Source organism: Accipiter gentilis, chromosome 16, assembly GCF_929443795.1.
Source record: "Accipiter gentilis chromosome 16, bAccGen1.1, whole genome shotgun sequence".
In the NCBI taxonomy this organism is placed as follows: Eukaryota; Metazoa; Chordata; class Aves; order Accipitriformes; family Accipitridae; genus Astur; species Astur gentilis.
In genome coordinates, this window is record NC_064895.1 from 12,438,447 (window position 1) to 12,582,625 (window position 144,179).

Genomic DNA, 144,179 nt, shown 5'->3' on the forward strand with positions numbered 1-144,179 from the left:
AGCTGGCATGAACGTCTTGCTCTCTGCATCACATCTTTAAGCAATATTTCAGGTAATAGAATGGCTTTCTGCAGCATCAACGCCAGGGGAAGGACAACAGGTTCCATGAGGAACCTGTCAGCCTTTTGGGGACGAGGTGCAATGAGCAACTGTTTTGCTTCGGGCTGATGCAAGCAAAGAGAATTTGCAGCTCTTAGAAAGTTGTGGTCAAGGACATTTCAACGGATCTTTTTAGGATTTGACCCTGGCAAGCCCTGTAAGAAGACTGCCCAGAAGTCTAGCTAGCCCAAGGAGGGCGAGGCGAGAAGGCCCTCCGGCTTTGCTAACCTTCCTCAGCCTCTGGCATTTGCAGCCCAGGGGCTTCCTAAACCAGAGGCAACACCTCCGTTCAGCTGCCTGTCATAGATTTTCACCCTGTAGTTTGTCCTGTTGCTCGATAAAACTTTGATTCTTGCACATGCAGGGAACCTCATGGCTTGTATGTACCTGTTCAGGAAAACAGCTTATCTCATCTGTTCTGACTCTGCCACCAGTCCTTTCTCCTTCTTATGCTGGAAAAGGAAATGAATCATCTATCCCAATGCACTTTTTGTAGGCCATCACAGTGCCAGATCTCCCCTCATCCACCTCTTTCCAACTGCCAGACTGTACTTGATCGCAGCAGCCACTCCACATCTTTGAGCTTCTTTGACCTTCTCTGTGCCGTTACCAGCTCTACAATATCCTTTTTGAGACAGAGAGACATGACTGCAGATAACAGTCAAGATTGAAGATGACATTTTTGGCAAAGCTGGAACTTACTTTCACTTTCAATAAAAGAAAGAAAAAATTAATAATACAGTTTTGTTTCATTTAAATAACATAAAGATCTTCACTAGTATTAAAATAATTGATTTGGCTTTATTGTTTTCGTGCATTTTCATCTGACCTAAGGATTAAATATTAATGTTACTCTCTATATAATGTATCTACAGTATTTAATATTTTATACTGTGATTTGCCATGGTCTAAATGAAAACCTTTAATATTACTGAACTGCAACTTTCTGACATTTTCAAAATAAAATGCAATAAATGCTCTGATGTTTCCAAACTTAGGGACATAATTAAAAAAAAAAGATCCAGTCTGTCATAAAATTCAAAATTTCCATTCTAGTTTGGCATAAGGTGGTTCAAAAAAAAATTCCATGGGAAAACAGTTCTATCTTCGCAAGGCTAGTTGCAAGAGTTTTCCAGATGGGAAATGATGCAGCTCCTCATGGGAATATAATGCTTTCCATATATTTTATTAAAGGAGTGCATATGATCACTTTGGAAAAGATATATTAATCTCAAGATTTATGTTTGTTTGCAAGAAAAAGATGCTGCCAGGGAAAAAATAAAACCTAAAGGACAGCCTAGTAGAGGCCATCCTTATGACTAAAGAATTTTCTTTTTCGTTGTGAAAGATACCATCCTTTTTCAAGGCTTAATTTTCCTTTCCCTTGAATGGAACCTTTAAAAGAAATTCAATGGTCTTAGAGTCCAAGACCCCTCTCTCTCCTTTTGTCCATGCAGCCTCTCTATTTTACTGCAGGAGAGCACTGGAGATAAGGAATTTTATAAAAGAACATAAGCAATTTAGGCACAATTAGATACATGTTCTTAAAACTGCTAGGTGCATTTAAAAGTCTCCCTAGACAGGTTATGACCATTTATATCCTCATTTATATGGCCTGCCAGGACTACTTCCTTAAATTAGTTTGAAGCAGGCCAGATAAACCTAGAAGGAAGTCAGTCGTCTTTTCTTTTGGCATATAGATAGCCATTGCTTCTGCTTTCAAGGCTAACAACAAACAAGATGAGGGTAGAGATAAAGAGGGCAAAGACTAAACCACCTTTTTCCTTAAGAGCTCACCATGCAAGCAGCAAAATGTCAAGATGAATTGGATGAAATAGTAGAGTAAACTCCAATAGGAACAATACATCTTTTGAAAAGGAAGGCTGCCAGATAGCCTGAAAATGTTCCTTGGCTAGATTACCTCTTCCCCAGCAAAGCTCATGAAATCATCACGCTAAGCAATCACAGATAAAATGATGGGGTAATTATGAAGGTTTGAGCCATAGTACTTGAACTTGGCAAAAAAGCAAGATAAAAGCTCTCTGTTCATTAGCGTTATTAGGTTTCAGTTTGTGCTGAAAATCTATGATATTTTAAGGAGCCTGGAAGCATAACTCAGCTTGAAGAGTAATTTCTGCAAGAGCATACAATGAAAGAAGAGGAGAGCATGTGTGATAGCATCTCTGCCAGTCTAACTGGAACTGGGTGCTGGGGGGGAGTGGGAGGAGGCCAGAGGAGGTATTATAATGCTCCTCAAAAGGTAACATTGCTAAGAAAGTTTTGGGGAATGTGTGTTGAGAATCTGGAGGAAGAAGGCAGGTTTTATATGAAGGTGACCTTCAGAAACACGTAAACAGAATATTATCACTGACCTCTGCCTACAGCAAGAAGAGAAAGCTGTACGCTCCTGGGGCGGGGAGTGAGGTCACAGCTACAGACACAGGTGCTACCCGTATGTCTTTGTATTCTGATTTTAATGAAACTATATAACACTGATGTCGTCTTTTTTTTTTTTTTAACCCACTGTGTGGTCGGTTTGTTTGGGGTTTTTTTGTTTCCTTATGGTTTTTTGCAAGGCTTGCACAGGTGCGTATAGCTGCAGCTGTCACATGGCAAAGCATGTGTACACACACATATGTTCTGGTTTCATATGAAATAAGTTTTCCAGCCTCCAAGAAGAAAGAAGCAGGAGAAGGCTGCCAGTGATTCATGCAGAAAAGTCTGCAGCCATCCAAACAGTAGTGCATAGAAAGTTCAGGTTATGAGATAGGGAGAGAAAAAGTAAGTTCATTCACAGAGAGCGAAAGGCTGAGAGGCAAAAAGCGACCTCAGCTGCAAGAAATCTTAAAAAATATTGGCAGTATATGGACAGTATAAATGTGGACACATACAGGGTGAAGCTCAACATCCAAGGCAATACAACGAATTTAACGTCCTGTTCCTAAAGCAAAGGTCCTTTCAACATGACTCTCTCTGCCATTGTTTGAAGTCAGTCCTTCACAACCAAACCACCCCTCACCCAGGCTGCAGGCTGGCGGGGTGGACATCCCCTAATCCACCTGGGCTTACAAAACCCAAGGAGACAGCTCCACTGACACGGATGGGGAACAGACGTACCCTCTCCCTAATCTCTCCACGCTGCTCAGGACAGTTCAGTCAGGCTGTGCTTCAGAGAACAGCAGAGAGGCGGCAGAGCAGTAGTACTCCTGCCCTGTACTGCAGCAAGTGAAATACTCCAGACCCTCACAATTGTGGCTGTAATTCCATTGAGGGTTTCTGGTGACATTAACCAACCCCTTAAGTCTTTTTCTTGATGGAATTAGAGACCTGCTATGGTGTGTGGGATAGACATCGATGCTGATGTCATTAACATCAGAGCTGGCTCTGCCTGAAACGGCTGAAGCACTGAAAAGCAGCTTCTAAAAGTAAGAGCTATTTGAAATAACCTTTTAATGGGAAGCTAAAGAGCTCACACAGCATAGCTCAGATGTAGCTTTCAAGACAACTGTAGCTGAAAGATATATCAATATACAGAGAAATCAAATGTGCTGTTTACATTATTTGTTATAACATGGTACCTCCTTGCTTTTCTCCTTGCTTTTCACCTTGCTTGCACCAGTATCCACTAAAATAGCATCACTGAAGGCAGTGGGATCACGTTGCATAAACCCATCTGATGTGAAGTCAGGATCAAGCTTTAAATATAAATATATTTCTAATTCTAGGACAGCTACTGGACAATGGTGGAAACCCTCATTACCCAAGGGGCAGTTTTGTGCCTGGAGCTCTGTTGACACAGGGCTTCACCTTCCATAGGAGGCTGTCTAACTGGTTTCTGCACTTTGTCATTTTAAGTGGCCTAAAAATATGCTGACAATAAAAGCTTTTTTTGACAGTTGTGTAGAGGCCTCTAGTGGGGAGATAAACAGAGGGTGGAGGTTATTCATCCTTCTCCCCCCCCCAGCCTAACACTCCACCCAAGTCAGCAGAGTCAAAAATGTGTCCGCTGCAGAAGCTTTCTCTTATTTTTGAAAGTTAATCTCCTCCAGAACTGGATTACCACTGGCTAATCCCTTTAACCACAGGCACATAATGTTGGAAATGGATAACTTGCTTAGAAACCTGCTCAGAGCACACGCATTTAAGACACATACACGGCCTTTTGGCTGCTCGGCATCATGCCTGTTAGAGCAGACACTGCCCGCTGCTACTTGCTGGCTCCTGCCTTCCTTAAGAGGCCTGTCGTACCCTTCATATATACATTACGGAGGGGTATTTACTGAGCTGTTGTGCGCTACCCTCCACATTATGCTGGAGCTCCGCTATTCTACCTCCTGCCTTCTCAGAATGTGTTTTATATTTTAGTTGGAGAGCTGTAGTAAAGATTTTAAATGAGCGGTTTCTGCTCATTACACAAGCCTGCTGCCCTATTAAACAGATAGATGTTGAGCTTCTCATTGTGCCAGAGTCTTCTGCAGCAGTTTGTGTACTGTGCCCCACACTACACTGCTTTTTATTTACATTTCAAAACACCTGTCTAGCACTGTGCATGCTGCACAAAAATTAAAATTACAGCCTAGTGCCGGAAATATGCTAAATATTTCTGCCTCATTGATACTGCACTGGAATGTATAAGAGGGGAGAGCAAAGAAAAAGCATTATTATTTCATTCAGAAAGTATATGAAGAACCAGAGCTTTTTGATCAGTAGTGTGAAGCAGAAAGGTGAGTTATGGTACAGGAGTAATAATACATCTTGGTTGATGAGTCAGCACTGAGCAGGGAGGCAGCAACATTGTTTTTTTACTTTGAGCATCGCTGGTATTTGTTCCACAATCAGACAGTATCTGGGATATTGATTAAGTATAGATAGCAATACTGGTTATAGTCTAATCATGTAACTAGAAAGCAGCTTCTGAACATATAATTACTTATACAGAAAATCATCCATGCTTTGTGCTGAATTATCATATAAAAAGGAATATTATTAATATTCCTTAATGGCACAGAGGAGAAGGTAATGATGATACAGTATATTCTGAGTCTCACATTAAAGACTAACCCAATGCTGCATTGTGATTCAGGGTGTGAAGTTAGAGGCAGTCAAAAGCATTCCTACCTACCTCATAACCTTGGATGTTGATACCTGCTTGATATAAGATGGAAGGGGCATTTTACTTTTTCAGCATAGGTAAACCTCAAATTTACAGTTTCTTTTTATAAAATGGTCATTGCATTTGCCTGCAGGTTCTCTGCAGTACCAATTTCTAATCAGGTATGTGTTTTCATTATGTATAATGTCTAGAAAGTCATTCTGAGTTATCTGTGACTAGAAAGTTCTAAGCTAGTACAAAGAGACACTGTATGAAACCAGGCCCTGGCTAAAAATCACTGATAATGGAGAGCAAAGGCATTATTTCCTTTTGTCATTTTAATATTGACCAGCAGTGGTGTAATCAATTAAGAAGAGTTGTTAGATTCACAGATTTCTATTATGTTGGAAATACAGAAGTGACAGTATGCCAGTATGCCGTATGTGCATCTCCTCTGTCTCCTAGGCATAACAGGGAAACAATTTAACTCTGTAGTTCACCCAACATGTCCTTATCTATCAGCCAGCCCCTTTATCATATGTTTGTGCCTCCATTTCAACAGCAGGTACCAAATGTCACACTTGTATTTACTACTGCATGGTTCTGCTGAGGCAGCTCCTCAAAAGCCTTTGTACTACAAAACCCAAACTTGCACCAGAAAAGACTTTAAAAAAATGCACAAAACCTGTGCCAAGCTGGGTGTCTGTGTTGGATCAGCCACTGTCAGCAGAAATCCAAGGTCTAGGTAAACTGTTTTGGAAATGGTTCAGATGCTCGGGCAATGTCTAGTCGACAACCAGCATGTGAGCTTCACCTGCTGCCATGAGATTTCCTAGGAGACAGCTGGCAAGTGAGGAAGTCCATCAGCCCACAGAGGCTCAGAGATGTCGAAGCTTCCCTTCTGCACGCATCAGCCAAAGCAGCCTGAGGAAGGTCTTCATCTCCAGGGGACAACTACCTGCAACAGTGAAGTTGTTGCAGTCCTGTCAAACTGAGAAGTGTTTTCCATATGCTGAAGATTTGTTGTGTTATTTATGATGCCATGATGGCTTACTGTAATGAAACGGTGCAATATGGGCTGTAGTCTCACTGGAGCAGAAAGCAGAAATCATCATTTATTAAGATGAAGACTTTAAGTATTGCTATTCCTTAAAGTAATTCTTAAAGGAGGTAACTGAATCTACACAAGACATTCACTTCCAGTCAGTGGAATGGGGCTGGCTCTCAATGCTGCAGTGACTAGGAAGTGGTCAGATATCTCTGATGACAGAGACCGCATAGATGTTTCAATTTAATCATGTACAGAAAAATGTACAGGTTTTAATTCTAGTCCCAACTCCATTTCCTACAAAATTCAAGGGTGCTTTCATTAATTGAAAGACCTGACAGTGATGTGAGCTTTATAAACCTGGATTTTAAATTAGGTAATTTAGATTACTTGGGATAATCCAAAGCACATTCTTAGTTTGACTGGCAGAGGCTTTGGGTCCCAAAATGCTGAATTCAGATCTTTTTCATTGGCCTCTTGGGAAGACACCTTGGGCAGAGACTGCTACCCCAGAATAGGCTACAGGTCTCAGCTACATCTGCACGTTCAGCTGACCACTGGTGCTGGCTCGCCTATACTGTTAAATGGTTAACACAGTCCTGAGAATGTTTAATGAACTAATACAGACGTCTCTGTTTCCAGGACGAGAGTGAATGACTCAAGAAGCTGTAGAGACCCCACCTTCTGGCTGTTATCAGTCACCATTTACCACTCCAGAAACAAATATTTGATATTTTCGACCCATATGTCAGGGGCTTTGCAAAGGTTCCTAAACTGTGACTGTTTATTTGAAATAGTACAAGCCATAGACAGATCTTTCAAGCACTGCAACACCCAGATGGAGTCTCTACCTCAGTTTCTCCAACAGCTGTGCATGTTCTCTGCAAGCTGGGCTGAATCAGCTGGGACATCACAAATCTTCTTGTGCAGTTTCTCCTGGAGAAATGCTGCTGAATCTCCTGCTTATCAAGGCACAAACAATTCTCCTAATTTGACTACAAATCCTAGCACTGTATTGCCCTGTAAGAGCTATTCAAATGTTGCTAGTCCATGCACTGAACCCAAGCATGATGGCATCTTGCGCTTGCCTTCATAAGACAAGAAAAAATGAAGCAAGAGTTTCATTGCAAGGGTTTAGTACAAGGAGTTCATAATTTTAAATTCATGAATTGCAAATAAACAGACCTGTAACAGGTAAGGAACCCAAACATAAGTGCCAAGGAGTTTTTATGTCCATTATATTCTCACTTTAACAAATCAAAATTATTTAAAATTACTTTGGTGGTACAACAAGAACTGGTTGACTGTAGAAGGAAAGATACCACCGCTTAAGAAACAGTATTTGCCTCAGTAGTAGGCAAATTCACACTTTTTGGCAATCATTCGCATGTTTTTGCCTCATTCACATGTTTTGGCAATCAGGTTTTTTTGTGGTGGAACAACAGAGAATGTACAGTTGGGAAAAGACCTTTTTTGTTTTGTTTTGTTTAAATTTAAATCTACATTGAACATCTGATAATGCAGCCAGAGCATGCATTGAGGGGAGCCTGCCCAGTGAGGCATCTGGATGAAGTCAACCTGGCCAACATTTTTTTTTAAATGAGAGAAGTAAAAAGTTATAAAAGTAAGTGCAAAAGCAGAAGGATGACAAGGTGCACTTCTTCTGCCTCACTGTTTCCAGAACAGACACACACCAGAGAGTACCAGGCTCTGTTTGCTTAGTTGTGTACTGACACATCAAACTGTTTGTTTCAGTGAACTCATAACAAAAGGACAGAACAGTCCAGCAATTTGTTTCTTAAAATATGTAAACTTTCTTGGGGCTAAATTGTGGTGCATCTTCCAAAGCCGCACAAGGGAACAACAGGGCTCAGACACCCCACAAAATATTGCGCTGTGAGTGGCTGCTAGAGCCGGAGGCATGGTGATTCAGCTTGCCTTGCAGTCTGCTGCTGGGGCAACATTATCCAGCCCTTTGCATGGCTCTCACAGCAAAGCCACAGTTTGGCTTTTAAAGGATGAACCTCCATCTCTATATTACGCCTGAATTGTCAGCGTTAACATGCCAACGGTTAGGTTTGGAAGTTACATGGTGTTGCTGGTTAATATACTGGCCGAACGTGTAAAGTGGGAATTCTGAATTTTGCAGCAGGATATTTGTAACAACATAGTTTTTCTAGGCAAAATTCAGTGTCGCTGTTGGTGGCAGAGTGTTGGCAGAGTCTGTGTTGGGGGTGGGGGGTGGGGGAGTGGAAAAAGGGACAGGAAGGTTGAAGGGGGCAAAAGTCTCAATGACAGGAGCTTAGGTGAGAGGGTGTTGAAGGAAAAAGTGTGGCAGAAAGGAAAAGCAGCAGAGAGCTATAGATGGAAATGTTTTCCTTTCCTGCTACTGCTGGGATGGGAATAGGGGCAGCAATTTTATCTGGGTGGAAGCAGCTCATGCCTTGAAGCAGTAACCATCCCTTATACTCCTGTGTGGAGGCTGGGCTGGGGAGTATGTAAGGTGGAATAGCCTGTCCCAGGGCAGCTGCCTGCTCTGACCCTGCCTTGAGTAATTTGGAGATGTCCTGCCTCAGGTTTTGGCTGTCACAAACAGATGGAGCTCCACTGACTTTGGAGTGCCACCTCTTCCTTTTCATCTGCCAGCCCCGGCAGCAAGAAGGACAAAGGCACATTGCGTATGTAGCACGGTGCTACTGGGAATGGCCGCTCGTGAGTTTTTAAATCATATGTTCATTGCAAAATTCACATCTTGTTTAAGGGCTGTGCTTACCATGCTCACAGCGTTGGCTGTGCACATCAGCCTGAGAAGCCATGCGGCATTCACGCGGGAGCGGGAAAGGGTTAAGAGTCGAGCTGGACCGTATGCACAGCTGCAAGTTCAGATGAACCCTTGCAGACATTGTTCTTCACTGTTTGTACAGGGTTCAGTTTCCTCTGCACACCAGCACACTCGCATACCCCTGCTTGCACAGGCACGAGCACACATCTACACACACGAGTACCCCTCTGAGAAGATTACAGTAACCAGCAGTTATAATTTTACTTAAGCCTTTATGACGTTTTTAATTAAAAGGGCTTTAGTGCTTTTCTAGCATGACATTTGATTGCACTCTAGATAATGCACCCTTGCCGATTCTGGCAGCAGTAAAGCATTTAGAAAATATATGAAATATTTTTATAAGGAATTTTGCCTGATCTGTCTTCAATGAAAGACACAATGACTTCAAACCATGTGTATTCCTTTGAATAAAACAACAACATATGCCAGAGCAAGATAGCTGAAGAAAATCACCCTTTCCAAACTACTGTCCATTCTAAACTGTTTTCATTCTTGCTGCCTAGATTCATGTTTATGTTTCATATAAGAATTTACTCAAATTTGTTTCACCATTTTGAAGTACTGACTGAAATGTAACCTGCTACAAGCTGCTGCTTGCCTGTCTGGAAAAACCTGGGTCTGATGCCTTTGTCATCTATACCATTATAATTTATGTGACTTAATCCTGATTTTCATCTCAAGCAGAATCACAGATCCTCATTCCTCAGAAGCTGTCAGAATTATGCTTTATTGTTATTATTTTTATCACTATTAATATTTATATTCCTTTGATTTATTCGTGTGTATTCCTTTATCCACTTTGGTCAGCAATAATCACGCTTTGCTTAAACATGGTACCTTGTTAATCTCTGACACTGAGCTCTAACACTACGCTCTTTCCTGGATTTATGCAAATCTGAAAGCCGAAATGCTGTTACTAAGGTCCTCATACACTTTGATGCCGTGGATGCATTTCCAAGATCAAAGAAGAAAATTCTAGCACCACTGAAGTCATCTGAAGGTAGCCATTGACAAAAAGAGCTTCTAGACATTTCTCAGAATAATAGAGCTCTTAGAGAATTGCTTGGTTGTTTGTTGTGTTTTGGGTTTTTTCCAATTAGGCAAAGCTTCTGCCATTTCAAACTGTTTCCACACAAAGAGAAGCAAAAACATATTAATATTTTTTTTAATTAATTCTGAGGAAAAAAATCCTGGGTAAAGCCAACTTGCCATTTTTTAACAAATTAAAGCTTTTTTTTTTTTCACTTTGTAGCAAAAACTGTGTATATTTTGTGCTGAAAAATATTGGGAAACTTTTACTTTTATTGTCCTTTTTCAAAATGAAACTTCAATGGAATAACCCTGCAGAAAGCTTCAGTCATGGAAAACAGATTAGTCATTTCATGACGAATTTGTCTATGGCTCCATCAGGATAGTATGCAAATGCTTCCCAAACGGATTTGTCCTGATAACATCCTTATGACATGAATAGTTTGCACCCTTCTCCTGCTATGGATGAGGAAAAAGGCACAAATATTCACACCGAAACCTTCTCCTCATTTGTTAAATCCTGATTTGAAATGCCAACTCCCAGATTTTTCAGCCAATGTTGTTTTACAGCACTGTATTTATGGCAGGGCACTTTATTTACTCCGAGCATAATCCCCACTGACTCCGGTTGTCACCCTGAAAGCTCAGCGTTGCTGCAGACCAGACACCAGATGTCCCCTGGTAGCCACTACAATGAGGAACACACACACTTAGTTACCACCTGTGAATAAAAAAATTATTGATGCCGCTTACCCAGGGATGTAGGGTGACCTGACCCTGCAAGAGCCCTGGGGCTCAGCTGGACCTGCGCCAGCCTTGGCCCATCTGCCTGCGCAAAGGGAACGATGGAGGTGGCTGGCCGGGGACAAGCCATGTGTTGCAAGAAGGAGGTGGCTCCTCAGGGGACAGCTCTGGGGACCGAATCTTGTCCAGACAGATTGCTCTGAATTTGATATCTACTTGAAAAAATCAGCCCCACATTGGATCTGCTGTCACTTTGTTTCTTTGGAGGGGCTCGGGAGAAAAATCGTTATCCCCCACCAAGGATTGCATAGGGCTTCACAGTCAGAGGGCAGGACTGGGTATCGCTCTCTGCTTTAACAACCTGCCCAGCCTTCCAGTGGCTGAAGCCCTTCACTGCTTTCTATTTCTCTAGTGAGACAAGGGTCCTTCCTAACAGGCCTTGCTAAATCCCCATCTTGATCCATTTCCTGAATCCCATCCATCTTATGTAGTGTGCGAGGTGAGGATACAGAAGAAAACATTTTGTCGGACTGAACCTGGTGAGTCCCTTCTCACTCACCAGCGGCTTGAGCCTCAAATGATGATGAGCTCTGCCCCTTGGCTCCATATGGAGAGTGGTCCTCCGTTGTGCACATTCGAGTATGTAGCTCCTTGCTTCTGGCTCATCCCCATTTTTTTGGATCCTTAGGCTGATATCACAGAGCTCTTCTTCTAACTGCCCAGCAGCCCCAGCGGCGAGCTGGGAGAGTGGGCAGAGGCAGACCTGTGCCATCTTGTCCGATGCCCAATGCTGGATGCAGGTGATGAGGGAGAGGGGCAAGTTCTGCTCAGCCCCATCAGCCTGTGCTTACCAACAGGAGCATCGGGGCTTTTTAACAAGCCTCCTCTGAACTGCAGTGGATTGAAAGGCTGCAGAGTCTTATGTCTTGGCCAGATGTTGAGACCTTTTTTTGGTGACCGCTAAAAGCACGTTTCTGACACCCAGTCAGGAGTAGCCCACAAGTCAGCTTTCAGATGCGGTGCAAACCACAGAGATGCTGGAGTCCTTCAACAAAATGGTGGCTGAAACTTTCTAAAATGGGTGAAGTAACTCATCTTTTCCTGCGTGCCATGCTGGGGAATGAGCACACCATTTTTGCAATGTTTTTCCTCGATGTTTTACTAACCCTTTTCCAAAAGCATTCGCCCTCGGGCAAGCACGCTGCAGGGGATATTTCAACTCAGAAAGATTGGCAAAGTTATGAGAAACTAAAAATGAGGTCTTAAAAGGACATGTTTTAGGCACCTTTCACCATAAATACCAGTACTTACACCATTTAGAAGAGGCATAGACTTACACAGTACATGTAATTTTTGAGGCACCGCAACAAATTTTTCAACATTAAATTTTTCACCTGCTTTAAAATCAAAACTCAATACAACCTTAAACATGGAGCTAACATGATAGCTCTACAATGAAATTTTGTAATATCTTTAACACCAATAATTCATATGACTCTTGCCATTATTTGTGGCCTGAAAGATATCAGGAGAAGGAGGGGGAGGAATACCTACTGACTTGAAAGACGTTTTTAGAACTAGCATATTATGGAGTGCAGTCCGCTTTTTCATAATGGCCCAATTCGGTTCAAAGAATGCTTCAAGGCATTCAAAAATGCTTTAAAAGCAGCAGGTTCTCAACTACATATGTCAAGTTGCAGCCAAGAGTGAAATTTTATAGCTCATTGAAAAATAAGATCGTATTATGGAAAAATCTGACACGCCCTTAATTATTGCAGCCTGAATGAACCCATTACAATAAAGCAAACTGATAAAACTTGGGAGACACAAAAGACAGCTCTGTAATAGGAATCCAGATCAATGCCGTGTGTGCCTTGCTGCAGAGCTCTGGGGATCTTGACTTTTTAATCAGAATACCTGGCTTGTAGCCTCAGTGGCATGCCTTCTGCATGGTTGCATGGAAAACTAGCCTGGGATGCACTTGAACAAAAAATAGCATAGTGAAAAAAAAATCCAGTTATTTTATGCTAGTTGTAACAATGAAAGCCCCTGAGCCCCAGTTACCTGCAACATATAATCTTCTTACGCTCTTTAGTGTATTGAGCACGTTCAGTTTCTCTGTGAGGGGAAGAAGTGGTAATGCATTCATTTCAGACATATACAGCAAATGGGGCAAAGGGAAAATAGGACTACAGTATTATTTAGGTACTTCAGTTCTGCAGTTTTTCTGAATATTAGTTACCTAATTATCCCTGAGGATATGAGTTTGGGTGATTTGGTCACAGCCACACATGACAACAGTGACAGAAAAGGCAAACCTTGCTTCAGCAGTGCTGTTGTAAAAATATTGTGTTTAAATTCTGTGCAACTGAGGGTCATATTAATCACCTTATTTAATATTCCCCTTTTCCCTTTCTCTTAGAGGAATGGTATACAGGTACTTGTAAAAGCTACACCTTTATGCCATTTGGCAGCTTAGGCAGCCTAGCCAGTGTTCTCTATAAAAAGAAGTCAAGAATCAAAAAACCCCAAACCAACGCCTACCACATGTATCAAAACGGCTTCAAACTATCTTTTGGTTTTCCACCTTTTAATACAACCACATGCTTTCTGAGCATAAGCACACCCCTGTTCTTCCAGCTCTTTATGTTTTATGTGTTTCTCTCACTCTAAAGCGGACTGTGCTTATCCAGAGGTATAACCCCCTCTTAAATCCCAACCGCCTTATTTAGAACTCTCGCTCCCTCTCCTGGCTCTGTGTTATTTATACACCGACTCTAAAGGACGGCCTGCGGAACTGCAACCAACTTCAGAGTGCAGATTTCCCCTTATGCACAAGCGTGCTTGATACACTGGATTAATAGAAGGAGTAAAGGAGAGAAACTTAAAAGAAAAGGAACTGGCATCCCAACAGATTTAGGCACGTAAATGGAGCGAGGCCAGTGGGTCGGAGCCTGCCGTCTCAACTGCAGCGCTTCCCCCTTTGTTGCAATTCATGGCACGGTGCATTTGGAATCAGACTGCTTGCATCGCCCGTGCCAGATCTGCTCCCTGTGTGGGGAAATCTGGGCAAGCGGCAGGAAAGTCTGCAAGGTTCCTTCAATGAGGCTTCCAGCAGATTGTTTTGTCAGATGTTGGCCACCCTACGGATAAAGCGCCAGGGCCTGTAGACCTTTGATGGAGCCTGCCAAAACCCAGAGTCACCTCCCTTGGGTTGCTGGGGCTCTGTCCTCCCTCCCAGGCTTCGTGGAGGGGAACCCAGCTCCCTAGATCTCCCTTCAGGCCCCTGTGGTCCTGCAAGGGGAGGATTTCACGGTACAGGAGCCTGCCTCAGGCAAAATTCACTTCCCAAATTCACACTAAAAGTCATTTTTCCAGAGGTCAAAAAAAGAGGATCTTAATGTCAAGAGACAGTGCTCCTTTCTCTACGAGCCTCTGCACAGATCACCAGGGACATCAGTAGGTCATGCGTGCAGGCAGACAGTTGGTGATGGAAAAAGCATGCGATTGGAGATCCCTACTTCTGTCTGGGATGGGCAGAGAGCCCTTACAAAAGAAAACATTTGGCAAAAGAAATGAGATATTTGTCTAAAAGAAATGCTGTTCCTTCCATGCCCTTTTATGCTATAGAACAGATTATGAGGACAGAGGGGTCTTTTGAAATTCCTTTGAGTATTTCCCATACAACTCTGTTGCTTCAAATATTTGATTCTTCTTATTGAAGCACTTGAAAATGAGTATATCTTGAGGCTGTAAACCTCTTCCACTGCCTGAAACAGGGTGAGACGCTTTCTCACCGCTGACCAACACACAGGACCTGCTAGCCTGAGCCTCAGCATGTGCACAGCTCCTGTTAAAGGCCAGGGGCTTAGTGCCCGGGGCTCTCCACATCTGGATATTAGATTCTAAATCCACCATGTGGATCCTGTTAATTCCACACTGACAAAGAATATCAGAGCTCAGAGTGATAATCTGTAATGGACCTAACCCAAAATCCCCAGCCGAAGCAGCCGTGACCTCTGAAGGAGTTCAGACCCAGATCCGACTTCTGTGACTTACCCCAGCTCCACAGGCTGCGCATGTAACATTAATGCAACCCCAATCCCGGGAGACAAAAGCAAACCACAGACTTGTTGATGCCCCAGCTGTGCTGGATTTACTGAAACTGGATTCAGGGCTTTCCCTATCACAACTGGCCATACCACTGGCATGGCTGGAAGCAAAGGACATGATTTGCTTTTCTCCTGCAGTGTGCTAGTATGTTCCTGCCTATTTTCTCTGCAATACTGTAAACCAAGGTAAAGCAAGGTTTGATATTTACCAAAAAGCTGTTTCTCTGTAGGGTAGGAACTAGAACAAAGAACTTGATTACAGAAATCTTTCAACCCCTCCTTCCCACTGGTCATCTTTTCACCCTGTCTTATGTCAATACCTCCAATTCTACTGCTATTTTCTGCTCCTTAACCTGGCAATGGGAAATTCAAAAATCACTTACCTCTACAATTTTTCCTGCACGATATGAACCAACACCATCTACAATATATTCTTTTCTCTCTCAGTAAGTACAGCTGCTGAGAAAGAGAACAAAACAAAAACAAACCCTCAGAGAGGTGAAACAATGGTGAGAACAAGCCTCCTGCAAAGCTTTCAAGCCTGCTGTGGTTTTATGGATACAGACCCCTCTGAAAACAGGAGTTCTCATTGCTTCAGCATTTATAGTCCTGGGTGAAGGCAGGGAGAGGTATATGTATGAGAGAAGTTGAGCTTCAGAAGCTTCTTGAGCAGTTTCTTGGGCTGCTAGGTTTGGTTTAAGAGTTTCAACCATGTCCAAAACACTCCTCCTATACCTATTGCTGATGTTTTTTTAAAACTTGATCAAGATATCATTTTTTTGCTATCTGTCTGCCAAAGATGAAGTCAGAAGTCTGAATGATGTACCTGCATTTTACATGCAGAGCGTAGACTTTGAGCAAAGAACTCCTTACAGCAATTGCAAACAGCTTAAAGGTCTTCAAAAGTACCAAACAGGAAAGACTGAGCAGAAGGTGCATATTAAATCCTCCTCCTTATCAGATGCATTACTCACATTTGCCCAGGACTGCAACCTCACCTTGGTGGCACACTTTGAGTGAAAAGACTGGCCAGGCCTCACCCACCGAACTTGAGCGCACAGGGACAGAAATGTTCTTCCATTTTACAACAGACTGATAAAATGCGCTCCAGGAAGACTCAATCACGAGTCAGATCCTTACTCTGCCTTCAGAGGTTCAATCCCTTGTCTCTTTTCTCTGGTAAGAGTCAGGCTAAAATTGCCTTGGGAATAAGAGCACTCTTGCTCTTGTAGCCCTGTGGGGAAAAGATTAGGAAATCACCACCTTTGCCTTGCCTATGTGAGGGAAGTCACGGTCTACTAAGGGATCACACTGCAGAGTGAGTAACATATGCAGTGGTTTTAGAAGCAGGCTAAATGGCATTCACATCTAGGGAGGCAAAACAACATATGTGGAGCATTGCATCCACTGGAGTGTCCCTTGCCTGGATCAGGTTATGCATGGGTCGTTTCTCCCCACTGGTGAGCTATACAGGCAGCCTGGGTGAACTTCTGGGATCCACTGACCCACAGCTGCCATTCCTTAGGGGCAGACATTAAACTTCCAGGCAGGAGACATTTGAAAAAAAAATTTCCCATCATATAGCTAAACTATGTATTCAGTGACAGATTTAATTCCCTATGCCTTCTCCCAGTACAGATGTGCACACATACACACACACATGCACTCATACACATATGTACAGTTCATGATGGTGTGCATCCAGTCCAGCATCCTTGCAACCTTGCAATCTTGCATCAGTGTGATTCTATCACAGGTGAAGAGTTTTTAAAACAGAAATGCCTCTACCCTTTGCATTTTCTTCATTTTTTTCCATTGATGATTTTGTATGGAATATTTACTGTGGTTTTTGTGGCATGACCTTTCAGGGGGGAAATGTGTGTTCCTGTGAGCCTGCCTTTTGTTTAAATATGCCTTGTTTTTCCTGTCTCATTCTTTATTATGACATGGGCTGAGCACAGCCCTCATTGATTCCCCTCTGACTCAGATCTCCCCTCTGCCTGGTGGGCTGCAAACCCAGAGCAGCTCCCAGGTTGTTTTGTCTGTGTTGGAAGACAAAGTTCCTGTTTTCCTTTGTCCTCCTTGAGGGACTTTCTGCAGCCTCCTGCAATTTTGTTTGATCAGGTTTCTGAGGCATGGGCAATGTCCCAGGGCTCTGTGGTCAGGGTGGACATCAGGGACGGTTCTGGTCGGTGAATTTGCATGTACAAGTGGCTGCAGACCATTCTGCTTCCCTTCTCCAGGACAGTTCTGCAGCTGCTCTTTTCTTTTGCCCTGAAAAGAACTGCCCAAAGAACTTCTTTGGAAAAGAAGATGAGGGTAGCAACCCCTGTCTCTTCCGAATACTGTGAAATCATCCTGTAAAACCACCCTGTAGATCCAGTGTCTCTGGACACTTATGTGAGCAACAGGTTTTGTCCCAACAGATTCAGATTTATAGGAAGACCTTTGTAAAATGCCAAGCAATTTCTTCCTAAGATCAAACACTTTGAGCAAGTGAATCTATTTTTGGCAATTGCTGTCAATGCTACATATAGGTGCTTCCTTTGAATTGCAGCTGCAGATAAATAAGTTTTAATTTCCTATGCAGACCCCACATTCAGATCATTTCCTAGCTGTCTGCTCAGTGAAACTCCCACACAGAAAAAGGAGAGGCTTTTTACAGCACCTTGAGAGCAGTTTCTTGAACAGATGATGCATCCTCCAAGGGAGGCAACTGTAATTTTAAAGTAGGTGAACTCTAGAGCTGAACTCTTTGCTGTGTTACAAGGGTCATATGGGAATGCTGCTGGTAGCTGAGGATCTGTGCTACTATGGGGAGGCAGAGTCAGACCCAGTTAAAAGCTCCTGATCCCAAATACCACAGTTAATCCCAACAGCAGTTCAGAAGCTGGGAACTGCTAAATAAAAGCTGACTGTAAGTGCTTTCCCTTTACTAAAATAGCCTATATTCCATTTACCAAACAAATCTCATGTGGAAAATGGAAAAGCAGAGGAAAACTGATATTTTTTTGGGCACTACACATACGTAGTAGACAAAAATAATACATGAACTACATTATTAAGGAATGTCTCTATAGCTCATTTGAGAACAGACACACTTAGGTAATTAGCTCCAGTAAAATATTGTTGTAGAGTGAGAAAGCTCAAATGAAAATATTAGCACAGAGGCATTTTTGCCAACCTGACACAGAAGAATCGCATCCCGTTTTGGAGTGAAAACTAAAAATAGTCTTAAGATGTTTGAGGATTTCTTTTTTGGAGGAACAAGATGGGTGTCAGGGATGTCTGAAGCTCTGTATTGCCAGCACTTTGGAATACAGGTAGGAAAGGGAAGTGTCTGGGAGCTGCAATCATGAAATGGAGCATTCACCCCAAAAGCTTACAGGCTGGGAACAAGGAGTACATGCAACTATGGATACAGACCAAATTTCAGAGACAGCAGCAGTACAGTGTCTTCTGTGTGTCAATACACCAAAATCTGCTTGCATCAGCAGGTGAGCCTCATTAGCGTGGTGCATCATTACTTACTGCTCCAACCTCGTGCAAGTCTGATTAATACCACTAGAGTCAAGGAAGGCGTATTTGGAAATGGTCCACTATAAGATTGTCCGTATTGCCCACAAAAGCCTCAGAGTCACTGGCTCAGGAGACTTACAGCTGTGGGAGGTGGTCTAGATCTTCTGCAGAAGTTCTGTCTTCTGTCCTCTCAAAAAAAGATGCGCCCACTTGATTACAGCATCTTTCGCAATAGCAAACTGAAAGCCCAAGGAAATATGCAGACTACACTAACCTTTCACCTGTAGAGCTGGTGCCAGGGAGAGGGAGAGCAGCAGAAAAAGTAAATTACCCCACTGGAGCTCATTCTGTACCTGCCACGTGCTTAAAATGGGGCTTTATGTGTCTGGCTCTTTTCATAAGCAATGAGTTTGTGGACATGGCATTTTTCATCATATTTCCCCTGCTTTGGAGTACATGACATGCACTGTCTCTATGGCTGAATAAAAGGTCATGACTGACCAGCTGGTAACACAGAATGCATTTTTACCTTAATGGCAGGGTATTCTAGCTTTTGTTTCACATTACAATGACTGCATATTTACATAAACCCTACATCTGTTTAGTTAAATTAAGCCAGAGGGTGATGATCTTTGTCTTTACAAAAGAGCTGATTTAAGTTTATTGAACATAGCTTTCCATTTAAAAGATCAAAGTCAGTGCGGCCCCCTGCAGCAACAATTCAGTCTTATGTGTTTCTTCAAATATTCAAATTAAGAAAATAGGGGAACTGGGACTGAAAAAGCTAATGAATTTTAACAGACAACTTCCAATTACTCATTACTTAAAAAAAAAAAAAAAAAAAAAAAAGGAAAAATAAAAATAAAAATAAAAACTCTTTGGGGCCTTTGTTTATCCTGGGCTTGAAGAGAGACTTTTTTCCTTCCATCAAAGTCCCATGGAGTGTCCTGACTCTCTTGCCTCTGAAACTGTCAGGAATTGATAGCGGAGAGAGCATGCGTGGTTTTAGGCAAATTTCTAGAAGCTGGTAATGTTATGGGGAAAAGACACAAAATACAGAACAGTGAAGAAAATCTGGTGAAGAACTGGCCTCTCTAGCTATTACGCGTTAGTTCCAGGCACTAAGCACAGTGAACTCTTACTTGATAAAACATCATTTTGTATGTAAAGTTGCTTGTTACCTCTACAGAAAATAATGGTAAAAATCGTGACTATGAAACTGTATCTGTAATGGAGATAGATATTTCATGTCTTCTGAAAGAGCCTGTGTGTTACCTCCTAGCATCTGACTTTGGGGAATTAGTCTTGGTCTTGCAAACTTTTATCTTTGGGAGAGGAATGGTTGAACACCAGCCTTACCTTTCACTGCTGAAGTTTGGTATTTACTTACAAGTGGTTGCTTACAGCAGCACTTACTACTCCCAACACTGGGTGAGCACCATGGCTACACCCCATGCTATGGCAGGATGAGGCCAAGCACGTACCAAAATCCACCCTTCCCTCTTGTCCTCCCGTGGTTACCCCCTGCAGAGGACCTGGGACCAGGGACCAAAAGGAGCTGTAGCATGTTCCAGGTTAGCCCTCAGTCAGGACACTGAGGAAACCGGACACAAAGTCTGGTTTGGTTCCAAGGATACCTTTCCAAGAGATACGTGTTGCTTCTACATTACATCTACGTAATACATCCACATTAGCATTTCAGCTTGGATCAGGAATGCACTTCTGAAGCGTTCCTCCTGACTGCCCCTCCTCGCCATGCTTTGCTTCATGTCGTGGAAGACTCCTGGTATCTGTGAACTGGACTCCATCCAGACAAACCCAAACCAAAAGATCTGGTGTAGGAGCGCACTTACTGCACTACAGCCGCTAACACAAGCCCAGTCAATGTGACCAGATTAGAGCTGGTCTGAAATAAATCTCTGAAATACATGGAGGGCACATGCTGAGTCCTCTGCGCCAGCTCCTCTGTGCTACAGATCTGCCCTACTTGTTCCAGGCCACCTGCTAATACAGGCACAGCCCAAAGAGGCTGCACTGCTGCTTTCTAACCCTCTCACTGTTTAAATGGGTGAATAGTGCCATTTTAGGCACCATATGGTATCCCTGCAGGCCTCCAGCTGCCACTCTGCAGATCAACAGCTCAACCAAATGTCTCGTGTCATATCTGGCAGCCCCATGAAGACATCTCAGATACCTTAGGGAGACTAACTGTCTGTGGATGTCTATGTTTAGGCAACTGAATACCATTTTATTTAAGTATCTATTCCCCTCTAGACCAAAAAAAATGGAAGCAAATGAGATTAAAATTGAGAAAAAAAGGTGCTTGAAATACTATGGTGAGTTCTATAAAATAAAATAAAATAAAAATTTTTGCAAAATTCTCTCATCTAAAACTCGTGGAGGCATTTTTAATAACTAAAAAGTATACAAAGCTTAATTTGGGCCAAAAAAAGTATTGGTTTGTACTTCAAGAAACACTTGAGATTTATAAATAGCATTTATTGTTCAGTAAGGGCTGCATTCACTGACTTTAACAGAACTATTGAGAAGCTTGAAATTAAGTCCCTCTGTGTGTACCTTACTGGTCTAACACCCCAGATGCTCTGAGGACTGTAGTATCAGGACCTTTGCAGGATCATGTCCTCAAAGATAGATCTGTACTAGTAAATCAGTAAATTCTCAAATTACTGAATTTCCTGGGAGAGTAATAAAAGAAACAGGCTTTGGCATGTCCTCTGCCCTGAGGATGACTGACAGAGAGCAGCCTTCGTCTGTGCTAGCTAACGCCAGGCCTCCAGAATGGGCTGGCTGCAGGTGAGCAGGGATGCTCCAGGGGCTGACCACACTTGGCACTGTGCGGCAGAAGCTGATGGCCACAGCCCAGCCCTGTGTCACAGGCTAACCTCCCACTCTTACACAACGATCACACTCCAAAGCTGAAAAAAACCCCCAGCTTTATCTACCAAGAAATAGCCTAACTTTCTGAATCTGCATGGAAATAGTCGGAGCTCCAGGTCTGTTGGGCACTGAAACCAAAATCCTGACCTCTTGTGGCCATCAAACAGCCCAGCAAAACAGTTTCTGACACACGAAGCAGGTGGTGCTCTTGCTGGGTGCGCAATGGCTGGCATTTGTGTATTCCTGCTGCTCCTCTCCCAGACCTGCCTGCGTTTCAGCAGCCAGTGACAAACCTCTACAGTTGTTACAAATGTAAAGTAAAGTAATAGTGCAGTCTTTTTAGACACTGTGGACAAAAATGTGGCAGAAATGCCACAGAAATGGGAAGTATGGGAGTGATTATGCATATTAACATACTGCATGTGGCACACCACCTCTTGCAGACCTTTAATTCTAACAAAGACATGAGGAAGGGAATGTATGTTTGGTCTACCTTGCTCTGCTGTTCTGTTAGTCTGCCTAAGGAGCTTCGGGTTAAAGACAAACATGGACTATGAATATGCACTGCATGTGTGTAATTAATAGTGTCTGACACCACTCGCATATATATTATCAGCACTCTTTTAAATACAAACCTACACTTTTAAGAACTCAGCATCAAACCCCAAGCAGTCTGGCTTCATGTGCAAGTTTGCATAAGGAGAAAAGTCACTTAGTGGTGTTTCTTAGGCCATGTGATCTCTTACCCAGAAATGCTAAGGCTACACAATGTTCAGGGCAGGCACACTATTTGTACCCTAAACGTCCATGTGCAGTGATGCCCTCTATATGTGAACTTCCTATATCCAGGACTGAATACCTGAATGCTCCACAATGCTTCACAATGCTTTCACAATTGTAGGAGCACCTACAACTATGTATTTTCAGTCTGCATGTACAGCAAATCCCAAGGTTACTATTATACAAATAATACACCAAATACAACAGCATATATTACTAGTATGTATAAAGGTGTGATATTAATAGCATATACTCACAAACATTAAACAGTGCATGAATAAAATGTATTTTTGAAGTTTTCCTTTCTATCACCTTGCATATACAGATTGTATATAGGAACTGCAGCACTGAGGACATTTTTGTTTACAGGACAGATTGATTGATAATTGCATTTGCTTAACACAGGAAAGGAAGTAAAAACAGTGTTTTATTTGAAATTTACCTTTTAGTCATGTTCCTTCCGGATCTGCAGGCCATTTCTGACCCCACGAAGGCTTATTCATATGTCTAGTTTTACACTTAGGAGTAACAACAGTGAAACTAACGTACATAAAAATAAGCCGTTGCAGAGCTGAAAACTTGATGGTAGCCTGCTTCCACATTCAACGTGCAAAAACAAGAAAGAAAAGGTGAAGTGAAAAGGTACAATCATTCCCATTGCCCAGATTGTCTGCAGTTTCCCATTTCATATTCTCTCAAAAGAACACAAATTCACATTAACAAACACTAATAGGATAGAGAAAATGTTTTGTAGAAAAATATTTTAGCAATCATTTGTAAAATGTTTTTAATTTCAGTTCTTCTCAGGTCTGTTTCTAATATGCCAGCATTCTCCTGTTTCCCTCTGAAATGAATTGATATTTCAGTTGCATATGCTGACAGGCTTGGACTTGATTACTTAGCGGCCTAGGTGCTTACTGGCCCTCACTTACGACACATTTTTCCCAGGATGCCCATCACAGCAGCAGCTGCTCATCCTCTATTCCAGCAACACTGGGCCACTGGATTGCCTGTGCCTAAATGTTAGGATCATTTTATTGTTTTACTGCTGGATGACATTCCAGCCTCTCCTTGGGCATCTCATGCTCCTGCTGCAGTCCAGTGAATTCTGCTACACAATGGATGCAGGAACAGGTTCTCCTGGTGATGAAGGTGCAACACGATAGCATCTTGAAATGTCAGTGTCAGAGAGCCCTCTGAGGTACCTTGTACATGACCGTATGTGGTGGGTTGAGCCTGGCTGGACGTCAGGTGCCCACCAAAGCTCCTCTACCACTCCTCCTCCTCAGCTGGACAGGGGAGAGAAAATATAACGAAAGGCTTGTGGGTCGAGATAAGGACAGTTTAATAAAGCAAAAGTAAAGGTCGCATGCGAAACCAAAGGAAAACAAAAGATTTTATTCTCTACTTCCCATCAGCAGGCGATGTCTGGCCACTTCTTGGGACTTCAGTACTCATAGTGGTTGTTCCAGAAGACCAATGTAAGTAACGAATGCCCTTGCTTCCTCCTCCTTTCTCTTAGCTTTTATTGCTGAGCAGACATCATACGGTATGGAACATCCCTTTGGTCAGTTCGGGTCGGCTGTCCCGGCTGTGTCCCCTCCCAGGAACCTGCCCACCCCCCAGACTACTGGTGAGGGGGAATGTTGGAGAGACAGCCTTGATGCTGTGCAAGCCCTGCTCAGCAGTAACCAGAGCACTGGGGTGTTACCAACACCTTTCTAGGTACCAATGCAAAGCACAGCACTGGGAGGGCTCCTACGGGGAAAATCAGCTCTGTCTCAGCCAGACCCAATAGACTGTGGTATGTCTGTGGCTTTACTAAGAATGCTGAATAACATGAGTAGTATTTTGCTTTACACAGAAAAGAACAGTAGGCAGCAGTGAAACAGATAACCTGCACAGATAACTGCTGACAGAAGAAAGAGAAGATTCTCCTGTGGGACAAAACCCATCACAGTGCACTTTCAGGTACCAAACCCAGAGGGGCAATAAAGAGTGTCTTTTAAGTGCACTAAAAAGTATCTTTGAAGTGCTGTTACACAGAAGTTGCTTTCACAAAGCACAGTGTTTCTTAATTAGTTGTAGCACTGTCTGGAGAACCTCTTCCTTGGAGGGGCTGGCATCAACCACTTGGCATGCAGGATTCACCATCCTCCTGTATGACTCTTCAACCCTGTTTAAAAACAAAACAAGAGAAATGAAACTTCAAATTGCAGGGATATGAAATGGCATTAGTCATCAGTCAGAAGAAAGTGTTCACACTACAGAGACAAAGGAAAAAAAATCTAATATGAAGTTAAGAATGAAATCTACTGCAAAGAGCAATAAACCAATAGTAACTATTACAATGCAAGCCTCAGAATGCATAGTTTCCTTGACACTGCTTCCCAGAGCTCTATCCGTATTCACATGGCATGGCATTAAGTATTTCTTTCTTTACAGCTTGGCACTGGGTAACGTCTGGTATAGCAGTACAGTGGACAGCCTGCTTCTAACACCTGAATTAAGTTATTTGGAGCCTGCTAAGGTGTCTCTGAACTATATGGCATGGCATTGTGTAGGTGTGTTCACTGACTGGATTACAGAATTGACACATCGTTCAACCCTTTTCTCTGATCAACTTTGCTAACCAGATGAATACTGGGATGAAATACAGGAGGAAAAACTCCTCGCTTAGACTATTAGCCTTCTCATAATGCAGAGCTCTCCCACATTTAGCCTGTGAGGATGTGAATATCATTTTCTATGGTCCCACAGTTAATAATGCCAAACATTCAGGCCACAAGTCATGAGAGGAATCGAGCAAGATTCTGGATGTTCTCACATCCAGGTTGACATAATTAATAAGTGGAAATAACCAAAGGCTTTCTGATGGGATGAAGAAGTAACAGAATGAGAACATGAAAGATTCTTAAATGGCAGCATGTTCCTTAGCTCACCCACCCCTCTGCAGGTCCCACTATATGAACCATGTGTTCACACAGAGTTTCTGTCAGAATTAAGCAATGGATATTTTTAAGGTATATCATCACCAGAAATGTTAAAACCCTAGAGGTAGATTTCAGCTTTGCGTTTGTAGATACAGACACCAAACATTCAGGTGTCTAGACTGAGGTATCTACACAAGCACTAGGTATTTAAGTGTCCACCGTAGATGATGGTGATCTGATCAATACATTTGGCAGAGCCTAGACAGCAATTCAGCACACCCTGAAGTAGGATAGCTAGGGTGCAATTCAGTTGCTTAAGCAAATGTATCTAGTACTGTTTGAGATGCTCTGGACCATCTCATTTAGCTTCCAGTTGCTGGTCCAGAAAGCGTTCACAGGTTCTTCATCACATCTGCCAGCCTCATGCAGATGTCTCAGATCGTATCAGATGGCTCTAGATACTTATGCTTAGATCACTGAGCAACAAGCAGGTGGTGAACTGAATCACTTTGAAGGCTCCATTGAAGGTATTGACTTATATTGGCACTTGAGACACTTAGCACGACTAAAGACATCTAAATTTTATTCTCTTCATCTGGAGATCAATTCCAGACTTTTCTGGGGAAGCTATGTGTTTCAACTTCTTGCCTCCTAGGTCTGGAATTTTTAGGTTTCTCTCCTTCGTGATCTCAGTAAGAAAGGTGCTACAATAAAAGCAGCAAGTAGCAAGATACAAGTAGTTTAACTCGAAGCTCCTTCACAGGAGAATGAAGTTCTTCACCTGCAAACACTTTCAATCAGAAGTGACGGAATTTACCCTCCTTGTCAGCCATGAATCCTTTCCAAAAACAACCCAACCCAAAAGCTTAGACTTAGGAATGCCTTGTCCCGATAATGTGAGTGGGACATTTGCTACTGATCCCACAGGAGCCAAGACTGCCTCCATCCTCTTATTCCACAAAAAAGTGTACCTTTGGCGAAACAAGGTGTTAGCTTCCAGCTCAGCTTCCTCCTTTGTCTTCTCCAGCCCCCGACGCTGAAGTCTTTGGACTCGCTCCTCAGGGTCAACAGTAAGGAGAAGAACAAGATCAGGTTTAAGCAGATCCTCAGGCCACTGGTACACCTCATCGTGAGCTGGTGGAAGATCCTGGACTTTCCCATCTACTTCAGTGGCAATTGCATAGGCAGCTGTGCTGTGCCAGTATCTGTAAGGAAAATACAGAATGGAGAGAGAAATTTTAAAGAGGACACTATTTCTTCAGTAATATAGAAGACAGATGTCACTGTAATGACAAGTGCAATAATGACGAGGTAGGTGACACTGATTTTGAAGGGAAATGTAAAGAATAGTTCTGTGCCATCCATTATTTCTTAACAGAGTGATAATACTCAATGCAATATTCAGAATTGCTGTGAATTATTAATTAAGACATATGGTAGAAGCTACTCATTATGCAAAGAGTGTTCCAGATACTCCTATCAAGAGAAGGTCTTCTCATACAATGAGTAAGGTCAAAAGAAGAATTACAATATATGTCAAAACCCAGTACTTTGAGTCCCCTTTTTGTCCCCTACTACATGCAACAGATTTGGTAGAGAACATGCAGTCTTCAACCTCAAGGGATTGAAGACAGCTCATTAATGGTTACGCATTTCACTTGCATTTAATGGTCCCACCACTATGAGGCACTGTATTTCATAGATTTCAGTGTTTTTGCGGCTGGCTAAAAATAGCACTCCCATCTACGCAAACAACTTCTGCATATGTGTGTTGTGGGGGGAGGCTACAGTACATCTACTGAAACAAGCCAGGGGTTTCAAAGTGCATCTAGACTTTCTTTCTTAAGAGTAATACTGAAAGCTGCCTACACAGTTAGTCAAAACAAGAAGTGACATAAACAAACCCCCAAAAGTGGGAGGCATATTTCTGGTTTTCCATCTTCAAAGAGTAAGTCTGCCTAAAACTCAGTCATTCTAATCCACCCGTATCTCAGATGCATCTTAGAGATAGCCATGATCAGCAGCCCTCATTCTCCCCAGGTTTGTCACAGATCCCTGGTTTGGCTCAGGCTGCACAGTCCATGCCTCCACTATTTCTCACTGAAGATGTAACACTTTTCACATGTCCTAAAGCCAGTTATGGGCTGGTGGAAGTCCCTCATCTTACTGTTATCATACGTATTATTCTTTAAAAGATTTAATATTGATTTAATATTCATCTGACTATCTGCGAGGTAGCACTTTAAAAAAACAGAAGAAACCCAGAGACTATCATCGACAACTTCTACTTGTAACACTGAACAACTGTATGATGGCACTGATATAAGAGGAATTCTTAAATATACAAACCTGTCAATGATCACAGGTGCCTGAGTGGATGCTTTCGCTATTTCTGAAGCAAGAATGTAGTTGCCCGCAGCATAAAATGCTCTCTTAATGGGTGCTGGCTCATCATCAAATATTGTCCTCCACTGGCTGATGCAAGCTGGTGGGGACCTTAGCAGAACGCCATTCAGGGTGTCCTTTACAGACTGGGTTACAGTGGTTTTGCCTGCATTTCATTTACAGAAGGAAACATTTGTTATATTACATGTCAGATAAAACTGAGTTTTAAAAACTGAAAAATGCTCCTGTCTGTTCACTTGGAGCCCATGTTCTGACACGTGACTATGTGACCTGAGTGTGTCATGATAAGGTTTTCAGTGGGAAATGATTAGGAGCCTGGCTGCAGGAATTGTTACTCCACTTCCTACTCTCAGGGCCTTCCACCCCTCCCTCTTGCCAGCTTTCAGCCTTCACTCCCTTAAATGAATGGCAATTTCTCTATATATCCATTTACAACATTTTTCTAGGTCACAGTTCGTGTGGATGTTGCCGCGCTGTCACCCAATCCTTTCTTTTTAGAGGGGATTTTCAATTCCCTTTAACTGAAAAGTCAGAAAACAAAGTTATTTGGAGGCAACTAATATTTCTCTCTGAGACAAACTGCTGCCAGTTTCCCAGACCACCACTACTCTAGTTCGTTTATTTGAAGGCTCTCCGGTAAGAGCGTGTTTCATCATCTGCACGAGAAATTTAACTTCCAGCACTCTGCTCTTTGTAGTCTTTCATTTACGGAACGAAACTGAACGTCCCACTGACCGAAAATCAGCATGGGCTGTTTGGTCTTTTACAAGTAAGAGAAGACAGGCTGGTATTCCTCATTCTTGCAGACCCGGCACACTTTTCCAGGAAGCTTTCAATCCGTAAGCCTTACCGCCTGGCTCAGACCCATTCCCGGTTGCTCTCGGGAGCAACCGCGTCTCGCCTGCGGCTCTCCAACCATGCACTGCCCTTACCTGTGGCATCCAGCCCCTCGAAAACGACGACGGGGAAACTTCCCTTCCTCTGGTGCTCGGGACATCGCTCCAGCAGCTCGAGGACCGCGCCGGCCTCCGGGATCCGCGCCGCGCACTGCAAGCACAGACGTGACCCTTCCCGCCCGCCCGCCGCACCGCCTGCCTGCCTCCGAGGCCGGCAGACCCGAACCGCGGCCCCGGCCCCCGGCCCCCGCGCCCCCCCGCAAGCCCCGGCGGGCGCTCACCTCCCGCAGGCGGCGGCGGACGGCGGGGGCGGCGGGCGGCAGGGCCCGGCGGAGGGGCTGGGGGCCCGGCGGCCCCGGGGGGCAGCGCCGCAGCATCGCCGCCCGGGGACGGGGCCGGCGGAGCGGAGGGGAGCGGAGCGGGGCGGGGCGGGGCGGGGCGGGCGGCGGCGGGAAACGAAACTGAGCCCGGCGGGCGGGGAAGCGGCTGGCTGCGCGGAAAGGGCTGCGGCTGGGCGGGCGGGCGGGTGGGTTTGCTGCCTCCTCCTTCCCCCCCCCCCCCTCCCGCCCGGCTCCCGGCTCCCGGCTCCCGGCTCCCCGCCCCCGCTTCGGCGGCGCTGGAGCGAACGGGCTTGGCCCCCGCGGGCGATGGCTCCGCGCGTGGACGGGCGGGAAGTGAAAGTGAAACAGTCCGGTCTTAGCCTCGGGATCCGCCCCCTCCAGCAAAAAAGGGTCCCGTTCCCACGGACTGCCGTGGGGCGATCCTGGTGGGCTCAAAAGAACGAAAAAAAAAACGGAAAGAAGAAGCGCGAATGCGCTCCGCTGCTTCGGGCCGGCCCAAAGCGGCAAGCAAGCCAGAAGCCAATACTGGGGTGACTGGTTTGCCGTGTCGCGGTGCCCAAGTAGCACCGAGCTGTCCGGTAATTTAACCCCATTGTCCTGTTACCCAGTGCCTTGACAATAAGACCGAAGGCCTTGGGTGATTTTGGAAGTAATATGGACTTTTACTAGCCTGCAGTGCTTTCAGAACTTTGGGATGGCCAGTTTCAGCCTTCACCAGCTCGGGGGCAGGAACCAGAAGCACTGGAAATAGTGACAACAGTTAGGTTCACGTCAGCTGCTGTGACTAGTGTTGCCCAAAATGTTTGAGTTTTCAAAATATGTAACTGGAAATGTAGGAGAAACTGCACCTCTGCAGAATCCTTCCTATCTCTCCCTTTCAATAGTTGGAAAACTGCCACTTGGAGATATCTACAGTTAAGCTTCTGATGCATCTTCTGGAAGAATATACTCTACAAGCGAGTACACTCTACAAGAAATTCCTCAGGAACTTGATGTCTTCCTCTGGTCAGCTCAAACATGCTGCACAAGTATCTTTTGCTCAGTATACCTGCAGGGAGAAGGAAGCAGCTGGTAGGCAGTATCCGTTAGCTAGAGATCCCCTGTACCAGTTTGAAACTGCCCATGCTAAGGAAGCTGGTGGAAGACTGGGCCAGAGCAGGAACTGGGAACACAGCCTTGGAGGCTCTTCAATACAGTCGCAGCAGCAGGTACCCAAACTGGCTTTCTTTAAAGCGAAACATGCCCTTTTTCAAACCTGAGAACTCCTGCGTCGTTCCACATCACTCAAACACATGGCTATGGCAGCTGGGTATGGATGCCAGAAGACACAGGGTAAAACATGGTTCCTTATACAAGAAGCCAATAGATGGTAATTTTAAGAACATAGTAATAGGCACTACTGAGTCAGACTAGTGGCTCTTCTTGCCCAATATTTTGTCTGGCAGAATGACATGCTGTGCAAAAGCCTGGCTTTTCCATGGTCCCTTCTCCTTGTCCTCATGCTCCTCCAGCATCCACAGCCACCAAATTAGGAATGTTAGACAGCACATCTGCATCTCTTCCTTTTAGCACCTATTTATGGACCCTTGCTCATACATCCCTTTTTGACCCCATGATACAGTCTGCCTCCACAAACCCCTGTAGTCTCAACTTCCAGCAAGGCACAACCTGTTATGTAAAAAAAATTTTCTTCCATATGTTTCAAACTCGTATCCTACTTGTTTCAACAAGTGCCCCTTCTAATAATATTACTGACTTTGGTGAATAACAGTTCAACATTTGGCATATTTATCACTCTCATGGCTTTTTAAAGCTCACTCAGCTTTGTCATGTCAGAAATGAGAGCCCCCATCTCTTGTAGGGCAGATGCTTCATCCCCTTGATAATTTAGATGCAGGGATAACTTCTTTAACGCCATGAGGTCCTGCCGAGACGTGGAGATGTGAACTGTACTGCTAGTCAAGGTATGGCTACACGTACTGAGGTTTCACAGAGCAGCAGAATAACACCATCTGCCTTGTTCTCAATACCTTTCTGGATGATAGCTTTTTGCTGCTGCCTCCCACAGAGCCATTGATTTCAGAGGGGTAGCAACAGCGACTCTGAGATCTCTTTCCTGAGATGTAATTGCCACTACTGAGCTCAGCATCAGGTACACAAGGGTTCGATTATTCTTTCCTACAAGCATTGCCTTACCTTTATGCACACTAAGGCTTATCTGCCACTTTTCTAATTCATTCATTTTTTGTGAGGTCCAATTGACTTGCAGCCAAGTTTTGCTTTCAAAGCACTTGAAAAGCTAGCCGTGTTCCTCACTGACCTGTCTGGCTCCTTGCTCTCCTGTTTTCCTCTTTTCCTGATGCCACTGTTGCCTTTCCCCTCCCTGCTGACTAAAGCAGAAGAGCTTACTTTCATTTTTCCTTTTCCCCTCCTTGATGTAACCTTGATTAAAAGCATTCCTGAGCCAAGTTGGTGGTGCTTCCTTCCTCATTTGTAATATGCTTATGAGATCACTTATAATGTGCTTATGAGATCATTTATAATAGGCATGTGATGTCTGTCCTTCTGAGATTTCTTGAGATGCACAATTTGAAGACTTGTGATTATCTTTAGGATCTCGTGCTTACCACAAGTATTCTTAGTACAAGTTTTCTACCTCAAAGGAGGGAGAAAGGCTGTACTCCCTGTATCTGCATTGGCTCAACTTGACCTGAACAAAAGATAGGAATGAGGTGAGAAAGGAATTCGAACTGGGACCAGAGAAGATGTGACATGGGATAGAGTTCCTAACATGGAACAGAAGGGATGTATGGAGCGATGGGGAAACAGAGCGTACCAGACCTCTCCAAATTAATTGAAACACTGAAACAACCAAGGAGGAACTTCAATATCAGGTTTCAGTCTAAACTTGCATTGCCTTGTCTTCCTCCTTTTGCAATTCCATTTTCCAGTCTGTCACCATCAAACCCTTTACTTTATTAGAAAATCCTTCTTTCATCCTTAAGCTTCTGTCTTAACGTAAACCTCAAGGAACTATAAGGGTACATGGATAATTCCTCCCATGGTAACTCACTGAAATATTCTCTGCTGGTAAGCTCTGAGACACTTTTGGAAAGCCTTGGGAACTGAGATGTTTCCCATCCTGCTGCAAGAATACATTTGTGAGGTGGCATTACTGGGGCTAGACACAGCAAGAAGTGTCCCATCCTGCCCTACTGGCATGAATCCATTCCAGCAAGAAAAAGCTGATAGAGATAACAAAAAAACTGGCTGAAGGGAAAAACCTGAAGCCCCGTTATTCACCGATCCAGACATTACTGAGCCAGTAGATCATCTCCAGGAAAGTGAAGGAAAGGTGATGGAGTTTAAGGACAGCAAATGACAGTACTAATTAACATAATGGCAACACTTTTTATTCACAAGCAGGTTTTGTTTCCCATTGAAATTTGCAAACAGGATGAAGCTAGTTCTCCTACCCCTTTTTCAAAAAAAAAAAAAAAAAAGAAAAAAACCCAAGTCAACATGAGGGAAAGACTGTCCTGCTACATTAGCAGCTCTGGCAGTTCAGTGGAAGTGAGGGAAGCTCCAATTGAAGCCTGCCATGGCCAACATGCAGTTGCTAGGTGTTGAGATTTGAGTATGGCTCCATACTTTGGCAGCAGTGGCAACAGTAAAGTGCCCATGCAAGAATGAGGACAGACTGACTGAGGCAGCATAAGGTCACAGAGGACCTCATGGTGTGTCTACACACTGGAGGACTGCTGATGGCAACTGGTGCTATGAGGGAGGTGTCTCCAGCAATAGCTGCTGTGCCACCAAGGAACTGAGGAGGATGGGAATTGGCAGCTTGGTCCCAGTCTCCCCTGGTGTTTCCGTGGGAGGGGGCAGCAGCCATCTGCCCTGCCAATGTGTCACCTCAGGCAGCTGCCAACATTTCCTGCTGTTACGGCTAACCCTATATTCAAATTGGTGCAGTAGCTTTGCTTGAGGTGCTTTAGGCAGTACTGGAGAACAAGAATTAAAGAACCTTCAAGTATTTTCTTGCAATGAATCTGAAGTCATCAGGCTCCCTAACCTGGAGTGCTCCGCAATGCAAACCTGTTTAAACCTGCAAGAGCTCATGGCTGTTTCTGAGGGTGCAGCGCAGTTGTAGAAGCTCAGCTTTCCCCCTACTTCACGAGTCACACCATTTTTGACCAGAACTGAAGTCACTGAGGCCACACACATCAAAAGGGGTCCTCAGGTGTATTTTGGGTTTGTGTGGTGGGGTTTTGGTACCGGGGAAGGGTTGCAGGGCCAGCTGTGAGAAGCTGCTAGAAGTTTCCTTGGCTCCAAGTCGTACCCGCTGCTGGCCAAGACCGAGCCCATCAGCGACGGTGGTAGTGCCTCTGGGAGAATAGATTTAAGAAGGGAAGCCTGCAGTGGGGGAGGAAATTGGAATGTGAGAAAAAAACCCTGTGCAGACCCCCAGGTCAGTGAAGGAGAGGGAGGAGGTGTTCCAGGCGCCGGAGCAGAGATTCCCCTGCAGGCCGTGGGGAAGACCCTGGTGAGGCAGGCTGTCCCCCTGCAGCCCAGGGAGGTCCACGGGGGAGCAGGGGAATGCCCAAAGGAGGCTGTGACCCCATGGGAAGCCTGTGCTGGAGCAGTCTATGCCTGAAGGACTGCAGCCCATGGAAAGACCCACACTGGAGCAGTTTGTGAAGAACTGCAGCCCGTGGGAAGGACCCATGTTGGGGAAGTTCATGGAGGACTGTCTCCCGTGGGAGGGACCCCACGCTGGAGCTGGGGAAGAGTGAGGAGTCCTGCCCCTGAGGAGGAAGGAGCGGCAGAGACAACGTGTGATGGACTGACCCGAGCCCCCATTCCTCGTCCCCCTTTGCCACTGGGGGGGAGGAGGGGCAGAAAATTGGGAGTAAAGATGAGCCGGGAAGAAGGGGGAGGGGGGAGGAAGGTGTTTTAAGGTTTGGGTTTACTTCTCATTATCCTGTTTTGTTTTGATTGGTAGTATATTAAATTGATTTTGTTTTTTCCCCAAGTCGAGTCTGTCTTTTGCCCATGACCATAAGTGGTGAGTGACCCCTTCCTGTCCTTGTCTTGACCCGCGAGTGGTTTTTTTATGTTTTCTCCTCCGCATCCCCCTGGGGCCGGGGTGCAGGAGTGAGCGAGGAGCTTGGTGGTGCTTTGTTGCCGGCTGGGCTTAAACCACGACAAGGTGCTCGACGGGCTCAAACCCAGAGGCGCTCAAACCCGCTGCCAGCCCCGGGCAGCCGGCGGGCTTCGTGATGGCCCTGCGGGGCCGAGAAGCGGGTCGGGGTCGGGGGGGGGGGAAGAAAACAGCGAGCCATCGCCCGCGGCTCGGTGCCAAGTTTCCCTTCTGCGAGAAAGGAAAACGAAACCGAGCGCTTCCCCGCGCTCCGGCGCACGGCGGGGCAGGAGGGGAGAGAAGGGGGGGTGAGGGGAGGGGGGGCCGCCGCGCTCTTAAGCGCGGAGCGTCGGGCGTCTGGCAGCAGCTTGCGAGCCGAGCCGAGCCCAGCCGAGCCAAGCCCAGTCAAGGCGAGCCAAGCCAAGCCGGGTCGAGTCGAGTCGAACCAAGCCCGGCCGGATCGAGCCGAGCCGAACCGAGCCCAGGCGGGTCCAACTGAACTGCAGCCCGTTCCGCCGAGTCCCAGTGAACCGCCGAGCCGAGCCGTGCCGTGCCGTGCCGAGCCGAGCCGAGCCGAGCCGAGCCATGCAGCTGGGCGTGCTGGGCCGCCTGCCGCTGGCGGTGGCGCGGGCGGTGCTGGCGGCGCTGCGCGGGCGGCTGGGCGCGCTGTGCTGGAGCCTGTCGCCCCTCTCCCTGCCCCTCTCCGTGCCCGGCTGGCGCCGGGTCTCGGCCCCCAGCCCCGCCGCCCCCGCGGGCCCCCGGCGGGAGCGGGAGCGGGAGCGGGAGCGGGAGGACGACGCACCTCCGACGCCCACCAGCGTCAATTACCACTTCACCCGGCAGTGCAACTACAAGTGCGGCTTCTGCTTCCACACGGCCAAGACCTCCTTCGTGCTGCCCCTGGAGGAGGCCAAGCGGGGGCTGGCGATGCTCAAGGAGGCGGGTGAGTCCGGGGGGTGGGGGCTTCCCCCGGTGGGAGCCGGGGCGGGGGGCCGCGTTCCGGCAGGAGCAAGTGGCGTCGAAGAAGTTATCGCGGGGGGTGGGTGTCCCTGTGTCCCTCTTCCTACGGCTGCGGTCGTGTGGAAGGAGCAGGCGATAGGCAGGCAGAGGTTCGCAGCATCTTCCTTTGGTCCTTTCCTAGGAATGGAGAAAATCAATTTCTCGGGAGGAGAACCGTTTCTTCAGGACAGAGGCGAATATGTGGGCAAACTGGTCCAGTTTTGCAAGCAGGAGTTGAAGCTACCAAGCGTCAGCATTGTTAGCAACGGCAGCCTGATTAGAGAACGGTGGTTCAAGAAGTACGGTAAGGAGAAATGACAGTGCACAGAAGCACCGTCGGGGTTTGGGATCCTCCTCGGGGCAGCCTCACCAAAAGATGGGTTTTGGTGCAAGTGGGAGGTGGTTTGTTAGTGGTTCATTTACAGTCAACGCAAACCAAACGTAAGAACCGGTGAAATACTGCTAATTATACGTTATGAACATAAGCAGTTTGTACTATTGCCTCTTTGGTATAATAAGATAATAAAATAATAGCTCAGACTGTCTCCATAACGCTGCGGACACAAACACACACACCCACCCACCCCCCCCCAAACGTGTTTTGCTGCTGCTGCTGCTGCGGCTTTTGTGGTTCATGTGAGTACTCCACAGAACTGTATTTACATGGCACTTGGTGACAGATCACAAGGAAGTGAAAGTGGGCAGTCTCCTGACAGCTTTTAACCAAGGGACTGAATATTAATACATTTTTAAAACTTGTTTTCAGGTGAATATTTAGACATTCTGGCAATTTCATGTGATAGTTTTGATGAGAATGTCAACGTTTTAATTGGCCGTGGTCAAGGAAAGAAGAACCATGTGGAAAATCTGCATAAACTGAGACAGTGGTGCCGAGAGTATGGTGTTGCTTTCAAAATAAATTCAGTGATCAACAGGTTTAATGTTGAGGAAGATATGAATGAGCAGATCAAGGCACTCAACCCCGTGCGCTGGAAGGTAAGAAAGTAGTGTTGTATACCATAGTTTCCTGTTCAGAGAAAAGTAATAATGAAGTCCAGGAGTTGTCTGAAACCCTCATGACCTCAGTCAGATCTCCAGCTCCAGCTCCAGCTTGGGCTGGTGGTAGCAGACTTCTTGTCAGTGTTACATGGTCTTGGGACAGGTTCTGTCTCTTTCTGCACTTAAATGGAGCCCAATATGTCAAGAATCTTTTTTTGTTGTGACATTTACAGGAAATTACTATTTCAGTGTATGTAGATCTAGGTTTTTTATGATATTAAAAATAAGATAGAAGACCTTTAACATTTGAAAATGTGTCATGATGTAGAGAAAAAGAGGAAAAGCTAGTGTACAATGCTACATTAGAGTTAATATATCATTAGCAATATGTAAGTGTAGATTAGACATTAATGTTCTGTTATAGAGTATTAGTGGTTAGTGTGCACATATGATATTTTCTACTAGAAGTGTGTTAAATACCTTATCAGTCTGAAAATGGGTAGCGATAATGTGACATAAATATGGGAGAACTTGTGGAATAATTCTCATTATTTGCTTCATGGAAATTGGTATAGACACATGATTTCCTAGGAAAAAATATCACTGTAAGTGAAATCTTGGTCCTACTAAAGGAGTGTAAGGAAAATACGACATTTTAATATTTCATCAAGCTTCCTGGCCTACTTTCTTACTGGTGTTACAGAGCATGTTGATGGCAAAGGCACCTTTTTTTCTCCCAAGGTCTATTCTGAATGTATTTGAGGACTTGGCCTTTAGAAGAAGGCTGTTAAGTAGACAAACTATTACATTTTGTTCCCGGGGAGTCGTCCCTATCTTTTCTGTGACCATCTGAAGCCAGTTAAACTTAGTCATGAATCAGGTTAAAATCTTTAAGAATAAAGATTGACTTGATAGTCTGCATTGTACATAGTACTTACTGGCACTTATGATACAGACATACCAACTGAGGTTCAATCAAAAGTTTATTTGAGCTTCGATTATCTGTGCCCTTATTAAGGCCAGAGCAGTTAAGATTTCTGTGGAAACCTGATCAGGAAGCATGACTGTATAATTACATTTAGAATGCTGTAATATTAATTTGCTAAAAATAAATCTGCACCATGCCCTTTGTGTAGTATTCACTTACGACAATTTGCGTCGGTGTGGCTCCACTGAAAGAAAAATTAAAGACATTGCTACTGAGACAGCTGAAGGTTTTTGTCATGGTGACAGTCGCTTCTCCTCAAGGCAAGTGAAAACATAAAATCTTAACCAGGTGCTTTCTGTCTTCAGGTATTCCAGTGCCTGCTCATCGAAGGGGAGAACACTGGTGAGGATGCCCTGAGAGAAGCAGAGAAATTTGTTATCAGCGATGAAGACTTTGAACAATTCCTGGATCGCCACAAAGGTGTCTCCTGTTTGGTACCTGAATCTAATCAGAAGGTAAGATTGAAACTGTCCTTTTGTAACTTTATTTTCAAATAAAGTTGCAAAGATGGAAAAGAACTAGAGGCTTTTAAGGCAATTAACAGTTTCCCTTTTAGTATTGGCTTAGAAGAGGTACAGTATGATTTTGTCAGCAACTGGTTTTGTGATGGCAGAAACCAAGGTTTTAAATTTTCTTTAAGGCTCTTTATTGAGCACAAAGTTATTAATAGAAGAGTAAAAACTGATTGATCCCAGTCCTGTGGAAAACAGCCGGAGTTCTCTCAGAGCATCATGTGGGCCTCTGCTCAGTGAGATGGATGTATAAAGGATAAGCACAGAAACTGGAACTGAGTTTTCCACAGCTGAATGGTGAACTCTAAACAATAATTAAGCCATTTGGAATTGAACAACTCTTCCCCACCAGGGCACAAGATCCTGAAAATGTTGAATATTAATGTAAGCACACTTTAAGCGTAGCTTCCTAATAGAGTTTCACCATGATGTTATGCTATGGCAGTGTCATCAACCTACGCAAAGTAATATATCATCCCAGTCAGCGTTATGTTGGGTGTTGAGGAACAGGAACTAGTATTTTTGCCTGACATACCTTACTGGGTACTCCCTCCCACAATAAAGTCACATTTTTAACATTGTCTGAACTCCTTTGGACTGCATATTTGGGCTCTTTATTCACCAGGAGACTCCTTGTGCTACTGCAGAGCCCAGCAGTTAACTTGATGAGCTGCCATCCAGCTTACATCAGCTGCAGTAGAGGACTTTAGTGCCTAAGGGTGGAGCTGAGGACATTTTGTAAGATGCCTACAGACTCTATACATGGCATGAGGAGAGTTAGAAGACTCACTGTTAAGAACTGAATAAGGAGATAATAAGTTCAACCAAGTTCAGGAGTGCCTTAAATCTCCCATCTCGTGTTCCTTTTCCTCTCCACAGATGAAGACTCTCCATTTACAATTTACTTCTTAATGTACAGAGAGCTCAAGTGAGCAGACTGGGTTGCCTTTACTGTGAAAGACACAAAAGTGGGACTGTGCAGTGTAGCATTTAAGGCATTTGGTGGGAGAGAGCACTCATCAAAGAAGGTGTTTAGATGAGAACCCAGAACTGCTTCTCCAATTTTTTGTAAGAAGTCCTAGGAAAAAAGCATAGACTTCCCTCAGTAGGTTTGGTTCTAGAAGACTGCCTCTGATTTCTGTTAAACCTGGGTGAAAGATGGACACCAAATTGATCAAAGAGATTTCTTGTTCTACACAGCAGCGAGCTACAGCTACCCAGAGAATTTTAGGGACGATCGTGTAGGAGATGCGCAGTTAGCTGAGCAAAAATGTCTTATTTCAGCTGTTGGCCTGTTTCCTGGTGCAGACCTGAGACCTTTTTGAGCTGGCAACTTACCTTTATGCTGGGAGAACACCTTTGTCTGTTGGGATCATAATTAAACACCCCAGCTTAAATGGGCATGTCATTTGTTTGGAAAATGACATAAATGCAAACCAGTGTAAGTTCTGCTGGTGTAGAAGTTAATAGAAAACTTGGGTATTATTTAAAATACCTTTATCCAATTGGGCATGCACATTTCAATGAGATGCTTGAGAGGTCTATAAATTTGATTCAAGCTCACTGAAATAGTGGTAAAACACTGCCTGTTTCAAAGATTTGGGTCAGGCTTTGAATGAATAGTTGTTTTGTCCTTGATTTTTCACTAGAATGGAATTTTGGTTTGTATATTAATTGGTTTTTTTCTTTTGATCTATTACAGATGAGGGATTCATACCTCATTCTGGATGAATATGTAAGTCCTTGTTCGTTACTTTGTATTTGTATGCTAATATATGTATGTATACAACAGTGATAACCAATCCAATTTACTGTGCATTCTATAAAAGAATATTACCATGTAGCACAAGGAATAGATATAATTTCTTCCCATCAAACATACTGAGAACTTGAATATAAGTATGACCTAAGGAGAATTTGCTGTCAGGTTGCACGTATAATCATTGCATCATGAATCTTAAAGTGTAGATGTGTATCTTTGCTGTTTTTCTTTAATTTAAAAATACAAAACTTTTCCTGAAAGTTCAGTTTCAAAGAGCCAACTTAGTTACATGTAACTGAAGAGCAAACATTTAATGTTCAGGAATTATGGTATGGCTTTGTTCCTGCTAAGACGTGTCAATGTGTCTAACCATGAGCTTCTGAGCCTTCTAAGGGCTACAGTGAAACTGTTCATGCACTTATATAGGCTTTTGTGGGATTGCAGTGCAACCTGTTTAATTCTGTAGAAGAATTAATCTTTTTCAAATTGACTTTCTAATGTCTTATCTATTGATGTTCCAGATGCGTTTTCTGAACTGTAGAAATGGACGGAAAGAGCCTTCCAAGTCCATCCTAGATGTTGGCGTAGAAGCAGCTATAAAAGTCAGTGGATTTGATGAGAAGATGTTCCTAAACAGAGGAGGAAAGTATGTGTGGAGTAAAGCAGACATGAAACTGGACTGGTAGCTCAATATACTGAGTTAGGGCACGTGCATTATGTAAAGAAAATGGGTTTGTATATATGTGCGTGTATATATGTATCTAATGCTTTTATCTACACTTGGTATATTATATGGATTGATGTTCTATACATAAATGTGTTAAATGTTTTTAGAATGTAGGTTATGTTCTTATCTATTGTTTGGTTGAACATTACCAAGTCCCTTCAGAGCTTTCATATAAATAGATCTCTGAAAGCAACTTTCTAGTCCATTATATGAAGGACTTAAGGGCAAACCGTTAATATAATGTCACACGGGAAACGACTTTAAAATGATACATAAGTGTGCATGCCAGAAAACAAACCAAAATCCACCCCAATCTCTAATTCATTATAACATTTGTATCGATGGATAAGTGGAAACTCTTACTGGAGAACGTGTTCTGCCTCGTTCATATGGAAAGGTGGGTTGCAGTTCCTCACGAGATCACCAGAGGGCCAGCTGGCAGTCCTTTGGAAGCAGCCCCTGCCTTTTTCAAGGGTAGTAGAGGGTCAGAATCTAGGAATCGTTATCTGTAATCCTATATTTAAAAGGAAATCAAGATGAAAAAACAGGCAATTTTCATTCTTTAAGACTTAACCGTAAAACCGCCTGTTGTTGTTCTCCCTCTCCTCCATATACACATGGGATATTTGCAAATATGTTGGGGGATGTAATTTTCTGTGAAAATGTATTTTCAGTCACAAAAGAAGATAATATTTGTCCTAAAACATAAAAGTGAGTTTTAGCCAGTGACAAGCAACTTCCTACTTCACATTGGCAATGGTGTTAGTTCTAACAAATATTTAGAGTGAAAACGATGTTTGCATTTTATTAATATCTTCCTCAATTTTTCTTTTATCTGCAAATATTATTATTTTAACATATTTTTCTCTCCCTGTACATACAGTTCTGATGAATATTCCTTCTGAAATTAATTAATACTACGTAGCACACCTAACATGTACATTCTGTTGCATGCTGGCTGTTATTCGCATGCTTTTTATTTTGCTAAGCCATGAAATTACAAACAACAAAGTTCATGTATCATGTAACCTTGTTTTAAAGGTTGCTTGGCTCAGTAATTGTTCTTGCTTGTTGGTTACAAACATGCAGGTATTAAGTGAAACTAATCAGTTTTTTTGACAGCTGCCTTTGATTTTAAGAGCTGGCAGCATCAATATAAAATAGAGAGGTGTCAAACCCCCCTGCAAAAACAGTAATCTAATATGCTGCCCTCATTCTTGGTTTTCTGGCAATTGTTATGGCTTTATAATGGCAGTTTTCCAAATTTAGCTAGTCCCATCCCTTCTCCCCACCCCCTCCAAAGCTCTGTATGAAAGGCATAGGGATAAGCATTGCACAAAGCAGAAGTGAGCTGGCACTAATCATTCATCCTGTCCATTGAACTCAATGCCTGGACTGTCTCACATGTTTAAATATTTGCAGCAGTTGGGAGCCAGCATGTGCTAAATGTACCACGTAGAGAAAATTACACCTTCTTTCATTTTTCTGATAATGCTAGTTGCTTTTTTTTTTTTTTTTTTAAGACTTTTTGAGAGAAACTTTTTGCATTCACCTAATGCATCTTCAAAGTTGAAGCGGAAAGCGCTTAAGTAGGAGCTGCTACTTCTGAATAAAGGAAGGAGCATCTCTGAATACACTGTGAAAATGTTTCCATTCGTAGTTCCTTCAGTTTCTACTTTTACTATCCTAGCTGTAGGTATACTGTCTCAGTGGTGCTCTTTTGTCTCTTTGTATTTTGCATTTTGCAATCACAACACTTCCTAGACACTTACATTTCAGTATTTTTTTTCTTGTATTAATATGAAGTGACATTTAAAATGTGGCCCACACACATGAACCCCACAGTCTTTTGGCAGCTCTTTCGCTGACCTCAGTTGGAGTTCTGCCTGAGTAGCAACTACTGAGTAGCAAATTTATGTAACTGTGGGGTTTGACTTCCTCTGCGTTCCCATTGCTTAAATGTTAAATCTAGCCTCTTCCTCAGTATTTCTGGTGCATGATAGAAAAGAAGCATTTGCCTTTGCTGCTGGCTCAGTCCCAGCATGGGGAAAGATTTAGTGCATCAATGTACCAGAACATCTACCAGCTTGCTGCTTCTGCAGAAAATGCCAGCCGTATCACAGCACGCAGATGTGAGGTACACAAACTCCCATTCAGATCCAGAAATGCTGCCGTTCTGTGCTTTGCATTTTACTCTGTACTTGGCTACTCTTTTGCTGCAAGAGATCCTCTGTGCCTACGGAGGAAGCTGCAGGATAAACGACCTGGAGCTGAAAATGTCAAAATCCCGTAAATAATGCAAAGACATTGAAGATGGCTTTTATGAAGGTTCTTAGCTCTTATCTTCTTAAAATCTTAAGCATTTTACATAGCTTCTTGCTACCATACATAATTAAGAAAAAGTTTCTGCTCTGTGTGATACTCTTTTCCAAAGGAAATGCCAGTTGTGTACATTGGAAATGAAGAATTTGACATAATGAAGTTTGACAGACAATCACTGAAGTTAATGAGTAGCTATTGGTATTTTTATATGCAAAATTAATTTTTGTGTAAAATCTCAACAATTTTTTTGGCTACAGTTTGATTAACCTGTTTTTTTGTTGTTTTTTTTTTGTTGCTGTTTGTTGGTGTTTTTTTATATCTATAAACACCATTCTCAGTTCACAGGCCACAGATGGACTTTAGGCTTTCATTCTGTAGTTAAGCTGAACTTTTCAGCATGGGACTAGAAAAATAATCCCGAATTCAACAGGGCTTAGAGATTACAGGTACATTGTGGCCCTGAAGAGTCAGGATTTAAATTTAAGTCCTGTGAACACAGATATGCTTAACTGTATTTTCATGTGTAATCTCAGAGGACTGCAGCTAAGCACTTGCTAAAGATGCTGAATTGGGAAGGAACTTACACTGTAGTCTACTAGCGTTATGCAACTGTTGCTATTTGTAAAATTTGTAGAGAATGAGCGTTTGGGAGAATTACTTCAGTTAAAATTGTGAATGTACCTTGGGTAATGAGTAAAACTCATTGAAGATGCAATTTAAGAAGCCCTCTTTCTCCGTGTGAAGGATGCTGATCTATTTGAATGTTACAAAAGATGAATTTTTAAATGAGACTGTCATGTAAGTAGTGCTAAATATTTCACGAGTATGTTGCACGTTTCAATAAATGTTTCTGTTTTCTTTAGTTTGCCTGTAATTTCTTCTTTTTTTTTCTTTTCTTTGTTTCAATGTAGCCCAGAACTGTACTAGCAGAAGGTGTGACTGCATTCACAAGAGGTCTGTCATTCTGGAGGCAGTCTGTATTTAGCACGGGGGGCTGCTTGTGCGGTGCCAAGGGCAGCATCTAGGCCCAAATTGGAGAACAGTCATGGTGATCCTCCTTGAGATGAAAAGCATCTGTTAGTAGCTTGAGTGGACTGGGCTGTGCCGGGAGGAGACAGTTAAAATACCTTGTGTTGTTCAGATGACAGCCATTACGAAAGACACAACTATCCATAAATATCTGAGGAGAAGAGAAGATTATCTTCAGTTATGGGAAATAAGAAAGAAAAACTCGTCAGTTCGGAGGAGTAGACTGGTGGCTTCTCAAGCTCTTCTCCCGTCTTCAGGCTGCGGTGTAAACTCCTGCACCAGACAGCCTGCAACTGGGCTTTTCACAGTAATTGGTTGGGAGCGGTGGGAGGCTTAGCTTTTCCCCCCCTTGCCCTTGCCAGCCTTTTTTTTTTCTCCCCTGCACGTTCTCCTGGAGCGAAGGGGCCCAGGAGCGGAGCTGCAGCAAGATGCCTCACGCCTTCCCGGCCCCACGGCCACCGCAAGGTGCCCCCAGGGGCTGCTGTGTCCGTCAGCCCCGCTCCACCTCGGGCGAGGGCGTAAGGTGCCTTTGAGTTAATCAGCCTGGCGGCTCCCACCCCCCTCCCCAGCTCGGTGCTTTCCCTTTTGCGCCTCCGCGTGTTACGGAAGCGAGCCGGTCGTTGCTCCGTACCTAAACCAACAACGGGAAAGCAGCCGGTTTTGCTGAACGGTGCTTGCCAAACAGCCGTGCCCATCATGGTTCCCTCGCGTTTCCCTTCTTCCCCGCCTCGCAAGCGAGGCAGACCCTTCCGCCCTCCTTTGTAAAATCCATCCCCGGCTGTTTCTCTCCTGCCGCCGAGTGACCTGCCGGGCCGCGGGCCGTCACGGCAGGGCCCCCCGCGATGCGAACCCTCCTCCAACGAGATGAAAAAAAGAACGGGAAAACCGGCGGCGCGGCGCGGCGCGGCCCGGCCCGGCCAGGGAACACGCCCGGCGCTGCCAAGCGGGAAACCCCGGGATCCCCGCGCCCGCAGGGCCGGGAGGCGCCTCCGGCCGCCGCCGCCTGGGGGCGCCGCAGTGCCCGGCGCGGCGGAGCGGGGCGGCCGCTTCAAAGCGGGCGGCGGCGGCAGCGGCGGCGGCGGCAGCGCGGCCGTTAATGGCGCCCGCCTAGCTGCGGGCGCGCCCGCCCCCGCCCGCCCTCACCCCACCCTCCCCCGCCCCCCGCCGGAGAAAAGCCCGGGAGCGGCGCCCGCCGCGCACACTCCGGCTCCGCGGCTGACGGCGCCGCGGGGAGCGGAGGCCATGCCGGGGGCGGCCGGCCGCGGCTCGGCGGGATAGCGCGGGGGGCCGCGCACCTTCCGCGGGCCGCCCCGTGCCGGCAGAGGCTGGAGCGGCAGGGTAAGGCGTCCCGGGCGGCGGGAGCCGGGCGCAGCAGGAGGGGTGCGGCCGGGAGGTGAGGGTGTGTGTGTGTGGGTACCTCCGCCGACCGCGCTGAGCCCCGGCGGGGGTGCGGGGGGCTTAGGGGGTGTCCCCGCTCCCCGCCGCGGCGGTGGGGCGGCGGGAGGCGGCGCCGAGCCGCGCCGGGCACCCACACGCCCTTACGTAAAGGGCTCTGCCCGCCGCTTCCCGCGCGGGCTGCGGGGCCTCCCCCGGGGCAGAAACCACGGGATTTCTGCCGCCCGTGCCCCTCTGCCCCCCCCTCGGGGGGGGGGGGGGGGGGCTGGCCCTGGCACCCAGCTCCGAGCCGCGCCGGTGGGCGACCTTTTGCCGGCAAAGTGGTGTTTCGGGGGCGGGGCGGGGGGGGGGGGGCGGTTTTGGGAGCGGTACCCGGCTGTGAGGAGGGATGGCAGAGGGCGGGCTGCCTGCGGGGCAAGGGTGCTGCCGGTGGTGCGGCTTCCAGCGGGTCTTGTCGGGCACGTCGTGAAAGCGGCCACCGTCACTCGCGTGTTTTCTGCCCCGTGGTTTCCATAAATGAGCTGAGGCGTGTTGAAGCAGTTCAGCGCCTTGGAGGGCAGCAGCCGCTCTTCGAGGGGGTGCGAATAATAACTAAGGGGGGCTGTGGACTGACACCCACAGGCAGTGTTCTCTGACACAAGTGAAGTGTGCGGTTGGGGGAGAAATTGGTTGGTTCGGGTTGCAGGGCTGGAAAAAGTAGGAGTAGGACTCGGGGGTTTTGTGCTTGTATTTTGGTTTTTTATGTATTTTGCTTCCCTGGCTGCGCTGCAGAGATGCTGCCGTTGACTTTTTTGAGGTGTTGGAGGAAAGCATATGTATGATAACGAGGTTGTCCCCTGCCACAATCACCAATGTCCTTTTACCTCTAGAGTATCTTGCTCCTGAAAAATCAGGCCCTTTCAATTGCTTCTGTAGAACTGAACAGGGAGTGTCAGTGGGGCAGACTGGTGGAAGAAGATAGAAGCTGTTTGAATTTCTACCGTCTTCTTGGAAATACTGTCATTTCTGGCCTGGAACATATTATTCTCTGTTCTACAACAAGCCTGAATGATGATTTATGAACAGATCCATTTGTTTGTATTGTTCCCCCTGTAGCCAAACAACTGTTTACATTGTGACATGGATTGCTTCATTCTCCATTAGCTTATCGGTCCTGACCCAGGAGTGGCTACAGCTGAAGTTACAATGCTCTTGGGCAGAGTGCTACTGGAGAGATTACATCCGTAGTTTAAACTCCTCGTTGCTGGCCTTTCTGTTGGCTTGTTGTTGCTTCTCTTACGGACATGAGATGCAGTGAAGGGGTGGGGTGGTGGGGAGAAGGGTGTGTGGGGATGTGGTGTGCTGAGGGGCAGATCTATGCCTTTAAAGAAACTGCTCTGTTTATACTTAGATGGGACTTTACACTGTGGGTGAATTTAAATGACACTCTCCTGGTAATGTTAAGGCATGAGTCAAAGTGACCTGACTTGAAGTTTGTTAAATACCCAACAGGAGCAAGGTCAAATGAGAAAAGAGTGGTAGGGGTGGGGAAAATCTTTGCTTTTGCTCAGGAGCTACTTGAAAAAGACAGGATTCTTTATTTTTGTTTCTTTTTTCCAGGATGAAGTTTTATTCCTCTACCCCTCCTTTACCTGGACATCATGTCTCATTATCTTCTTGTGCGATCTGTATATTGTTTGTGAGGGGGAGAAACCATCTGTGAGTGAAATACAATGACAAATGTTTCAATCTGATATGACTACTCTGAATGAAGCATCCTTCAGATAAAACAAAGGGTTGACTTCCCTTCCTTTCTAAATCGCCCTGATTCCTATTCTAGGAGCTGCTAGACCAAATCATATGTTTATTGTCTGCAAGCAGTTGTTGTAGATTTTTGCCCTTGAAGCACAGTATAATTTACCTGTTTACAATCTGGATTTTGCATATTTCAGTATTTTAAGGCAATAATTTTTAGGGAAAAAAGACTGTATATTTGCTTAACTGCTTTCGTTTCTAATGTTTTTTCCAGTACTACATTCCAAGTCTTTGTCACATTTTCTGTGTTGTTTGGTTTTTTTTATAACTTCTGACAACTTTCCTTTCAGTTAAGCCAAAGGACAAGGCTGCTGTCTTAACCATGAGTTTTGGCTGCAGTGCCATACTGGGGGTATGAATGGCTTCAGTGTATCTGCTATATTTACAAGAATGCTCTCATAGGCTGGCAGAAAACTGTTGTTTGCCCTCCTAGTGCTGATTCAGGGAAAAATAACAACTTGTCATCCCACAGCTTGATCTGCACACGTAGACCCTTTCTCTCCTAGAGACCTGATGTAGCAGGGGAATCGGATCCTGTTATATTTCTCACCATGTTTCCTGTGGAGTAGCCTTAGTAGCTAAGGACTTGAGTTGGTAGTCTAGGGTTTGATTTGGAGATCAGCTTTTAACTGTATTCCTTTTTGTGTCTTCAGTTACAAAAAGGAAATGGAAAACAATTACAAACCAGCCCACCATGCAGTTTGAATGGTTTAGCAATTCTGCTGTGTCTAACTTAAGCTGTGGTCAGCTGTTCTTTTTATAAGACAGGATCCTTTTCTATTCTGCTTTGCAGAAATGAGCTCATAATATTCATCTTTCCCTGACCTTTTGAAGGAGATCAGACAAAAAGATCATAATGATAATTTCTATTTTTCACTTCTGATGGCTGGGAGGAGCTGTTGAAAATACACTTGCTCTTCTGCCTGCCTGCTGCAAAGTGATGGGAATGATTTTTTCTATTTCATAATCAATTGGATCAGAAATGCTTACAGTTTTTTTTGTGTATGCAGTCAGTGAATACTGGAGCTGGAAGTGCTAGTACAAAATGGGTTTTCAAATAGCTTGATTGTTTGCTGATGGTGCCATTTATGGTGGTGACACCATAAGTGTCCTTCCTCAAAAAGGCTGAAGAAAATGAGGCACAGAGAAAGTGAACCAATATGTCTGGTAGTTTTATTTAGTGTGAGGGAAGAAATTCTCACTGGATGATTCTAGTCTTGGCAAGACAATGTTATTTCCTTCTTATAGCATCATTTCCATCTTTTCATTCACAGAATAGCAAGTGAGTGGTAGCTTGTTGCATTAAAATACTTTGCTGTTATCCTCCAGGTACCAGTATCACAGTTTAATACAACTGCATCCTGCTTGTACTGAATGGAAACAACTTATGATTGAAGAAATGGACTAAAGCTTACTTAATATAACCTTTTTCTACCATATGGTATCCAAAGGGTCACCTGAAATAATTGGGAGTGAAGACAGGTCTTGCAGGTTGTCTGGAAAATAACAGATTCTAACTTACCAGGTTCAGTAATACTTTTTTTTCACTACATACAAATGCTCAGCTTTGTTTGCCCTGATCACTGCTTTGCTAGAGAGCAGCTAGATTCCAAAGTTTTGGAGTCTTTGTATTTACTCTTGACTTTCACTTGGCAATTTTACTGACTGTTCTGTTTCTGGAGTGTTGGGGTTATTTCCTGTTATGATAGAACTCCACTATGAACTGCAATCTGTGAAATCTATCACTGTGGTTCTTGGAGAAAGTTTCAGCTGACCTGCCTTCTTCTCAACTCTGGCCTTTAGGAAATAGGTCATAGACTGTGTAAGAATTGGATAATACCTGACAACTGTTGTACACATCGAGCCCTTGTGGAGGATTCTTATACTTAGTTAGTGAGGCATATGAAGATGAATTTAGGAAAATATATTAAGGCAGCAATTCGTTATTGGCACACCATAATCTGTTACATGATCAGCTGCTTCCTCTGCTTATTATTTCTGCTGTTGCTGTTTATTAGACAGTCTGATTCATGTTTTATTGCTGGTGAGGATCCATAAAGAGGGAACTATGTGTGGATTTCACCTCACAGATATTAATCTCCTTATATAGAAAAGTTTTATATATGTGTATGCATATATATATAAAATGTCATATATAATATTTTGTAAATTGTACAATGTTATGTTATATAAAAAGTATTTTTTCTACCCTTGAATTGTAAGTCTGGTAGGGGGCAGATCTGGCAGAATTGTCAAAAGGGATCGCATGCTGTCCCACCCACACTGGCTTTCCTGAAGCACTCATTATTATGACTTCTGGTGCCTGTCTTTTTCCTCAGCACATTGTCCTTGAGCATCCTGTCCAGATTTGGGTATGCTGATAATGAAGCTTTCATTTTGTTGAGCAATGCAGACTCGGAGTAGCCTCCTGTTGCAGGTAGCTGGTCTGCACAAGCTGTGGCAGACCTGTGCAGCCTGTCCCTGCTGGGATAGCAGAAGTGGTGAGGAAGCCAGGTATGATCCACTGATCACAGAATCATGTAATGGTTTGGGTTGGAAGGGACCTTCAAAGATCATCTAGTCGACCCCCCCCGCCATGGGCAGGGACACCAGGTTGCTCAAAGCCCCCTCCAGCCTGGCCTTGAACACTTCCAATGATGAGGAAACTGGGGCTGTTTCTCCTTTTTTCTGGTATTTAAAAGGATCTTTCTGGCAGATCAGTCTTTCTGTTCTTACTGTAGATGAGCCTGCTAGATGGCTGCTGAAACTACATGTGCGGTGTGATCCCCGGACTAACTCAGGGTGGTGGATCTGCTGCGTCCCTGAGCCTGCGGTATGGCCCGATGCTCTTGCTTGAAGGACTTTTGGGCAATGCCCAGCTGTTGCCATGTACTCAGGGGTGTTATGTGGCATCAGGCCCTCCTAGGAGGAATTCACACCCTGTTTTCAGGCCAGTCTGCCTGCCCACAGTGACCAGGCAGGGTAGCTGTGGTGGTGTGGGTGCGCAGAGCCCTAGCCAAATGCCTCCTCCCTGGGGTGACAGGAGGGGTCATGGCATATTGCTTAAGGCAATTGTATTTTTCTGGGCCTGATGCTTCAGACAACGTTTATATCCTCTTAGGAGGAAAATGCATGTTATTTAACTCTGGTTTTCCTTCTATTGCTACTTAAGGAAACCATTTTTCCTTCAGCTCTCTATACCTGTATTAAGAAATACATCCATCCAGATGGAATGAGAGTGATGCTCTGTGACTTAATGTGGTCAGGCTTATGTCTCCAGTGCATTCTTATAACAGTGACTGCAAATTCAGGACCAAGCTGTCGTGGTTTAACTCCAGCCAGCAACTAAGTACCACGCAGCCGCTCACTCACTTCCCCCATCCAGTGGGATGGGGGAGGAACTCGGGGAAAAAGGTAAAACTTCTGGGTTGAGATAAGAACGATTTAATAGAGCAGAAAAGAAGAAATTATAATGATAATGATAACACTAATACAATGACAACAGTAGTAATAAAAGGATTGGAATGTACAAATGATGCACAGGGCAATAGCTCACCACCCGCCGACCGACACCCCACCAGTCCCCGAGTAACGATTCCCTGCCCCCCCCACTTCCCAGTTCCTAAACTAGATGGGATGTCACATGGTATGGAATACACCGTTGGCCAGTTTGGGTCAGGTGCCTTGGTTGTGTCCTGTGCCAACTTCTTGTGCCCTGGCTGGGCATGAGAAACTGAAAAATCCTTGACTATAGTCTAAACACTACTGAGCAACAACTGAAAACATCAGTGTTATCAACATTCTTCGCATGCTGAACTCAAAACATAGCACTGTACCAGCTACTAGGAAGACAGTTAACTCTATCCCAGCTGAAACCAGGACACAAGCTATTTGTAGTCAGTGTATGTATATTTTTAGCCTGTTTTTCTGAGAAAATAGAGATTACATGCAACTCTCTGTGAAGGTCTGTCTTTCACTCTTGCTCTTAATAACTTTTAAACCTTTTGACCAATTCCAGTTGCATTTGTGAGAGGGGTAGAAGCTTATTTCCAATAAACCCACAAGTTTTCTGGCAGTAGGCAGCCTAGGCAGATGGAAAGATGCCTGCTAAGGAGAGATGGCAGTCTGAACTCTTCCTACAACTTTGACACACATTCCTAGCAAACTGGATTTTACTGGCTCAGTTGCTTAGGAATCAAAATATATTGTGCTCCTATTTTTTGACCCTATCTCAAATTAGACTGTTACTTCCTCTTTGGATATTTTTGTCACAATTTTGAATATGGAGGACGAGCAAGTGTTTAGTCTTTAGCCCCAAATAGCTTTATAATACTGCAGAAAGTGCATGATGAGAAAGGAAAGGCTCTTTGGTTTTTTAAACATTATATTCAAACACTGTTCTTCATATGTTATAATAATGTTCTGCTTATGTGCATTTCCTTTTGTTAAAATATTTATTTTTACTCTTTTTTCTTTTATTAATTTTGTATTGTAATAGCAATTCTTTAGGTGCCCACAAACTTTTAGGATTCTTGTAGTTGTCTTGTATAAAGATTATTCCCTGAATGGAGCATGTTACGTGGTAGGACACAAACTGAAGAAGTTCCATCTTATTTCTGTATTTCTCCTCTGTGTTTGTTTTGCATAAACATACCCTGTGTGACCCTTTCAATTAGCTGATTACTTCTGCACACTGATATCTGTTGAATACATCTTAGTCTTCTGTTTGTTTCTTCATGCTGATTTGATTAATGTTGTATTGTCATCTTCCTTCATGTATAATGTATTTCTTGTCATGCATTTGGAGCCTAGAGGAGAAAACACCTACACCTACTTTTTTTACATTAATTATGCATTACTTTTACCTTTGTGTACTGTCTGCTCTTACTTTTGTGGGAAAAGTGCTGACCAAATGTACATGTTGAGGATATGTGCAAGATGTGTTAGATTTGTGGAAAGGCAGTCCATATTTAAATTAAAAAAACCCAAAACCAAACAAAAAAACCCACAACTTTTAATAAAGTTTTCCAATTTTTCTCCTGATGCTCTTTGTACTTCTGATATTTGTCGACATCTTAGATTTGGAAAGGTTTGCGGATGACACTTACCTCTACTTCAAATTACTAGGTTATGCTTGTGTCAATCATTGTGTCCTAGTTGTGTGTGTAGCTTTCTAGCAAAGATGTAGTGATGATATCCACTATGTTTCACTAGCTGCAGCTGGAAAGCTGGACGAGGTACGAGAACCATGGTCACAGCTGCAGGATGCGTGTGCCAGCTGAGACAAGCTGTTGATGCCCATTGCATCCTGAGGTTTGGTCTCAGCTGATCCTCAGGACCAGACTTGGAGCCTGGTGGGCTCTGGCTTACTCCTAAGACCAAGCTGGGGTCATAGCCTCTGTGCCTCAGGTAAGCTGCAGGTAAAACAGACCAGGCAACTCTTATTAATTACTGAGAGGTGAAATCTGTAAAGGCTGTTAAGCACAACATGGTGGTGAACTTTGTGGTTGCTACATGTGGATGCTGCCCACTTCTGAAGGGTGCAGCATGTGGTCCCTCATCTTCAGCTCTGATGGTAAACAGTTAAAAGCCTTCTAAGTTCATGGATTTTCATCCATTCATATTTGCCTGCAGGGCGTAAGTTTATCTCAAGGCTTCAAGCTAGTTTGTTTATCTTGTGATGTGATAGTCCCTGGCCTTGGGAAAGGTTATTCTAGGAACATTTGTGCTGTGCGAGGCTTGCACTAAACAGTGCCGCTGACCCTGGCACCTGTCCATGCTGTTGTTGGCTCCAGTACGTCTGTCTGGTTGTGCCCTGTACTTCGGAGCTGTGTAGCTCTGAGGGAGCTGTTCTCCACAGAGTGAGATCGTCCTCCTCTCCCCTGCGGTTTCGCACCTCTGCTGCTTGCCTGAGCAAACGTCACCAGAGCTTGGCTCATGTCAAATTGCTGCCGTCACTGGGCATCAGCTGTGGTGGTGTTCAGAGTATGTAACTTGCCATATTTATCTCCTTTCTTCTGTGATGTGGTGTCCCGGTGGAGCAGCAGCATCAGCCACATACTTTGCATAGATATAGGTCTGAAAATCCGTTCTCAAATATTTTACCAGTGACTGTTCTAGAGGGTGAAACATAGTTCTGGCTTGTTTTACTGTCCCCTTTGCATGTGCAAAGAGACATTAGTAAGGTGATAACCCACTTCTGTCATCTTTTGTTCCAGGTTGACATTCTTTCACAAATCTCACTTCAGAGGGAGCAGCAATGTAGTTCTAGCTTCAGTTCACATTAGATATTTAGCTTAAAATCAAGTTATGACAAATCCTGAGACTCATAAATCCGAAGAGTGTGATAGTCTTTTTAGCAAACTGTCAGTTAGTGCTAAATATTTTCACCAGTCACTTCACATTTCTATTAGCTCCTTAAACAGCTGAAGTTCACACATTTGAATTAAATATAATGCTTATGGCTGTGTTCCCTGCCTTTGAATTTAGACTACTGCTGTGAAGCTTTATTATAGTTACAGGTAAATGTGTTTTCAGGGGTTGCTCTTTCTTGGGAAGATCACTGTTTTGCTTGCTCTTGCCTGAAAGGTCTGCCTGGGTGTTGGGGGATTTCTTTGGTTTGGTTTTGTTTTCATCTCCTCCACGATTCTACTGTACTTGTCCAGTTCTCCAGACCAAGGCAGGCCTGTCCTTGTTACTTTCATTAATGGGAATCGTTGCTTTTGGATGGGATGATTCAACATAGCTGCCAATGTAAGGAAGAGTCAAACCATCATGCCCCCTCATTGTGCTAATAATAGCCATGTACCATTTTTCTGGCAGGCAATGCTGCTGCTGGTGGCAGCTTCAGGAGGGATCACTGGAAGGGCAGCAAGGTCATTCAGGATCTCCGCTTTTTACTCTCTTCTTAGTGTCTTTTCTCATACAGCTTCATTTCTTACCTCTTGAGACCGAACCATTGTTTTTTTCACTGAAATAACTGCATATTTCTTGCTGGTATCAACTAATTCTAATCTTGAACTGTGGAAGAAGGGTGAAGATGGTGCTTTTTTTGGGGGGGGAGGCGGAACCCAACAACCCCAAAACAAACAACCACTGCAAAAACACCCCACCCTACCCAACAAAACAGTTTCTGTGCCACCCTGGACAGGGTGTTAGTAAAATTGCAGCTTGGAGAGTGCCAGGGTAAAACAATATGTGGATGTGCACATCAGGATGTCATATCAAAGTCACCTCAACTAACATGAAAATCCACTTGTCTTCTCAATACCAAGGGACCTTTCCTATGATTCCCTTAACATGGGTGACATGGGAATTGTCCAGCCCTACTGGTTATGGAGTTTTTTAAGAATTCACAGGATCTGGAGTTTGATATGAAAGAGAAGAAATTATTTTTCTCCTCAAAAAATAAAAAAATAATCTTTACAGTCAAAGAAACTTAAGGGACGTAGGCTTAAATGAAAGAAGAAATCTGTCAGGTTACAGCAAGGGCTACATTTTTTTTTTAGTTTAAAGATTTCTGATAAATATTTTATGGACTTTGGGTTATGTTTCTTTAATGTTTGCCAATTATACTAAAAAGTTGTTAATCTCGGGGTGGGGTGGGGGTGGTCTGAAGCAAATAAAGAAAACAACCTTTAAGTAGAGTACAACTTAATTGCTTCAGAAACAGGAGCCCTATGTTTTCCCTGTGTATGTGCCTGCATTACTGCAAGGCTAGTGTAAAACTGCTGGGAAGTCAAAATGGCCCATGCCTTTATGCAGCAGGCTGCTCACCTGCCCTCTGGGAGGGGAAGGGGAAAGGGAAAACTAGCACATACAGAATAAGGTTGTGAGGTCAGTGTCTCTCTGATGGAAGAGAACAGCTTAAAGGACATGCTGAGAACTACACAAAGCTAAAAGTGGACAGTCTGCTGCTAAACAGGTATTTGGAGGTGGTGTTGCTGAAAGGCTGCAGAAGGTTCGTATCTGACCATCAGCAAGTAGGTCTTCCAAGAAACGTGTGGGAAATGCTCTTTGTAGAAACTGTAGACCTGAGTTTAGGTGTTTCATGTTAGCCAAAGTCTTTGTGTCTGCTGTCCAAATGTTCCAGTGCTTGAGTGGGAGAAAATCAGAGGTTTCTCAATGAGATCCCTGCCAGACATTCATCAGAGCTTTGATTATTTCCATTCAGTGAAAATATGCAGAACTCTAGTACTTGAAAATGGTAAATGTTGTAACATGACAATAAGAAATAATTTAAAAGACTTGTGTTCCTATTTGATATGGGCATCTTGTTTTTTAATACATCCATCAGATAGAAGCACATCGTGTTTTGATGCATTTAAAAATGGTCAAGAGGGCTTCCGATAACAGAACCTCTGTGATTGCATCATTATATGATCAGGGAGTCTAAGTGCCAAACTGACTTTCTCTTTGAGATGGCTCCTGCCATTTAAAGCTAATATATACCTACAGAGACAGGCAGTCTGCAGGGCTCAAAAGAGATTCCCTGATTTGCCTGAGAACTTTTTTCTGTATATACTGTTCTCATATTTCTCTAAAACCAAAGTTACTTTTCATAATACAAAAAACCTCCTTCAGTTTAATTTTTTTTCTTCTTACTCAGCAGCCATTCAGTACACTGAAACAAGGAGATGAGGATATTTTGAAATAGGGATACTTTGCATGAATTACTTCCAATATACTTTCTGTTGTTGAATGTTGACATTTCCTATGTACGTTAACAGTTAAGTAATATAATGGAACTGTCAAAGAAAACAAGATATGAGTTCCTCAGAAAAGAATAATGTGAATATAGTGGTTTTCCTCTCAATGCAGTGTAGTTTGGCAGATGTCCTCTGTTCTGGGGAAGTACCACATATGCAAAGCATGCAAATGCAAAGAGGGTGGCTTCAGGGCGATCTGTCTCAAAATGAACAAGAGCATTGGGCATTTGATGGTACATCTTAAAAGTGTATGGACTCTGAGTGGGTCTTGCATGTCTTGTGACTTGGTGTGTCTGTAAATGAGTGAGCAGTATGGTATGACAGGGAAGACGTGAGTTATTTCAGAATCTTCTCGGAGGACTGTCTGGTATTGGCCATGGAGGCAGCCAGGCTGAATGGGGGCCTTTGACTACTGTGGTGTTACGAATGACAGCATTGCTTGCCATGCTATAAATGAGTACACAGAGAAAGGGCTGTGTACCCTGTATACAGAGCTGCATTTTTCTTCCTGACAATTCTTGTTCAGATCATTCCCATCTTCTTTCATTCTCTCTCCCTGTGTTCTTCTGTGTGTGTAGGGGTGTGTTGGTTGGTTGGCTTGGTTTTGAGGTACATGGGAAACTCAAGGCAGAAAACTGAAGATAAGTCACATATTTAATGCCCTCTTCCGTCAGTGGACCATAGTCCTCTATTAACTGATACAACACCTTTGGTAAATGTGCTGATATGACACAAGGTACAGGGCAAGAGCACTGACAGTCACTGTACAGCTCTAATCCAACAGGTGTAGGGAGAGTACCCCCACAAAGTTCTGGGGATACAGGGAATGTATGCTTTGGGGTAAGGCCATTCTATCAATTTCTTCTTGCCTCCTATTTTGCTTTTGTTTTGATTATGTAGCTCACTGCCAGTGACGAAACCATTGCCAAGTCTTGTCCACCTGGCTGTATACTATACAAAATGCAGTTGTACCTCTGTACCTCTGTCACGTGTTGGACAGACATTTTGTGGCCTGGAAGGAGTTGCCCCGTGTGTTTCTCTTCACCCGGTCAATCTCTTGTGTGCTCAAGTTTCAAGGGGGAATGAATGTAGGTGCTTCAGGACTGCAGGAATATGAATCTAAGGCATTTAAAATGAAAATTTCCTTCATAAAAAAAACAAACCAAACCCTACCTTTTTTCCAGTCAAATACTTGTTTCACAGGAACTGAGATGAGCAGCAATTTTTCTGGTCCCTTTGTGATTGACTGTCAAAATGAGGTCAAGTTAAATCTGTGTGGAATTCTAGGTCAGGCTGAACCTGCCCTGAGACTCCTGTTTAATTTCTCTCTAGTACTTCAAGTGAACAATAGCTTTAAAAAATATTTGCAAATGGAGGAATTAAAAAATGGATTTATGTTCTCGTACATGTCTGAGGGATGGATAGAAGTTGTCCAAAATTCAGACTTTTTTACACTACTTGGCACTGCCATCAGAATCATAGTCAAAACTATTTTAATATTTTTCCTTAAACTAGACTAGCAAGCCATGTGGAAAAAGCATTTTTTTCCTACACAATATTAAGACTGTTCAAAGTGATGATATGCCTACATCCCTTTTTGTAGGAATCCATACAATATTTCATCAACTTTACTGCATTTGAAGGTCATCTGGAAGGATTATAAAACCTTCTCCAATAAGATAAATATGAAATGCTGATTTCATTATGTTAACAGTAGGCTCTGATTGTTTGTTCTTCATTGGAGGGGAGAAATCAGTACAGGGAAGACATTTTCCATTCCAACTTTTTAATCAGCAGGTGTGTGTGGGGGAAGTTGTCTTCTCATGAAGGCTTAATTGTGTGTGCTTTTCTATTGCACATATTATAGTAAACCTGGTAGTTAAAGCCAAGTTAAGACCACCTTTTCTTACAAATCTAAAATGACAAGGCTTCTTTTGCAAGTGCATCCAGGAGTTAGTAGAGTAGTAATAACTGTCTGGTTCAAAGCAAAGCTAGTAATTAAATCTTCTGGCCTATCATGTTAGAAATATAATAAATTTTCCTGTTTTCAGCACACAGTATCTCCTGCATTAGTATGAATGGATCTATTAAAATACCTTTTATCACTATATGCTTTGAGCTTTTCTGTCTTCATGAAATCGTGTAGCTGCTTTATGTACAAAGCCTTGAAAGAGCTTCCCACATCTGATCTAATAAAAAGCATCTTATTGCCATGAGCCAGCCAGAGGAATAGCTGTTCAGCTGTGGTAACCTGAGTAACACTTGCCAAGAGAAAATGATGTGGGATATGGAAACCCGAGGGAAGGAGAGGAAGGACTGTGGCAGGTGGAAACTTCGCACTCTGCTCCAGGGAGTCCCTGGGAATTTCACCCGCTGCTGTGAATGGCAGCGGAGTTAGACTGGCACTGCACAGCAAGGAGCCTTACCCGAAGCTTGTATGCGCTTCTCCCTTCACTAAACCCTACAGTCGAGTTCTGCTTAAATGTTTCAAGATGTAACTCTGTGTAACCCCCCGGCACAGGGGTCACAGGGCTTTGGCTGTGGCCTGTGAACACCTTGCAGAGCGGCACTGCCCTTTGAGGAGCGCGTTGTGTCCCTGGCTGCTGTGGGATCTCATCTTTCAGCCTGCGGTTCTTCCCTCTTTCTGTAGGGGTGACAGTGTAGGACTGTGTGAAGCGCAGTCTCCTGACAAGGCTAAGGAGGCTGGTGAGGACATTGCGTTTTGCATAATCACACGTTGTCACCACCTTAAGTAAAGGTGAGAATCCAAAGCTGAAATTCCTTCTTGCGCATATAACCCGTCAAACTTCATCCTCTCTCCTGTGTGTCCTTTAGCTTTTGTCCTTGGAGCCTGTGGCTGCCGGGCTGTGAGCTGTAGTGAAGTGGGGGGAGATGAGTTTCGTGGCCATTCGTGCCTCCTAGCTACTCTTGGCTGACAGAAAAAACAGATGAGCCATGGGCTGTCACACAAATATAGAGCAGATCCCACAGCCTTTCTTTCAGCATCTGTCACCGGTCCTGTGCTAAGCCTGACACAGGTTTCCTAATTCTGCCTGTCAGCTTGTGGCTCTGTACAATAGAGCTTTCTTGTTGGGAAAACCATTACAGCACATCAGCAAAAGCACACTGGCTGAACGGAGCAGCAGCTGACTGCAAAATATAAACAAGTAGGTGTCTGTGGGAAATAAACTGGGAATCAAGATGCTCCAGGACTGGGCCTAGACCAGACACCATTTAACAGTTTCATTAGTGTGGCAGAAGCTTTAAAAAAAAAAAAAAGCCTATTACGCTGTTTACCAGTCTATCATTCCCAGATTTTAATGATAAGTAAGCAGTCACAAAGAATGATTTATTTCTTTTTGATAAGTAAAATCAAAGGTAGGTATGCAGGGTGTGGCTGAATGCAGTCAGATTTCTCAGTGATGAGTTTTCTGGACATTCATAGCAAGGGAGACTGCATCCAGGAAAGCAGCAACTCTGCAAAAGTATTGGGGATCAGGGTGGATACAGAACTTTAAGTTACCAGTGCACTGTTGCAGGGAGAGGAGAGAGGGCTGATTTAATCCTTGGCTGATGGGATTTATAAAAGAAACTTTTTTCTCTTTGCATGGCATTAACAATAGTCATACTCAAATTCTGCATCTGGTCCTAGTTTTCACATCTTTAAAAGGTCTTTTGAAAACCTGCAGGAGGTATAGAAAAAGTTACAAGAATTTAGTGGTGAAGAAATTCCTGGTAGTGATTAAATGTGGAAAGGGGGGGGGGGGGGTATGAGCAGCTTGCTTTGTTTTTTTTTTCTGCACTTGTCTTATTTGTAATTATTGGATCCCTATCCAGATAATTTTAGGACAGACTTCATCTCATCTGAAGACAAATGTCTGAAATTGGTCAGATGGATTGAACTGTCAGGACCATCTCTGAGACAAATTGCTCTGTTGGTGATGGAGGACAATGTCACTGGCTGATCAGGAGTAGGCAGCCGACTCTTAAACCCTGGTAAAAAATGATGAAGCTAAAACAGGCTGACAAGGTTATTAAAATTATGGGGAAGGAGTTTAGGTTTTTTACATGAATTAAATAGCAAACAAGGGTTAAAATGGCAAGGCAGCATGTGGGGGAGATGCCATTGCTTATGTCCCTTCAGAAATACTTCTCAAAGTCAAATTGTCTTGGTTGAAGCCCAGGAAAAGGAGGAAGATCTTGAGTGCCTGGATAAGCATTTTAGTTGTCTAACAGATCAGAAGGAAAAGACTGCATTTTCTGTATATTATGCATGTTCTTTCTACAGGATTTAAATGTACAGGTTCTTGTTGAACATAATGATCAGCCTGCAGGCTGGAGGACTGGCAGGATGCTGCCTAATCAAGGAAGAGCCTCTTGGGAAAGCCTTGTGTGGGAGGGCAGATAAGAGGTTTGTCTGGCTCTGTGTAGAACTTAACCTAGTAGCTGGGTATTTCCAAGGAAATGTCAGAGAGGAGGATTGAAATTTCCAGTTTGGATGAGGAGAGAGAGTCCTGGAATAGGAGGCAAATCTGTGAGGTCCCTCTGTAGAGAGGATAAAGGCATTTTTGTGGCTGGAAGAGATTGCCCAGGAGCAAACAGGAGGAGAGGCAAATGCTGCTGATAAAAAGGGAATTGTTTCCTCAGGATCCCTTCTGCCTTTGAAAGATAGGAGTGGGAGAGAGGGCCCCAGCAAAGACAGCGCTGGAGGAGCGGTTAGTGAAGTGCTGAGTGAGGTGCTGGCAAGGGCAAGATTTTAAGAGGAAGAAAGAGGTCAGGAGACTCCTGAGTCGGATGAAGCTGATGCAATGACAGAGAGTACTGGCCAGGACAGGTTTTGTGCTAAGGAAGAAGGGCTGGCAGAAGAGCTGGAGAACATCTGTGGTAGAGCTGTAGGAAAGGAGTTTGCAGGCAGCTTAAATGCTAACCATACCCCAACTGTATGAGAAGAGACTGAGAATCTTAGCTGGCTTGACAAGGAAGTATCTTGTACTAACTTTCTTTTACTTTTTGAGTTTTTTCTTCCTCCTCCCATTTAGAGAGTGAGAAGCATAACTAGAACCACTAGATGAAGATCTAAATGGAAATAAGGTGAATGGCTGCAGCTCTTCAAACCAGTAAATTGCCCTTTGTACCATTAGAGAAAGTGGTGGATCTCTTGAGGTGTCCAGCCCAAGGCAGGTCATGTGCCCAGGCAGTATTTGTTAGCCATGTACAAGTTACTTGTCTTGCTTTCAGGGTACTTGGGAAATGGTAATAATTTGTGGTGTTTGGGTTAACGAGCTAATGCATCCAATGGTCCTTCTGACCCTAATCTCCAGGAAGCTGTTTTCTCATTTTGCAGCCAGATGCACCATAATGAAAATAGATTTTGTTTGTCACTTTTTTTCCTCCTAAAATGTCAAGAGAATGTGGAAAGAGGGCAATAACACAAACTTGTCAGATTTTCTAATTTTCAAGCAGGTTTTGTGGCAAAGCAGCAAGCAGGAGGGGGAGCTTAAAGTGAGGAGGATGTGGAAGGGAGGAGAGAACCTCTTTTTGGTGACATAGCTTCATTGAATAACTGATCAGTAGCCTAGAATGTTACAGTGCATACATATCTGAGCTTGTTCAAGTAAAGGGTGCCTGAGCTGCCAGGCCATTCCATTAGCTACTGATTTTTGCTTTTTTTTTCTGAAAGTATGGTAGATGTTTTTTCCATATTGCATCTTTCTCTAAATGGAAATCAGAGAGGGGAGGATGAGAATGTTGCGGGAATGAAATGCTCATTTTTAGAAGTTCCAAAGGTTAATGTATGCTTCACTAATTACAAGTATTTTTAAAGAGCATGTTGTTTAAAACTGAAGATGAATAAGGAAGACCAGAATCATGTGTGTTTGGCTATAAATTAATTTCAAGCTGCGTTTTTTGGATTTGGTAATGAAGGACGGGTTTTATATTAAAATTCTACATATGCAGTTTGAAGATATAGGTTTTCTGAGTATTCATTAGGAATTGAGCCGATGATTTCTCTCCCAGAAATAACACTGTTGGATAAATCTGAAAGTGGGAAAGAGCTTGAAGTGCAAGTAGGACTCCTGCCAATTGCTGTGTTCTGGATTCCTTTTCCTCCTGGGTATCTTATCACATTTATTAAAATACTCTGCCTACAGACTGATTTTGCTCAAAGTAGTGGGCTTTGCATGTGGTTTTGTATGTATGTTTTCCTGGTACAGTTTCTAGAACTGTTTGTGAAGTGCGTGGAAAATTGTTGTAGTTCACTGTTGGTTTTTATATAAGAAGTCCCTTGAACCTAGTGCTAGGTACAATTTTTGATCCTTAAGAGTAGGCTTTCCTGAAGTTCTGGATCAAGGTAGCTGCAGCAATGAAAGATGATAGTAAAACGTATTTTTTTTCTTCAGGCTCAGAAATCCATTGCACTTAAAATTAAAAAATCTCTTGTGTGATGGAATTAATCTTCCCAAGCTAACTACAAACTGAGCCAGTAAGTGCAGAGAGTAGAAAGGATTAAGAGGTAAATTTTGTCTGTCTTCACTAAGACCACTTGTGCCACCACACAATTTTAAAAGCTTGTTGGCAGAATGGAGCTGTTAGTTCCGGTTTTATACAGTCAATCTAAATAAAGTCTGACCCTTATTTTTTTGTCTTTCAGGCTTCTCTAACGCTACCTTGAGCCAAATTCCTAGACTGGTTGGTGCTTTCTCATGGGATCCCTGTGACTGACAAAGGAGAGATTGTTGTGGTAGGCGTTTGCCTTGACTGTCTTGACAACACTTGGCCTGGGCACAGACAGTTGCTGTTTCCAATGCAGCCGCTCTTTCATAGGACTCTTATGCCAAGAGGAGCTGGGGGTGGGGGGGAAGTGCCTGAGAGATGGGTTTTATAGTCCTTGGAATTGCTGTTGTGTTCCCCCATAAAAATCAAAACCACTTAGCCCAAGCTACTACAGAGGAGGGAATTTGTCAAAGTTTGCTTTTAATTATGGAGCTTTAGAATGAAAAAAGTTGGTTCATTTAGCAATTAAATGTAGGAAAACAACAAAATCTGTGTTCTAGTTAACTTCCTAGCAAAGTCCAAGGTGCAGAGAGAGAGAGACTTGTTTTGGTGCAGTTTTATGGTACTAACTAAAATAGGTTCACTATACTTTTATCTCTCTCTCTGACATATATATAATATCAATCTTTATAACAGAGCCTGTTTTGCTTTCATATTTGGTCCTTGATTTAATAATGCCCCACAATACTACATTTTCAACTTAAACAGCACTAAATCCATACTGCAAATAAGGAAGTGACATGATAAAAAAGTGATTTCCTTTTTGAGATAGCTACAGATCTAAATGTACTCCATAGTGAATTGAAAAAAGTAGCACATTCATCATCTTGTTTTCTAGAAGGTAGTAAAATCTCTGTTTAAATAATTGAAGTCTATCAATTTCTCTGTTTGGAAAAGATCATCCTGTAGATCTCACTAGAGCTGGAAGTGCTGCATTGTGCTTACTCTAATGCATGTCTACATGCAGAAATAGTGACATTTTTAGATATTTCATTTGCCTGAGCTTGTGATTTGCTGTTGGTAGCTTTCCATTTTCCCAAGCAAAGCCACTGTTGTGTGCATGCATCTTCTGGACATAGTATTGAAAAGTCATATACTTACAGACTGGCAGACTTTCATTTTTTTCTCTTTTCCTTTGAAACTCATGTTCTTGGCTTAGTTATCAAAGTGTAACAATGTTCTTGTTTGACTCTTTCTGATCACAGGAAAAACCTATGGTGAAGAAAACATAATCATGCCCTTATTGGCTTGAATTTAAGTATTGAGGTTTTAATGTAACAAGCTGTACACTCAGCTTGAAGAACATGTCTTAGTGTAAAGAAGTAGTGTTTAATTGTAAAGCTTGTTGAAATATTTTTCACCTGGGATTTTCTTCTGCTCACATTTTTAGTACTAAGTAAACAAATCTTTTTTGTCACATCTTTTTGTACTAGCAGAAAAACAAAATTGGGAAAAAATGAAGAGAGCTTAAATTTAATTTAAAACCAAAATGTGATGTTGTTTTCCATATCTCTTGCTTAAAAAGCAAGCTGAGATTCAAAAAACAATTATACAGTTTCATTGCTTTCTTTTTATTTTAACTAGATGATTTAAAACTTAAATATAGAGAAGTGGAAAGGATTTCTTGGGTCTCTCACAGTGTGGCCTGTAGATAGTATAATTCCTTTTGTAAACTTTTAGTTTACAGGTAATCAGTATTTCTGCTCCCCCCCTACTTTTGGAAAGCTGTAATGGAAACATATAATGCATCTCTGATACTTAGAAACTTGAAGAAAGTTTCTATAATAAATAGACAATGGCAAGTTTGTACATGTCTGTCCACGTGGTCAATGATGTGTATTTTTAGCTGAAATAATACCTCTCCCATTGTGTGATGTACATTACCCTGCATTGTGTATATTCAGGGAATGACTATATCTCTTCTTGATCTCCATGTGTGAAGCTAAATAAGCCTGGGTCTGTTAGCCTCCTTTCTTGAGATCAGCTCTCCATCCCTCTCCCATGCCTTCAGGCACAGTGGTCTGCCTGTGCACCCGTTCCCCACCATGTTGTTCTTACCAGCAGTGCAGCTTGTTCTCATGTCCCTGTTTGTTTAGTTTTCTGCTGAGGTGTTTCTAAAGATCCTCAAACCTCTCCAGGTACCACCTCCCATTTTCTGAAACACAAGGAGAATAGTGTGTGTAAAGTGCTCTTGGGACCCTTGTCCAGTCTTTCGGAGAAGCATGCAGAGCTGGTCGGTCTTATTGAAGTAGAAACCTCAGTTTAGTGTCATTATTCTGGCAAATGTGAAACAACTGTGGACTTCTACAATCTTTTGCGGACTTCTGTGATTGGTGTGATAGCAGCTCTGACATAGTGTGCACATACATAGCTGAGATGTGCCTTGAGTTTTTGAATTTTTCTGCTGCCTGCCAACCCTATGTCCCTGAAATGGCTCTGAAGGATTACTGAAATGGAGCATATCCTGGCAGAGGTCTGTATTGGAAAATATTTGTGGCATACAGATGATTGAGGCATTTGTGTAACGAACAAGAACATACCATGCATAGCTCAGACTATTAATAAAAAGCAGAGCGTTGCCCTCTGATTTTCCTCGTCTGGCAGACAAGAGCCCACCATGCCTGTCGGTGTGATAGTGACCATCGTGGCAGAACGCACTGATCTTTCCTGAGCATCTAGAGAAGCTCTTGTGTGGCTTGTCATCTTTAGAGATGCTTTCACAGACGTAGCTTGCTCCTGCTCATTAGCAGGGATTGAAGAGAGCAGATGGGGAAAGTCAGAGTTTGCCAGTAAAAGGCAAAATTCTTCTCTAATGATCTAGTGTTGGCTTGAAACTTCAGGGCTTTCTTATGGAGTTGTTCATTTCTATCTCATTGTTTACAACCTTAAAATAGTAACAATGTTTCATTTTGCTGTGGAAGGAAGAAATCAAAATATTTTGGCTTTGCTTCAGATAAAGATAATGTTTTTTTAAGTAGCTGTCTGTAACCCTAATGGCAGCTCAGACCTCTATAACTGAGTCAGTGTACCAGAATTTAGTGACAAGTGTGCAGTGTGGATGATCTAGCTCCAGTGACACATTTGTAATTTGCATTATTATTATTATGTTTTGTCTTGTAGCAGTAGCCAAAGGCACAGCTTGGCTAACTCCAACATAGAAAACTTCGATAGCTATAATGAAATTTAGTAAAGATGTAAATATAATCTGCCTACAAAAGTTGAGTAGTATTTTTTCAGCTTGTGCAAGAAGGAAGAACTGTACTGCAGAGGTGATGAACTCATTCTGTGGTGACAGCCACAAAGTAAGGTGTGTTTTTAATTATAGTTCATGAAACAGAATGTAAAATTAAACCTATTTATTAGCTTTAGTCCACAAAAAAATCTCCCTTAATAGCAAAGAAAGGTTTGAAGGTGGGAAATTACTTTTTAGTAAGCAAATTTTTTGAAGTAAATTATATCAGCTCATTCTAGAGCCATCTGCATTCCTTTGTTTGCCTAGTTGTTTATACATGCAGGTCTGTGGCTTGCTCAGAGCAACATGGAGTGGTTCTAACCAGGCAAGGGCTTCTCAGCCTTCAAGGTCTTTAATTCTTAGTTCTGAATGTCTCACTATTACTACAGAAGAACTTAGCAACCTATTGAAATAAATAGCTGTAGGTTGCATTTCTGAGGCTTTATTTCATATACTGGAGGTTTTTTCTTTTTTTGTTTGTTTTGTTGTTGCTGGGTTGGTGTGTGTTTGTTTGTTTTGGGTTTTTTTTTTAAGCCTAGTATTAGTTTCTAGTAAGTTCAGATTGAATAAGATCTTTCAGGATTGTAGCATACGCCAAAACCCAAATGGGAATTATTTCTCTCCTTTATTTGCAGTCTGTAGAACTGTAACCTGGCTGCAAATGTTTACTTTTTGAACAGATTCTATGTATATGTGAAATTGGCTTTCTGAATAGTTTGTTCCAGGTTCTGTTTAACTGGCCACTTTTTTTGTTGAGGGGATTGCAAGAGTTAGTGGAGTTGGGGACAGTTTTTATTTTTCTCCTGTTCAGCGAGTGAGAAGGGAGTAGAGGACAGTCACTACTGCAGATGCACAAAGCCACAGGGAAAAACAGTAGTATTCCAGTACTTAAATGTGCTGGAATGTACTGGCAATGTGCAAAGTAGGGAAAGAGGCACAAGTCAAGACACTTGTCTGCTGTTGTGTATTTTGACCTTCATAGAGAAGAGTTAGGCAACCACTGCATACCAGTCCTTGTAGCAATTGCCTGTCTTGTGCAAAAGGGTCTTGTTGCTGCATAACAAAGTCAGTTCCTGAGCTTTCACAAGCAGAATTTTTTCTACTTCTTTTGAATGCAACTTAATGAAATTCAGTACAGCAGTACTTGAGAAACTTTCTTGACCCTTCTGAGATTCAGACATTACAGTGGGACCTCTAATTTTACCAGTTTTTCATTCTCCTGTTAGTATGTTGATCCCAACAGGGATTGATATATCTCTGCCATCATCTCAGCATTACTGAATCTTCCTCCCATCCCCAATAGCTAGAAATTCAGCTCTTCCTCCTTTTTTCTTTAATTCTGGCTTGCTTCCTGCATGTTTCAATCCAGTTTCCCTTTCCTGTAAAATTTGCAGGTTGGCTTGAAACCATCCTGCAGGATAAGAACTGTCAGTGGGAATGAAGCTGCCAAAGAGCTCGGCATCTGAGAGGGGACCTGTCAAATTCATCCCTTTCCTCTGCCACCATGGTAAAAGGCTGATTTACAGCTTGCCATATTAATCAGCAGTCCTTTTAATGTCTCTCTCCTAATTTTGAGGTGCTGGTTCCCATTTCTGTAAGGACTAGAGCCCAGGGCTGAGGAGGAAGCTGGTTGGTGGCTGGTCTGTCACAGGCACAACATGAGCTGCACAAGCAAAGTAGTTTTCTCAGGGGCTGTGGAAGGAACTTCTCCAGGAACTTGGATCCCTCTCAAACCTCACCTCTTGCCGTTCCAAGCACAACACCCACTTTTTCAACCATGCTTTCTTTAACCAAAATGCAAATCCAGTATCCCCAGAAGAAAACATTTCATTTTGAGTATTAGAGAAGACAGGAGGGAGTACAAACTGTCTGTGATACAGGATAATTATATTGCCTTATGTGCCACATACCACTTTGCCTCCTTTTTCCATCTGCTGAGTCTCTGACCACTGCTGGCATTGCAGGAACCCAGGCCTCCTGGTTATTTCAGATTGCTAGCAGGTATTGGTGCATCCTCCTCAACCCAGCTCAGGTGATACAAATCTATGGTTAGAAGTTAAGCCCAGTTTGTCACCTTGTATTAAAGTTTTGTGCCCAAGTGCAAGAGCCTGTATTGCTGACCAGCACCTGGGGCAAGAGGTGTCTGCCCAGCAGCCTGAATTCTTGCTCTAGTGCCATTTTTCTGTGACTGTAACTGGTTCCTTTTCTATTGCTTTGTGATTATTTTTTTTTTACTGGTTTTTTTTTGGGTCACCTTTATCAGGCATATTTTCAAACGGTTAGTTTTATTCATTGCTAACAACCACATAGTTAGAAGCCCCATGTGGTCAGCTTATGCTTTATATGCTTTTAAATCTTGTATTTGGATGTTTTCTGGTCTGCACGTCCTTCTCATTTTCACTGTCTTCTGTAGACCTTCATTAGTAGGGTTTGGGGTTTTTGTTCTTCTAAAGTATGGACAGACTACAGATGTGCTGGTAGTTACTGACCTAGTTGCTTTGTCAGTCATTCTCAAACTCCCCATTAACTCAACTGTGTGACTTCAGCTGTTAGACTTCAGATGCTTAAAGCTTATGTAGCATTGCCTTGGCTTACAGCTGGTGCAATGTGTCTGGTGCAAAAACCTCCCTATTCTCTATTTAGAACAGAGTTTGGTATGGATGAAAGAAAGCCTGAATTTCCCATGTTCTGTTGCATTGTGGGGTTCTTCCTACACTGCTCTGCTCCGGCCTTTCCCACCTAAATGAGTTCTGAAGCCCACCAGTCACCTTTTGTTCAAGTTGCAATGCTCTTGCTCCTACTTGTGCTGACCAATGTAAAGGAGATGCACTACTTTTTGTGTCTCCAATTTTTAAAACAAATGGCTTGATCCAGCTCTTTTAGAGAAGCAGCAGCCAGCTACTGTGCTCCTCCCTCCCTCTTGTCTGTTTTTAAAGTAGCACTGCTTTGCTCTTGAATCTATTTAATTGGTGTTCTGCTGGAAAGAAACTAAAGGGCTGCCTTTGCCAATTAACTAGGGCAAAAGACTGTATTAGCAGACAATGTAGGTTAACCAAGGATTTCAGAAAGAAATGTGGGGTACCTTTGATGGTTAAACACTTGTTCTTTGGCAGGGGGTTCTTTTTGTTAAATCTGGAATAGGAATTCAAAGACATTCCAGAGTTCAGTTCCTTCCCTCTGAAAGTTTTCTTCCTGTCTAGTTTTAATATTGGCAAACTATTTAATCCTAAAACCATGTAGAGCTCTTAACTCCTAGCCAAGTACTTATTGTCCTTTGCCAAAAAAACCCCCAAACTAGAGAATGACTTCGGGCCTGTGACACAGCTTACTCATGTGATAGACTATCTTTAGGAACATTAATAGCCATATTTTAAATGAAATTTCTATTATTGGCCTCCTAGATTGCTAGGTGCAATAAAGTCAACCAAGAGAGAGCAGTCGGATTGAGTTTGTTACTAGGAATATCTAAAAACAAACCACAAGCTAATTTTAAGCAGTGGGTTGCAATCCATGTTGTTTAGTTTAGAACCTCTGGAGCAATTCCTTTCCAAACATCTCTATTTTAAACTGGTATGTCAGACCACTGTGGCTGCTCTTTCACGGTCTCCTTAACATAAAACACTATGGTGACCATTAAAGTAAATAGGAAAAAGTAACAATTACAGAACTTACAAAAAAAAATTCATTTCTTAGTACAGTGGACTCCCTTTAAATAGGGGGGTATGTCTCAAGAGCTGGGTGAGTGGTGTGTGTGTGTGTACCATGTTACTTGGCTGGGACCATAATGAACAACCTCATCTGTGATCTTCCCAGAAGCTGAAAAGAGGGCAGGCTTCTGTGGTTTATGTCTTGTTTGGTTTGGGAAAGTGTGAGTTGAACTTGGAAAGATTCCTACTATCTAAAATGTTCAACATGTGGCCTCTAGAAAGCATAGAATATCTTTAACTACCATTTTTTAATTCAGCCTTTTTAATAATAACTTTTTCCAGTAAAACTTTGTTTTACTAAGGCTTTTCTGCTTTAGTTTGTAACATTGAAATAAAGTTAAATGGTTAATGTGATTGCTTCTGCTTTTTTAGGCTGCCTACAAAAGGGAAGGGAGGAAGCTACAGGAGTCAGAACTGCTCAGACAAATATGGTTTCAAGATACTTCCTGATACCCAAATGGGCCTAGAGAAAATGGCTGTCCACTCAATTCAGCTACTCATCTGTTTTCTGAGGCAGAGAATTTAGTACCAAGGCTATTAATCTTAGCTGAATTGTTTTACAGCTTCATATTGCTGTTAACTTCTGAAACCTGTGGTCCGCTGTAGCATGCACTATGGAAACAAAAGAAAAAGTAAAATATTTTTTTCCACAGATGGGTTTTGCAGTCTGAGGGTGATACTGACCCTATTCTGGGTATCTTACAGTATGGAGCAAGACCTGATCTCTAGTGTTTAAGGTAGTTTGCTTCCTGTTAATAAACTGGCTGTGACAGTGCAGAGCAACCATCTGAGTGTCTGTTAAGGTCCTGAAAAGGTTTTTTCAGACACAACTGATATCCAAGGTGAGAAGCTTAACATAGATGTTTTATGTAGGGAGAAGCATGTCTCCAAAGAGCTGTTGGCTGTTTGCTGGGTATTGTTTTTGTGGGGCAAACTTTAGTCACCTTTTAGATAATGAGCTGATCACTTGGACTTGTGGAAGGGGCTAGTTTTATGAAGTGGCTTAGGCATTATATGCTGTGTATTGGTGCTTTAAATATATGTGTTGCTGCTTTATTTTGTTTCCTCCTTTAGGGAGTAAAATGCCTTAATTCTGATAATGTTAGCTTCCTTTAAAAACCATCAAGACTCACTGAAGAAGGTTCTTTGACTCTTTTGTTTCTAAAGTTCTTCTTTATAAACCCCTAGAATGATGACCACAAACTTAAGCTGCCCTAGAAATGTTTTCTCCCTTGCCAGAATAAGTCTGTGCAAATTTCCCTCACTTTATGCTGCATGCCAGGTCTCTCTGCTGGGAAACTGTGAAGAATAAGTACATGTTTTCTATCCCTGTGCCCAGCATGCTCTCTACTAGTAAGCAGGTCAGCACTGTGACCCACAAGAAGTGTGCAGTGAGGGCTGAGTTTCAGTATCCTTCTGCCCATGCTCATGAGCAGGTAGGAGTTATGGATTGAGCAGAACGCAGGTGGTACGTGCAAAGCCACAAACCGAAACTCCTTTTCTGAATGTGCAGCGTGGGATATACCCAACCCACCAGAACTGAGTACCTGTTGCAATGTGTGTGTTAGTTTGGGGAAGGGGTTAATATGGTCTAGGAGTGCTAAGAGGCAATACAAAATGTTAGCAGGTGATTCCTATCTTGTGGGTAGGCTGTCACTTTCACTACATATCAAATCTATAGCAAAGACAAATACTCTGATCACACTGGGTGTTTCTGCATTGCTTCGTTGTTTCCTGAGGTGTTCCCTCTTTAGCAGGATGGATTATGTGGGTATGTAGAAGGTGTAAGGGACTGACTTAAGTACCTACAACTTTCTCTTTCTAACAATGCAGTGACATGAAAGGCAACATGCTTTTTTATTATTCTACTTATATTTTTACTGCAGTTCAAATCGACAATGCTGATATATTAGAAAAGCTGTATTTAAATTATTTTTTTAATAGCTTATTCTATACTGAGTTGATATTTTCTTTTAATAATTTTCAACATCTGTTCTGTTTGGGTAACTTAAAAGCCAAGTCTCTTCCGTAACATTAAAGGTTAAAAAACAAAAAGTCCTCATCAGCTCCATACTGTCCTTACTAAATGAATTAATTGGCAGGGAAAGCCATTTACAACTGTAGAACTGCCAGTAGTTTGTTCTTAAGGTTTTGTTATAAATGAGGAAAGAAAAACTGTAGTTCAAGCTCCAAAAGCATCTTAATTTACTACAAGTAATCAATGAGTAAGAGGAGAAAGCTAAATGGCAATGAGAAGTAATAAAGCAAGGCCCCACACCTGTTGACATTTAAGAGCTGTGCTAAAGTGTACAAAGCAGTATGGAGAAAATCCCAATAGCATTCCTCTGCATGTGTTCCCAAAATCAAAGATCTGTAACTTATTGGTACTTGTTATTTAGACAACTGTAGCGTGGGTAGCCCTGAAGGGAGTGTTTCCACTGTGGTCAACCTGCGCTCTTTCCTTTCTTCCCCTTATGCTTGCTGCTGTCTCCACGTACCTTAGCGCTTCAGCTTTTGGCTTTGGTCCTTCCGCCTCTGCTGGTGCAGAGGCGTTATACATGGTCTCTGCCACATGCCGATGGGGTCCTATGGTGCTGCTGCTTTCTGTGGTAAGGTACGCGCGTTGTATATGCATGTTACGCTGCAAATGTCGTTAAATGTGGGGAGACGGGAAAAACCCACCCCCACCACCAGCAAAGCAGGAAGTATGAATATGCAACAGTAATGTTACTGTGAAGGAGCAGAGCTGGGGCTGATGTTGAGGCTAATACATTACACCTCTGAAAATACTGCAAATGCTGATTCTCGCTCTGCAGAGGGGGAAGGGAAGGAAAACATGCACACAGGCAGCTAATGCACTGCTCATGCACCCCGCAGCCTATGTGATGTGGTAGGTACTAGCCGATGTGTCTGCCTGAGGCATGACTAAACTGTGAGCTGCTCAGTTATGTGCTAAGTTTGAGGCAGAAGAGGTTATCTGTAGTTTTTATAACTCAGGTGATGCTCTAATCACTAGATCATCCTTCTCTTGGTGTATGCAATCTTAGTGGTTCACATTGACATAAGAACTTTCTCTTGTATTTGTGGAAGGTCTTCCAAGGCCTGTGCTAAATGACTTGACTAGCCCATCAATAAGAAGGGAGGAAGAAAGCAGACCAAATTAAACATCTGCCCCTAATCAAAGTGTTATTACCTAATAAGAATCTGTCTAAGTTCCCTGGCCCATGTGAGTGACAGGTCTGTGCCTAGGTGTGTGCTGGTTGAATGTCATATCAGGACACAGAGAGATGATGTTGAAATGTGTAATTCTGTAATGTGCAAAAGGAAACTTGGGAACAAACAGCACTTCACCAAGCTAGCTTGGCTGAGATGTTAACATACAGAATAATATAATGAAGCTTTGTAACACCGTGCTTAAAGGCAAACTGCTCCTCTCCCAGGGAGAAGAGGAAAACTCGTTCCAAGCCGGTTTCCTAGTAGGACACCCTGACCTCTCCTGTTTGGCTGACCTGGGCTATCCTCCCCTGGATACACTGCAGTGGAGGTGAAACTGAAGAACTGGATTGTCATGCAGAAGATGTGATGGGAAGAGGGCAGGCTGCTTCAAGCAGGAGGAAATTAGAGCAACAGTGTTATGTATGGGAAAGGAGGTAAAAGGACAAAGAAGAAAAAACTTGTAGGAGGATACAGGGAAATAATCAATTGGATTTGAACATTTTGCAGGGAGATTTGAATCCAGAGTCATCAAGTTTGTCAGGCCAGAAGTTTATTGTAAAATGTCCTAGCTGATAGGTGTAATTTTTATCATGTGAAGCATCATGTGATATGAAGTGTTGACTTTGAGAGATGCAGGAATTTGCAAGTCTTTTCTTATGTTATCCATTTTTAAATGTGGTACTGCTATTAAGAGAAACAGTGAGTAGCTAGTATTGTTGATCAAGCTAGATCCTGTTTGCAGGATGTATCAAGCAAGCTGTATCAGAGTTTTCTCAGTGTTTGAGAGAGAAAAGAAAAAAAAACAATGACCTTACTGATCTATAATTTAGCTCATTGCACAGCCCAAGCCATTGGATTTATTGTCAGGAGACTGAATTCTCCCAGAAAGATGTGGTGTTGTGTGTGTTTGGGTTTTTTTCCTGTTTGGGTGGATTTTTTCCTTTGGCTGAGGTGCCTGGTATTAGAGGCACAATCTCCCTCTGAAGGCCTTCAAAATCACTTTCCTTCCTCTCACTTAATAGGTAATGTAGGCTGTTACCTTAGAAAATCTGCTTCTTTAGGCACCAATAATAGGGTGTCTATCTGAGGTAGTCTAAATCCCATCCAAAGTTTCTCCTTATGCTTAGTGTGGTGTGTCACACCAACATGGTGAATGAGTTTGTATACCATGACATCTAATTCAAATCCACTGTACTTTTTTGTCCTCTGAAGACTAGAAAGGCAGTTCTGGGTCATATCTGATGCACAGTGTGATAAGGTATAATAGAAGCTGTTACTTCTGCAGAGAAGCTGTCCAGCTTCTAGCTAGGAGTTGCTGTTTTTAGGCATGGTTCTGGAAAAAGTAGAAGCAGTTTTCCAGATGGCTGTAATTACTGCACAAAACATTTCTATGAAATTTTACTCTTTCTATGAAGAGTCTTTCTCTTTTCTTGTGCTTTGGCAATATTTTCTTCCTAGTCCTATTGACTATATATGCTTTGTTGGTGGTTCTCCCTCTTAACATTGTTAGTGGAAGATAACCCTTCAGAACAAGGGAGAGCTTCATGCTGATCTCTGAGGGGTAGATCTGGGGCATGAGACTGGGAACTCACTGTCCACACTGGAGCTGTGAAAAACACTGTCTCTTACAAGTATCTGCCTGGAATTTGGTGGTGGTTGAGTCACAGGACCAGAGAGCTGTGGGTAAGTTAACCAGACTTCACCCTACTCTGAATGCTGTTTTCAGCTCCCATCATATCTGCATTGCGTTTCAAGTGTAGCATATGAAGGGATGGTATTTGTGTATGTGTTGTCTTACAGCTAAGATGTGAGCTGTTGTTAAAACCTGAGCTCCACTGTTGGTATACAAGTGACAGGAAGAGGGTTTGTGTTTTTTTCAGTCCCGTGTACTTTGTTCCTTCACCTGAGACTTGTAAAGCACAATGGAAGTACAGCACTGGGCAGTGCACCAAGCATGCATTTTGCCATATTTGCAAGGAAAAAGACAATTTTAATTTCCTTTTGACTGTGAAAATGAGAGAATTACTCAGGTGGTCTCTCCAAGTGTCTCATAACTAGGGCTCCATGCCCCTTGCTCATCTGAATTTTCTCAGTAATTTTGCATAGCTTTAAATGTGGCTTATAGCTTTAAGCTTCTAAGGCTTTTCTCTTCCCCCCAACAAAGAAAATACCCACAGAGCTCACGCTTGGTGTTATTTAGATGTTGTGTAAACATAGCTCCTGCTTTGAGAGTGTCAACTGTGGAGAAGGAAAAATGTTGTGGTATATTAAAGTTTCAAACTGCTCCTTACTGATTTATTGTTATTGTGGAGAGAGGTCAGAGTGCACTAATTCATTAGTTCCTTGTAAGCAGAGAGGAGGGAAAGAATAGGAGGAAGCATGGGAAGGGGTGGAGGGGGAAAGGGTTGGGGAAGAGAAAATAAAAACATGGAAAAATATAAGGGATGGGAGGAAAGGCATAACAAAGCAGTTGTTTCTGATTGGGTGGTTTACAAGTTTCTGGAAAATAATAAAATAAGATGTTATCCTAGAGAGCAGTGAAGTTGTCTGTGCCCTTGTTATTACTGTGGCCTTCACAAGCTTTAACGTAATTCAGATATGAGTGACTTCTCACTACCAGGTAGCGTTCAGGGGTTGCTGCAGCTGTGAGTTGCATGCTCAGGTTACAACTGACTTTGGTTAAGACCAGTCTCTTTTAGGTTGGCTTCATTTTACTGCACTTTAAGACCTCTTAGAGGTGTTGAAGTCTGTCATAATCGCCCTGGGCTCCTTTCACTGTGGGAGAGTTAGGACCAGCAAGAGGACAAGGCATATGGGTGGAAATCAGCCTAAGGTTTAAGGTAGTTACCTGTAGCCAGTAGTAGAGCTTTAGTTGGTATGGCCAGCAGAACTGCCCAAATAATCAGCACACCCTATAGTAGGCACCTACAGCCCATGACTATAATGGGGGCTCATAGCTGGAAAGCATGAAAGTATCTTCTTAGCCATGTTAATTTGGAGTAGGGCTTAACTGTGTTCTGAGCTGCCTGCCTCGGCTGATGAACGCTAGCTGCATAGCCCTTGGTGTACCCATGGTTTTGAGCATGAATTCTGCTAATGGTGGTGGCTAAAAGGTGCAGAATACTCTGTACATCTGAAAATTTAGTAACCATCACCTTTCTTCCATCTGAAAACATTCATCCAGGAAAATGAGTTTGTTTCTGATTTTGTCTCCTGATAACCAAAAAAGCCAGGTCAACAGGATGTTGTTCTTTCACTCTGAAGAGTCTCCTGGTTGCTTCTGGCATCTGCTGAAATGTTTATTCATATCACAACTCCTTTCAAGAAAGATTATGCTGTTTTTGTTGTAGTCAACTGTCAGTGGAGTTGGAAGGTTTGTTTTTGGTTGTTTTTTTTTAATCCTGAATTCTTGTTCCTTTGGTCATGATGCCAATAGGTTGTTTTAATCTGTGCTTGATCTCAGAGTCTTGCTACTATTTCAGTCATGTAGTCTTGGTTCTGGTTTGTTGAAACTTGGGGAGAAGAGGAGCAATGGAGTGGAGAGTGTCACTTCATATGGAGAAAATCTTTATTTTCTAGATTCTGTGTGCAGCTGATTTCTCTGTCTCTAAAGTACTTACAGAGCTTAAACGTTTTAACTTAATGATTTAACCTGTGATCTTCCACACTTCTGCATGGGCTTAGTGGTTGCCACAGTAATTCATAGTTGGTACCTTGGTCTTGGCCCTAGTATTCAGAGAGTGGTACGTTGCAGTAAAGTTCATGGGAGTTTTTAATGAGGATCTAATGGGTTCATGACTCTTAAAGCAAGCAAATGTGACGGGCAGGCTCATTCTCTCCAGACCAAAATATGTTGCATTCGTGCCAGTTTCAGATCCAGACACCTGTGCTATAGGGTCTAGGCTTTTCTCCAGTATGATGCAGGGTGGAATTCCCCGCTCTGCTTGGAGGAGGATGCTTTTTAAATGCATAATATCTTGGCCTAGCTGTTTCAAATTATGTTGACGCCTTGCCTCTGTGGCTGCTGAGAGTGCCCTGAGGTGTGCTGAGAGTCTGGGACTCCAGTGCTGGGAAATAAGACGGTGCAAGGGCTTGCCAGCTCTCGCCTGAGGTGCTCTGCTGCTCCAGGACTCCTATAATCTCTTGCATAGCAAACACGGATTAGACACGTGAATTCTGAGCAATGTTCCTTAATCTTAGCACATCTCTGTCCTTTTGTTCATGTCATCTTCTGGGGATATTGAATGTTTGGGGCATAATGCAGTGGAATTCCCCTTCAGTTGTTTCTTCTATTTTTTCCTCATTTCTCCCCTGTTTTTCTTGTGTTCTCTACTGTCTTCCTTCTCACCCCTTTACTCTTTTTATTAAACTAGTGGGTTTTTTTCCATACCTTTGAATCTTCCAGTTCTTTCTCTTCTCTCTGACTGCAGTTTCTTTCAGATGGAGTACAATGATTTATTTTTTAATTTGAAATGTTTTCACCAGGGTCTGAATAACAGCCACACCCAGTTTATTTCAGGGTGCTGCTGTTTGGCAGTACTTCGAGAAGCCACAGTGCCACCAGAGCTGGTGACAAACACAGGAAAATGCAAGGTCAAAAATGTCTTTGGCTCTTGAATTATTTGGTGGCTGTATTTTGGGGGATACATGAAAGGATCTTGCCCTCTGAGGTACATCTGGACAGAAAATGAGCTTGTGACATGTCTATTTGTAGTATTCTTTAGAAGTTGTAGCTTTAAAAATCTGTTTTTCTGTGTTTGTCTCCATAATATCTTTTCTTCTCTACCCACCCATGCATTTGATAGCCAGTATGTTAAATATACATCCATAGACCTAGAAGCTGTCCATTACTTTTCTAATATTTAAAATCTTTCGTGGTCTGCTGAAAATTTACACAGCTTGGTTTGATTTTTTTTTTTTTTCCTGTCTTACATGATACTCTGATTTATCAGGAAAAGAAACAAGAAAAATAATTAACCAGGTATTTAGCAAAGAAATTTTTTTAACTTCCCCTAACAGTGACTTGTCCCAGAAGTGGTCCAGTAGATTTTTTTTTTTTTTGCACCTCTTGATGCTATTGTTCAGGTACCTTTTATTAGTGAGAAACCAGCTGTGCTTTCTCTCTTTTTTCTTTTTCTTGGGCATCGGAATGTTTGGACGTAATCTTTATACATGTATTTATTTTTATATTATATATGCATGTGCATATATTAGGTATTTTTATATATTTAAAATACGTGGTTTTTATCAGTCAGGAAGGTAAAGCAAAGAAACATAGTGGCTAATCATGGGGTGGACTTAAGTCCCTGGAATATTTGTTTCAACTAAAGGAAGAGCCTGTTTCCCATAAGCTATATTGGCCAGGAGATTGAAGTTGCTGACAGTCCTTTAAGCTTTTACATGGTCTTTTATCTCTTCTGGGCTGGGGCCCTGGAATAGCTTGAAGATAAGAACAGAGATGGTGAGCTTGGAGTTGATAGTTAGCTGTAAGGACTTTGAGGCCAGATCTGACGAGTTCACAGTAGACTATGTGTTGACGTGAGTTTCTGCAGTATTCTGTACAAGCTGAAGTTTCTTATATGTTGAAAAGAGTTATGCCTGAAAACAGCAGCCTGTTTTACTGGAAGACAGAACATGGCTTTACTGGTTGGGGTTGTCTGGAATTCAAAGGACCACTGATATCTACTAGACTTGTGCAGTTGATTATGGATCAGATTTATGAGGGAGCCTTAAGAGTTAGGTAGGCATCTGGCAGGATTTAAGACCCTAAGGAAGTCAGGCACCAAATCCCTGTAATATAGTTATCCCAAAACACCTAAACATATGCAGTGATAGATGCCAGTAACTAACTAAGAGATACTAAGTCTGCCTGTCAACTTTTATAACCGTAAAATCTACCTAGTGGGTGAAATTATTCATTAACTTGTTTTATAGAGGGATTTCTATGGCCTTATCAGTCTATGGTACAGTTGCATAATAAAAACTGGCAAAACCAACAAAAAATAGTTGCTAACTGGTCAGTTATGTCATGTAGCCTTCTTTCATATTTCCCTAGCCATATAATCCTTCTGAGGATCATTGGAAGAGCCTAGGAACAGGGAAAAATGGCATCAAGTTCAAGCTCTGACATAGGGGTAACATAACCCAAGTTGCAGGACTGTTGCTGAACACCCTCAGCCACCAACCTTGCTCATATAAGCTAGTCCCTGCTGACTTGGGGGTCTTGGAGATGGCTATTGAATCATGTGCAGTGATCTACAGCTGTGGCTACATAGGAGGGATCGGAATTGTTTAGGTCAGAGTCAAAATATTCACTTAATAGATGTGGCAGGCAGTGCCCATTCCAGACTGCAGTGTAGTAGCTTTTTGTAGCCTTTTTGCAGATGACTCTGCTTCAGAAATGTGCATTTTTTTCCACATAAGTAAAAAAAATCTGGAGAAATTTTTATAGATTTATATTTTTATATATTTATAAACGTTAAATGTATAAATATTATCTATAAAAATACTTTATATATTAAATATATAAAATTGTACTGTGACAGATGTGTTTGACTTCATATAGGAAGAAGTGTAGCCTGGATTATATATATATTCACCCATATACTTATTTATAGATATAAATATATCTATATACAAAACTAAAACTGTACTATAGCAGATGTGTTTGATTTCATCTAGTAGCCTGGATTATTTTAACTAGAGTTATTTTGACAAAGGGACAACAGGAATGAGAACCAACTGTAAATCCCATTTAAATCCCTTCCTTCAACTTGCAAAAGAACTGTTTTCCATCATGTCAGTACATTCAGATTAAGATAAATCCTTAAGGCAGATGACTTAAGTGTACCTGATTAGCTGTCTGGTAGGAGAGGGGACTGAAGCCCTTAATTTAGAAATTAAACCCATGCCTGATCTAAAGCTGAAATTTAGATTCTGTTGCAAGCTCTGTTTTGAGTCTTGCTTGGTGAAAAAGACCCACCAGTTAAAGCGTGCTGTATGTGACTTTTATTCAGCCATCGTTTCTAGTAATTTTTCTCACATAGCTGGTCATTTATCTGTGAAGTATTGCCGATATAACTGCAGTTTGACTGTACAGTGCCATGAAATACTTGGCTAGACTGCACTAAGAAAAATCCTACTGTTTTATGATTTCTTGAATGACTTGCATGGAAGAAAGTTGCATTATTTCCTGCTTTGACAGAGTTTTTCACAGAAGTTTTCAGAATATTTCTGTTTTGCTGTTTTCTGCAACTTCTTGAAGCCCGGAAAGAAAGAATTGTTCTATTCTTGACTTACCAGAGATCAAGTCAGCCAGTTGTTCTCACTTGAAAATGTAGTCTGTGTAGGTGGATCAGAAACTAAGGGATTTCTGTTCAGAAATCCAGTTTGTATTCACTTAATTCATTAATTGTGCAGAAATAATGAAAGATTCCTTTCCCCTCCGTACCCACCTCCCAGAACGCATAACAGTCACATTTTAAATGTATTAACATGTTGTTACAGCAGCAAGAATTCAGTCACTTATGTCTCTTTATGCAGTGGTTCCTTTCTTGTGTGGACATGCACATGGTTGCAGAATTAAATAGTCATTAGTCAGGTTGTGATTACTTATAAAAAGACTGCTCTGAACAAACTATTACTCAAGCTATTTCCTGTGCTTCCTACTCCGAGGTTGCTTTGGGATGCTGTTCTAGAAAATGATGTGCTGCATTACTATATTTCTTACAAATTCAGTATTACCAGATGCGTACCACAGCCTGCAAAAGTATGTAAATGAGACTGTCTTTGACTGCAGTAGAGTTTGGAGTCTGAACTGACGACCAACTTCTCTTCTGGTTTTCTGTGTCTCTCTGATTTGGCACATCTGTTATCAGGGCCTGTGAAGTATTGATGTTAGTGTTGATTACCAGACTCAGTACAAAATGTCTAATGAACTAAATATTTATTGGGCTAAGATCTGTTCAGTAGGTGGATTGGGCTGTAGTTCTATACCTTTACTAGCTGTATTTCCTAGGGCCTCCTAGCAGATAGCCAAACCACGAGGCAAAATTTTCTGCTGGCTCATGCTGTAACTAGTGGTCTTCCGCACGAGGGCACACCAGTACCTATTTTTTAAGATTTTATTCCTCTAGAGCTCCTCTCAGTTGCCTTCTCTTTCTTCTTGCTGTTACTTTACATTCTCCTTGAAGCATTGCACATCACTAGAAAGCATGAGAATATACTCTGAAACTGTGAGACCACAGCCATGGAACAGTAAGAGTCTTAATCTGTTTTTGTCAGAAGGTGTTTTTTTTCCTGTGCTCTTCTCATGTGAATTTGTTGTTTGGTTTGGGGTTGGGTTTTTTGGTTGGTTGTTTTTTTTAAAGCTTTCTTAAGCGTCATGATGTAAACACAGAAGCTTATTATTTAGTTGCAACATTTTGCGAGATGATCATGAAGCAAGATCTAGTCTGTGCTTTGGAAAGCTTCATCCTCTGTTCCTTTATAGGGACACCCAGCAGAGATGCTCCACTGGGATGTGGTAGCTTTTTGTATATGTTTTCCAAGGCTAGGTGGCAAATTTCTTGATCCTTGCTTTAATGCCACCAGTGACAATGGATATTTCCCCTACTACCACCCCATAGTGAATGTAAGATTTCATTATTAAAAGGTGTTTGGCAAGGAAGGGTGAGCAGGAATGGCTCTGCTACCATTTGAGGCTGCATTCAGGTTTTGCTTTCTGTTATCACTGTGGTTGAGTTCGTCATGGATTACATGCCAACTGTATTGGGCAGCCAATTTCTGCTGGCCTGCTGGATACCAGCTTGAAAGAAATTTCACTTTGATTCACTTTTGCTTTGCAGGAGAAGACAAAGAGGATAAATATTTTCAGTGAGGTGTTACTGTAGCAGAGTTGTGCTGCAGAAGAGGAATTACTACAGTGATACCAGTAAGCCTCTGTTGAATGTCCTAGGGAACAAGTGTAAGCCTTGGAGCTGAAAGGTTAATATTTTCCCCTTTATGATCAATTACTGACCCACGCTGAATGCATATGAATTTATTTTTTGTCTGGATTGAATTGTGTCAATATATTTGGTGAGCTTTTAGTCTGAATTGTGTCAGATTTTACATCTTGACCATAAAGCTTGCTAGGATTTTGGTCTACCTGATGTATGCAAGTCCACCCTTAACTGAAATTTATCCCTGTTCATTCTTGATCTACTAATTTCATCCTGCTTGATGCCATAAGCAACAGATGTCCAATAAACTAGGCAGGACAAGCAAAGGACACTCAAACTAATAGCAAACAGTTGGTTCAGGTGTGTTTGATCGCTGATTCTCAAATACTTCATAAGCTTATCTGCAAATGTCACATAAACCAAAGTCTGGAAGAAGGAAATTGGTTTTGCTGATATTTTGTGTTAAATAAAAAGTAGTAGCAATTGACAGTAAAGAAGCAGTCTAATAGCCTTAAAAGTCTTGGGTTTTCATTCATATCACCATGTCAGACTTCCCTGTTAAAGTCTCAGGAAAGACTGCATGGCCCAAGTACTATTTTGTGACACAGAGCCGTTATTCATGTGTTGTTTTGCAGGAAGATTTCACTGGTTTCCTTTGAAACAGCGTGGAACTTGTGTGTGGGCTTTTGGAGAAAGTGATACAGACCATCCCTGGAAATGGGGTTGTTTAATCTTTCTTCTCTGCCCCTCTCCTCCCTGAAGGCTGTGCTAGAAATAAGTATGATTAGGCTCTGTGCTTTTGGTGTCTTTATGTACCTTTTAAAGGGCATCTTCTAATGAGTTAGACCAAATGGAGGGCTGTCGTGGTTTTAGCCCAGCCGGTAACAAAGGACCAGGCAGCCGCTCGCTCACTCACTCCTCTGCCCCCTCCGGTGGGATAGGGGGGAGACAGAGGAGAGAAAAGAAAAAAAAAAAAAAAACAAAAAACCCCCCAAAAACCTGGAACCTCGAGGGTTGAGATAAAGGCAGTTTACTGGGACAAACACAAAGAAAAATTACAACAACAACGGTACTAATGAAAAAGTATACAAAAAGTGATGCACAGTGCAACTGCTCACCACCCAGGACCCGACGCTCCGCCACTTGCCCCACCGAAAACAGAGAGCACCCCCCGGCCCACTCCCCATTTATATACTGAGCATGATGGCACGTGGTATGGAATAGCTCCTTGGCTAGTCCAGGTCAGCTGCCCCAGCTATGCCCCCACCTCCCAGGTTCCTGTAAAAATAAACTCTATCCCAGCTGAACCCAGGACAAGGGCTAATGTAAAATCTTCACTTTCTTTTAGACAGTTTAGAGACCTTGGCTGAGTCATGTCCACAGCTAATTGAATATCAAAGACTTAGACTTCACAAACACTTTTTTGAACTCTCCTTGAGATTTCTTTGGGGGCAAAAAAAGCATATTTTGCTTGAACATCTGCCTAAACCTAGTCTAATAAGCATTGAAGTAATTTGTTGCAGTTCTAGAGGTTTCGGGAAGTTCACAGATAATATGACTTAGATATAAGCAGTTCCTGCAAGTGCTAATGAAGAAAAAACCCAAGCCAAACCAAAAAAACCTCACAGCACCACCAAAACTAAAAAAAAAGGTAACCATGGTTAGAGTAGTGCAACAGCCAGTGTGGGAAAGGTAAGGAGCCAGCTAATTTTGGAAGGTGGGTGGGGGGGGTAGTTAGTGAGAAATGTGGACCTCCCAGCAGGCTTGGGATGTGAATTTTCCATGCTAGGAAGATCAATGTCATGGTAACAAAACAGTACTAGTTACTATGCTGTTAAGCTTGGATATACTACATAAATTACCCTAGATTTGGGGGGAATGTGCGGGGTTTTTGTTTTGGGTTTTTCCCCTATGTGTGTAACTTGTAAATTAGCTTTCCTCTTTGTGGGAATACATTTGTTGTGTGAGATTATTTTCTTTCTGGTTAGTCAGTTGACAACTTTCCATCTGGGCCCTGAAGTCTAGGGTAAAGATGGTCTGCATGGTCCTATCCCATTGCTGTCTTGAGGGTGATATATAGGTATTGTAGCCTCTTTTTTATAGCTCACTTTGTGTTCTTATTGGCCCCAGCTGGTTGTTGCTACAACAAAGGTGTGCTCTTGGCATATTGCAAGGGTTGGGAGAAAAATGCAGGCTAAGACTTTAAGCGTACTAAGAATATTCACCATTCTTTCTAAAATTAACTTAGCAAACTGATAAATCTGTCATTCTTTTAGGAACAAAAATATCTGTGTCTGAGTTGCAATATCAGGCTGGAAAAGGGGCATAATAGATGCTTGGTTCAGGAAAGACCTTCTGAGTCTCACCTGGGTAGCTGGAGTTGTGAGGGACAAGGAATGTATGTCAAGTGATAAGGAATGTGTTTTAAGTGATGGGTAACCAATGTTGGTGAAAGAAAGCTTGTAACTAGTGATGAAAATGACAGGAATTGGGAATGAGATTTTTGTATGTATAATGTCAGACAAAAGTCTGTGACCTAAGTATATTTCCTGCTTGCTCTCATATTTTGTCAGTGTATTACTTGTTGGTTGTTTTTTCCTTCTGCTTGCTATATGCATGTTCTATCAGGCAGGGGAAGTACAGCCTACTGCAAATGCTGACATTGTCAAATTAGCCATCACTGTTTATAGTTTGGTTTTTGGTTGGTTTCTTTTTGTTTTTCTGTAAAGGTAACAGGCAGCAGCTGACAATGAGATTTTCAGTGGAGAAACCTACCGAATATCAATGTAAGGAAATGATGGAGTATCTTTACTTTCATGCTGTTTTTCAGACTGCTCTGCAATGACTACAGCAAGATATAGGCCTACCTGGGACTTGGTACTTGACCCATTAGTGTCCTGCAAGCTCTGCCTTGGTGAATATCCTGTGGAGCAGATGACAACCATAGCACAATGCCAATGCATCTTCTGTACCTTGGTGAGTTTGCTTTTTCTCTTGGGCATAAAAAACAATGCACTATTTTAACTGCAGAAATCATGTGTGTTTGTGCTGAGTGGGTTTCACCCTGAAGTATTGATGCTGCAGTGAAAATAAATACTGTTGCTGCAAACTTGACAAAAATGCTAGCGAGTAAGCTTTTCTGTTTTCCTGTTAAAAACAAAAAAAGTTTTTACTTAGCACTTCTGTATACTGCTATATATAGTTACCTCCTTAGCAAGGTTATTTACACTTTCCCTTTTATCTATCAGTGGCTGGGATTTGGTTTTCTTTTATTTTTGTTTGTTTTGTTGCTGTTTTTTTAACTTTAGACTAGACTAGAATCTTTCAGTTGGAAGGGACCTACAATGACCATCTAGTCCAACTGCCTGACCACTTCAGGTCTGAACAAAAGTTAAAGCATGTTAAGGGCATGGTCCAAATGCCTCTTAAACACTGACAGCCTTGGGGCATCGACCACCTCTCTAGGAAGCCTGTTCCAGTGTTGACCACCCTCTTGGTAAAGAAATACTTCCTAATGTCCAGTCTGAACTTCCCCTGGCACAGCTTTGAACCATTCCCATGTGTCCTATCACTGGATCCCAGGGAGAAGAGCTCAGCTCCTCCCTCGCCACTTCCCCTCCTCAGGAACCTGTAGAGAGCAATGAGGTCACTACTCAGCCTCCTCTTCTCCAAACTAGACAAGCCCAAAGTCCTTAGATGCTCCTCACAGGACATTCCTTCCAGCCCTGTCACCAGCTTTGTTTCCCTCCTCTGGACATATTTGGGTACCTTAACATCCTTCTTAAATTGTGGGGCCTGGAACTGCACACAATACTCAAGGTGAGGCCACACCAACACTGAATACAGCGGGATAATCCCCTCTTTTGACCAGCTGGTTATTCTGTGTTTAATGCCCCCCAGATTGTGGTTTGCCCTTTTGGCTGCCAGGGCACACTGGTGACTCGTTTTGAGCCTGCTGTCAACCAGCACCCCCAGATCCCTTTCTGCAGGGCTGCTCTCCAGCCACTCCTCTCCCAGTTTATACTTGTGCTTGACATTACTCTATCCCAGGTACAGAATCTGGCGTTTCAACTTGTTAATTTTCATCCCATTAATCATTGCCCAATGCTCCAATCTATTAAGATCCTTCTGCAAGGTGTCCCTCAAGAGAGTCAACGGCACCTCCCAGTTTGGTGTCATAAGCAAACTTGCTAATGGTGCATTCAACTCCTGCATACAGATCATTGATAATTATATTGAACAGAACTGGCCCTAGAATTGAGCCCTGAGGAACACTGCTGGTGACTGATTGCCAGCCAGATGTAGTCCCATTGACTACAACCCTTTGAGCCCTGCCCTTCAGCCAGTTCTTCACCCACTGCATTGTGAACCGGTTCATCCCACAGTTTTGATACTGTCCCAGTGAGGGACAGTATCAAAAACCTGACTAAAATCCAGAAAAAATACATCCACTGCTTTCCCTTCATCTGCTAGGCAGGTGACCTTATCATAGAAGGATATCAAATTAGTTAAAGAGGACTTTCCCTTTGTGAACCTATGTTGACTGTGCCTGATGATTGCATTATTCTTTAAATGCCTTTCAAGAGTACCCGGTATAGCCATGCACACACTTGTATCTAGAAAAGTATTTAATGTATTACAGATTCTAATTTCACTATCATAATTACAATCACATAACACGTTTTCATTACCTTATTGTACAAATGCATGCCCGGAATAACAAGAATCTTGTCAGTTAACTACAAAACACTGTTTGATGAACATAAGTGTAATATGTAGCAAAGATCATCATCACAGTAAGTGGGTATTGCTAGTTTATGAACAGAGAAAGAAAAGTAGCAGCAGTAGTAGTTTTCCATCCCTAATAATGATTTGGAATGAAAATGTTAGAACCTTTAATTTTGCAGCGGGTGCAGGTACACCAAAAAATCTTTTAACAATGGTTCAGCAGTGGAAAAGTTACAGTAACATCAGTAAGAATATAATTTCTGGGATACATGATGCTGAAAGACTTTAATACCATGTCATAAACTCTTGAGAAATTATAGGTTCAGACATGGAATCTGGTGATTTTTTTTTTTAAATTTGAAAGTACTTTTCAACAATGTCAGTTTTTTGGTGGTTTCTTTAATGTTGAAGAGCAAGGATTATTTTAAGCAGTCTTTTCAATCTTTTTTTTTAATGGAAAAAAAAAAAACATTTTTCTGATAGCTATTGAGATGATATAGGGGGTTGCCAATAGAACAGGCAGCTCCTTTCTGTTGCTTAGAGAAAACAGCAAAAAAGCAGCAATGTGAACAGCTCAGTTTCTAACACATGTAATATTCTAAAAACTCCAAGTTGTTGCAACCAACTTTAATGTTGATGTTCCTTGCGAAAAGAGAAAGTGAGCACAGAGGCAGATAAACAGATACAGGCTGTTGCAAACACTGCCTGTCCAATTAATAAGTATTGCTTCATTATGCACTTTGAAAGGAGTGTTTGCTCAAGCATGCAAAAGTATATAAAATAATAGGCTTTGATGAAAAACAGAATAGTAGGCTTCATGAAAACTGTTCTCTACTGTTCTAGTGTTTACAGCTGAGTTTTCTGTGTTTCTCACTGTTGCCTCGATGCAGAGAATATTTTAATTTCATTTTTCAGTAACATTTAAGTGGCAGCAGAAAGGCTGGGTTACCAGATAGGTCTTTTCCTCTCCACCTTGTTCCTTCTGACATTTGCTGCCACCACCGATCTTCCATTTCCTCTTGGTAGAATACGGTTACTGACTCTTACTGCTATTTCGAGATATATACCCTGTTATAGATATTAAAGATGTAATCTTTGCCCATAACCTGTTCTTAGGACCTGGCATAAGTAAACTTAGTGTGGTGACATTGGATTCTTGTGTTGAACTCTATTCAGATGCAATCATCAGTCCATTTTTACCACTTGTATTTGTCTTTAATAGTTCATTCTCCTTCGTCCTGTTTAAGCAAATCAGCGTACCTTGTCTGCCTCTTGTCTGCCATTTGTATGCGCTTCACTACAGTGACATTTGAGTGCTGTGAAAAAAATATTTACCCTAAAGTTTTCTCGTGAATTAATATGAAATAATATTGCCCTTGTGTTCACCGATGGCAGTGGGCGAAGAAATAAGAATTAATCCAAATAATTGCAAGAGGCAATAGCTATAAACCTATTACAGCCCAGGAATTCAGCATGACTGAAACCCAAGGACTCCATCTCTACCTTGTGGACAGCCTGCAGGTTAATAAATTGCCTAAGAAAATGCCCTCATGACGAGTCACACAAGACTGTTTAGCCTATTGGCAATGGTTAAGGAAGAATGTGACAACTAGGCACTGGTTCCTTCATTGGTGTTCCTGCCATGATGATTTCCAGAAACTTGGTGTTTCTGGGAATCATCATTGCCATCCTCAGTATGAAGTGTTTTGTAAACAGCCAAATTAAAGTTATTGAAAACCAAAAGGAAAAAGAAAATATCCTTTTGACTCAAGACTTTGGGTGGAGTCTACATACAGTAGATGCAGTACATTATACTGGGATAAGTGGAAATACAATTGGAGAAATATTTGACTGTCTATCTTCTTCTGAGAGATCAAGATATAATTTTGTTCTGGCTTTTTGCTTTTATGTAAATGATCTGAGGTAACTGATGGCTTCTGCAGTGCTATGAGCAAAAAAGAAAAAAGGATGTCCATTACAAGTGTGAAAACCATTTTTTCTGCAGCTCTTGCTCCTACCTCTAGCCCTTCTGTCTAAATCGCAGCAAGCTGAGACAGAGCGAGTATGAATTACAAAGAGATCTTTCAAGTGCAGTGCTACTGGTATGTAGGCAGAATTTAGATCAACGTGCAGATTTCTCAATCCCATAATACTTCCATCTGCAAGTCTCTATAACCACAGAAGTGCTGTGGTAAAGATCTCATGAAGGATTGTCTCTTCCTGACACTCATACAATAACACAACATTGGTATTCAGAAAGATGGAATGGGGACACTGTTTCCTTTTGCTCCCTGGCAGAGCTATGCATGGATTGAATAGAGCAGACTGCTGCTCCTCTGCTGCTAAGGCATAGACGCTACGATTTCCCATCATATTATTTTGCCAGTTGTGGCTATTAGTACAATATGCCATTATGGTTTTTATAATGATGACCATTAATGCGCACACAATGCTGTGAGCTCTCAAGTTTTGTGTATCTCATCCATTAGGAATGTATCTGTTGTTGGATTGCTTGAGGTACGAGAGGAACAAAAGTCTAGAGAGTAGAAAGGAAAACAAGCTATCTCTGCTGTTGGCTCTTTCTTTTCCTGAGTATTGTCAAGGGGCAAACTTGTATCTCTCTTCTTCTGGAATCATGTCAGCAACAGGACCAATCTTAAGTGTACTCCTCAAATTTTGGACCAAAATGCTTACATGTCCTTTTTATTAAAGCACTTTTTCATACTTAAAGAGCACACAGTACATATCTAGTAACCTTAAATTTCAAGATAGTCCCTTAGCAGTTGCTTGCCCCAGCAAAAGTAAGTGATTTTGCATGTTTTCTTCAGAAAGCTTTCCTTATGACACTTATCTCCTTACAGAAGGAACGGGAGAGTAAAGCACAGAGCATAACTTTTTTCTTTTTGTTTAATTTGTTCTGTATCGGTTACTGCATAGCCTTTGGGTTTTTGGGGGGTGAGGGAAGATAGGTAGGGAGCAATTTTAGTCCAATTCTTGCCTGAAATTCTGACCATTTTATAATCTGATGAAATTCTCCTGTGTCTTAAAGGACAGGACGTTCCCTTGATGTGTTACCAATTCTATATGTACTGTTACAACAGGTGTTGTTCCAATTGATATTCTTGTATGGAAGTCAACCAGTTAGTTGCTTAAATCTGTTACAATTCAGGAGTGCATGTATGTGTGTGTACATATGTATTACATAATTTTTTAATATTTATATATGTCAAATGATGTGTTGCAAGTACAGTGATGCTACTATTACTCAAGACAGGCTAAGCTCTTCTTGACTTCACATTAAATTGTTCAGTTCCCTTCAAGATGTTATGCAGTGCTGATCATTCTGGTACCAAAGGATTCGTTGCTTACCTTTCTCAAATTTAAAAAGAAACTCAGTCAAGTAGGCAGTCCAGGCAAGCAAATACCTAGAAGAAATATCTAGCCTGAAAGAGAACTTGTCTTTAATGGAGAAATTTATTTTAATTACTCATCTGCAATCCACCTTGCTACTGATGGAAGACTGTCATTCAGATATGTGAGAGAGGGAGGTCCTACAATCAGAAAGAAAATAACAAAACTAATGTTAAGACCAACCTTCCACTGCTTGTTTGTGATTTCTTGTTGGCCAGCTGTGGCCATATAGATCAGCTTTGTGGTATTTGACCCTAATGCTGCTATGTGAATTTTATATCTGTTTAGTAGATACTTGTACTCTGATTCTTACCCCTAGGCTCTACCTTAAGCCCTTGAAACAACTGGTTAATCTTCCCTAGACCTTTCGCTGTTCCTCTGAGTTTGCTAGAACTGTGATTTAAGTCTATATCTAAGTGTGTTCTAACTCAAGTAGCATGATAATGGGATAGTGATAGACTCTCCTGCTATTACTAGCCCTCTTTAACCAGGATTACTGCATTTGCCTAATCGTGACTGTTCATACATGTCTACTTAATTCTAGTCATTCCCTTAACTGAGCTTCTTCATAGGCTGAAGACCTGAAAGGAAGACTCTATGATCAGCAAGGCAAATATCATAATCCTGCCTGTAACTGGCAGCAGGCATCTTTTTTTCTTGTTGTCATGCTTGACTGGAAGCACACAGAGCTTTGCTGGCCTCTGAATGACAGGAAAAAGCACGATTTAATAATTTACTTAATATGGAGTGTTATTCCTCACTCCATATGAGGCAGAGGCAGTGTGAGCTGCTCCTTTCCCCAGGACAAGGCAGCCACCAAAAGCAGTGTGGACGGGAGCAGGTAGGCTTGGCTGCCTTCCCTATCCAGTGTGGTTTGTCCCTGCTTGCCAAGGGAAACGTGCCTTAGCAGGGCAGCACTGGGCTGAAGCCAGGCTGTCCCCTACATCTACCATGAGGAGATGCCCACCTTGCTTTGAAGCAGGAGGGAGGGGGAAACCTAATGGCTTGTGAGGTTTTATAGATCTCTGGGTGCTTCTTAGCAGCTCTAATGTTTTCCTGTTTCCCACCAGCTGCAGGCAAAGCTTAGAGCTTGCTGCTTGTGCTCACTTCCCCCAAACCTTAGCAGAGAACTGATAATAATCTTGACGTGATGTGTCAGTAAAGGCTTGATGGTTAGAGGTCGCTATGTGTTTGCATAGCAATTCACATGGCTGTTTGGGTTCTGACTTATCTGGTAGGTGCCGTGATGACAAAACTCCCTGCTTAAAACTCGCATATTTACAAAGTAATGTACAGTTGGGAGACACAGAACCCTGAGTGAAAACTAAACTTGATCCAGAGCCTTCAGCTTTCTCCTCTCCTGTGTGATGTTACTAAATGAGATTAACATTATCTGTCTTCATCTGGGTATTGGGAAAACTAGTTCATTTTTGTTTGCATAGTGTTTTGCATGTGAAAGTGAAAGGTACTTTGTTTGCTGCAGGTATATTGTCCTCCCACTCAGAAATTTTCATTCTATTCTGAAATAGAATAAACTTTTCTCAAACCACCATATAAGGGAAGATTGAATTTTGTTGTTATTGTTTTTGCCTCTTGAATATTTGCGTTTCATCCTCCATATGTTGGCATTTGAAAACAAATTCTTTTTGTACAGTTTACCCTATGTGTTTCTACCAGTTGGAGCATTGAATGAGTGAGAACAAGCAGCTTATGCAAGCAAACAGAGGGGTAAAAATCCAACATGAAAAATGTTTACATGTACATCCAATATCTGTTCTAAGATGAAGATATGTATGAACTGTAAGATATTATCTTTGTCTCATTTGGCCATTTTCTGTTGGCTATCTACTGATGTGAAAGATTTCTCTTAAGAAAAACTGTTCACTTTCTATACATTTTACAGTACACACTCATATACAAATGTGTACATAAACTCCCTCAAAAAAAAAAACCACCCCAAAACCCAAAAAACAGTCACCCACCATTTCAAAGGCTAGGCAGCTGTAAATTTTCATTGCCTTCCCTTTCTCTGTTAAGACATTCTACTGGATAGAGACACTTGTTTTTCAGGTTCATTTAGTTCCTGTTGCTCATGATTTACACAGCTATTGATTGCTGTGTCTCAAAGGATAGTTGCTGTATTCTAATATTTCTCAAGCTGAAGACATCAGCAGGGCTCCTCTTTCTGCCTCATTGCTACATACATTTCTTCTTGCCTCACCTTCATCATTTGTTGGCTGATGGCCTGATGCTGGCATGTCCCTGTACTCAAACTGGCACAGTTACTCTGATGCAGAGGGGTTGGAGGCTGCAGTCAAGCAGAGGGGTGCTATGCCTCATCCCTAATGTGAATATAGAATCATTTAGGTTGGAAAAGACCTTTAACATCGAGTCCAACCATCAACTATGCCCACTAAACCATGTCCTGAAGTGCCTTGTGTATGTGATTTTTGAATGCTTCCAAGGATGGTGACTCAAACACTTCCCTGGCAGCCTCTTCCAACAATACCTGACAACCCTTTCAGTAAAGAAGTTTTTCCTAATATCCAATCTAAACCTCCCCTGGTCCAACTTGAGGCGGTTTCCTTTCATCCTATCACTTCTTACTAGGGAAAAGAGACTGACCCCCACTTCGCTACAACCTCCTTTCAGGTAGTTGTAGAGAGCAGTAACTTCTCCCCTTGGCCTCCTTTTCTCCAGACTAAACAACCCCAGTTCCCTCAGCTGCTTCAAGACCCTTCACCAGTTTTGTTGCCCTTCTCTGGACACGCTCCGGCACCTCAGTGTCTATCCTCTAGTGAGGGGCCCAAAACTGAACACAGGACTTGAGGTGTGGCCTTGCCCATGCCAAGTACAGGGGGACAATCGCTGCCCTAGTCCTGCTGGCCACACTATTTCTGATGCAGGCCAGAATGCCATTGACCAATATCTTGTCTGCAAGTTGTTTGCATGAGTTAAGAAGAGTGTATCGGGGACTCCTGTGATATTTGGGTGTAATATCAGAAAGTGGTTGGACAGAGGTAGAGCTAAAGCAGCACAGTCTCCACTACTGTCCACAGTATAAATCAACAGTTGTCTTTACACTAACCACAGGGGCGTTTGCAATGGGTGGCAAGTCCCTGCTCCTGACAGGCTGCTGGCCATTTCCCATCCTGAGATTCCACCAGCGGCTGGGAGCACAAGGACTTTTGGACAAGACCAATTTTTATAGCTCAAGAAAGGATGCTCGATGGTTTGTCCTGAGATGTGGAAGCACATGGGTTGCGTTTTGTCTTCCCTAGCCAAGATGCTATTCGGTCATCATCCACAGGTGAGATGATGTGACTGGATTTAGGCTGACAATATAGGCTGTAGCAGGGCTGCAGAACAGCTGGTACAGTCTTTAAAAACTGAGTGTGGGATGAGGAAAAGGCATTTACCCTTGGCAATTTTGAACAAAATGTGGCTTTAAAAAGAGGCCAAGTGCTGGGCAGGTAGAGGCAGAAAGGCTGTCAAACAAAGCTTTTTCAAATTCCTTACCGCTTTGGGGAAAAAGTTTATCACCTGTGATGTTATCCATCTCTGGTCCTGGCTGAGGTCCCTCTCTTGTGTACCTTCTTGTTCACAGCATAGGGGGACAAATTTGGGCACTAGATATTTCCCTGTTGCAGAGCTCTGGAGAGTCTTGCAGGTGCTTGTTTTAGACTCAAGGTTTTGTATGCTTGTGTATCATGATTTTTGTCTCTGCAACAAAACAAAGGATATAAATAGCAAACACATAAGACTATTCTCTATTACTGCTTTCACATTTGTAGATTTGAAGTACTGCATGTCAAGATAAGTGACTGTTTCCTCCTGTGATTTAATCTTAAGGATGATGAATCAGCTGCAGGGTTAATAAAAATTGGAATTTTGATAGTGAAGATTTCTTTGCAAGTAGATTATTATCTCTGAGAAGATGTCTATAGAAGTGGAAACGTTCTATTAAAGTTCAAAGTAGTATCACAAACATTAAACACCTGTCTCAGATCTAGGTGGTTGGTGAGGTTGAATATAGCTTGTGTTCTTGGATTTGGTCAGCGTAGCTGACAGTATATCTAATAAAAGAAAAAAAAGATCACTCCTGTGGTCATGTGTATGCTCAAACAGATCTCTCTGATTAAGTGTGCATAGATATTTTCCAGTAAGTCACTTGTCAACCAAGTAGGATTAGGGTGATACTAAAAAGCCAGATTGTAGATCTGCTGTAGAGAATTGTGCACACTGGAGCAGCAATGCAAGAGTATTTAAAAGTTGAGCCTGTGATTAAATAAGAATAGATTTGAGTAGGATTAGAGCTACTACTTTACACAAAAGGGCCATGTAGTAAGTTTGAAAGAAGCTTAAAAGTTCTCCAAGGAACCTACCATTTTTTAATTTTCTCTCACGTGTTTTCTTGCATGCTTTAAGTGTATCACAGAAATTTGGCAGGAAGTAGTTTTCTTTTTCTATGAAACACTAAGATTAAAAGTGAATTTGTCTTATTACCAGATGAGCATTCCTATTGCTTTTAGAAGTATCCACCAAAATATTAAAAAAAGGTAGCATATGATAGTTATATATGGCTACAGGAATCCTTGGTTTTCAGGAATAAGGAAGACTCAGGCTCAAACCTTACTCTCTCATTCTTCCCTCCTCTTCAGAGAACACCCCAGCTGTAGGCTGCTTATTTTAGGGGAGTCTTTCTTCTTGGGAATGTTCAGCTTTATCTAAATGGGAAGTCTTTCTAGAAAAAGTGATGTTTTCTTCAGGAAAAAGCTCTCTAGTCCAGAGTGAATTTGCTGTTTTTACAAATGGGAGGGGAGCTATTATTCCAAGACTATTAGCCTTTATCTGAGATGTGGACACTAAAATTCAACTCTCTGATTTGAGAAAGACATTCACTCACTCACACACATTTTCTCCCCCTGCCCCAGTGCGTATTGCACACTGCTTCACTATGTACTATTCTAATCTGAAGCTAAAAATGAGCATTACATCACATTACCCAGAAGACTTATGGACAATGTGTCTACCAGTATAAATACCTATTCACCAGACTGACTGCAGAATTAGCACAGAGCAGTGGAGTAACCTTGGTATTACAATGTCTTAAGGCAAGAAAAGATATCGCCTTCTCAGTATTCATTTTTAAGTAATGTAAAGAAAAATACCTATATGCAGAACACAAAAATATTACAAAACACGATCAAAAGTAGTTGCAGTAGTTTTGTTCATCTGTGTAGTCTCATTGCATGATTTTTGAGCTTTGGTGTAGTATCTTTCTAGCACAAAATCCTTTTAGCACATAGACCAAACTGTAGATTTGTAATTACAAAACGGTGCTAAGTGCGTGCTTCTCACTCAATATCCTTTCATATTCTTCATGTTATTTCCTAGAATGTAAGGCCAAAAGGGATCTTTATATTCATCTAGCCTGATGTAATTTGTAATATGGATCATAAAATACCAACCAGCGTTTCCTGACTCTTCATGTGGTTGAATGCAAGTTTATATAAATATGTGTGTGTGTGTGTGTGTGTGTGTATATGCATGTATATTTTTAGAAGTTAATCTACTCCTGGTTTGCAGATGATACAGAATTTGTAAGACTTCAGCAATTTGGTATGTGTGTTAATAATCATCTTACTTGGAAACATTTTCTTGTTCATTTTGAGCTTTCTTCCCAGTATTATTTTCCATTTCCCCTCTTTGCATTGAAACTTAGGGCCACTAATTTTAGAATCAGATTTTGTTGTTAAAAAAAATAATTAAAAAATCTCCCTTGATGAAAAAGCATGTCAGCCCTTCTTTGCATTCCTGAAGTGTGGTGGAAAACTCAGTGATTGCCCAAGGTGAAGAGTTACTTACCTAGTTAATATATGTGCACAATAGCAACTGCCTTCCTCTATCTTTAATATTCACCTTTAACAAATGCATTCTAAAAAATTCATTCCCTTTCTTTTTTAGAACTTGATAAATGCTAGATTTCTTTCCTTTTATTTCTTCTTTTTTTCCCTTTCAATTTTATCAGTAGGTGTTTGGTTTTTTTAAAATGTTTTACCAATACCAGCATGTGATGACTTTGCGTGTAGTGCACATTTTGTTTTTGGATGGCTGTGGCCTAGTGCCAGCACTAAAATACATTAGAAGTTTCAAGAAATAAATCAAATTATGTAGTGATGATATACTTGGCTCTGCAATCCTGTCATGCTTTTTTGGCTTTTCCAAATCCATTGACTTACAAAATTTCTCATGTGACTCTGCACTTGCATCTACAGCATTAATGTAGTGAGAAGTCTGCAGTTTGACAAAATCCACCTACCAGCTGTTAAGAAAATAATACAGGATCATGTTTTTGCTGCCTAACTCTCAAATAAAAGGTGACATCTTGAAAAGCCATTCCTTGTCTCCTGCAATAGTAGCAATAACATGTTCTTAAAAGTAAATTTTTGTAACTTTTCAAAAAGGTTTGCTCTTCTACTTTAAAAAATGAAGGTGTTCACCAAAAATATCTTTGAGCGTTTTTAATTGCATGCATTTTGTATTGTAAAATTACCTTAGGCATCAGTTGAGCACGTTTTTTTCTGTGAAAGTAGATGGTTGATAAATGTTGCCTCAAACGGAAACAATGAAAGTCAGATTCCTTCTTATGAATTCTGATGGTTTTATTTGATTTTGGGTGTCAGGAGAAATGAGTCAAAGCACCATCATCAGAAATAGGCATAATTGTTGCTGGAATTCTCCTAAAAGGAAATTAAAAGCCAGACATTTTAATTCTTTATATTGAGATTTTGCTGTGGCCTGGGGAGGTTTCTTAGAGTTAAATGCAGCAGAGTAAAATTTTGTGTTATGGTTTGGAAAGTAGGCAAAAAATAATAATTTTTGATTCTCATAGGGTATTTTGATATTTATAATGTTAGACAAAATGGTGTGCAGCTCTAAAGCAACAGCACATCAACACTCACTGAATATACCTTTCTGTGTGGCACAATCCTTGATGTAGAAAGGTTAGAAGTACAACTCCTCTTGCAGAACTTTAAATATTAGGCTATGCTTGGCAGCTTCAGAAAGGAAGTTGTTCCTTTATTAGCCATCTACCTCTGAGGCTGAGGGGAAAAAATACCCCAAAACAGTGTTTCTAATTTATATAGGCAGCTGATAGTAAAACTGCTGCTGAGTTGGACTCTGAGTTGATCTTTGTGAGAGAATGGATCTGGGCCAGAACTCCTCAAAGTGGGTGTGCTCCTGCCCTTTGTTATGGGGACAGCAAATGACAGGAGGAAAGAAAAAGTCATCTGGACACCAGAAAGGACAACAGTGATATGCAGAAAGAGGACAGAGCAGGGATGCACAAGGAGTGTGCATACACAGGGAAAAATACAGGCGTAATGCTCAGGGGAGGTAACTGGTCTCTTCCGACTGATCTTAGCAGCAATTGGGGCAGGTGATGCATCTTGACCTGCAGTTTATAAAACCTTATATAAAGTTTTAAATATAGTTTATATAAGCTATATATAGGTTATATATAACGCGTGTTGTGCAGTGCTTTGCCATCCTTTGTCATAGGAAATTACAAAAGTTATATGACAGTTTTCATGGGGTTCCCTGTCTAACATTCATATATGGTAGCATATTACAATCTCCTTTTAATTTAAAAATATATGAAGTTGTAAAATGAACATTAAGGTATAGATATTACAGTTACGGAACCCAAACAACCTTAGTAGTGTCCTAGGGTGCCATCATATAATAATTGTTATTTTCCTCCCCTGAGTCATTTGGTATGCTGAAAGTGTGCCTGGCAGACAGAAATCTAAGCTGCTACAATTACCTGTTCACTTGTTGCAACTGCAACTTAAACCAGAGTAACTTGCCTAACGATTGTTATAAACTGACATGGTGTAGTTCTGGATTGGGAAGGGGTAGGAGCAAACACATGGTTTGTTACTGTAGCTGGTCTAATGACTAAAAACTTACACACTTGGTCCTCTCTTGCTAGCTAGGCAGGTCTTCATTATTCCAGGTGAAGATTGTCAGAGTACAGAAACTAAGTACGAAAAAATGTAAAGGAAACTTATGACCTACTTGAATTAAGTAAAGAGTTATTTTTTGTGAAATGCCAAGTCTTACCCTGGCTTTATCATGTCAGACTATACACATGAGTAGAAATGTACAGAATAACCACCATCAGTTTTTGATAGGTTTAGAGTATCTCCAAGTGTGACTTACTTAAATAATATTTAGTTATTTAATTACTGAAATATGATGAGGGTTTTTTTTTTAAAAAAGAAAGAATCAAGTGGAATTTAGCAGAAGTGTTGCTTCAAATAGAAGTAAATTTCCATTGACACTTGTCCAGCAAAGAAAGAATAAAGATACTTCTCAGCATATTGGTTTTATAAGGGTCAATGTACAACAAGAAGGATATCTTGTGACCTTATTCCAACCTCAGCCCTTAGGTACCTAATTTCAGCTCCTGTTTTCTCTGAGAAAAATTATGTAATACAGTACATTTTGAAAGTTCTTCAGGGTGACTTACTCTCCCCTGTTTTTCATTTGTCCTATGTGGTACTTTATTACCTTAATGGAAATGCTATGAAGATATTTTCTTCCAGCATGGGATCAACTACACGCTGCATAGAAAATGAGCAACAATTTAGTTGTCATCTTTTTGCAGTTGTTTTGTAATGAATTTTTCATAGTATATAACTGAGTAGCTAATCCTACTGCGTTGTTTTGCTTGCATGCTAGCATTTCTAGTGCTGTAGCCACTTTAAAATTTTCTGACACAAGTGGCTACTTGTGTCCACTCTCAAGAGAAGCCACAGGTACCCTGTGGTTCAAATTCTCTTGCAACCACTTTGGGTTACTGCTTGTCCACCCAAGACATTTCTAAAATGAATAAGTCTTGAGCAGACAGGGTGTTTTATCCTCTGCCTGATTTACAGTGATATTTCATGGCCTCAAGACAGCATCTGCATTCCCAGAAGATGTAGCATAAGAAGTGCACTTTGGCTGTGCTGTTTTTGAGGAGGAAGGGGCCAGTACCACATCAGGGGAAGGGGAAGGCCTTGGACACTGCTTGAGGCAGGGATGAACTGTGTCATTCCTTGGAAGATGTGAGGAAAGGGAAACAAATCAAACAGGCTTTGGCAATGGTCCCGGGCAGGTTGAGGAGGAGAATTAACCACATTAATGATTAATGATGGCAAAGCTCCTTCAGCTTGGGAAGTACTTTCTATGAGTGCTAAGTGCTGGCATTAAAAATGTATGCATTTTCATTTTAATCCACACTTGGCATCTGCAAATGGAGGGGAAAGGGAAGAGCCAACAGTGTCATTATAGCAACACTAATACCTCACTACAACTGAAATCACAGTTTGCCAGGGCATGCAACCTAGGATCTAGTTCTTGCAGAGCTCAGCCTGCTGTGGTCACTGCTAGTGGTTCTCTTGAGCTGCTTCACCACCTGCCCTGCAGAGCTCATAAGTGAAGGCTTGGAAACCTTCTGCAAGCCAAACATCTACCAAGTGAACAGTTGGCTTCATTAAATCCCTACTGATAAAGAGGAAGGCATAGATAGACCATAATCTGTCACAAGTGGATTTTTTACACATGTAAAACTTTTAAAGGTATCAATTATCCAGTCTCTGTTTTTCTTTTCCAAGAAATAGACCTGTTGTCTCTGTTGCATAGGAGATACAGGGAAGGGGACGCTGACAGAAATTAATTGCTGTGTCCTCAAGGTGGTGGCATGTTGCCACCCGAAAAGCTGTGTACCAGAGCAGCAGAAATTGTGTGGGCAGGAAGTGAAGTTTTTCCTGCAGTCAAGCTGCAAGAGGTAAAATCTAGAATAAAATGTTAATATAGGTGATAGGGTCTCTGAAAGGAGCTGAATAGACATACCAAGAGGCTGAACAGGAAGAGAAGAGGCTGAATGAGTAGATTCAAAGTCTGAACCTTAGCAGCTACAAGCCACATGTGAAGGTTTAAGCTGGAAACATGCTCATTGGTGGGCCTGTGTGATGGTGTGGCTGGAAGCAAGAAGCGGCTTTGCACTCTGACCTGCAGTTAGGCACGCTGGACTCCGCAAGGTTGATGCAGCCCTTTGCCTTCCCACGCTGATGGTGAGTCGGCAGCTGCGTACCTTTTACAAGTTCTGTCTGGAAATGGTAACTGAAGTCCCTGTTTTGCCAGCTTGCTGCAGTGTGTAATCTTTCTCACGTCCCACCCAGGTGTATGCTGAGCTTGTTTTGTACCTTCATTGCACTCTGCTTTTGGTCTAGCCTCACTCCTTATTCACATATCTGGTAATGGAGAGTTAGGGGCCTACTTTCTGTAATTGTCTCCAGTTTGCCACTGCTAGCTGAGCTCGCAAGCAGGACCCATCCGCTGAAAAGCAGCAGACCCTCATTTACTCTTTCTGTGTAGCGTCAGGCTGGTAGAAGTTGGAGAGAAGGATCTCTCTCTCTCCCCCTCCATCGCGCTCCCTGCCTCCCCAGCAGACACCTATGCAGTAGCTCTCACCTTGATGTGCGAAGTGTGGAGCTGGAGGGGGGTGGTTGCTCTTCAAGAACAACAAGCTTTGGTCTTAATTTGCCCTTAGTCTAAAATATCCACTTTTCTTCTCTGTTTTGGTTAGATGCTACGTTTTCAGTTATGACTTGGGTAAAATGCTGCAGTTGCTAGGGGAGAAAAGTATTAGTATTACCAATATTTATTATTTGGTCCCCATGGAAACTGTAGTTCTTCTGGGAGTCCTAATTCTCACATTTTTCCTTTCTGTGGAAAAGATATGTCTTTAACCATGAAGTTCAGATAGTTATTTTCTAGAAATAGAAGGCAAGATACACTGCTCCGTTTTGCTGTCTGATGTGCTTGACAGATGTCTGTCTATGGGTTGTTACTGCTTACTAAGCTGTGTTGTGGTTTCCAGTCATATAAAGATGTTTGGAGTGTGGTTAATCTAATTTTATCTTGGTGGTGGTTTCTTATTTTTTTTTCCCCCATTCCTAACTCCTTGTTTTATTTGTTCTTTTCCCCATTAATGTTATTTTTTAATTTGCTGCATATTTTAAATTGAAGAAGAGTTATTTGATGGGAAAATGAACTTGCTATTTTCTGTTTAAAAGTATAACTGTGGCAAAAGCTGGGAGCATGGCCCATGGCTGTAGAAGGGACATGGTAGTGTCTGTTTTTTCAGAGAAGTTTGAGTTCTTCAGATTTTCAGAGTAAAGCTGTTAAAATACTAAGTGGTTTGTTCTTGGTGAGATAGTTAACTCAGTCTTTGGCTCTCTTACAGTGCCTAAAACAGTATGTGGAACTTTTGATCAAAGAAGGTCTAGAAACAGCTATCAGCTGCCCTGATGCTGCCTGCCCAAAGCGAGGTCATCTGCAAGAAAATGAGGTACACTTTTACTGCAAATAGTTGGGTGGGTTTTTTCCTTTTCTTTCCAGGATGTTTGAATGTGTCTTGCCCTGTATGTTACAGCTGCTATTGTTGCCAACATACTTTTTAAATAATTCTCGAAAAGTCAAATATTTTGTCTTAATTTGTTGAAAATTACTTAGATTATTGCTGTTCCTAATTGGAAATTTGTCTTTTCCTTCCTTCAACAGATTGAGTGCATGGTTGCATCAGAAATCATGCAAAGGTATAAGAAGCTACAGTTTGAAAGAGGTAACATGTGTAACACTACCCATTGGAAGGCTGTGGGAATGATATCACTCCATAGCGATCCCATAAATCAGAATCTGGTTCTGCACATGTTCATGCAGTAGCCTTGTGCATTAATTGTTTGGTCCTCACAAAAAAAAAAGAAAACCAAAAAACAAACAACAAAAAAAGAGAAACATTGTTTCTGTTCTTGCCTGTGTGATTCCCAAAATTGCAGCATTCTGGGAATAAACTAAGGAAAGCAAATTGCTATGTACTATATTGCTCTATAACTAAGGGAGGGAGTGACTTCTATTTTGAGCTTTGCTGTTTGAGTAGAGTACTACCAGTGCTTTAGGGGCTGGGGAGGTAGACTGACCCCTTTTATGGAGTCAACATTATCTCCCATGACGATATCTGGTGCAGAATCACTAGGTAGTTCTGTGTGTAACAATAACATGAACCTTGTTAATTTTTATGAGGATATAAGCTGACTGGATGCCTATGAGGATGTTGAACTCTGTGGCCATAGAGACCTTACAGTAACGTTTTGCTTAGGGCAGGACTCAGCCTAGAAACCACTGAAGTCATTGGTAGGTTTTTATGGACTTCAGTGGGCTTTGAAACATGAAATAACTTACCAGTAAGCAGCCTCCAAGAAAGGGATGAAACTATTTAACAGTCTTAAGCTATTGTTAATCATATGGTTACATTAGGGCAGAGGCCAACTTGAAAGAGAGTCCTACTAGGCACTGTAAAAACATTTTCTGATGGGTTATACCTGCATACTATATGGTCTATCTAACTTCAAGTACAACTGAAGAAAAATAAAACATCTCATTCTCAGAACAAGTTTAGTTCAGTGAATGAAACTGGGCAATTAAGTCAAACTCGGGAAACTCACTTTAGTTTGGTGTCTGTTTGCAAAGCAGGCCAGATTTATGTTTAAGTGTGTAGCATAAATTAAAAGGCTTCTTTTGAAAATGTCTTCAAATGCCCTGCCAGTCAACCTCAGCTGGAATACATTGTTGTAGAAGGCTGGTCTTGTAACCGCCTTTGAATTTTGTTCTTTTATTTCCCTTTGCAGAAGTGCTTTTGGATCCATGTCGGACTTGGTGTCCATCCTCCACTTGCCAGGCCGTTTGCCAGCTCCAGGAATCAAGCCCACAGGACCCCCAGCTGGTCCAGTGCAAAGCCTGCGACATTGAGTTCTGCTCTGCTTGCAAATCTAATTGGCATCCAGGTCAAGGCTGTCAAGAGAACATGCCAATCTCTTTTCTTCCAGGAGAAACAAGGTAAAGTATTGCAAAAGATCAAGTATTGAGAAACAAAATGCTCAGTCTTTGAACAAACCGGAGTATGAATAGTAAAGAGACATTTTCCTGATCTTTTGTTTTAAAGCTATTTCCTTCACATAGTCACTCCTGTTCTTTTAATGCTGTATTCCAAAACTGGATAGCTCTTGGCAACCTCACTCCTTGCCACCATTCCCGGCAAAGCGCAAAGGAGCTGCTTGAGCCTCCATCAGCAACCCTTTTGCCCCAGTGGGAAAAATATGATGTCCAAGCAGCTCATTAGCTTCTCTTCAGAGAAGATCTTGTTGCTGCTGCTATTCTGGACAGCATGAGGGTTGGTAACGTCATGCCAGACAGTGATTTTTAGGATACCCTGTCAATCACTGTAACGGCTGCGCATTTGGCCAATAATCTTAAGTTCTGTTTCCAGTGGCATACTGCATCCAGTGAATAAGAAAGACCATTGTACATGTGTTCCACTTAATGTTTGGGCTTTTTGAAAGATTGCATAACAATTCAAGGTATCATTAAAGCCCTGGCTAGCCTTGGAGTTAGCTATTCCTAACTTGTCTTCTTTCAAGCTTTGCTGTAACAGATGACTAGCTAGGATGTTGTCATGATGAGTTCCTGGTCAAATATAGTAACTTTTGCATATGCTTTTTGTGTGTGATTGAGCAGAACTGAAGCTCACTAAATTTCATAGCAAGGTAAAAACCTTTATCTATTTTCCTTAGTGTTTTGGTTGCTTTTAGTTTTTATTTCATGCTTCATTTTTTACTCCATTGAGGTTTGTTTTTTCATTATTTTGGAGCATAATGTGCCAGTAGCAGTTTGTGCTACCATGCGTTTGGAGTTCCCTATACAGCTTGTGGATTCAAAGCATTTTTCTGCATTACAGTTGCCCCTAGTGTTACTAATGAGTGTGTGTCCTTTTATCCTGCTGTTGGGCAAATCAATCAATCAATCAAGGGTCAGTCCTGTTTTCCAGCAAACTGTTGATTCCCCATCAGTCGTTCTTGTATCTCCCACTGGCAGTGGCTGCAGGAAGAGTCATTTGTTAAGGTACATTTTAGTTGTTAGTGTGCATAGAACCTGCGTATGGTAGACAGCTACTCAAGAGAAATAAATGTTCTTCCAGAGTTTCCACATTCCTCTGTGTTGTGCCCACTATATGAAGGGACATCCTATGGTTTTGCACAGTCATGCAAGACAAGAAAAGGCGGTGCTGACGCTAACTCATCAACAGTGACTCGTTAGGACAGTGTTAGAGACAGAGATCAACTCTGAAAGAACAGCATGCCCCAAAAACCTCTTGGTTCCTGATTTGGAGGGAAATTCCTAGGCAGGATCCTCAAGGAGGGCAGAGACAAGCACTCTGTCCCTGGTGCCCCAGTCCGAAGGAATCTGGTCTGGGCTTGTTGTGCCATCAAGGGATTGCTTCCTTTTCTGGGAAAGAAGAAGGGAGGAAAAAGGAAAATGACCCAGACGTGCAAAGTATTTAGGTGTGAACTAGCTGCTGCTCATCTGATATATTGCAGGAGAAAACTGCATAATATCTGTTAGTATCACTAGATAACAAAAACAGTTGGTAAAATATGTGGTAAAGAAAGTGTCCTGACCTTTACACACTGTAGTCATTAAACAATTTTTCTAGAGATATGTTTGAAAAATAGTATAGCCAAAATATCTGAATAATAAAACCCAGTTGAATATCTGGATCTCTAGTAATTTCTCTTTTTATTTTTTTAAATGAAAAATTAGGCTTACCTTCTTAGCACAGTTCTTAGATGTTCTTCTCTAAACGGACTTGGCCACACATCTTACTAATTCCTCACTCTCTCCCACAGTTCAGTTTTTAAAATGGAAGAAGATGATGCTCCAATCAAACGCTGTCCAAAGTGTAAAGTTTACATTGAACGAGATGAAGGTTGTGCCCAAATGATGTGTAAGAACTGCAAACATGCCTTTTGCTGGTACTGTCTGGAATCTCTTGATGTAAGTACATGCCATGCAGTCTGGTTCTCAGAAGCTTAGATGTTCATTGCTTTGCCATCCAGCTGTCACAATAATCACTTAAATAGTAGCTCACTAGCTTCTGCCCAACTTGGTGGACCGCAACCCACCAGAGCTGACGTTGGTAATTTGATAGGATTTGTATGCTCTGTTTTACTTATCTGACCTGTGTGATCTTAGCATTTTGCCTATGTGAGGCAGTAAATAATTATTAAAAATTAAAATATTACGAAAATATTCTGTTTGCAATCTTTACGTGGCAACTTACATGGAGGAGGGGCAGTGCTGCTTTTTTTTTTTTTTTTTTTAATTAATTCTTCATTTAGTACTGACTTTTCAATGTTCCCCTTCTTAAAGGAGTTACAGGATGAGTATAGCAACGTTCTTAGTCTGTGGAAGTATAACAAACTCTAGAATTGGTGTCACCATGCAGGAGACTAGCAGTCAGATTTGTTTACCATTCATTGTATTCTGTGGGACAAGAAATAGATCTGACATATGAAAAAGAATACAATGTTCTCCTAACATCAGGAATTTGTCTGTCTTTAAGCTGCTGCTGTCATATGTTTATGTTTTCTTTAAATCAGCCTGTTATCGTGCCCAAGGATCAGAGTATATACAACACCCAACATCTGTTTCCATATTGTCTGTTTTACTTTATAGCATTGTTAACAATAGCAAAGGAAATGTTTTAGGTTCCCGAAAGTTACTCTGACTATTCAAGTCCTGTGGTTGCCCCATTTGAATTCTTTACTAACAGTCCTTAAGTCACAGGCTTCTCACAGGCTCAGTTAAAAAGCAGTATTCCCTCGGTACTAGGCCTGCTATCGTGGCTGGTTTGCAAAAGGATGGCAGGACAGATAGGGACATCATTTCTTAAAAATCTGTGTTGTGCTTTTATTCTTCAACTAGTAAAAGGAACCAACTTTGGGAAGTCTGCAGTACAAGTATTCATTTTACTTTTTTCTTTCTGTATGTGTGTAAAATATATGCAATGGTCAGCTTATCTTCTTGGATCCTCTTGTAAATTCCATCCTAGCATTTAAATATGCAGCTCGAGAGCCTTTAGGAGAAGTATTCATTATAGATATGTAACATTTGCTGAACAAACCTGTTTGTGAAGATGCTTAACTGTAAACAAAGCACTTTGGAAAGGTTGGACCTGTCCATATCCACTTCACTAAGCTTTTATCTTCCTGTACAATTCCTGGTTATAAGTTCTCTGGAGATAGTATTTTATAACTTGAAGAACAGTTTGTACTTCTGGTTATTGCCTACCTTTTCATTTAATTTTTTGTAGGATGATTTTCTCCTTATACATTACGACAAAGGACCTTGTCGAAACAAGCTGGGACACTCCAGAGCGTCTGTTATCTGGCACAGAACACAGGTAAAGCTCAGATCTTTAAAAGCACTGTACAGGTCTACTGCTGTCATAGTGCCTTCCTTTGCCTTACTCATTTTAACACCTTAGGGTGAAGTTCTGTGCCAAATGGTAACTGATTTTCATAGCAGATTTGAAGAGGACAGTAGCTTGGGAAGGAAGTTACCTCTTCCAGAGAGGACGCTCCTTGGCCAAAAGCCCCTGAGAACTAGAAAGGGTACCTTTGCAGAGCCAGTTAAGTGCCAATCCAGATATTCTCTCAGTAAACTTGGAGGATGAACTAGGTTGCCACCATCCATACTATTAACAGGAAGCGTATCTTGCAAGGGGTCTTTAGCTCCAGATCCAAAACTGGAAAGGAATAAACCTGAGTATGCTCAGTATCTTGCTGTGGACTCCAGTTGATTCATTCATGTAGGTTGCATAGAAAGTAACCCCATGAGCTTATCCATTGTTTCAAACACATATTCAAATTGACAATTACAAAGAGTGTGGGGGTACCTCTTGTAACCTAGATCCAGTGTTGCTGGACCCAACATGAATGCTGGTAATGAAAGAGCTCTCTGCACTACTTTGATGCATGAAGTGTAAATGCCAATGTGTGACTTGGTCCATTCTACTGCCTTTATGGTCACTTCAGAGATAACAGGGACATCTGGGTATCTGAGTCATCTCTTCCTAAATTAACTGTGTGCCAGTAAAAAGCTACCTTAGCTTGAGATGAAGTGCTTTTCTTGAAGTACAGGTTTCTTTCCATTTGACCATAAACCCCAAGTCTAGAGAATAAACCCCAAGTCTGGACAAATTGCTAAACGGAAATAAAGAGAAGGATCGCACCACTCTCCCTCCGCATACTCCCGTGGGCGCCTGAGCTATGGACTGGGTTTTGCTTGGCTTAGCCAATGGTGTCTTAGGAAGTGTGTGGGTCTGTAGGCTTTCTTGATATACTGTAATATGAGGTGATTAATCTGGTATTTAGAATCTGTTCTTAGCCACAGCAGTTAGTGCAAATATGTTTGATAAACAGTATGTTTGATATTCTGGTCATTGTCGAGAACAAAAGTGATAATTCTTTACCAGTCAGGATATACTTCTGCTAAACCCACTAAAGCCAAATCAACATTGCAACTGTTTCCTTATGTTAAGTTTCTTTGAGTATTTATGCAAGGAAAATTGAGGTGAGCCATTGGTTTGTTGTTTGTGGATTTAAAAAAAAATATTTGTTTTGGCCAGAGGGAAAGGCTTGATGTTGAGTAGGGCAGCAACTTCTTCAGAAGCAACAGAACCAAGTAGAAAATGAGTAAGTAATACTCAGCAGGCAGTTTTGTTGAAACAAACAAACAAACAAACAAAAACACACACAAAAACCCCCAAAATAAACAAAAAAAAACCCCACAACAGACAAAATGAAACGTAATGAATTCTTTGATGACATATTGAGGCTGAAAGGAAGGTGTAAATAGATAGCTCGTAAAAATTACCAGTAGTCAATCTGGTCCACTGAATTGCTATCTTCCCGCTTGGCTCTGTCTGACCAGTGCACTCTTAGCCTGGGCTGCAGAGAGCTAGGCAAGGGCATGCTGTCTCCAAAGAGCGGTATGGCAATAGTTGCGGCTCACATTTTTAAAGGAGGTGAGACTTTAGCTTTGGTTTATATCTGCAGCAAATAAATGCAAAGATTAGTAAATGGAAGTTGCGTCAGGTTGTCAGCACCTCCAAAAAAAGAATGAGCAATGAAACGTGCACACTTCTGAAGCTGAAAATGAAATTGCTCTTGGCAAGAAATAAAATTGTTAGGGCAAGGAAGTTTGAGCTCCTTATCCTTGGACAGCCAAAAGCCAAGACTGAAAGAATGTGGTGTGGTAGGAGGCAGCCTGAGGGGGGTGACTGCTGTCCCACAGCGCCATCTCCTGCAACCAGCCTTGCCTCTCACCACCACCCCCCCCCCCGAAAACCCCCGGATACTGGAATTGCAAAAAGAAATACGCAGTAATTGGAACGAGAAATTGGCTGTGGCTGACAAAAGTGCTAGTAAATCATCCTATCTATACCATGACTAATTAAATATTTGCCAGCGAATTGAAGCGGCATTTCTAGCCCTGGCTAGAAGAATTCTTAATGAGTACTGCACTCTAATTTCATTTTGCCTTCTGTTGTGAGGTTTTGCTAGCAGATTAGCATTCCATTTCTGCCCTAATTATTCAAAATTATTCACAGACACTCTCATATGAATAAATCTAAATTATTTTCTCAAATAATTTGCAGGCATATTGTTGCAGCATTACTCTTAACAGTTGCCTATGGCAAATGGGAAAGAAAATACCTCAGGCGATGAACTTCCACTTGAATGTTTTTTTCAGTAATTTTCCAAATTTAAACTCTGTAGAAACTCATAGGGTTTGGCACAGTGACAGGATGGGTAGGTCTGTTGCTCTCTGCCCATGCTGGGAAGAGGGTGATCAATAAATGTCAATTAAAAAAATGCTTGATGTCCCCTGAACCAGCAGGATGAGCTCAGGTCTGACTGAAAAAAGCCATTGCATATGCGAAGTCCTCCTATAGTCCACAGTGTTTATAATCTGTGGCTGAGATTCCCAAGCTTGTGATCCTGCTGGTGGAAAGTTTGTGGGAGTCTTCCCAGATTCTCAGTGAACACCAAAACTTTCACAAATTCTTTTTGGAGTCTTCTCCAGCAAAAAGGGGAGCACCTGAAAGTGGGAGTCTCTAAGTGTCTTGTAGTCTTGATCCTGATATTTAATATTTAGATTTGGTCAAGAAAAAAGTATCTAGTCAGTTGCTTCATTAGTCGTTTGAGATATAGCAAAACTCAAAAAGGCAAATAACCATCTGCATCACTTTGTGTGGTGGAACTGAGTTGTGTGGCACGGTTCTGACTGGAGCAATGAAACATGAGTGTTTACTCTCTGATTTCACTCACGTTTACTGATCGCAGGAGCTGACTGTAGCATACGCTTTGGGGGGAAGTCCTGGCTCTGGTAAGGTCAATGGTATTTGCCGACATCCTTTTGAAGGACACTGATGATGCAGTGGTGTCAGCAGAATCTAGGCAATTGCTGTCCCTAACACAGTGCTATTCCTTTTCTCTTGCAGGTGGTAGGAATTTTTGCAGGATTTGGTCTTCTACTTTTGGTGGCCTCCCCTTTCCTTCTACTTGCTACACCATTTGTTCTGTGCTGCAAGTGCAAATGTAATAAAGGAGACGATGACCCACTACCTACCTAGACTGAGAAGACTGGACTCATCACAACATGTGTTTTGATTTTATTGTCGCTGTTGATGTTTCCCTCTTGCACTTACATTGCTGTAGCCTTACTTGCCCCATTCTGCTTTTCATTGACACACAGTCTTGGTTTCAGGAACTGTGGTTACTACTGTTGCATTGCTCAATTGATATTAGACAAAGGAGGGTAATGGAAGGCAAGTCTGGTGCTTTAAGGGAGACCACAGACCTGGGTAGCTATCTGAAATGAAGAGATGATACTGCTAAAAATAATGCAAAAAGTTTCTGCTGCCCTGCTGGTGGACTGGGAACTGTACTGAATGCCATCAGCAAAACAAGCTGAAAATGCATACAAATCTAAACTTCTGCCTATCTGTTCACTTCCAAATTTGGTGTCTTATTCCTGTATATATTTAAGTTGCCTGTCATTTAAATCAGATAGTCAACTTAGTGTGACTTTACCTTGTTTATTACACATCTGTTTTTGTTAAAGCCATCACAATGTCCTTTTTAATACCTATTTTTCCAAGTATAACAAAATCAATAAGGTGCATATAGGCCATCCTATGCCTTTCTTGAAATTTGGGAAGGGTTAGAAGGACAAAGTTGGTCCTGTTGACTTCCAGGAATTTTTTGAAATCTTATAAGAAATTTGTTGATTGAAAGCTACATTTTAAAAATGACTTGATGGAGCTGTAAGGTTGAGTGGTAACGCAAACCTGCTATTTAATCAAGGTTCTTTTAAAAATGCATTGATGGTATTGATTACCGCTGGACCACTAGTGTTTTTCTGAATTTTTATTTTTTGCTGTTGTTTCGGGTTCTGCTACACTTACAGGGCTATGTAACTTCTAATCCAGGTATCTTAATCTTTTTTTATAGATATATATATATATATAATCCTATTTAAACCAAATGTGTAAATAGCCGCACTATTGAAATATTTTGGAAGTTCAAGTTACATTGCTTCTGTCCTTAGGGCAATTATTAAAAAAAACAGGACTAATTTTACTATTTAGCTGACTCTTGGGTTATCAATGAATCTTTCCTTTTAAGTATAAAAATATATCAGGTTTTTCCCTGTAGTTAATAATAATGCCTGGGATATTTGTGGAAGTTGTACTTTACATTTAAACAACTTAGCCCAGTTTTAGAGTTAATATCATATGATGTATGGTATATGCTGATAATAACAATACTGTGACGAAACAAGTTTTTATTTGAAAAATAATCACTTGACTTTATTTGATAGTTTTGCAGAATTCACAGTGCTGTGTTCCCAGGGTAGTAAAGTGTGCTAGTGAACATACTATTAATCGTTGTAGTTTCTCTTTAGAAATATTTTGATGAAAACTATTTTGCTCTGATTTTAAAGCCTACAAGAATTTGACTAATAACTTCTTGCCATGAAATATGAAGCACCTGAAACAATGTGTATGTCTGTGTGTAGTACCGAAGGAAAACATTCTTCTGAATGGCTTGTGGACTGAAGTTTGACTGCGGTTTTTTTCATCATCATTTATTTCTGTGCATTATCTACATACTGAGATGGATGAATATATTGAAGCCAGGATAACTTTGCACTGAAAATGAATTAAGACTCTTAAATGCAACTGCTTCTGGCTGCTGTCACAGGCTGGGAATATGTTTTCATAGATCAAGCATAAGGAAATGACTCCTTTCTTTATTATCTTTTGTTTTATACCGTCTATCTGTTAAATAAAAAGACTGTAGGGTACAATTTTGAAAAGGGCCACTGTCTTTTTATAAAACTATTCTTGAATTTCTTCTCCTCCCCCTTCTTCCAAGTTTAATGGTATGCAAATTCAAACTGTGTCTAACCACAGATTTTAGTTCTGGGAGCTGGAGGTTATCTGCAGTTTGCTTATTTGGCTTGATTTTAATGAATTCAGCCATTGTAACATGAAGAAAAAGGATAGTTGGTTTCCAGCAAGTCTGAACTCCTTGTGACATCTTCAGATTGTTTATGGCAATGCACAGTTCAGTTCTTTTGTTATCAGAGTATTTTTAGTATTTTAGCTGCCTTTGATATTCAAAATTGCTTAGTTGTTCAAAAATACCTGTAGGGTAGCCTGGGTAGTGCATTTGGTCGCTGTTTGCAAGCTCCCGAGGGGTGTGTGAAGCACTGCTGAGTTCAGCAGGCAGTGAAGTGGTTATCTCACTCCGGCTCTGGCAGCAGCTCAGTCCATCTCCCCAGAGGTACCTACCCTAAGCCGAGCACCTGGGCTGTCCTGAGTCATAGCTTCAGCCTGCAGAAGTAATGGAAACCCTTCTGCGAAGAACAGCTTCCTGCAGGTAAGCTTGAACTATGGCCTTCCACCCTTGGCCCTGCAATTCTATTAACTGGAGAAAAAAAACCCAAAACTGGACAATGGGACATAAAGTTTTCGTGAGTTGTTAATTTTCTAATTGGGAGCACTAAGGGATTTTGCTGTATGTGGCAGTGGCTCTAATACCTGATTCTACTACTGGGATGATAGTAAACAGCAGAGGTGCAGTGGCCTGGTAACAGTACTAGAGTGTCCTGGTATGAGGTGTATTTTCTCTGTGCCTTTCTCAGAGACAGTCTTTATGTGGCAAAACTTTAGTTTTCCATGGTACTGTGTGGCCAGTTAATAATCAAAGTCAAAATTAATGCATTTTCAGATTTAAAAGAAAAATGAAAGAAGTCGTCTTTTACAAATACAGACACTTTTAAAATAATAGTTTATAATCAATGCTCACAGGTAACATTATATATAATGAGAAAACTGTACTTCTGTCAGTATATCTCTGTCTCTGATCTCAACATACTTGAATTGCTACTGGAGATTTTTATGGCATATCTCATTTCACATCCTGGCTGTTGGGAGAGATTATATGCCTACATATATTTACCAAATACCTAATTTTATCAGGCTTGCTAAATGTCATTCCATCTGTATTCTTCTAGGGTATTTTGGGGGGTTTGTTGTTTTTTTTAATTTTTTAATGCTGATTTGTTTCCAAAGTAGCAACTTCTGGTGGTTATGTATTGAGTTCGGGGCGTTTTTATGTTACAACTTATGTTGACAGTGTGACATATATTGCCCTGAAATTGAATTGTAAATACATTATTTTAAACTCTGACATTTAAACCCCCTGCCATGGAAAAGTGAATGTTTGTCTCTGATACTTTTCAGATGAAATTCTGTTACAACAGCTTTGGCTTTTTAGGTTTTTCACCAGAAAAATAAGATTCACTGCATGATTTCTCTTGGGGTTTTATGGTTATGCTATTATTTAGGGTTTTTGCATTGTCTCAAATGCTCTTTTTAATGCAGTTTGTAACAGTACATCATTTGCGTGTTCTGTTGGGGTGGTGTCATGTCTAGTGAGCGAGTGTGGAGTCCAGACTCCAGAGGCTTTGCATCTCCCTAGACTTGCCATTCATTAGTTGGGCTGAAGTGAGTCCTGAGAGAGATCAGTAGCACAGCCTGCACCAACTTCAGTGCTGGTAGCACTGGGGTTTCCCCATGTGACATTGGACAAGTCACTTATCTCCTTTTATCTCAATTTAACCATCTTTTAAGTGGATGGACCAATGTTTACCTACCTCACAGGAGGGCTGTGAGGGCAAATTCATTGGTTTTGAGGGTATTAAAGATTCTGTGATGAAAGCTTATATATAAATGCTTACTGTAGTTTTATGTTAATATTTCAATTTTATTCATGTTGGCGTTCATCCTGAAACCTCCTACTACTGACTTTAGCATGCCAAGAATTTGGGATGCTTTCCCCCACATACCAAGCAGCGTGATCTTTCCTCAAATATTCCAGCTTATGAATTAGGCAAAATCCCAAATAAGAGCTGACTGGATCAACTCTCAGCTTACAGCTGATCTCCTGACATGCAGGAAACACAATCAAAATTAGTGAAAAGCTCTCTTGTTTATGGACCTGACAGGATAAAATAGTCATGGATCAGAAGAAGATGAAATGCTTTTCATTTAAAATTGTTGTGGGCAGGAAAATAAAAATGGAAGTTTTGTGCATTTCATCTGTAGGCCTCTTACTGTGTAGGAATAAATATATTTAATACAGGCCGTTTCCATCCCAGTGAGGTGCAGCATGACATAAAGCTTTGTGCAGGTTTGCTTTTTTAAAACCAAAGTTTGTAGGTTTCACATACATAAGCTAAAATCCTGAGGAAAACAGGTAGAATACTGTTGTTGATGACAGTGATATTAAAGACATCAAAAAAGCCTGCATCAGTGCTTAATTGCTAATGCACTTATACTAAGTAAGGCATGCTGTTTGTGTTTAGAGCCCTGTGGTCTTCATTATTGCTTTGATTTGTGTATCTCTCTTATAAGAATTCCAGGAACATTAGGTACAGGTACGTGGTATTTAACTGAACCTTTCTTGATCATTTTATCATGGATGTATTTTAAACTTGTATAGGGATAAGCATGAAGGAGTCATGCATATGTATAAATAATGTATTTGACCAGTGTAAAAATAGTTCTGTTGATGTATTTGAAATGTAAGTACATTTTGTGCCACTAACACTGTGATGTATAAAAGAGCTGTTGAATGCCTTTTAATGTTGTGTTTTGTACTTTAAATCATATTGAAGAGTTTAATTTGTAATTTCAATAGATATTTTAAATTAATGTGTCTCCTGTGATTCTTCAAAGGGACTTTTCAGTGCTATACATCCACTAAAGAGACCTGCCTCACTTCTTGGTGTAGCTGTGGTTTCTGACTCATCGCCTCCCAGCTTAGCTGAAAGGGTGAATGTGGGTATCTTTAGAGCTCATTTGACCCATAGGTGGCTCTTTGGTCCAGCTCCTGTTGCAGTCCACTGATGTACGCTCTAGCCAGGTGAATGTGGTGCTCTGAGGATCACTCTGAGATGCCTGTATGTTCTTGCACCACAGGTTTAGGTCTGGTGGAGGTGGCTGTGGCTAGTTTGTATTTCCCTCAGAGGTGAAACTTTTACAGGTAAAGTCCAGTCTCCTGAACAACAGAGCATACTTAACTCTCTTTGACAGTGGGAGTTGACTTTTGTGATCCTGAGTCCATCAACAGGCCCTTTGCATTTTGCCTGAACTGCAGTTGAAGATGCAGTCTTTCCTTCAGTCCCCATTGTTTCTTTCTCACTTCTTTGGATACAGTCTATACACATAAAAAGAGCGCAGGTACAATGTCTTAAAAAAAATGGTGTGCATAACTGATATGCATGTGTGTGCTTTGTACCTGACAATTTAAGAAAAATCAAGCCCACATAATAGCTGCTACTCGTCACTCCTTCTTTCATTTTCATGGAGCATAATGATTTTTCTCCATAAGAGAAAGATCAGTTTAGATATTTTGTTCAATTAATTGGGCAGAAAATAGTCTATAAATGCCACAAGGGGTTTTGACCTATTTTAGGAGCAGGTATTATTAACAAAGTGATCTTTCTGCTTTCTTCCTCTGCTCCCACAGTCTGTTGCTTCCAATTAGGATACGTTTTGCTTTGCAGTTTTCCTTCAGAGAGGAGGATTATTTCTCAGTCGCTTGCAATTATCATGTAGTTTAGTAACGTTTAGCGCCTGGGCATTTCCTCAGTCTCTCTGCCAGGTTCAGCTTATGTTGCCGTAGAAGGATTTTCTTACCCATGCCTTCAGCTGTGTGACTGGGTTTCTGCACAAGTCTGTAGTCAGAGAATCAAGCACTACAGAAATTCTTAAGTGGAGTAATAGACTTCAGGGTCTCAACCGTCTAAAATTAGAGCATTTGTGTTGAATTTTTAAATGGCAAACTTCTAGCCCATGTACATTCTAGTAAATAGTGTCCAAGATCATGCAGTCACCAGAGTTGACCCACATCCATAGTAAAAAGTTCTGCTAGGAGGGGCCCCAGCCCCAGAATAACTCCTGAACTGTACCTGAGCATTGGATGAGAGAGTTCAGATCAAAATCATGCCAGTAACTGGCCTGTAAGAACTGAATGATTGAGACAACAACCCCACAGCACAAAAACACTGTGCTAGTTCTGACATTCTGCTAGTTGTAATGGTACTAATACAGATGTGACTATAAAAATTGAATAATGTACACAGATATGTATGGGGGGTGCCAGAGACTGCCACTGCCAACCTGTAAGCACGGTGCATGCACAACATCCACAAAGAATCTTTTTTTTTTTTTTTTTTTTTTCTCTTTTCCCTTGGAGATCATCTAGGATGTTTCTCATAGGAGGTTTTGTGCTGTGGGTACTTGCCCATTAGCAGTGCACCTATACCAAGAGTTTTATTTTATGCACAATATACAGAAACTGATGGAACTTTTGTTGATTTTTGAAAATAAGAGAGAAAAGACTGTTTTGGACCAGGAAGCCTTTGCTACCCAGAATCCGCATTCTGGGAACCAAGATTCAGCCTTGAACCTGACACCACTGAAGTATGAGGTTTGTCTTAACATTCAGGTGTCTGGCCTTAACTGATGGTATAGAGTGCAGAGACGCATCTCCTGGGTCTTTGGGACATTTCCCTTCCCATCCTATGCTGCTTACTAATATAGTTGTCTAGACAACTTAATTAGCTTAGCCTCTCAAGATGCTTTTCTGGTGTGGGTTTTTTCCCCACCCACTTTGATGGCAGAAGTCTAGGTAACTGTCTTTGCCCAGGCACATAACTTTTACATGGCTAAAACTGAGTGAAACAGTCATAGAGTTCCTTATCACAAGGACTGCTTTCAGATACCAGGACAGAACTTGTTGGTGCAAATTAGAACCAGGTTACTCTGCTCCCATATTGTGTTTCCAGATGAATGTGTGTGTGTGTGATGACTATAACTTAACACATATGTGGCACATATGCAAAATGTTTAGATGCTGTAAATCATGCAAACCAACTCACACATGCAAGCAATGGAAATGCACTTGAAAGACTAAATAGTCCAGTTCTTTTGTGGTGTGTGCACAGGAGAGAACAATGTCAAGCTGTATGTGCTAACTGGTAATTTATTCCTGGTGTTCCTTGGTCACTTTTTTTTTTAAAAGCCAAAAATGAACACTATAATCAGTATATAAATGCTAAATTTAAACCTAGGTCCCAAAGAAGAGAGCCCCTGGAAGTCAATTCTAGGTGTCCTAACTCAATGCCATTTTCTAAAATCTGAATGTAAATATGTGTGTCTAGCTGATGTGTGGAACTTTATTTTTATGCACAGCATGTCCTTAGATGTTAAATGTGGCTTCTAGTCAGTGTAGCTTATATATGTCTATAGGAAGACAAAATTCTACTGTGTAATTTTGTAGAGCAAGAAATCTGATCCTGGTGTAATGCATATTGCCCATATTAAATGGACCGATAAAGGTTCTGGGGTATTTTTTCATAGCTTTCTGTGAGAGAAAGTGTATTAGGAATAGAAATAAATCACTTCCTCCTTCAAAACACTGCCCTTTTTTTACCCAAGTAGCTGGAAAAGTAAAAACAAATGCCTATAAGCTTGAGTAAGTGGGACCCCATGTATGCTATGAACTGGATGCTGAGAGCCCATTAAAAAGGATTAGTCTTTCCATTACTACTTAGTGAGTTTGGATTTTCATTTTAGGTGAACAATGAGCTCATCTGGCTATGTAAGAGAGCACCTGTGACAGAGAACTGTGTTTTTCTGACAGGGTTTTCTCTGCTAGTGATTTGCTTCAATTGTCATGATCTGGTTTGTGTGACAGAATAAGAAAGATTGATTTTGCTGTGGACTATAAGAGAAAAAAGTTATATATCATTAAAGGAGAGTGAACACAATGCGCTAATTTAGCAAGTTCTGTAGGCCTGACCTGCTCATACCAGTCTAAATTAAAATCTGCGGGCTCAGCCATTCCTGAGAATCTATACTGCTGTGTTTTATTCTTGAGAATGATTACAAACAAGCACACACTTTATTTTTTCTCTGTGCTCCCTTGAGATGATGTTTTGGGTTTTGGTGGGTGGCAGAAATGCTTGAGCTGCCTCAAAATCCTGAGGTCTCATTATAATTTGAGAACGACACTGTCATTTTGTGGGATTAGCCACAGGAGAAATGCATGAGATTGTACAGAATTCCATTTTAAAATTGCCTTGGCAGACAAGCATAATGCAGCATTTCTTTCTTTATTTTCACGCCTCAGCGATTATTAGTGCACTCATTTTGTTGAAGTCTCACGTAACTTCTGTGATGGCTATAGGTCGAGTGAGGGATACCTGAGTCGGAATATGGATAACCTTTTCTTGATGCATTAGAAAAGCCCACGGAAAAGGCATTTTAAGCCCTTGCGGTAAGCGGTGCAGCTGGGAGCCAGCAGGGTGCAGTCTCTGAACGCCAGTGCAGGCAAGAAGGACGGGCTTTCTTTGAGGAATTCGTATGAACAAGATTTCTATCCCAAGCTTTTAAAGTCTGTGTTTCAAAACCTCCACAGAGTTAATTGTAATGATATCATGGCTAAAAATAACGATGTTATGATGGGCCTGTACACTGCTGGGGCTGTTCTAGTCTTTGGATATTAACATACGTTATTGCTCCTGTTCTCTGAGAGTATATAAACATTTTGTGAAAGTGAAAAAGCCTGAGTATTTGAACTTTCAGAAAACTGATATATGCATAGAGTTGCTTCAGTCTGCAAATGTAAAATGAGAGGAGCAAACCAGAGGTCTCTTTCAAAATTCTACCTTCAGAGAGCACTGATTAATCACACTGAGAGAAGAAGGGGGAACACTAAAAATCAGTTGGTTCAAAACAGATTAAGTGTTGGCTAATAACATTGCATCTTCTCTATATTTTATAATTGACGGATATTGTAACTGAGCCAAATTATTCTCTTCTCCCTTCCTACCCACGCCTGCTGTCGTATCTGTGTTCCTCAATACAGATGTTCAACAGAAACAATGCAACTGTCCAAACAATAACTCTAACCATCCGTTTAGCAGTCAACATGTTTGGCAGGGGAGGCCAGTTGCAATGGGGGTTGCTGTGATTCCTTCTGCCTTTACCTCACTATTTATATATGTCCCAATGTTTGTGTGTCTTCCTTCGCCCCAGCCCCCAAGTATATCGGAGTAAAGCAAAGTGAAAAGTTAGTTTCTTGTATTTTTTGTGGCCAAGAGGTATGTTTCAGGATGCTGCCAACACTAATACAAACTAACTTTTAAAGAAAATATAATGTGCTGTCCTGGCTGCCACCATCTCCCTGCCAAACTTCCAGGGACTTCTGGGAAAGTTCTGGTTCATGCTAATTACAGCCTGTTATGGATGGGTTTGGAGCATGTTTTTCAGCTGGATCCACTTTTCCCTTTCAGGACCTTGCAATTATGCAAAATGGTGCAATTAGAGGATTGGGGTAGTAAAGTGTATCTTACCGGACTGCTAACACTTTGCTCCCACATATCACTGCATTTTGTGCAGCAGCTTTCACCAGCCTTCAGCACTGATCAAGTGGTTGCAGACTGAGGACCTTCTCAGTGCAGGATGCCTCACAGCCCTTCAGTGCTGCTTGCAACTCTCTCTGGCTTCCCAGCACCAGGGTATGGTTTCTAGATGCAAAGCGGCCTTGTGTGTCGAATAGCAGCCCTGGGAAGATGCAAGTCTACAGAGGCCATCTCACTGCTTCCTACAGTAAGAAACAGAAAGCAGAGAGATCCAGAGCAGCAGAAGGGAGAGGCACTGAGAAACAGCACCCTTATCTCTGTCACCTCCACCTATGCAGTGACAGATAGAAATGTAAGTTTGATGCTTTGTGCCATCACCGTAACCAGCAATTTTTATCCTTTCACTTCTGATCTTAGGATGTGCTGCATTGAGAGCCCTGCAGTCAATTACTGGCATCTCCTTACAGCTAAGACTTGGTAAGGGAGGCAGAAGGGGGGGCTGTGACTGGATTAAAATGTGAGAGCTGGCCCTCTGAGTCAGCTTCTCCTTTGCACTAAAACTGAGGCAATTAACCCATATATTTTCTCTGCTGTTTGTCTGTGGAAACAAACTGAATGTGAAAAGCTACAGTACCTGCAAGCATCCTTGGTCTTTCTAGAGATGTCCCAGTGCTCCTTTGAAACCCAAAGTTCTGTAGGGTGCAGCCATCTCTCTTTGATAGTTTTTACTGTTGTGCCTGAGAAAACCCCTTCTGAGCCACAGGGTCTGGCCAGAGGCTATGGCTGCAAGGTAAAGGAAACTGAGAAATGCCTGAGGTTCCAGCAATATCTGCTTTAAATCACAGGATACCTTAATGACCCTTCAGGACACTTGCTACTTAAGGTCTTTAAAGTTTTTGATGGCAACCTCAAATGTGCAGCCTGTCAGCACAGCTCAATAAGGTTATAACACTTCTTTTGGCTGGCTGGACTATGATTTTCCTTACTCCAACTCAAATATGAAGCCTGCAGAGGAGCTCTAGCAGCTATCCAGTGCCAGCAAAGCAGCTGGGAGCTGCCTGCCTGCCCCTTTGCTGCAGCTCGCAGCACTGTGGAGCACTCAGTAGAAATGGTTGTGATTGTGTCTGCTCGTAGGTGATCATCTCCAAATACAGGTGGGCAGCAGCCCCACAGAGATGACTACAGTTTTCCTGGTGTCTTGCTTCAAGCAACAGTTATTGGTCTCAGTCAAGAGGCTGCATCATGTGGGATTTGCCAATAAAACAACTAACAATGCCCCAGTGGGAGGGTTTTATAGGGCTTTATGTTTCTGAGTATTTAACAACCACGTGTGAAACACTATGACCTGTAAAAGCTCCTGGATACAAGGAGCCCTCAGCATGTTGATAGGGGAAGGAAAACCTTTTCTGTTTACAGGAAGATATCATAATCTCTTCAAAGGCCATAAAAGCAGTCAGAACATGAGGTCCAAAAAAAATTCCATTACTTTCTAGAGTGTCCTGTATGTCCGTTATGTAAAATAGGTATTTCCACCCTGAAGAACGCACCCTCTCCTAGCATCTCTGCGGTGTTTTGGCTAATCGCTGCCCCTGAAGCAGCTGGGAGGGGGTGGTTGCAGAGGGATATTAAATGAGGGTAGTCCACAAAGATTAGAAAAGGCAATAATCATTTTGATTTGTCAGGAGTAGAATCAGGCAACTCAAGCAAACATCTCTAATTCATTATTATTGTTTCCTTCAACAAACAAGATTTCAAAAGATATCTGGCATCCAGCCCTCTCTCACTCCACAGAGAGCAAAACCTCTCTGGTGTCACTGCCGACTTTTGTTTCACTAAAATGGAATTTTCTTGCTATTTTAAACATAAGAAACAAAATTCAAAATTCCAACAAGCTCTTGAGTGCTGCACAATGCCTGGGTTATTTCTTTTCATGCATGGTGTCATGGCAACAGGAAGAATTCAAAATTAATTATAATCCAGGCAAGATGGCCTCATATTATATGTTGGGTTTAGCCTGCCCTTGTGATTTTATTTTTGCCAAAACAATATCAAAGGTGGTCTTTGCTGCTAACGATTTTTCTTTCTCTGGTAAATAAATCTTGTGGTCACTAATTTGAACATGTAGCAAGCTGCCAATGAAAATTATGACTGAATTAATATAAAGATATGTGACAAAAACAGATTCAAAGGGAAAAGCAGAAAAAGGTAGTAAGTAATTAAAAGAAACAGATCTCATTAAACTTTAGTAAAGCCTTTGAGTAAAACAAAGCATGTTCTTTTTAATAGGAACAGCTCAACGAACATTGCTGTTAAAAATTTCTCTAAAAAGATTTGATTTATGGACTTAGTAATCAGCTATAAGAATGTGTTTCATCTGAGAAATGTTCAGTACCTGCCTTGATATGATGAAGCTTTAACCTTAAAGACACTTTGATGGTACACAAAGAGAACTCAATGAAAATGCAATTAGGCTTTCCAGCGTAACAGGTGTTTCACTTGCTCATTCAAATATAAAGTCCCAAACTCTTCATTTTTTTCTTCTGCTGTGCATTGCTAAAGAGTCACGTATTGCATACATTTTCCAATATAAAGGGCTACCTTCAGGGGTTTGACCATTAGATAACGTTCTTACACCTGGCAAGCCAGCTCTGCAAATCTGTACCAGCAAAGCTATTTTGCAGTTCCATCTGCAGATGTACTGTGTATCCCATGAAGGGACCACAGCAAGCAGGAGAGCTTGTGAAGACTGAGATTTCCCTGCAGCAGATTCCTGCAGCTTCTGTTCTGTGTAACTGTATTGGTTTTGTGTGGCAAGGTTTTGGTAGCGGGGGGTGGGGGTGGTTACAGGGGTGGCTTCTGCTGCTGGAAGCTTCCCCTGTGTTCGAGAGAGCCCATATCAGCTGGCTCTAAGATGGACCCGCTGCCGGCCAAGCCAATCGGTGATAGTGGTAACGCCTCTGTGATAACATTTTTAAGAAGGAAAAAAAGTTGAGACGGGGAGAAACAGCCGCCGGAGTGAGGAGTGAGAACGTGTAAGAGAAACAAGCCTGCGGACACCAAGGTCAGTGCAGAAGGAGGGGAGGAGGTGCTCCAGGCGCCGGAGCGAAGATTCCCCTGCAGCCCGTGGGGAAGACCCTGGTGAGCCAGGCTGTCCCCCTGCAGCCCAGGCAGGTCCACGGTGGAGCAGATCTCCACCTGCAGCCCGGGGAGGACCCCACGCCGGAGCAGGTGGGTTCCCGAAGGAGGCTGTGACCCCATGGGAAGCCCGCGCTGGAGCAGCCTCCTGGCAGGACCTGCGGATCTGTGGAGAGAGGAGCCCACGCTGGAGCAGGTTTTCTGGCAGGACTTGTGACCCCGTGGGGGACCCACGCTGGAGCAGTGTGCTCCTGAAGGACTGCACACCGTGGAATGGACCCATGCTGGAGCAGTTCGTGAAGAACTGCAGCCCGTGGGAATGGCCCACGTTGGAGGAGTTCGTGGAGGACTGTCTCCCATGGGTGGGACCCCACGCTGGAGCAGGGGAAGAGTGTGATGAGTCCTCCTCCTGAAGAGGATTAGCAGCAGAAAATAACGTGTGATGACCATAAACCCCATCCCTGTCCCCCTGTGCCGCTGGGGGGGCTTGGTGGTGAAATCCGGGAGTGAAGTTGTGCCCGGGAAGAAGGGAGGGGTGGAGGGAAGGTGTTCTCAGATTTCGTTTTATTTCTCATTACCTTGCTCTGGTTGATTTGTAATAAATTGAGTTAATTTTCCCAAACTGAGTCTGTTTTGCCCGTGACAGTAATTAGTGAATGATCTCTCCTGTCCTTATCTCAACCCACAAGCTTTTTGTTATATTTTTCTCTCCCCTGTCCAGCTGAGGATGGGGGAGTGATAGAACGGCTTTGGTGGGCACCTGGTGTTCAGCCAGGGTCAACCCATCTCAGTCTCACAGAAATAACCCCCATATGATGAATAAGCGACCCATTTATGAGGCAGCTCCACAAAAATCATGAGACGTGTAAAGGCCTAAACCATAAAGAAAAAGGAAGGTCTGGATTCTTTATGTCTGTCTATTGGCTTTTGAACCATAAGCATCCATATTTGCAGGTTTTAATTCATTATAAAGACCAGAATCAATGTGCTTAAGAAAAAAATAAAACAAACAAGAACCAACACTGAGATTCAGCAAAAGCTCCAAAAGTAGGATTTCTGAATAAATAATAAATCCAACAAGGCACTGCTTTTTTATTCTTTTGTTTGTATGAAATGTTTTGCATGCAGCTTATTTCCTTTGTGCCAAGTCAGTCCTGAATTACATGTTCCAGGTATCAAGTAGCCACAAACAACCTACCATTGACTGAACAGGATATTCTCTTTCTTTTTAAATGGAAGGAGAAATGCTATTTTTTATTGGAATGGAATGCTATATCCATCTGGGGGGGGAAAGGCTATATTCAGGTGTTACTGTGCATTTAGTTCTGGACTAAATGAAGAATGAAAGAGAAGACCTTGAACTAAGCTGATAATCCCTCAGGAGTCAGGCGCTAAGCAGTCCTGAAGGCTTGTGAACATCACTGTTGTTCAAGCCTTTGCACACAGTCAGAGCTACTTGGAGGGCACTATGACCATAAGTCTCTCCACCATTATTTGCCTTTGTGGTATCAACACAGTTTCTAGGAGTTATTGCACAAGATGTGCTGATGACAGTGGAAGTTCCAGAAGATAATGCCACCCCAGACTTTGGCACTGGGGTAGGTGGTATTACATAACTAATCTCTGAATATTGTGATTAATTTCTATGTCAGAACAACAGCTACTCATTGCAACAACTGAGGAAGAACATGTAGGAAAAGTAGCAACAAGCATCGAACAACACATTGACGCACGTCCTCCAGGCAGAGTGCAGAAGAACTGATCCATTTACCAGATATATGAAAGAAGTCCAGGCACCTTTCCCGATTTCTCTTGTCTCCACATAAGGAGCATCAAAGAGACGAACAAAGACTGTTAGCTGCATTTTTGAAGAAGGTAAGTTACTCATTCAGTTATTCAACAGAAACATTAGGGGGAGTGGGGGGGTGGGAGGGTGGTGTAGACGCTTTCCCAAGATGGAGAATGGAGATATTCTGATGTGTGATACCACTTTAGGATCAGCTTTCTGAAGAAACCTGGGAGGCTAAAGGAGAGTGAGTAAGAGACAAGGAAGCAACCAGATATACTAGTCCACAATTACTCTGAGGAGTAGTGCTTTAGCTGTGGCTCTCTTATTGTGGCTCTCTTTCTGTGTTTTGTATCTGTACTGCCTGTGGCCAGCACTGTTTATAGCCACAGATGATACCAGAGGATTTATAGCTTCTGAATTGCTCTAGCATGTTTTCAGATAGTTCCACAAATTAGTATTGCCATTTATTTTGGATATTGTTTTAAATGATTGTGTTTCCTTTATGCAGGGAGATAATGAGACCCATTTTTTTTCCATATGGACTGGCAAGCAAGCCGTGATCAAGAGCATTGATGTGTACCAGTAACCCCTCTCTCCCAGGAGCATGCTCCCAGGTTGTCACTTCTGAAAAATATGGTCCCAATTGGCAAAACAGTGAGACCTCTCAGGCAGCTGAAGAGAGTCTGTATGTTTAATCCATAGTTAACCAGGAGCGGGAAAGCAGTAGGAGCCCAGTGACTTCCTGGATATGAGCAACGTTATGTCAGCAGAAAACTTGGCAGGGCGGATTTGTAGTGGGGACAAGGACAAAAGCTCAAAGAGTTAGGGGAGAGGCATCCAGTAGACTACAAGAGGACACTGTATTTAATAAAAAAGGGAAACACACAGCAGTGTAATTAAAAAAACTAACACCACCATGCAAATACAAATAAAAGGAGAAAGAACACCAAATGCAAACTGAGCAGGTGTAAAATGTTTGTGTGAAAAACTATACATACTTCATTTCATAGAATACCTGTGTGAAAGACTATTCTTACTGTGCTGGATAAACTGTCTGTGTAGAAAAGTGTGTATCAGGGTTACCTTGCACCCGCTATGTAAATCTACTCAAGCCAGGACTGCTGGCAGGACACTTTCCTTCTGTGGCAGCAGCATTGCCACCCAGCTGAGCACAAATAGATTTCCTCAGCACTCCAGCCAAGGTCACCGAAGAGCGGGCAATTTGCATCTTCATACAGGGCAAGGTCAAGACCCAAACTTTGTGATAGTGTAACTTTAGCATCTCATAGCTTAACGTTTATTAAGAGTTATGTCAATATAAAGAATGATGAAACAGTTCCAAAGGTGTCCATGGGACATCTCTTCTCAACCACAGGGGATAAAACTGAATGGAATGAGCTTGGAAATTGAGAAGAATTTGACCTTGGCGGCAGGAAGACTGAAGTCAGGGACTGGCACCCTTTCAAGGGTGTTGTGCCAGTCAGTATTTTTCCTGCCCAAATTAGAGGTTAAGCATGCTGGTAGGAAGTTGACAGGAGCCAGAGGCACTGCTTCTCAGCCAGACAACATGCCATTGATGAGAGGGTCAAACCCCTCAGGAGACAGGGCTGGGAACTGCTGCCTCTTATAGGAGACTGGGCTTTTAGATCCCAGCATATGCTGGCCCTGCTGATAGAGCCTGATGTCTTTCCAATAAAATATGGCTGCATACCACCTTTGCAAAGTTTCTGACCCTGATTTTCCCATCCTTGGTTTCTAAGAGCATTTTGTTGTATTGTGTTAGAAGCAAACACTAAGACCAGTTGAGAAATGGGCCCAAAAGGCAACCACAGATGTCACTTATTTTATATTATTCAGCATCTTCTCTTTCTTTTACTGTAGCTCTGTCCAACAGGCAAATCCTTAAATATCTCAGAGAAACTTCTGATTTTCAAAAAGCAACGAAGGAAGCTGCATCAAACCAGTGGTGATGGCTCTAGCAGCAATCATGTAACAAGCAACAAAACCTTGCAGTAACACAGCAAGTTTGCATCCCACTTCTGTCTGGGGACTGGGGTATAGGTAGCCACAGTGAAAACGTATCTAAAAGAAACAGGTATTTGCAAGGTAGCCTTATTTCTTCAAAATTTTTTTCTCTCTCTTCCTCTTACATACATACACATAGCTTTCCAGTATTTACATTTGGTGTGCTTCATTTCTATTGCTCTGTGAAGGTATTCATTAATTCCTTTCACAGAGCTGTAGTGACGAGCCCAAAACTGAGTTTCTCACCCTTATTCTCACAGGTTTTTATCTCACCCAAAGTGGATGTCTACAAATTAGATAGCCAGACAGCAAAGTCTCCCACTACATTCAATGGAAAGAATCAGTTACCTCCAGAGGGGCCTTATCTCACAAGTTAGGTGAGATTCAGACTTGTCTCGAGGTTGGTGTCTAAGAGGGATGAGGTAAGAACTGCTCACTGTTCCAGTCCATAGATGTTGCAGAAACATGGGGTTGGTTTCCCATAGCCCAAGCCAGAGTGACTGAAGGCTGGTATGTGCCTTTCCTCCAGAAGACATTTGGTTCTTCCCTTCCCAAGAACTGACACTGGAGCTTGTGGGATCCTTTTCCACATGCTCATTTAGCAGGCCATCAGAAGAATCACTGAAGACACTGTAAAATTGCAGTCTGAGATTAATAACTTTTAGCTGCTTAAACTTCCTGAGAGAATTTTATTTCTGTTTTCTTTTGTATGTTTGCTTTTGTGGGACTCGTTAGATGGTTATGTCCCTGACTTTACGACAGAGGTTGAATTCCATTCTGGTTTCTGAGCTGACAGGAAACACTTGCTGATTTCAAGTGTTATTTGTGTGAAAAACAAAACAAAAGTCTAGAAACCTTTTTGGCAAATTAAAAGAGCGTGTTGCACACGCTCTGTATTTCAGCATTTGAATTCCTGAGGGAAGCACCCGACACTGGAAAAAGTGGAAACAGCGAACTTGATACAGCCATACATGGAAATGCAAAGTGAATTTGATTAAATGGCAAATAGTTAAACTTTTGTGTCTTCTGTTCTGAACTCTGATTAGAAACAGTCAGCTGAGTTCTCTGTGCAGCAGACTTGCTTAAACTCACCTAAAACACATGGGTTCATCTTTGCGACTCTTCTGTTTATTGTGGTTTATACCCACCCGGTATGCAGGTGTGCTTTTTCCAGCTAACAGTTCACAATTTCTTATACCCAGATGTAGCTCATATATAACATGGTCCATATCAGGACATTCACAGATTTAAATCAATATCATTTTATGTGATGTTCCTTCTTTCCATTCTCTTCTAGTTCCTGTGTCTCTCTTCCAGCATAACCACAGAACACTGATGCCAGAAGCCATATGTCTTCACTTTGAAAATTTATAAGTACTCTGTAGTCCCCTTTGGTTCATTGTTTCTGACTGATCTCTAGGTTTAGAGCAATTCATCCATTTAAAAATAGATGGGTGTGTTAACATTAAAAAATCCCAATGAAGGATGAATGCGTTGATCTTTTCTTATTCAAAAATGTGCTAAATAATGGTATCGTAAGGTGTGACTCTCTAAGACTTGCTTAACACAAGTATTTATCTGTTTCTGAGCAGTTTGATATTCCAAAATGATATTATCTTAGTGAAAATTAAGTTCAGAAGATACAGGTCAAACTACATTCTCTTACTGTTGCCATTAACATTTTTGGCAAGTCTTACCTCTCTAATGTATTTTGGCTAAATTCAAGGCTCACATTTACATCTTAGATTCACTTTTATTTGAAAACATAATCTCCTAAATCTGAAGGTCATGATCAATAATATAATATCTGGAGTAGTAAGACTTAGGACGAAACACCTATTGCTTATTTTTATTTTTTATTTTGTACTCTAAGTCCCTTTCTAACTCAAAGTGACAAGGTGATGGGAAACAGAATGAAAATAAAAATAGTTTATTTTGTAGTCACTTGAGTGTTTGGGGGATTCTGCAATTAGTGGCCTACAAGGCTGCTGAAGTATATGTGACATTTGAGGAAGGTTATTGCAACCCACCACACCAGAAGCTGAGTTGAGCAAATGAGAAGATGCCTCGAGAGTACGTCCCAGCTCCTGGCTGTCGGTTGGACAGTAGCCCGTAATCCCAGCTGCACAGGGGGGCTATGTTGCCTGTATGACAAAACCAAGGGATTTCTTCAGCTGTCTTCGGTTTGGACAGTTCTTCTCACAGCCAGGTAGGTGTTGAGTTTGCACCTGAAAACTGGTCACACCCCAGCCTATTGCTTGCATCTGCAGGTATTCAGCCCTTGAAAACCTAAACTGTAATCTTCCGAGTTATGAACCAGGAGTTATGGAGTAATTTGAAAATATGTACTTTTAAATGGCTAAACCAAACATAATCTCAAAACTCTCCTGGCAGGGCTTTGTGGTATTTATTATCACCTTTTCCCACTATAGCATGCTAACCTGCGATGCTTGAGCTGGCTTGTTTTCCTCAGAGCGAGACATTGGATGGTTGAGGACATTGGATCATTCTGTCTGTAGTGCATGGGTAAACAGTGGCTTTAGCTTGCGAAAAAAGAAGAATGAAGTTAGAAACAAAGATTTACTAACAGCTAAGTTAGTGAAGCCCCAGAACAGGCTAAGGATTTGGGGGTTTCCCTGTGTTAGTGGTTTTAATAAGAGATTGGACAAATATTTCATATGAAAGGTGTTATGGTGATGGACTGGGACCTCCTGAAACATCTCCTAACTCTGCTGTCCAACAAATCTAAATTCATCATGAGACCTTCTGTTATCAATAACTTTTCAAGTTGCACCTACTCCAAACCTTCAGGAAAGTTCAAATGTCTGTTTGGACACTTGGGCGGGTCATTATGGCCCCTAAGGTGTTTTATAATACAGGAAGGCTACCAAAACCTCACTACCTGTCAGCAAATGCTCAGGAAAGCATATGGAGGAAACAGTCTGAGTCTGCCCCAGCAGCTGCCTTACATGATTACGAGGGTGTGGGTATTCATATCACTATTAAGGGACTTTTTGTGAACAAAATAGGTAAAGTCTTGCTTAATGAATGGAAGAGGTTTTTCCTTGCCCTTCTAACAGCCCACAATAAAGGCAGTGAAAATGAAAGGACAGACCAGCCTGTGCAATGGGCTCAGTTTTACAGGGGCCTTGAGAAAAGATATTAAGAGAGCAAAATATCTGGCTTTGAAATAGTTTCAACAAAAGCTTGGGAGTGAAGAGAGCTCAAGAAACAGAAGGACACTGAGGAAAGGCTATATAGGCAAAAACGCTAGTAAGGTAAAGCCTTGTTTCAAAGGCCTATGTCACCTGCAATAGAAAACAAGTTTATTTGTCCAGAAGGTAAGATCTGATGTAGATGCATTCAATCACCTTATTTTCTTTTTGATAACCAGTGGGACAGTTTGGCACACCAGCTGTGACAGTTTGACTAGATTTAAAACAGAACGAAAAAATTCCCTGGTTTGAGGCAAGACTTGCTGTCTTTTCAGATATCGTCTGCAGTGCTTAAGGAAAGCTTTTTATGAAGGGAAAGAAATAGCAGGCAGTGCTGTTTGCCAAGTCAGACTTACTTGGGAAGTCAACAGACTAAATCTCTACTCTCTTTGCGTTCTAATTGTTTCAGTGTGTGATGGGTTGACCCTGGCTGAACACCAGGTGCCCACCAAAGCCGTTCTATCACTCCCCCATCCTCAGCTGGATAGGGGAGAGAAAATATAACAAAAGGCTCGCGGGTCGAGATAAGGACAGGAGAGATCATTCACTATTACCGTCACGGGCAAAACAGACTCAATTTTGCAAAACATACTCAATTTATTACAAATCAACCAGAGCAAGGTAATGAGAAGTAAAACGAAATCTCAGAACACCTTCCCACCACCCCTCCGTTCTTCCCGGGCACAACTACCCTCCCGGATTTCACCACCAAGCCCCCCCAGCGGCACAGGGGGACAGGGATGGGGTTTATGGTCATCACACGTTATTTTCTGCCGCTTCACCTCCTCAGGACGAGGGCTGATCACACTCTTCCCCTGCTCCAGCGTGGGGTCCCACCCACGGGAGACAGTCCTCCACGAACTCCTCCAACGTGGGCCATTCCCACGGGCTGCAGTTCTTCACGAACTGCTCCAGCATGGGTCCATTCCACGGTGTGCAGTCCTTCAGGAGCACACTGCTCCAGCGCGGGTCCCCCACGGGGTCACAAGTCCTGCCAGAAAGCCTGCTCCGTGGGCTCCTCTCTCCACAGATCCGCAGGTCCTGCCAGGAACCTGCTCCAGCGCGGGGTTCCCACGGGGTCACAGCCTCCTTCGGGAACCCACCTGCTCCGGCGTGGGGTCCTCCACGGGCTACAGGTGGAGATCTGCTCCACCGTGGACCTCCCTGGACTGCAGGGGGACAGCCTGCCTCACCAGGGTCTTCACCACGGGCTGCAGGGGAATCTTCGCTCCGGCGCCTGGAGCATCTCCTCCCCCTCCTTCTTCACTGACCTTGGTGTCCGCAGGCTTGTTTCTCTTACATGTTCTCACTCCTCACTCCGGCGGCAGTTTCTCTCCGTCCCAACTTTTTTTCCTTCTTAAAAATGTTATCACAGAGGCGTTACCACTATCACTGATTGGCTCGGCCTTGGCCGGCGGCGGGTCCGTCTCAGAGCCGGCTAATATGGGCTCGCTCTCTCTTGAACACAGGGGAAGCTTCCAGCAGTTTCTTACAGAAGCCACCCCTGTAACCCCCCCCCGCTACCAAAACCTTGCCAAACAAAACCAATACACAGTGGAATGAAATCATCTCTCGAAAGCTTGCCATACCGTGATGTTTCCGGAACCTAGAGACCCTTTCCAAACCTACACATCCACACTGCACAAAAACAAATTGTTCCTGCTCCCACTTTGCATAGATCAAAGTGAAGATAACATTCCCAGGGACGTATTGGCAAGTTACTGTTTTCCAGGTGTGTACTATATTCTTCTTTCATCCCTTTGGGCTAGCTATGAGCTTGACAATTATGTTGCAGAACAATACATGCACTGAGGACCAGTAGTCAGGCTCGGTAGTACTCATGCAAGCCTTACACAGATTGATCTCACACGATATTGCACGTGTTTGGTAGACCCCAGCTGGACCTACACTCTCCCCTACTCCCAAAGCAATGGAACAAAATCCTATTAATTTGCTTTCCTATGAGGTGAAAAGCAAGGAGACAACTACACTTTCACTTTTCCTGCATATTTCTAAGGCAAGATAGCAGCAGAATTTACATACGGAGGAGTGGCAGGAAAAGATGTGACTCATAATTTAATCTCGCATGGGAAAGGAGGGAAGGTATTATTCTTCAGGTTGTCACAAATGCAGTACTGTACTTCATTTCCACCATTCTCACCTGTATTGTGTTGCATTGTATTGTATGGAATGAAAAAAGCAATCTCAATAGTTGCAAAGAAACAAAACACTACAGAGTAAAACAGAGTATAAAGTCTGACTGGCCATATTCCAAAATAATGTTTTACATCTGATTGTATATGTTATTACTTTATCTTGTGAATGAAAAAAAAAGAGAGAAATAAATCAAAGTAGGAAACGGAAGAGAGCCATGGGAAACAGATGAATGATGACATTCAAAGAATGGCATGAAAAACTGAAGAAATGCTACACAAAGCCAGGAAATTGTCATTTTGCAGCAATGGCATCTATCTGTGATCGTCTCCAGCACTGTTTCACCACATCCATCAGTGAAGGATGCACAGATGTCACCATGAGAAATTCACAATTTGAATCAAGTTCCACAGCAAGCAACTCTGATTGACTCCAGAGGGCTTTGAATCAGGCTCTTCCCATACCCTGACTCATTTTGATTCAGGACCTGAAATTACTGTTATTCCTTTTAATACCAAGACTTTCCACTTCTGTAGTGACTTCCATCCACAGAGCTCAGTAAAAACTCAGAATATATCCTCTTATGAGTTCTATTAATATCAAGCAAGATAAAAACCTTTCAGCTTGAACTACAGGTCTTCTTACCTTCTACTACTCTCACAGTCCAGAGCCAGCTGAAAATTATAATTAATTTTGAATAAGAAATTGTAACATGTTGAAATGTGCTCTCATTCTGTTTTAGAACAATGCATTTCTTATGAAACAAATATTAGAAACCATAATAACCTAAGAAGTTATTCAGATTTTGAAATATCAAGTCAGAGATCATTCTTCAGTTTTATATATAATTTATGAAATGCAATTTTCTTCTTTTATACATATGATAGTCAACATCTATCATTAATTACGGCCTGAAATGTAAACTATCAGTGCCTGTAACACATCATAATGTGATAGAATATGATTGAAAAAACCAGGATTTATTTTTTTTTCGATTGTGAGGGGAAACTCCCCCCACAGTAGCATAGGGGGGGGGGGGAGTTACGCTCCTCCTACTATGCAGTAGCATATTAACAAATGGAGTATCTCTTTTTTCCCCTCTTTTTTCTTTTTTTGATCAGTATCTCCTGTTTATGTTACAATGAAATTGTTTGATCCTTTAAGACAGGACAACACACTATGAAAACTAAAAGCAATAAAGTCAAAAAGTCTCCCTTGAGTACAAAAAGTAGTATGAAAGTTGTTCTGCTACATGTTTAAGGAATGGAAAAAGTGCTTGTGCAGAGCAATATGATAATGGATTCTTCTGGGAAATCTGTCCTGGGTTAAAAAATAAGTAAAAATTTTATTTTGAATAGACAACCAGTAACTTGTTGACAATGAAGATAAAATATATCTGCAGAAATATAGACAGCAATGAGCACACAAGGCAGGGACACACACACACACACACACACATACACACACACATACAGGTTGTCCTCCTCTCCCCTAGAAGGGATTTCCAAATCCCAAAAGAGGAGACCAATAAAAGCAAACAATAGTACTGCTATTTTAGCAACAAGAAACAAGAAAAAGGCAGCTCCAGCAAGAGCAGCTTGATGCAAGAAAAGGGCTTTTATCTCTCCTTCCATCCTGATATCATAGCCAAGCATCATGATGAGACTTTCAGTTCCAGTGCAACAGTACACTCCGTTTTTAAAGGCCAAAACGGATTCTGTTGAGGTTGTCTTGATTCATTAAAAAAAGCCTTGTGCTGAAGTGGAAGAGGGCTTGTTCCAAAGCCCGCTGAAGTCAATAGGAGTTGACTTCAATTGCCTTTGGATCTAGGCCACGGTAATGATAGAGGCACCATGAGGTCATAGTTTAACAACTTTGTTCTAAAGGACAAAGCCTAAAATGTTCCAACCCTCGTGAGTTCCTTACTTAGCTGCAGGAGGCTTCAATGGACAGTTTGCATTATAAATTGAATCCACTATCCTTTTAGTTGAGAGGATGCTACCGAGTGCTCAAGTTAGAAAAGCTTGTGGTTGCAGTGTTTAGGGCTGCCTCTAGAACAGTGAAGGCTCTCAGGGAGCTCTGAAGCTTTCTCCATAAATTACAACAGTGCATCTCAACTCCCTTCTTCAGCTGCCACCACAGATGGCCTGGGCAGGTTCAGTAACTGCATGTCACCGTAGTGTGTTTGCAGAGATTGCCCTAAGGACTTACGTCAGTAGTTCAGCATTCAGCCCTCTACAGCAGCTTCTTTGTAGTTGTTTTTTTGTTTTGTTTTTAGATTTACAATAAATAAGTAAACGTCATAAATCTATTGAACACCATTTTTTCCCTCTCTCATTTGTAGAAGCCACCTTCTTTTTATCTCTCCTGGCTCCCAGCATGATTACAGTCCTTTGTCCAGCCAAGCAGGTATAACAGATCATATATTGCTGATGTTCTGCCTTTGCACATTGGCCTTCAGCTGTGCAAGGGGAGCTCATAGTAGTTTGCTGAGTAATCCTGGGCTGGTAAGGGGTTTTTTTGTTTTTGTCCTGCAGCCATTGTTGTAAGTTGTGTGTACTTAAAGATTGCCCTCAAGGGAATGCTTTTCTGAGCCCAAGGATGGGGTTTGTCATTATATTGTGCAGTAATGCCACTGAGCTAGCATGGGGCACTGCGGGGTGCAAGGTGCTCTGGTGACTCTCCGAGAAGGGCAGCTCATGTGTGGGAGGTTGGTGACAGGTTGAGGATGAGGCAGGTGAAGCACATGAATGGGGCCTTGCTTGAAATCAAGTCTGATTTTGACCCAGTCTGAACTAACACACAGTCTCACATACAAACCATGTAAAACCTGTATCTTTTCCCTGAGCTTTCATGTGAAGGTTTGGTTAATTCAAGTAAGAGGCTCAAAACATAGGTTCAAACAGAAGAAAAATAAATGAAGAATCATTACAAGTGAAACCACGACCAGAAAATGGGTCCCAGCTGCACCTCTGAAAGGAAATACCATGATGGGTTTCTTTTTCTTCTGCAAGAGTTGCAAAATCTAAAGAAATAAAATAGAGAGGAAGAAAATGTTGTGACATTGGGCTAGATTTGCCTGTGCAAACGAGTCCCATACAATTAACAGTCTAGTCCTGTGGGGCTGTGGCTTAGATGATTTGGCTGAAATATCATCATAATCAGAAATACCTTAATTAAATGTTTCTAAAAGCATCAGTTTTTGAGAAATATTTAGCATCTTATAAAAAAAGATGTAAAATCAAGACAGGTTTATTCTCAGAACAGGGTAATATGACCCTTTGGTATGATCAGAAATTTATGAATTCAGCATCCCAACAATAACAAACCCCTCTATCTATCTTAGGCTTATGCATTTCCCAGCATAATTATTTGCGATCTGTTAGACTTGATAGTTACAGTTCTCTCTCTGGTTCCAGCAGTCTGAGCTTTGGTATTTCTGATGAGTTCTGCTGCTAAGGATGCTTGCTGGTTCTTATCCTTGATCAAAGCTTATGTCAGGAAGTATTTTACACCAATGCTATTAAAAAGGTAGCTTGAATTAATTAATATTAGCTAAATAAAAAACACAATTTTTATTTTCTGTACATGAAGTGATTCTTTCATGGACAGTAAAGTTTTTGTGCATTCTCACTGAATAAACAGTATTTTTAGTCTATTATCTCCCATCATTATTGTAATGTTACTCAATAAAACTAAATGCTTTATTTGTTCAGCAGGGTGACAGTGTATTTCCTTAACAACACAACATCATTGTGTGCTTTAGGAAACAGCTGCACAAGCCAGTAAAGTGATGACACATACTTGGAATTTTCTCCATCTCTCAACCACATTTTGATGAATATCCCATGAAATGAATAAAAGCTATCTGCTGTAAATGTCAGGCAGGTGCTATGCAGCTGCACACCAAACACGGAAAGACTATTTCATGAGAATCTATCTGCTGTATCTATCTCTTCATCTCTCCATTTCTGCACCGTGTATACCCATCTACATCTTTTCTGTCCATTCTGCCTAAATCTCATCTCTAAATCTATTTCAGTCTAATAATCTGCTTGCTTCTATATTAACCCAGGTTTTACTTCCTGCTGTGGCTATGATGTCGTTCAAACCTTTTGATTAAGGACGTTAAATACAGCTTGTTTTCTAGATTTGGTGTTGGTTGGAATGTCCTATTAAGGGATGGTCAAGAATGTCAGCTCACCTTTAGGTACCATTTAATTAAAATGCTCATTGAAGTGGGACTGACTTCTGAATTTTGAATATCTGACCCTAACGGCTTGCACAATTCTTGCAGTGCACAGAATTTTTAAAAGGAGTTTTGCCTTCACAGTGCATTGGGTAGAGGCAAAGAAACATTTTAATGCCATCTTCCCAGCAGTTTACTGTCAAGGTAAGTATATTTGGCTCAGCTGGCTTCATTGCTTCAATGAACCTTGATACTATTGTACAGCAATCTCCAGACTTTCTGAAGAACTGATAGGACCAGGAGAATGTTGGTGTGTGCTGTCCCTGTGACTGTGCTTGGCACATGCTCATTATCAGATCTGGGGCGGGAGGGCTCACTGTCCATAAACATACTTCTCTCCGTTTTCTGTGGAATATGAATGGGACTGACACTTTCTGAAATGTCCTTAAAATGAGATTTATCTGCCTAAAAACTATTCACACCCCATGAACTTGTCTACTACACCTAGTGTATACCTATGTGTATATCAGTGTGTGTATTTATGTATATATACACCCACGCATACCCACATTTGTGTGTGTGTATATATATGAATAGAATTGAATAGAACAGAACAGAATATTTCAGTTGGAAGGGACCTACAACGTTCATCTAGTCCAGCTGCTTATGCACTTGTTCTATGTATTCTAGTGCATAATATGTATGTTTGTGTGTATGTGTGTCTCTGTAAAGATGAACCATCAATGCTGCATGTAAATCCATGGTGTCAGATTGTATCCATGTGGTTGCAAATTTGGGAGGAGTAGTTCATACACCAGATGCTTGTGCTGTAATTCAGAGGGACTGTGACTGGCTGGAGAAATAGTCCAATAAGAATCTTATGAAGTTCAATGATGGGAATGCCAAGTCCTGCAGCTGGGGAGGAATGACCACATGCACCAGTACACACTGGGGCCCAGCCAGCTGGAAAGCAGCTTTGCAGAGAAAGCCCTGGGGGTTCTGTTGGACACCAACCTGACCATAAGCCAGCAATGTGCCCTCAGGGCAAAGGTCAACAACATCCTGGCCTGCATTAGGGCTTCATTGCCAGCAAGTCAAGGGAAGTGATCCTTCCTCTCTATTCAGCCCTGAATATCACATCTGTAGTGCTTGGTTCACTTGTGGGCTCTCCAGTACAAGAACCACATGTACATACTGGAACAGACCCAGTGAAGGACCATGAAGATGATGATGAGAATGGACCATCTGACATGTGAGGATAGGTTGATTCATCCTGGGGAAGACAAATCTTAGGGGGAATCTTGTCAATGTTTATAAATACCTGATCAGAAGACATAGCCAGACTCTTCTCAGTGGCATCTAGTGAGAGGACAAGAGGCAATAGTCACAAATTCAAATACTGAAAATTGCATTTAAACTCAGAAAAAAACTTTTTTTAATGTGAGGCTGGTTGAACACCAGAACAGGCTGCTCAGAGAGGTTGTAGCGTCTCTATCCTTGGAGATATTTAAAACCTGACAGGATGCTGTCCTGAGAAATCTGCTTTAGCTGACCCAGCTCTGACCAGGGGTTGGACTAGGCGATCTCCAGAGGTGGCTTCCAGCTTTAAAAGTTCTGTGATTCTGTGAATATGTGATCCTGTGGATGGAGATGCCCAGAATTTCTTATTTGCTCAGCATTTTGCCTTAATTTTGGGTCAGTCACACTAGAAACCTGGAAGCAGAAATCTACCTTAAATGCACTCAGCAGACTTCTAGAACCACTGACGTTGCCCATTCAATGCCCGTGAGACACAAATGCATGGACTGGCTTCATTGCTGCTCCACACGCTCTTTGAAGTGCCCCACTAGTACTTACCTTTCTCGGGTTTTGGTACAGAGGATTTTATCCAACTGTTTCTTATGTTATGTTATGTTATGTTATGTAGATTGTATTATCCTCATGCTTTCCTTGCAATGCCACTGAGACAGTGCAAAGGTAATGTAAAATAAGTGGTCTCCATTCCAGACCTTTGTGGGTTGCAAAGTGTGTGAAGTTTAGTCAGTCACACTAATCCATGGTCTTTACTATTGTGATGGTCCTATGAGTAAAAAAAAAATCAAAGTCAACTTTAAGCTTAGCTAGCTCTCTTACCTTGGTTTTACCGGCCTTGATTATTTGCACCAAAAAGACGTGCCCAGGAAGAAGAGTAGCTGAGGTCTGTTTTTCCAGCTTTCCAAAGGAAGATAAAACATTTAAGTGAACCAGTGTTCAGTTCCAGTACATACCACTCCTGAAAAGCAAGACATTCTCAGCTGTAATGAACAATAAAGGTATGGACCATCTTTCCCCTGACATGGTAAAAACTGGATTAAATATAATCATTGCCTGACTTACCTTAGACTAAGCCTCATGTATTTTCATAGGACAGACATATGAGAATCTTTGCCCCCTGAAAAGATTTCTAAAATCAGTTTCTTTAAACATCCAATCCACATAATAGTATATGTACACTAAAAAACCCCATCTTTAACCAATCCAGTTTTCTGTTTTATTAGTTCCTGAATATTAAATTTGCATTAGATAATAGAATTGATAATAAATGTTTACCAAAAATGTCCATAAGGGCCTTCCCTTATGGGTGTATTCCCATGTTTCACATTAAATTAGAAAAAAATGTTCAACTACCTAAAAAGACTGCTGAAGATTTATTCTTATTTGAGCTTTCCCTCCTCAGCTAGTATATAAATGTAAATGGACCAGGGCAGTTAGGTGTTAGAAATAATTTTATATGATAGATTCTCTAGGCACATAAAAATGTCTCCTTCGTGTTTTTTCTGTTAATTATTTTTTTTATTTCTTTTTCTTGGAGTACATAAGTACAAATTCTTCCAATACATGCATGAGAAAAATTAAAACTGCCCTGAGTAAGAATGAAACTGTAGGATTAAGATATGTATTAAAAAAGGAGAGAGATAAGACAGTTCCACAGTAATTTGAACTGAAATTTAATTCTTATTTGTTATCATAAAGGAGACTACATGTGTTTATTTGCTTCTCACCTAAAACAAGAAATCAGCCTTTATTAAATCAAGGAAACAGTATAATTTCTTTTTGTCTATAGCACATAATTTCTAGGTAAACATTACATTTTTAGGGGCTTGTCATATATGTTTTTCATCCAAAGTTTATGAGACAAAATTCACTAAAAAAAGAGCTGAAAGGAAATGTTTTTCTGTTGTGTCTGTTTTTCCTTTTCTTTTTAATTTTATTTTTCATTTTGTATATATTTAAAACTGAGTGTAGCCCTTTACTTTTATTCTCCCAGGTGAAAATGATTTTTGACTTACGTGCAAAGATATCAAGCAGAAGTGCTCATAGGTAAAACTTCCTGTCATATCCTGCTGACAAAAGAATGCTCTACCTGACAAGTAAGGGAAAGGAACAGTTATTTATGCCTTTTTCACTCCCTGAATGGACTAATTTCATACCATAATCCAGAATATGAATCTGTCAGCAACACAACTTGTCTTCCAAGCTCTATGCTGATTTCAAAGCCTTCAAGATATGCTGTAGTCTAAACCAAGGATATCTAAAAATAACTCTCTAAATGTAGGCTCATGGATAGCTCAGTTTCTTTAGAATAACCACATGCTTTACAGTGTGTGTCATCTGCAAACGAGATGAAAGTTTCTCAAAGGAGCAATAGTTAATGTCCATCACAGATCTTGCATCCTTCCAGAGCAGATTGTAATCCCAATGTCATGACTTTCCTATTCTCTTCTCCACATTTATCTTTCTCAAAATGGATACCATTTCCAGTAACTGACAACAGGATTGAAGCAGCAAAAAGAGATTAAAATTTCTCTGAATCACTTTTGTTCCCCAAGAAGGAAAGAACAGGATCCAGTAAAGATTATGGAATCAAAGAGAGTATGTAGGAAAGAGCCTAAAAGAAGTAATCTAAATTCCCTAAATCTAAGGCAAAATCTCTACCTACCTACCTACCTACTTAATTACTGTGTATAATAGCTCTTTCCCTAACCTGGTCTACAAACTTTTAGGATTCTATGAATCATCATCATTGGCAAGATAATCTGGTATTTCCCTCTCCCTAGAGTCAGAAAAATTTATGCTAATTTCTACTGCTGCAATTTAAACCCACAGGACTTGTTCTATCTCCATTGTGCATGAAGAAAGAAAATTCCAAACAATACCAAACATTTTGTTCCCTTTTCAGTAAGCTTTAATATAGTTGAAAACTGCTTTTAAGTCTCTCCCTTACTTCTTTTATTTGCACTTAAAAAAAAAGGCGGGTACACACACACACACAATTAGTTCAAGTTTCCTTGGTAGGTCTTTATCTTCAAATTTCTGATCCCTGGAGCCTCTACAGAAGCACCCTATTTTTCAGGAGTACATGTAGAATGAAGCTTTGGCTGAAGTCATGTTTTATTTGAAGTGGAAGGGATTCCATCACATGTCTTCCAAACAGTACACCTTATTACCAGTGTGATGTTAGCCCTTTTGTAACATATGCCACCACCAATTTATGTTTCGTGTGTGATCCACCATAGCTTCAAAAGCTTTTTCTGTAACCAGTTGATTTCCTGATGTATTTGTACTTCACTTTTGTTTATTTCTTACAGTGTCGTGTTTTGCACACAGCCTTGTTGAATTGTGTCCCATTTATTGCATGTCATTTATTCAATTTCTCAACGTCATTCTTGACATCAAGAATGTATTCAATTTATCAAAGTAATTTTGAGTTCTAATCCTAGTGTCTACTATATTGGCAATTCCAGGCAGATACAACCTCAGATTTCAGAAACATATTTGTGTTTGCTTTCTAAGTTATTTAATGTGGATATTGGAGAGTACCAGACCAACCACAAAACCTTATAGGTCCCATCTTTAGGTGTCTTCCCAGCTTTATGTTACTTAACACTGGGATTAATTTCTCATTTAATTCTGTGCACACATTTATTTTAACCGTATATTCCTAACCTGTTTATGTAATTGGGATAGAAGACAAAGTCAAAAGCTTGAAAAACAAAGGTACGTAATACTTATTTCTTCTTTCCTATCCATATAGCCTTTTATTCTGTCATCAAAGGCCTTTCATTGGACTTGAGAGTGTTTTTTCTTTACAAATACATGTGTCAAATACTTACAACCTTTTATATTTATTTCAGTGTCATTCTAGAGCTGAAGTTAAGCTCCACTGCTCTATAAATGACTGAGGAATCCTTTTCTCCTTTTTATACGTGTTACACTGTATTTTATCTTTTCTGTCTTCTGGACCCTAGCTCCCCTCCATAATGACTAGGTTTCCTGGTATTGCCCTAGACAATGTCCTACGTTCTTGGAGTAGAATTTAAACAGGGTATCAAATGATTTGAAAACATTTAACTTATTTAAATAGCCTCCGAGTTGCTCTTTTTCTACGCCAGCTAACTTCCTACTTCTTTGACATTGATGTTAATCGTGTTAGCTATCTCATCATAGTTGGTGAAGACTAAAGCCAAAAAAAACATAAAACTCTTCAGATCCATGGGCAAGATCTGCCATTAGCCTTCCCTCCCCATTAAGCAGAAGACTAGATCTTACTACTTAAAAAAATTACAGAATGCTTTCTTGTTACTGTTTTGTAACAAGTGTATTGAAATTATCTTGGGTTATGGTCTTTCTGGCATTGCCACTTCATGTTTGTGTTATTCTTCATGCTTGTTGTTAACAATTTGACCCGTTTGTATTTTATATTAATTTCTTTCTTAAGAGCGAAGTACTGAAGAGGTAACCCAATTTTAGCCTCTTGCTGTTAAGTTCATGTATTTGTTATTAAGGAGAATTAGAGGTGGAACTTATAATTAAGATTATTTTTCATTACAACTAGAGGGAAATTAAGAGGCAAGGGAGAAAGAAACCTGTGAGGGAGTGAAAAGAGTCTCCTCTGTTCTGGTTTGCAAGGCTGCTGAATACATTATTGGATCCCTTAAACTAGAAAGTTAAATCAGTCCCCAAAGTGGCCACTCTTCCTTATACTTACTTTGCTGTTCACCTTTCTTATGCCTTTATTTAAGAAACTGCCATCTCCCTTGGACTCTCTTTTTGTGTTTCCTAAGGGGTCTTACTGATCAGTACTCTGAGTTATGAAAATCTGTTTTCCTGAAGCCTACTGTCCTTTTTTCCACTGTTCTCTCCTCCTCCATTTTGAAGAATTATCAATTTTACCACTTCAGTGATCATTCTCCCTTAAGTTGCCTGCCCCTCCTCATTTTCAGTCATTTTCTCCTTTTCGATCAGAATCAAGTTGAGAAGAGGTTTGAATTCCACTCAGCCTTTTTTTTTTTTGATAACATTTACAGTATAAATTATAATAATTTAATCTGATTTTAACTGTCTTTGACACTTTGTCATCTAGGTTTCCTCTGTAGTGTATGTCGAGAGACAGACTCCTCCACAGGCCATTCTTTCCATCCTAAAATAGCAGTCTAAGACAGGTGGGTCTGATTGCAATACCTTCATGACTAGTTTAAATTAGATACCTAACTATGAAAAGGCTAAAATTAAATTAAACATACCCAGCCTTGCATTCTCTGTGTCCTGCTGTATTTCTTTCCCAAAGATGCCCTTTCCTCCTTCTGTTATTACCCTGGAGACTTTCAACAGGTCTATCTCCCACCAGATTCCAGATCTCAGAGTGAACATGTGCATCCTGCATCGTATAAGGCGAAATACTTTACACATATCTACAACTGATTCAGTCATTTCCTTCTCGTCCCTCTTATGACCCTATTATGAATACCTCCTCCCCCTTCAGGAAACCCAGGTCCTCTAAGCTGCACCATCTGTATAGCCATATATTTATCTCCAGGATGTGTCTGTCCTTGCTCAGGCTTTTACCCTTGCCGATGGGATTGATAAGAACACCAGCTGAGGCTCCAATTCTCTCATCGTCGCTTCAGGAGCCTTGTTGTTTCTTATGGCTTTCTCTAGTTTGTTCCTAGAGCAGTAGCATTAGTTCCCAAGTGAATGAGCCACACGAAGGAGGTGTCAGATGGCTGAATGAGCTTTGGCAAACTTGTGCAATAGCTCTGATTTGGGCAGAACCTCTCCATAAACGTTAGGTCATACCAGCAAATGGATGTTTCTGTTACTGAGAGAAGTGAGTCACCAACCACTACAACCTTTCATTTTCTTTTGCAAGCAGGGGTCATGAACCACTTAGCCATCAGAGCATGTGGTTTTTCTTCCTTCAGCACTGCAGTTGGTTTCCCACTCATCGCCAAGACAGTTTACTACTTTTTTTAAAAGCTTGATAGATTGCCAGCTGAGGCTGAAGCTCCATCTGCCAGCAATAGTAGATCACAGCCAGCTTTCTCCCCGTGGAGAAATGTGTTCCTTTTCCTTCGCTGGGGGTTCTGCAGACCTCAGCTTCTTTGTTCTTGGAGTCTCCACGTCTAGTATGTCTATGAAATCTTTGCGTTCCCTCATGCTTCTCAGCCCACCCTCCCTTCCTGTAATTCTTCTATTTGATTTCTAGGAAATTACACTTCCTGGCTCTCTGGATTCTGCTATAAACCACATTCACTGAAAATCCAGACTGTGACCCAGATAAAAGCATCTACGGTTGGGATCCTAGTCTGGACTTAGCTCCCCTGAGGGCAGGTAGAGGAAGACCTGGCTGCTGAGTCAGCTCTAGCAAGGAGAAGTTACTCAGCCTTATTACCCTCTGTTCCATAGCCCTGTAAACTCTCTGAATCCTGGTTTATTCCAATTTCCTTATGAAGTTCTCTCTTGTTGCCATCTGTTGGTGGTTAAGTGATCCGAACCTCTCTCCAGGAAAGGGGGTTTCTAAGTCCTTGATTTAATACTTCAAAGCTGAAACTGAATTTTAAATCAAAATGTGATACCCTGTCAGCTGATGACCTGAAAAGGTTTTAGTCACATTTTACTAATCAGCATTTCTCAAGTGGTAGCTAATCCTCATGAAGGCTGCCTCTGAGCCACCGTGGTTAAAATCAGATGAACAGTCTGGACTAAACCTCTGTGCTTAAGCACAACAGGCTGTCCAGTTGTGCCTTATTTCTGGGCACAGCAGCAGCCCTGCTGCATATCTCCAGGGCTGCATCTGAACTCCCTACCTGGTCTTCTGTAGCTCCTACACTGGCACCTTTTATGAGGCAAATGGAGAAAAACAAGGACAATAGTTTTTGGCAGCAGATGTGAAGAGGAAGCTAGAGGAAAGCTGCAGTTGAGTCTGACTTAAGCCGTAGGGGTTAGCGGTACCTGGGATTTTTTGTACTCATTTCAGTAGTCTTCAGAGCAGGCTGATTGTTAGTCAACTGCTATTACAATCACATTTTAAAAGAAAAGTCCTTTCAAAGGTGAGCCCCTGTGAGCCAGGTGTTATTTGTTGATAGAAAAAAAAATTAAACAGACCTATTCTAGAAAATCTTCTGAGTGTTATTGCTAAACAGCGTGGCATAAGGCTAGGACTATTATTATTTCAGTCGGAAACCTCAGCAAAGTACTTTGAGAGGTTCTTAAAATCTCAAATTCTAAAAAATCCACCCAGGTCTTTCATCCATCATCTAAATGCTGGAGATGTGATGACAGAAGATGTAGAGAGACTGCAAGAAAAAAGTAGGAAAGTGGCAAAGCTTATTTTTCCAGCTTGCTGTGTAGTTATTTTTCTACATCAAATCAGAGTTATGTCTATGGTATGATAGATTTTCCAGAACAAGATGCAGTACACACTGTCCTGCTTTTTTCCTGCTGTCATATTTATCTTCTTGATGAGCATTAGTATATTTTCATCTGCTTAAGTCTGACAGAAATTTTTACATGCTTTTGTTACCGCAGAGCTATCAGTGGTCTCAGTATACATTTGGGCGAAGGACCAGAATAGCTGTTGCTAAATGTTATTCATAGGCAGCAGGCAGAGAGAAAAAAACCAATACATTATTTGAATTCCAGAAAAATAGTTACTGTTTTGTTTTGTTTTATTTTAGTTACTGTTTTGGTTTTTTTTTATTTTTAACTTTAGAGTGTTGCCACATCCTCAGTCTAATTCATCCTCCTATCTTGTGTGTTTGTACTCTGAATACAATTTCTGATACAATATCACTTTTCTTGTGCCTGTCCTATCAGATTCCTGGTTTTCCAATCAGGAAAAGAAAGGGAACAGGAGTTTTCCTGGATTTCCCCAAATGTGACAAAACTGCAGCATTATTTCAGCTTTTAAAAGCAACTACTCCTGTACCTGCTGTCTGTCTTGTTTCAGCGACTATTTTTTTCAAATTGCTGGTTTTTTCCTAAGCTTATCCCAAATCTTTAATATGTCTTTAATTTAATATAATCTGTCCTCTTTGTGCCATTGACACTCTTCAGGTTCTCTGAAACGCTCATCAGTCCTAATGAAATGCTGTTTTTAGTACAGAAGCACTGTCCTTTTTTGGAATTTTAGAATTTTGTCCTGTCCTGGTTTCCCTTCAGTCACTTTGACCCTTAATTTGTAATTTCCTTTAGCAAGTCCTTTTTTCCCCCATTCTTCCTGTCTTCTGCTTATATACAGTTTTCACCTCCACCTTTCCTTGTTTTACTTTCTGTCCCTAAGTGGTCAAGTCTGTTCCCCTGCATTTCCAGGACCAATGACTCAAAACTGACCTTCCCGCTCATTCAGCCTGAATTTAGCGCTTATATAAATGGAAACACCTCTTCCTTAGCATCGCCTTCAGCACGATGGGATGAAAAGGCTCTTCGTCCTTCTCCTCAGTCAAATGCTGTTGCTTCATTTCTCTAGGGACAGATCTAACAG

The 144,179-nt window shown here is 41.8% G+C and overlaps 3 protein-coding genes across 8 annotated transcripts; 2 read left to right on the plus strand and 1 right to left on the minus strand.

Annotated features, from left to right (window-relative positions):
- Positions 1-23,484: 23,484 nt before the first annotated feature.
- CMPK2 (cytidine/uridine monophosphate kinase 2) lies at positions 23,485-28,790 on the minus strand. Its single transcript, XM_049818559.1, has 5 exons — positions 28,680-28,790; positions 28,435-28,549; positions 27,446-27,647; positions 26,068-26,301; positions 23,485-24,339 (listed from the first exon to the last, which is right to left on the minus strand). Exons 1-5 carry the CDS (start codon positions 28,773-28,775, stop codon positions 24,219-24,221), a joined length of 768 nt encoding a protein of 255 aa, XP_049674516.1. The 5' UTR covers positions 28,776-28,790; the 3' UTR covers positions 23,485-24,218.
- A 5,425-nt stretch (positions 28,791-34,215) lies between these two features.
- RSAD2 (radical S-adenosyl methionine domain containing 2) lies at positions 34,216-43,070 on the plus strand. Its single transcript, XM_049818551.1, has 6 exons — positions 34,216-34,825; positions 35,024-35,185; positions 35,648-35,877; positions 37,174-37,323; positions 39,083-39,115; positions 39,664-43,070. The coding sequence occupies exons 1-6, from the start codon at positions 34,468-34,470 to the stop codon at positions 39,826-39,828; spliced, it is 1,098 nt and encodes a 365-aa protein (XP_049674508.1). The 5' UTR covers positions 34,216-34,467; the 3' UTR covers positions 39,829-43,070.
- A 1,382-nt stretch (positions 43,071-44,452) lies between these two features.
- RNF144A (ring finger protein 144A) lies at positions 44,453-110,250 on the plus strand. Of its 6 annotated transcripts, none has more exons than XM_049818552.1 (10): positions 44,453-44,558; positions 61,770-61,859; positions 72,052-72,261; positions 83,600-83,745; positions 100,211-100,315; positions 100,528-100,588; positions 101,652-101,859; positions 103,707-103,854; positions 105,173-105,262; positions 108,368-110,250. In XM_049818552.1, exons 3-10 carry the CDS (start codon positions 72,246-72,248, stop codon positions 108,497-108,499), a joined length of 906 nt encoding a protein of 301 aa, XP_049674509.1. In that variant the 5' UTR covers positions 44,453-44,558; positions 61,770-61,859; positions 72,052-72,245; the 3' UTR covers positions 108,500-110,250. The 6 variants fall into 6 exon arrangements, with proteins under 6 accessions (XP_049674509.1, XP_049674512.1, XP_049674513.1 ...); XM_049818553.1 differs by lacking the exon at positions 44,453-44,558 and adding an exon at positions 45,993-46,313; XM_049818555.1 differs by lacking the exon at positions 72,052-72,261.
- Positions 110,251-144,179: the final 33,929 nt, after the last annotated feature.

Coding starts and splice junctions, on each gene's coding strand:
- RSAD2 (XM_049818551.1), top strand. CDS start 34,468: ATGCAGCTGGGCGTGCTGGGCCGCCTGCCGCTGGCGGTGGCGCGGGCG. Junction 34,826..35,023: donor GGCGATGCTCAAGGAGGCGG/GTGAGTCCGGGG, acceptor GTCCTTTCCTAG/GAATGGAGAAAATCAATTTC. Junction 39,116..39,663: donor ACCTCATTCTGGATGAATAT/GTAAGTCCTTGT, acceptor TTGATGTTCCAG/ATGCGTTTTCTGAACTGTAG.
- CMPK2 (XM_049818559.1), bottom strand. CDS start 28,775: ATGCTGCGGCGCTGCCCCCCGGGGCCGCCGGGCCCCCAGCCCCTCCGC. Junction 27,648..28,434: donor CGAGGGGCTGGATGCCACAG/GTAAGGGCAGTG, acceptor AATGAAATGCAG/GCAAAACCACTGTAACCCAG. Junction 24,340..26,067: donor AACACCTTGTTTCGCCAAAG/GTACACTTTTTT, acceptor GTTTTTAAACAG/GGTTGAAGAGTCATACAGGA.
- RNF144A (XM_049818552.1), top strand. Junction 101,860..103,706: donor TTTCTTCCAGGAGAAACAAG/GTAAAGTATTGC, acceptor TCTCTCCCACAG/TTCAGTTTTTAAAATGGAAG. Junction 103,855..105,172: donor ACTGTCTGGAATCTCTTGAT/GTAAGTACATGC, acceptor AATTTTTTGTAG/GATGATTTTCTCCTTATACA.